This window comes from Odontesthes bonariensis, chromosome 19, assembly GCF_027942865.1.
Source record: "Odontesthes bonariensis isolate fOdoBon6 chromosome 19, fOdoBon6.hap1, whole genome shotgun sequence".
NCBI lineage: Eukaryota > Metazoa > Chordata > Actinopteri > Atheriniformes > Atherinopsidae > Odontesthes > Odontesthes bonariensis.
The window spans coordinates 19,114,307-19,232,043 of NC_134524.1; the positions used below are offsets into that span (position 1 = coordinate 19,114,307).

General features: G+C 40.3%; 6 protein-coding genes and 1 long non-coding RNA gene across 11 annotated transcripts; 1 reads left to right on the top strand and 6 right to left on the bottom strand.

Moving 5' to 3' along the window:
* Positions 1–412: 412 nt before the first annotated feature.
* On the bottom strand, positions 413–5,637 carry LOC142368385 (uncharacterized). Of its 3 annotated transcripts, none has more exons than XM_075450513.1 (6): positions 5,533–5,637; positions 2,641–2,783; positions 2,112–2,456; positions 1,934–2,017; positions 1,523–1,648; positions 413–1,418 (listed from the first exon to the last, which is right to left on the bottom strand). In XM_075450513.1, exons 2-6 carry the CDS (start codon positions 2,684–2,686, stop codon positions 1,219–1,221), a joined length of 801 nt encoding a protein of 266 aa, XP_075306628.1. In that variant the 5' UTR covers positions 2,687–2,783; positions 5,533–5,637; the 3' UTR covers positions 413–1,218. The 3 variants fall into 3 exon arrangements, with proteins under 3 accessions (XP_075306628.1, XP_075306630.1, XP_075306629.1); XM_075450515.1 differs by having other exon boundaries at positions 2,641–2,767; positions 5,533–5,614; XM_075450514.1 differs by lacking the exon at positions 5,533–5,637 and adding an exon at positions 3,301–3,399.
* Positions 5,638–29,820: 24,183 nt separating this feature from the next.
* On the bottom strand, positions 29,821–32,010 carry LOC142368695 (uncharacterized). Its single transcript, XM_075450890.1, has 4 exons — positions 31,896–32,010; positions 31,001–31,363; positions 30,593–30,729; positions 29,821–29,832 (listed from the first exon to the last, which is right to left on the bottom strand). Exons 1-4 carry the CDS (start codon positions 31,987–31,989, stop codon positions 29,821–29,823), a joined length of 606 nt encoding a protein of 201 aa, XP_075307005.1. The 5' UTR covers positions 31,990–32,010.
* Positions 32,011–41,304: 9,294 nt separating this feature from the next.
* LOC142369162 (uncharacterized) lies at positions 41,305–47,302 on the bottom strand. The gene is made up of 4 exons (XM_075451422.1): positions 47,229–47,302; positions 42,557–42,612; positions 41,747–42,109; positions 41,305–41,607 (listed from the first exon to the last, which is right to left on the bottom strand). The coding sequence occupies exons 1-4, from the start codon at positions 47,276–47,278 to the stop codon at positions 41,384–41,386; spliced, it is 693 nt and encodes a 230-aa protein (XP_075307537.1). The 5' UTR covers positions 47,279–47,302; the 3' UTR covers positions 41,305–41,383.
* A 14,618-nt stretch (positions 47,303–61,920) lies between these two features.
* On the top strand, positions 61,921–67,891 carry LOC142368887 (uncharacterized). Its single transcript, XM_075451088.1, has 7 exons — positions 61,921–62,014; positions 64,580–64,721; positions 65,497–65,539; positions 65,681–66,031; positions 66,142–66,228; positions 67,386–67,550; positions 67,660–67,891. Exons 3-7 carry the CDS (start codon positions 65,503–65,505, stop codon positions 67,695–67,697), a joined length of 678 nt encoding a protein of 225 aa, XP_075307203.1. The 5' UTR covers positions 61,921–62,014; positions 64,580–64,721; positions 65,497–65,502; the 3' UTR covers positions 67,698–67,891.
* Positions 67,892–70,612: 2,721 nt separating this feature from the next.
* Positions 70,613–84,234, bottom strand: LOC142369138 (uncharacterized). The gene is made up of 11 exons (XM_075451400.1): positions 84,028–84,234; positions 82,922–82,993; positions 80,134–80,228; positions 78,521–78,692; positions 77,031–77,063; positions 76,166–76,198; positions 75,625–75,704; positions 75,426–75,516; positions 75,219–75,326; positions 74,728–74,895; positions 70,613–73,433 (listed from the first exon to the last, which is right to left on the bottom strand). The coding sequence occupies exons 1-11, from the start codon at positions 84,056–84,058 to the stop codon at positions 73,324–73,326; spliced, it is 993 nt and encodes a 330-aa protein (XP_075307515.1). The 5' UTR covers positions 84,059–84,234; the 3' UTR covers positions 70,613–73,323.
* A 3,332-nt stretch (positions 84,235–87,566) lies between these two features.
* LOC142369182 (uncharacterized) lies at positions 87,567–93,942 on the bottom strand. The gene is made up of 3 exons (XR_012767536.1): positions 93,794–93,942; positions 91,420–91,560; positions 87,567–88,270 (listed from the first exon to the last, which is right to left on the bottom strand). It is a non-coding gene; the product is annotated as an uncharacterized LOC142369182 (long non-coding RNA).
* A 1,327-nt stretch (positions 93,943–95,269) lies between these two features.
* LOC142369152 (FHF complex subunit HOOK-interacting protein 1A-like) lies at positions 95,270–115,721 on the bottom strand. 3 transcript variants are annotated; one of them, XM_075451413.1, is made up of 18 exons: positions 115,557–115,721; positions 111,766–111,830; positions 109,616–109,865; positions 107,264–107,456; positions 106,966–107,187; positions 106,354–106,516; positions 105,625–105,736; positions 103,909–104,010; positions 103,447–103,503; positions 103,263–103,349; positions 101,465–101,632; positions 101,303–101,382; positions 100,441–100,613; positions 100,242–100,353; positions 97,979–99,351; positions 96,836–97,014; positions 96,606–96,726; positions 95,270–96,240 (listed from the first exon to the last, which is right to left on the bottom strand). In XM_075451413.1, exons 3-18 carry the CDS (start codon positions 109,718–109,720, stop codon positions 96,008–96,010), a joined length of 3,480 nt encoding a protein of 1,159 aa, XP_075307528.1. In that variant the 5' UTR covers positions 109,721–109,865; positions 111,766–111,830; positions 115,557–115,721; the 3' UTR covers positions 95,270–96,007. The 3 variants fall into 3 exon arrangements, with proteins under 3 accessions (XP_075307528.1, XP_075307527.1, XP_075307526.1); XM_075451412.1 differs by having other exon boundaries at positions 100,242–100,613; positions 115,585–115,721; XM_075451411.1 differs by having other exon boundaries at positions 100,242–100,613.
* Positions 115,722–117,737: the final 2,016 nt, after the last annotated feature.

The following is a 117,737-nucleotide window of genomic DNA, read 5'->3' on the forward strand; positions in this document are numbered from 1 at the left end:
AGAAAATGGATGGATGGATGGATGTCTTTACTCCTGCAGGCCAGCATTTAATGGAAACTCTGCACCTCTTAAAGCAGGTAAAATTCAAGTTACAATGGTTACAATGGTCTCTGGAAGTTGGGCAGTGATTTTATGTCATAAAATCAAAATAAAATCAAACTAATAAATAAATAAAAATCCTGTTTTATAACAAAGCTGTGAAAGCTTCAGTAAATCAAAAGGTGTTTGCAAAGTTATGAAAACACTTTCATGTTGGTGACGTTAGGCTTCATTTGTGAAGATTGGAACAGTTTCTGCATTTAAAGCTGCACACGAGTCATGATGGAGACTGAACTTTATTATCACACAGCTCTGACAGCTACATGATGTAAGACATGAGCTGCCTGGGATTAAAGAAAAGACACATTCTGTGTATGAATATATAAAACATTTAATATATAAAAAATATGTTTTTGTAAAGATATCTGTGAATAAAATGGAAGATTTTGAAAAAACAGACACCTGTTTCACATCTGTAAGACACAACTCCTTCATGCTTCCATAGTCATACAAAAACTTTTACAATCAAAAATAAACATTTCACATTTTACAAACAAAGTCAAACAAAGTTCTTCACAAAGTGATGAAATAAAAGTGCTTTTCAGGTGGAAGAAATAAAATATTCTGTGACTTCAGTTCCTTGACTTGCATCAGTGTCATTGAAGCTCATATATCAGCATAAAACCACAGTATTAAACATCCTATATGTACCTGTCACTTATGAATATTTACTAAATGTAAGTTTAAAGCTTCTGAAAGTTTAAAGTGTTTAAATCCATTTCATTCCTTTTTTTTTTGGAGAAAAGTCCAGCTGATATATGACATCTCTTCTTCCAGGGAGTTACAGGTGACAGCTTAAAACAAACAGTTTCACCAAAGAATTTGAAAAATGATTTACTCTTTGGCTCCCCCTACAGTTGTGGAATGTTACACCACTGCCATGAAAACAAACCTAACAAAACAAAAAGTGTGGTGCCGGGCTGTAAAACAAAGTTGTGAGCTGCAGTGTCTCAGCCCTCGGGCGCTCAACGGTAGTTTCAGAGCCGGGAATGTGCGGAACAAAAGTCGCTGTGCTTCAAAGTGAGTCAGAAGCACAAAGCTGTAAATTCACTGACGTCTCTGGTGTTCCTTTAATGCTGGGAGGATAACTGACAGGATCAGACATCTGGGAGTCAGACTTTACACAAGTTGTTCTACTTCCATATCACAGTTTGACGATAAATCATTGGCTGCAACATGGTTCGTTCTGCCAGGTGTCGTCTCATCTCTGAAACAGTTGATGTAACTTTCTTCAGCTGTATCACTCTGTGTGATGGGACTCATTGTGTTGATCATATGAAACAGGAGCTGGATGATGGTTCTTTGAGCCTCGTTTTGATCTGTAGAATCGGAATGACACAAAAGTGAATACAAACGAAGAAATGACACAAGCATTTGAAAACAAATTAAAACAGTTCCATTAGAAACAATAAATGAAGCATACCTCTGTATCTTCTGCGGTGTCGATTTCTGGTAACAGCAAAATATCCAAGAAATCCAAGAAATCCAAGAAATCCAAGAACTGCTAAAACTGCTGCAGCCTTGAACCTTTCCTGCCACACTGTTGCACCTGTATGAAGACATAAAAGCTGTTTCTACAACATCTGTGTTTGCAGCATTTTTACACTCACATGTTACTTATAGAAAATTACAAAGTTCAGGTTAAATCTGCTTGAGGCTGTAAATCCATTAAAGTCAATCTTGTTTTTTCATGTTTTTTCAACAAATGAAAAGTAAATGTAGATATATGCAGTTATGAGATAGGTATTTTTAAATCAGCCAAGTATATCACAGTGATAACGCAGTCAGATACTCAAACCAGTGTCCATAGTTACCGCGGTAACCGTTTACCCACCTCCAGTGTCTGCTGGTTCAGGCTTTGGTGTGTTCAGGGACTCAGGACTTTTTCCATGAGAGGTCACAATCAAGACAAATTTTACTGTGGAAGAAATCTGCATCAGTTAAAACAACCCAGCAGCATACATCACTGCTTCTAATTCCCCAAAACGTTCTCCTCACTTCTGCTCACTTACCCGTGGCAACAAGCTCCCATCTTTTTAAGATCCGATCGTAATTAGCTTCAAGCTCACACCGATAACTTCCAGAGTCTTCAGCCCTGAGTCTGGACAGATGAAGTCTGACTCGTCCTTCTCTCAGAGCGACTCTGTCACACTCAACTCTTCCTATAAACTGCTGATGTCGAGACTTTAGACTCTCAACACCATCGATCATGTCATACAAAACCTTCTGAGGGTTTGAAACTGAAAAACAAATCATGTTGGTGAGAGACAGGTCAGTTTGGTTCTGACTGTCCCATGTGATGGTTAAGTTTTCATCCTCCTCTGCCTCATAGACAGTCGGAGTGGCAGCAAAGTTCCCTGCAGAGGACACAGAGTCAGGATGGAGAGTTAACTGGCATCAACAGACCACTCTTTGTTAGTTTACAGCTTTCAATATTTGGCTCTCTGATCTTTCTGGTTTGTAAGCAGTAAAAATGCAAAGAATCAAGCATCACTTCAGTATTCACTGTCAGTACTTTCAGTATCTAATGTGGAAACTCACCACAGGCAGAGGAGACCAGGCTGAACAGCTGAATGATCCAGAGCATCGTGTTAATCACTTTGCAGCTTTAGATGAGAAAGGTTTGTGGAAGAGAAGCATCCTGGTGTTTTATAAGCCTGTGTTACTGCTGAGGAGACGGAAATCTGTCATAAAGCAGAGTGAAAACACAGAGAAATATCTCACAATGTTCCATTTAAAAATAACAGTTGTCAGTTTATTTGGTACAAAGAGCTAACAAGTCCAGTTTAATAAAGTAGTTTTGATATAAATCCATCCTCTATGTTTAAGTGTTTGATCATCACCACTGTTACAAAATAGGCTCTCATTTCTACTATCTGTACCAACATCCAGAGGATTATTGTCAAAACCACAATCAGGCTGAAACAAAGGAAAACATGATGAACAACTACTGCCTATGTGCACTGAAATTCAGCTGCTAGTCACAATTTTCTTTCCAAAATTCTCTCCAAGTAGACGGTGAAGATGTCGTTTATCTGTTTCACTCGCCTGCTGAATGTGTTTAGAACTGACCAAAGCAAAAATCAGGAAAGAATTTTCTGATCTGAAACATTATTGAGCTGCTATGCATTATGAGTCATTTGTAGCTTAAACAATAATAGCTGAAGAAGACAAGACAATACTAAAGACCACAACACAAACCTGACAGCAGCTTTATCCCACTGCAGCTGGGTCGTAGAGCAGACATAATGAACACGTAAACAACTGAAGCTTTGCATGGAGAAGTACCGGAATGTCAAATAACTTGTCCGAGCAGTTAAGAGGTGAGGAGGACGGTTTAACTTTCAGCTAACTTTTCTGATTGGAGGATTGTTTGTAGTGAGATTGCTTGTGGTAAAATTAGAGTAAGCTACTAATGAGTGGAACAACCCGTGAGAGACAATGTGTCCTGTTTTTTTGTTTTGTTTTTGCTTTTAGAATCTGATCAGAATCAGATTTACTGCTGTCTCCACTTCTAGTTCATGAGAGTGTTGATTTATAACAGTTTAACTTTAATCACCTACAAGAGCCTGAGTTTATCCTCAATCAGCACTTATTACATCATAAAATCAAGCTGTGAAAGCTTCAACAAATCAAAAGCTATTTGCAAAGTTATAAAAATACTGAAGTTTATTGAGACGTCAAAGAAAAGACAAATAAAGATGTTGCAGTTTTACAAAGAAATTCTTAGTTTGAGGAAATGTTACAAAGCTAATTTTAATCAAACTTCAGGTTAAATCAGAGCCTGATTCAAAAATGTATCTTTCACTGAAGGGAGGTCATCACATTGTTGTGTTGTATTGTTTTTCAAAGCTGGATTGATCCACTGCTCTGGAGGATCTGCTTTGACGAAGACCTTCATGTTGGTGATGTTAGGCTTCATTTGTGAAGAAGATTCGAACAGTTCCTGCATTTAAAGCTGCACACAGGTCATGATGGAGTGGACACTCTGAACTTTATTATCACATGGCTCTAACAGCTACATTATGTCAGACATGAGCTGCCTGGGATTAAATAAAAGACACTTAATCTGTGTTTGAATATATGAAATATTTTCACGGAGCTACATTTTGTTGTGAGAAATGGTCAGCTATGAATTGTTACATTAGAACTCCTGTTTTATTATGGAACATGGACTTTTCTGCAGGAAGGATGCCATTTCAGAGGTATCTGAACCGTGACTTGTCAGATCAAAGATCACCACAGCAGCACAGAAAAGAAGATGTGTTACTTCCTTCAAACTGTTAAGAACTGAGAACTATCCATCACTTCAGAAAAAGATGTAACTTTATAGGTTTGTACGATGGTACGAGACCAGAGATTATTTGATTCTCAGTTGGACAGACGGATTTCTGCACTACACAACACCTTAAATGTTTCAAAAGTGAAACCATCTCACAGGTTTAGTCATGTCTGAAGTACAACAACAACTCAGAGAGCAAGGAAGGAATGACAAATATTTTGCAAAGTGCTCACGCCCAACGTCTCAACTCTTTTTAACTTGAGTCTAAAACCACGTTATTAAAAAACCTTTGGGGATGTGTGTCTGTGTGTGTGCGTGTGTGTGCGTGTGTGTGCGTGTGTGTGCGTGTGTGTGCGCGTGTGTGTGTGTGTGTAAGTGCGTGTGTGTGCATGTGTGCGTGTGTGTTAGTGTGTGTGTGTTTGTGTGTGTGTGTCTGTGTGTGTGCTCCCATGTTGAGTTGGTACCTTCCCCCCTCCCCTCACTCATCTTGAGCACGAAGGCCCCAGCCCTGGAAGATCGAATATTCTGTGCAGCTAAGGTAAAAAAAATTTTAGCGAGTAGATTTTAACTGTTTTTAATCTTGTTTCAAAATTCACCTCAGTGTTACGAACTTGGTTTGTCCTTTGTTTAGATTTAGTAATTTACTTTATTCATAGATTTCAATTTCTTTCCCTGGGTTACATCCTGGGGCGGCGTTGCCGTTTTTTTTGTTTCCTTTTCTTTAATTAAAAATATAAACTATGGGGCATTATCCCCACCTCACGCTCACCACATTAATCATCACTCACATTAACTACGCGTAAAGTGCGCCATATTATATAGTTCCAGATGACACTTAGCAGCAGAATATAATATTTATAAATATAGAAACAATTAGTTAAATTATGTGGACTCAAAATAATGAACAATGCAAAATAAGGCAATCTGCTGAACATGTATTCACACCAAAATAAATCTCCTCTTTCAATAATAATGCAAACTGCATATATTCTTATAACATGTAAACACAGAGGGTATTATATTGCATTAAGAAAGCAACTAAAAAATGTTGTACAGCGATTTTAAAGCTACTCCTAAACAACCAAAAAAACACACACAGAGGAAACATCAAAAATCCAACAATAAAAGGGAACAGAAGGCAAAATACTTACGATAGACCACTTAGTCTTATAGGCTCGTGAGATGCTTTCCTCTGGGTTCTCATGAGCTGTGATCCGCTCTGTCAGTCTTTGTTTTTCAAATACCACAGCAGAGAAGCTGGGGGCGGTGCTTTCCCCGCTCGGGGTGTTTATCACTGTTTAACCGTTTCGACGTGACACCAGTTCTTGTGTTTTAGTTTATTTTCTGTTTTCATCAAATATATGTTCGATGTGACTGATCTGTAAAGAAATTAATTATATACCCGTCTTCTTGCTGTGCGAAGTTTATAGACTTTAATTGGTGTTCTTCTATTCTTACTTTGATGTTCCAGATATTGATCAGTAAGAGAAACATACAGTTGACTGAGTTTAATTCTTTGATTCCCTTTCAAAGAAGCAGCAGAGTGCTTTATTTTCTCTCAGGTGGTAAATATCAGTGATGTGTCTGATGCATATTAGTTTCAGTTTTTCTGCACATCGGCTCATAAGAGACTTCTTTTGTTACAGCTTGGCTTCAACCGCCTTCAGTGATCTGAGTCAGAATTAGAAGTATTTTCTTAACATGTTTGTTAAACTGCAGCTGACCCCCCCTTTCTGTGTATGATGCCAATCCATTTGTTAATGACCTTATATTAAAATGTGTTTTACAGCTTTTTAAAATTCTGCAGTGCATCAGAATCTAAACTTGCAGGTAAGCAAGTGGCGATGTGAGACCGGATTTGGAGGCTGTGGTTCAGCTGGTTAAACAAACAAAATGTTACACAAAATGTGGGCGACTCTTCTCTGTACATAAGGGTGTGTTTAAAATTCAATGGACTGCTATCTGAAGGCACATCATGTATCAACAACTCACTGCAATAGGAGAGCGGTCTGGATTGCTTACTTCCCTGTCTTGTCTCTCCATTATTTACCTGCACTCCCTTTTTTAAGTTTAACATCTCCATATTTAACTTAATTTTCCAGCTTTTTAGAAAAAGTTTGCATTCATATGACACAGCAAATAAACAATTTCTTGATAACAATTTTATGTTGTACACAGCTAGATAGATCACCTATACCCTTAAACCTATAGCCACACTATATCGACAGTTCAGTGTAGGCATTAGGATGGAAAAGAAATTATAGTTTGAGTTGTGTAACTAGGCTTAACTGTAATGTCCTCATTATGTGATCTTCACTCATACATAGTTCTGTTAAATCCTTTTTAAATATGTTAGTTTTAAATATGTTAAATCTGATTGTTACATCAGATTTATCAATATTAAGTTTCTTTGTGAATCTGAGAGGTCATTTTATTAAAATTCTTAACAAAATCTTCCATGCAAGTGGCCACTATGATAGGGTTTATTTTTTAAACTGCTCACTGTGAGGTGTTCTGGTGATAATTTCAGTTTGGTTCTGTCTCTTCTCTCTTTGGCCGTAATGGACTGATGAGAGGTGCAGACAAGGTGGAGATGACAAGTTGATTTGGGCTGGTGCAGGGAGGGCTGGATGTCCAATAAGGAATATGGTCACACACACACATACACATACAAGGACATCAAGCAAGTAAAAGGTAAAAATGGTGAAATGAAACCACATTATGCAAAAGGAAAGAAAAAGAGTGATATATAGATATGGGGGGATGTCACTGATGATTTAAACATTGGATTATTAGAAAATGATGCAGTGAAATAACTTGAAAATCACCACAGAGGTATCTGGGTACATGTAAAACAAGAATCTGGTGGAATTTGCAGAAAACAATTAGTTTTGTTTTTTCTATTAATATTTTAATCTGCCCATATACATCATGTATTCGTATGATTTCAGCATCAGATTATAAAACAATAATGCAGTGAAATAACTTGAAAATCATAACTAAGGTAGCTGGGGACATGTAGAACAAGAATCTGGTGGAGTTTGCAGAAAACAATTAGAATTTTTGTTTTTATGAATATTTTAATCTTCCCATATACATCATGCATTGTGTATGATTTCAGCATCAGATTATTAGAAAATGATGCAGTGAGATAATCACCTTGAAAATCACCACAGAGGTAGCTGGGGACATGTAGAACAAGAATCTGGTGGAGTCGGCAGAGAACATTTTGATTTGGTTCTAAATGTAGTTTTCAAATCTGACTATGCAGAAATGAGTTTGATTTTGAATGTGCTTCAATAATTTTGTTCTATCATTTTGTTTTAATCATTAAAAAGAATGCAGTAAAAAAATAAAAAGTAATGACAGGTGTATTTAAACAATAAAACAATAAGAAAAAAGCAACTTCGATATAGATTTCTGAGTTTACGGGGTGTACTTGAATGCACCATGAAACCGCTCACACGTTTTACCGTACGACGCTATGTAAACGGGCAATTTTCAAGTGTAGATAGCGCACCCGTGCCTCTCCGAAGCGCAGATGGCGTGACCGCAGTCATTCTTCGATCATAATTCATGTGACATGATGAGGAATGCATTGTCTTACTATCTGTCATCAGACGGTTAGCTGAGGCTGTGTGACATGATGAGGCATGCAGAGGTGTTCCTACGCATTCATCAAAGCCCAAACAACTACTGATAAGCCTGAGGACAAAATCCTATATGTTCACTAAAAGCACAGAGTTTAATCTTATTAATAATTTTATTTCATGTTTCCAGTTTCGTTGGAGGCTGAGAAATTAAAGTTTTCCTGAAAAACATCAGAGTTTCAAAAGCTTTTTTAGGACAGACAAAAAGAGCTCAAAAGATCCACATCAATACATAAGAAGACAGAATAATGCATGCTGCAGATTGATACATTTCATGGACAGCTCTGACTTAGGATGAAGAGCAGTTGTCTATCAGTCGTAGAGTCGGTGTTTAAACGCCTGCTTCGAAGTGTCCATGGGAAGATGCTGAACATCAAATCGTGTGTTCATCAGTGTGTGAATGTGTGTATGACAGAAAAAGCCACTGCATGGCAGAGTGGGTGTGGGTTATGTGTGAAAGGGTGACTGCGGCCTCCTGTGAAAGGTTTTGTGTGGTCACCAAATTAGAAGAACAAAAGCAGGCCATTTACCTTCCAACTCATGAGCTGGTAAGACATCAGCATTCCATCGTTTGGTGTTTCTGCTGCACACAGCTGTCAGTGCCAACACAAGAAGGGATGTTGCGGTTGTGTGTTGCTTATGGGAGCTCAGTCAGGTTTTACACAATAATCCATCCACTGTGACTCTTATGATATTCACACTATTGAAAATCCTGCAAGAACCCTCACTTCTCATTATTTTCTCCAGTGATGTGTTTGTGTAAGTTGGAAGTTACTCAAGAGAAGTAAAGACAAAAATACTCAACCATCCAAAACCATCCATCAGCCAGGTTAAACATGGCATGTGCAAACAAACACAAGTCAGTTATCTGCTCTCTGTGACACTGAGTTATGTGCTTCTTATGTCCCATAAAGGATGCAGTGAATGTGTTCCAGGGGGGTTAAAGCAGTTACCCATTCAAAGTGAGTAAGTGATGCATCTGCAACAAACTGCTGCCTCGTTCTCTCTGTTATGACCTCTGGAAGCAGTAAAAACTATCAAAAGTAAAAACAAAAAATGTAGAAATAGTTTATCAAGGATGAAATCAACTGACCTTCTTGTAGCAGTGCAGTCACTTCATTTTGTTTCTTTTCGTCTGTGACAGCTACATCACAGTAGATGTACTGCAAACTGCTTAGTGAGGAGAAACTTCTCTGGTCTTCTTCTGTGGTATTCTGAGTGATGAGTATAAAGAGCAGTCGAGTTTGCAAACAAGAGGAAACACAGGAAATTTTGACTAAAGGGATTTTTGATTTCTAAAAAGGTAATCTGATGATGTCACCTTCGTCTGCCTGATAAGGAGGCTGGCAAACTTTCCTGCAGGGTAAAGAATTATGCATGTGTAGCTTAAATGTGCTGAATGTGCTCACATAATGGGGAAAGTCAGACTTAAAAACAGAAGGATTCACTTCATCTTTCATCTGACAAAAAAAGGCCACAGGGTGGACGATTATGAGAGGGACGAGTGTGCAGTGTGGTTTGACTAGCAAAAATATTTCAGTCAGTGTTCATTTGTTGTATGCGTGTGCGTGTTTCTATTTGTTGTATGTCAGCTGTTTCCAGTTGGTCTGTGTCATACCTTGAGTGGTTGTACTGGGTTGTACTGTTTGGTTTGTCACACAGTTTTGTTCTGTATTGCTTCATTAGCCTTACATTTAACATGCTTATTTTTGTTTTATCTACAAATCAGCCGAATGTGCCACCTTCGCATAAAGAATGTTCTGATATCTGTTTATGGTTTGTTTGGTTAATGAGCTTCTAGCACCACCATCTGGCCAAATTGTGCAATTTCATCAGGTGAACACTGCAAGCAAAAGTGTTGCAGAAAATATTCGCTTGTTTTTGGTGAAAGAAAATGAGTAGCTTTGTCCAATTTCTTCTTCTTCTTTTGTTGCTATTGCAGTTTTCTACTTTTGGTCATGTGATTGTGTCGGTTCACCACCTACACTTTCTGTTCACTCCTGTCAGTCACACGTACAGATCCAGACCAGGACTGAGATTCCATCAGTCATGCATCCATCCATTCTCCAAACTCACTTGATCCAATTCAGGGTCATGGGGAAGAAGCTCCGGTTAATACTTCAGAAGATGTGATTAAAGTGGAAAACTTTACAACTTCCAGTGTCTTCCCGCCTCTTCTCATCTCAGGTAACTTAATTTTGTTGATGGAGCTTCTTTTCCTATACTTTCTGAATTAAATGTGACTCCAAATCCATCCTGATAAAATGTAAATCTTTGTGAGCAGAAGGGTGGAGTTGTTGTTCTCTAAAAGGCTTAACATAATATCTTAATCTTCAGCATGTGTAACAAGCACAACTAACAGAAAAAAAAGCTGAATAAACAGTACATTGTCTGCAGTTTTCTGATCGGGGGCTTCTCCGTCTGCCAAAAAACTGAAAATGTTCTCTCAGTTGAGCACTTCACTGTCACACCTTTCCTTGTTATTGCCTGGAAGATTGGTCATCAGCATCATATTTACAGGTAATATGAGTGATGCTTTTCTAATTCCAATCCATTTACAGTACAGGCTGTAATGCAAAATAGAGGAAAAACACCAAATTAGGTGAGCACGTTTGCATAGCACAGTAAGTTATAAGTTTTAATACAATTCCATCCAAACTTACTTTTATATGTCACCACTTAGTAATAAGCTTTTTCTAAACATAGATGGCTGTGAATCAGTGCAGAGCTACAGCAAGTCTGTTTGTATCAATAGAAAGAAAAAAGCATCACTTCTTGAGTACTACTAGTTTAATCTCAGGGTCTTTAGTAACCGGAATACTTCTCTACATCCTAAAGGATTCAAAAACATGGTATGAAAAATATAGATATTAGTTTATTACCAAAAAAAACAATGAATAACACATCAATGTAATGAAGAGGACACATAAGCTACATTAATGTGTGATAGAACAGCTTATCAGAATTATAACAAAGTAAATAGTGCATACTGTACATGTGATTCGAGATGCTCCTAAATAAACATGACCTCATGTGTTCATGGCTCTTCACCTCTGTCTCCTCTTACAGGGAGAATATGATCTGCAGGATGCTGCTGATACTTGATGATGTCTAAAGCTTTTCACTTTACTGACGTCATGCTGCCAAGCATGTCTAAAACCTGTCTACATGCTTGTAGGTTGATTCAGAGCACCATCTGACCCAGTTTACAGAGAAGTGTCGTGGAAAAATTGTCTGAACTCCCTATTAAGGTTTTGCTTACCTTCCTATTACATCTGATGAGAAGTGAAATAGAGACTTTCAATGTTTCTGCCGGCCGGCCACGTGTTTATTTTCTTCTGCAAAAGGGTCAGTCAGCACCAGTCAGCGTTCATGGTGAAGAAAGACTCAGCACAAAGGAAATCAGTTGCATTTATACAGGGTTTGATTCTTTCAGGTGAGTATTCTTCAACTGTCTCCTTGCCACACCCCCCTCGGGGGCGGTCTCGCACTTTGGGGAGATGCAGAACAGTGTTAATTTCGTCAGCTTTTTTTTAATTTAGTCTTAGTCTTAGTCACAATGTCGAAAATCAATTTTAGTCTTGGTCATATTTAGTCATTGCCTTCCCAATTTAGTCTTAGTCTTAGTCACAATGTCGAAAATCAATTTTAGTCTTAGTCAAATTTTAGTCATTTTACCCAAATGAATAAAGAATAAGCTCTTTCTCTCTAATAAAGGAGTACTGAAATTACTACATCTCCATTTGCCTCTAATTCCCACTATCACAGTCCTAAACACACTTCACCTGACTTATTATTATTAAACACATAAACAATATCACATGGTAACATTACCTAACACTCACTGTAAACATCACATGTAATGAGTCGGAGCGCTAACAACAGACATAACACGTGACGTGACGAAGCCTACACTCAATCAGAGGCAGGTGAGCTAATTGCTACAACTAGCATGCACATGGCGAGTTACACATCAAAGCAACAGAAGCTATGACTGCAGCAACCTGAATACATTACATAAACAATATACAGCCATACTCACGTTTCATTTACACACACACCACTTGCCGGGACATTAATCAACAGCTCGATCTTCCCTCGACTCATCAGAGCACACACCTGTTCTAACCGAGCACCAACAGTTACGCTACATGACCAGCAGGGGGCCGCTCCGTTCTGAACTGACCAACACAACTTTGGAGCCTTTTCTACATCAAGAAACACTTATTAACAATTACAAATTACAAATGAATTATAAACAATTAAATTTGTTAATGTCCATTCGTCCATGGCTTGTAAATTTTGTCTTGTCTTAGTCTCGTTAACGAAAATCATTTTTTATTCTCGTCATATTTTTATTTTCTGGAAGCAATTTTGTGCGTCATCGTCTCGTCATCGTCACGGGAAAAAGGGGCGTTAACGAAATATTTTCGTCATCGTCCTGGTTGACGAAATTAACACTGATGCAGAATCTGGAGACAATGGTCATTTAAATGATTATTGTCTATGTGTTAATCAAGAGACGAATGGTCTGCAGATATTGGATTTACAACAAGGTGTCATCTAAGAGACAAAAGGTTAGCAGACATCGAATTTACCATAGCAGAAGCCTGCAGAGAGGAGAAAAGCAAGGACAGAGGGAAGAGAAAAGGTGTTGTAGGTTTGGCTGGTGGTGGTTCCCATGAGCAGATGGTCTGCTCAGTTGTAAACTTAATAAACATAGCTACAACTAATTTTACACAATTCAATTAAATTGATCTGATTGAGTTACAGCATCTGAAGAGTTACAGCAAGATAAAGAGAATGTTAATGTCTTCAGTGTAAACAGCTGTACTGATGTGCACACGTGTTAGAAACATGTTCCTGAGATCAAGTTAAACACCAGATGGAAATGATTCTGTTTCAGCTCTAGATCTACATCTGACTCCAGCTGTTCATCGGGAAATCTGCCTCTTCTGCACGTCTTCACTTCTCTGCTTTTCATTTTCACACACATTAAATTCACATTACATAACAGAATCAAGAATCAGAATTCTTTATTGTCATTATACAAGGTAAAATAATTTTCTTCAGACTCACGGCTTAAAGGCACACTTTAAAGTAAAAAACTGTACGCATAAAATAGAATAAAAAGGAATAAAGTGCACTTAGTGCGAAACAGACACAGAATCGCTAAATAAAATACTTTTATCTTTTGATCTTTATATTTCTTTTACATAAGCAGAATAATTTTCTTCTTTTTTTTTTACACAAGTGGACCTTTGAACCTGAAGACAAATGCTGAAGGAAAAGTCTTTGTGTCCGTTAATTTGCAGCTCAGATTTTTTAACTGATGGCTGAAGGGTTGTTTCTTTAACACGTTGAGAAGTTGATTTTCTCTTATTTTTATTCTCTCTAACAAAAGATATAGCAATGATAATCAGAAGGAGTCCTAATGCTCCAAGTCCCACTCCAACATACAGGAAGGGATTCTCCTCTCTCTGGTTGAGGTGTTTTAGTTGGTCTCTGAGGTTGGAGCTCATGTGCAGCTTCTATGATGAACATAATATTTTATCATGTAGCCAAACTACATTATCTTGTTTAACAGTTCAATACGAGAACATTACAAGCAATCTACATTACAAAGTAAAAAAAAATTTTTTTAAAAGTGGGGAAATTTGGCTTCTACTGAGTCAACTTACCAGTGATGTTGAGCTGACAGCTGGCAGAGCCCCATCCATACTCTGTGTTCACCTGACATTTGTACAGACCGGAGTCCTCAGTTCTAAGTCCGGACACATGAAGTCTGATTCGTCCTCCTCTGAGGGCATCTTTGTCATTCTGGACTCGACCTACAAACTGTTTATCATGATACAATGAGACCTCAACACCCTTAAATACATGAAACAAGACTGAAAGTCTGTTATGAGTTGTAAGTTCAAAGTAGATGAAAAGAGAGTTGGAGGAGCTGTCAGGTTCATTTGTGAACGTCCACTCCAGTGTGATGTTGTGGTTCTCCTCGGCCTGATAGGAGCTCTGTGTCACATTCACCACAAACACTGATGCTGAGGAGACAGAGAGATATTACTGTGATTTCTACAGTGGTGAAAAGTAACTGAGTACATTTGATTAAGCCATTTTCCAGTGTTGTATAGTAACAAAGTAAAAATACTTCACTACTGTACTTAAGTATATTTTGGAATACTTTGTACTTTCCTCGAGTTTAAAATTTTTTGACAACTTTTACTTTTACTTCACTATATTTCCGAACTTAATTGCATACTTTTACTCCAATACATTTTCATTGTTCGGTTTAGTTACTCGTTACAAAAAAAAGAGAGAGAGAGAGAGAGAGAGAGAAAAAAAACGCAACAGTGTTTTGACCCCATGCATGTTATGCCTGCCCAAAGACATGGAAATTCTGTCTTACAGAAACTCCCCTTTTTTAGGTTTTAAGGTAGTTTTAAAAAAAAGGTCTTCCTCTTCAGATGCCAGATAAGCTGCAGTTCCCTCCCAATTCTTTTTTTCTTTTGTACAATGACCGGTTGTGTGTGCACCTCCTATAGCTCGTGAAGTACAGCAATCGTAACAGCTTTTTTTCTTGGTGATGTTGGCCGCATTTTCTGTACTGAGTTATTTTATTTATTTTTTAGAAAGGTTTACAAAAGGGGTTTCAAACTGGACTCCCTCTTCAGATGCCAGATAAGCTTCAGTTTTCATATTTTTTTCTTTAAATTTGGTTTATAATGATGGCAATAACAGTAGCATCCTCTTTTGTTTCATTTTTTTTCTTAATGGTGTAATGTACGCCTCATTTTCAGCACTGACCTTACTTGAAGAAGAAAAACTTAAAGGTTCACAAACTTTGTATTTTCTGTCTAAACCTGCTCTAAATTTTGCCTGCACTTGGTTGTGTGTAGATTTTAAGTGTATTTGACCTTCAAAGTTTACCAAAATATAAAAAATGTCATTCAAACTGCATTTGCCTTGTTTACTTTTACTTTTCATTACATTACTTAAGTACATCTATTTTTACAGTAATTCTCATACTTAAGTACAAGACGTTTCGGATACTTTAAGACTTTAACTCAAGTAACATTTCAGTCAGTGACTTGGACTTTTACCAAAGTCATATTTTGGAGGGGTACCTATACTTTTACTTGAGTGTGAGATTTCAGTACTGGTGCGGAACAAGTGAACACCTGAATATCTGAACTGCAGTCTAAAAGCTTCACAAGAGGAAGTTCCTGTGGTATAATAACTCATCTGGAGCTGTTGTCACATTACTCAAACCAGTTTGGTCAGATTGGGCTGTGTTGGCATTAGATTAACAGAAAAAGGGGGAGGGAGGAACCGAGAAGCAAAAACAGCGATACTTGAATGCATTTTCTGATGGCTCACAGGATAACATGGTTGGTACATTCTTTTAAGCTGATCGGTATCAGTTTTACTGACGTCTCTGTTTCCAGTTGATGAGAGTGTTGTTTCCAAAAGTTTGATTTTGCTGACCGACAGTAATCTGAGTCGCTCTGTTGTTCACAGAATCCATCACGTGGGCTGTTTCTACATTTTATCCTCAACCACAATAACCTGAGGCACATATTCACAAGGAAAACAGCAGGAAAATCTGTATTGTTTTTGTAAAAAATGTCACAACATTTCCTAAAACTAACTCTAACAGAAACAGAAATGAATGACAGACAGTTGTTCTGTCAACAGTGTCTCTTGGAAATTCAAGTTTTTCATTTTTATTGGAACGATCAAAGCAAAGCTCGAAGAACATTGAAAATAATTATGACTATCCTCCAAAGAAACAATAGGTCAATTGTCCATCAAACCATTCCATCCAAAACTTTATTCTTTACTCACATTTCTAAAATCTATATTTTTACTTAGATTGTCTTTACTCCTGCAGGCCAGCATTAAATGGAAACTCTGCACCTCTTAAAGGCAAGGCAAGGCAAGGCATCTTTATTTATATAGCGCATTTCATACCACAGGCAACTCAATGTGCTTTACATAAAGACAAGGCATTTAAAAGAACAGCATAAAGCAGCAATTTAAAGAGAAAAATTAAAAAAATAGAATAAAAATTAAAAACACAGTTAAAAGCAATCAAAGAAGAGGGGAAAAAGAAAAATATAAACTCAACCATACGCACACTGAAAGAGAAATGTTTTTAACCTGGATTTAAAAGTGCTTACAGTTGGGGCTGATTTCAGTTCTGCTGGTAGTTTGTTCCAGTTGTGTGCAGCATAACAACTAAAAGCTGCTTCACCGTGTCTAGTTTGAACTCTGGGCTCCACTATCTGACCTGAGTCAGCAGATCTCAGAGCTCTGCTGGGTTTATACTCTGCTAGCATGTCATTCATGTATTCTGGACCTAAACCATTCCGTGATTTGTAGACGAGTAGCAGAACTTTAAAATCTATTCTGTATCTGACTGGGAGCCAATGTAAAGACTTGAGAACTGGGGTGATGTGATGTGATCTCTTTGTTCTGGTTAAAACTCGGGCTGCAGCGTTCTGAATGAGCTGCAGCTGTTTGAGACTCTTTTGGGGGAGTCCAGTCAGAAGACCGTTACTGTAGTCAAGTCTGTTGGAGATGAAAGCATGAATCAGCTTCTCCTGATCTGTTTGGGACATGAAACCCTTAATTCTGGATATGTTCTTAAGTTGATAAAAGGCTGATTTGGTGACTGATTTGATATGATTGTTGAAGGTCAGGTCTGAGTCTATCAGCACGCCGAGGTTCCGGACTTGGTCTTTAGTTTCGAGAGACAGTGACTCAAGATGTTTACTGACAGCAAACCTCTTCTCTTTGTTGCCAAACACAATGACCTCAGTTTTTTCTTGATTTAACTGAAGGAAATTTTGGTTCATCCACTTTTTGACTTGCTCTAAGCAGTCGCACAATGACTCTATAGGACTGCAGTCATCTGGAGACAGTGCAAGATATATCTGTGTGTCATCTGCATAGCTGTGGTAGTTGACTTTAGAGTTCTTCAGAATTTGACCCAGAGGCAGCATGTATAGAGTGAACAGAAGGGGTCCAAGAACTGACCCCTGAGGAACTCCACATGTCATAGCCACTCGATCAGATTGATTACTATTAAAGCAGGACAAATTCAAGTTACAATAGTCTCTGGAAGTTGATGGCACTGATTTTATGTCATAAAATCAAACACTTTGTAAAATAAAAATCCTGTTTTATAACAAAACTGTGAAAGCTTCAATAAATCAAAAGCTGTTTGCAAAGTTATGAAAACACTTTCATGTTGGTGATGTTAGGCTTCATTTGTGAAGAAAATTTTCAGTTTCTGCGCTTAGATTCTGAACTTTATTATTACACGGCTCTGACAACAACATTTTGTAAGACATGAGCTGCCTGTTATTACGTTTTTAAATATATAAAACATTTTGTAAATATAAAATATTCTTTTGTAAATATATCTGTCAATAAAATGGAAGATTTTGACAAAAACGGACACCTGTTCCACATCTGTAAGACACAACTCCTTCATGCTTCCATAGTCATACAAAAACTTCAAAAATCAAAAATAAACATTTTACAAACAAAGTCAGAGAGTTCTTCACAAAGTTATGAAATAAAAGTGCTTTTCAGGTGGAAGAAATAAAATATTCTGTGACTTCAGTTCCTTGACTTGCATCAGTGTCATTGAAGCTCATATATCAGCATAAAACCACAGTATTAAACATCCAGTATGTACCTGTCACTTTGGGATATTTACTAAATGTAAGTTTAAAGCTTCTGAAAGTTTAAAGTGTTTAAATCCATTTCATTCCTTTTTTTTTTTTTGAGAAAAGTCCAACTGAGATATGACATCTCTTCTTCCAGGGAGTTACGGTCAAAATGGCAGCGTAAAACAAAAAGTTTCACTAAAGAATTTGACAAATGTTTAACTCTTTGGCTCCCCTTACAGTTGTGGGATGTTACACCAATGCCATGAAAACAAACCTCTCTGTGAGCCCTGCACATGTACAGCCATAGACGTGAATTGTCTTGGAGGCCACAAAGACGCCATCAAAATCCCACAAAAACATCAAAAGACCGTGACATTGTTCGTTCTGCCAGGTGTCGTCTCATTTCTGAAACAGTTGATGTAACTTTCTTCAGCTGTATCACTCTGTGTGATGGGACTCATTGTGTTGATCATATGAAACAGGAGCTGGATGATGGTTCTTTGAGCCTCGTTTTGATCTGTAGAATCGGAATGACACAAAAGTGAATACAAACGAAGAAATGACACAAGCATTTGAAAACAAATTAAAACAGTTCCATTAGAAACAATAAATGAAGCATACCTCTGTATCTTCTGCGGTGTCGATTTCTGGTAACAGCAAAATATCCAAGAAATCCAAGAAATCCAAGAAATCCAAGAACTGCTAAAACTGCTGCAGCCTTGAACCTTTCCTGCCACACTGTTGCACCTGTATGAAGACATAAAAGCTGTTTCTACAACATCTGTGTTTGCAGCATTTTTACACTCACATGTTACTTGTAGAAAATTACAAAGTTCGGGTTAAATCTGCTTGAGGCTGTAAATCCATTGAAGTAAATCTTGTTTTTTCATGTTTTTCTACAAATTAAAAAACAAAAATGTAGATCTATGCACCTGTGAGATGTATTTTTAAATCAGCCAAGTATATCACAGTGATAACGCAGTCAGATACTCAAACCAGTGTCCAGTTACCGTGGTAACAGTTTACCCACCTCCAGTGTCTGCCGGTTCAGGCTTTGGTGTGTTCAGGGACTCTGGACTTTTTCCATGAGAGGTCACATTCAAGACAAAGTTTACTGTAGAAGAAATCTGCATCAGTTAAAACAACCCAGCAGCATACATCACTGCTTCTAATTCCCCAAAATGTTTTCCTCAGTTCTGCTCACTTACCCGAGGTCTCGAGCTTCCATCTTTTTAAGATCTGATCATAATTATCAACTACCTCACACCAGTAACTTCCAGAGTCTTCAGCCCTGAGTTTGGACAGATGAAGTCTGACTCGTCCTTCTCTCAGAGCGACTCTGTCACACTCAACTCTTCCTATAAACTGCTGATGTCGAGACTTTAGAATCTCAACACCATCGATCATTTCATACAAAACCCTCGGAGGGTTTGAAAGGAAAAAACAAACTATGTTGGTGAGAGACCTGTCAGTTTGGCTCTGACTGTCCCATGTGATGGTTAAGTTTTCATCCTTCTCTGCCTGATAGACAGTCGGAGTGGCAGCAAAGTTCCCTGCAGAGGACACAGAGTCAGGATGGAGAGTTAACTGGCATTAACAGACCACTCTTTGTTAGTTTACAGCTTTCAATATTTGTTACTCTGATCTTCATGCTTTGTAAGAAGCACATATGCAAAGATCTGAAAGAATCAAGCATCACTTCAGTATTCACTGTCAGTACTTTCAGTATCTAATGTGGAAACTCACCACAGGCAGAGGAGGCCAGGCTGAGCAGCATAACAATCCAGATCATTTAGTCAATCACTTTGCAGCTTTAGATGAGAAAGGTTTGTGGAAGAGAAGCATCCTGGTGTTTTATAAGCCTGTGTTACTGCTGAGGAGACGGAAATCTGTCATAAAGCAGAGTGAAAACACAGAGAAACATCTCACAATGTTCCATTTAAAAAGGACAGTGTCAGTTTATTTGGTACAAAGAGCTAACAAGTCCTGTTTGATAAAGTAGTTTTGATATAAATCCTACCTCTATGTTTGATCACCATCACTTTAATCACCACTGTTACAAAATAGGCTCTCATTTCTACTATCTGTACCAACATCCAGAGGATTATTATCAAAACCACAATCAGGCTGAAACAAAGGAAAACATATGAACAACTACTGCCTATGTGCACTGAAATTCAGCTGCTAGTCACAATTTTCTTTCCAAAATTCTCTCCAAGTAGACGGTGAAGATGTCGTTTATCTGTTTCACTCGCCTGCTGAATGTGTTAAGAACTGACCAAAGCAAAAATCAGGAAGGAATTTTCTGATCTGAGACATTATTGAGCTGCTATGCATTATGAGTCATTTGTAGCTTAAACAATAATAGCTGAAGAAGATAAGACAATACTAAAGACCACAACACAAACCTGACAGCAGCTTTATCCCACTGCAGCTGGGTCGTAGAGCAGACATAATGAACACGTAAACAACTGAAGCTTTGCATGGAGAAGTACCGGAATGTCAAATAACTTGTCCGAGCAGTTAAGAGGTGAGGAGGACGGTTTAACTTTCAGCTAACCTTTCTGATTGGAGGATTGTTTGTGGTGAGATTGCTTGTGGTATAATCAGAGTAAGCTACTAATGAGTGGAACAACCCGTGAGAGACAATGTGTCCTGTTTTTTTGTTTTATTTTTGTTTTTAGAATCTGATCAGAATCAGATTTACTGCTGTCTCCACTTCTAGTTCATGAGAGTGTTGATTTCTAACAGCTTAACTTTAATCACCTACAGGGGCCTGAGTCACTCTAATAAGCTGTCGATGACAGAATCCATCCTTTGGGCCATCTTTACATTTTATCCTCATTCAGCACTTATTACATCATAAAATCAAGCTGTGAAAGCTTCAACAAATCAGAAGCTATTTGCAAAGTTGTAAAAAAAATACTGAAGTTTATTGAGACAACAGAAAAGACAACTTTGTTCAAATTACTCTGACAGCTACATTATGTCATACATGAGCTGCCTGGGATTAAAGAAAAGACACTTAATCTGTGTTTGAATATATGAAATATTTTCACAGAGCTACAGTTTGCTGTGAGAAGTGGTCAACTGTGAATTACTACATTAGAACTCCTGTTTTATTATGGAACGTGGACTTTTCTGCAGGAAGGATGTTTTCAGCAAGCTGTATTCAGTGGATTCAGTGAGAGATAAGAAAACACATGCAGGATGAATGTGGAAGAAGAAAACAAGCTGAACCGTGAATTGTCAGATCAAAGATCACCACAGCAGCACAGAAAAGAAGATGTGTTACTTCCTTCAAACTGTGAAGAACTGAGAACTATCCATCACATCATAAAAAGACGTAACTTTATAGGTTTATACGATGGTACGAGACCAGAGATTATTTGATTCTCAGTTGGACAGACGGATTTCTGCACCACACAACACCTTAAATGTTTCAAAAGTGAAACCATCTCACAGGTTTAGTCATGTCTGAAGTACAACAACAACTCAGAGAGCAAGGAAGGAATGGCAAATATTGGGCGTGTGCCTTAGCTCAGGCACAATGTTGGTTGTACATACTGTGAAGGTAACACGTCCAACCTACATTTGATCAACTAGTGTTATGTTAAGAGAATCAATAAGAGTTCTTTCAGACATAATTTGTCAGAAAAACCTCTGTAGAAGTAGTATAAAGACTCCCATCTTCCAGTTCTCAGTGTGTCTGCTCCTCTCTGTCTCCTCAGCATCAGTGTTTGTGGTGAGTGTGACACAGAGCTCCTGTCAGGTAGAGGAGAACCACAACATCACACTGGAGTGGACGTTCCCAACCAAACCTGACAGCTCCTCGAGCTCCTGTTTTAACCTTTTGTTACAAGTATGCCAATCCCTGTATTTGTTCCTGCAACACGATGCTGTGGAGGTGTCAGAGCCTCAGCATGAACAGTTTGCAGGACGAGTTCACAGTGACAAAGACGTCCTCAGAGAAGGACTAAACACGTGACCAGGACTCTGCGGCTTATGTGTGTGGAGTGAGGACAGATGGTGGATTCAGTGTCCCTGGTGAGGTGATTTGGTAGAACCTTTTCTCAAACTGATTTTAGCAGCCTTTTAATGAAAATAATTCTTCTTAAATATCTGTTTGGATGTGTTTGTTCATGAAATATTTTGACTTCACATGAAACAAACAGATGTGTTTGGTCTCTTCACAGCAGAGCAGAATTAGCCTGAACCTGAGACACCAAACAGCAGTTCCAAGAAGAATCGGGCTACATGTTGGGCTGACACTGACAGCAGCAAATGTGTTCTTGTTCTGTGGTTTTTACTTCTTCGCTTTTTCTCTAATTCAAAACAAATGACGGCTCGTCAAGACAAGTCTTGATTTTTTTTTTTTTTTTTTTTTTTACTGCAGACAGAAAGCACTCGTCTCTTCCTTTTGCATACTTTATTCAGTGAGCGACTGTAATTCACAACTGAAATACAAAATAGTGGCTTTAAAGTAGGAAACAGTGTTATTCCTGTTTGAAGCAGAATTCAACATGTTCCCCAGTATTAGGGAACATGAAATGGGATCAAACCATAGTAAAAGCAGTTAGTTTTATACAGCTGATGATCTGTAGTTGCTCTAATAATCCAGATGCTTCAAATGAAAAGGAGCCTGTATAGTTAAATCTGGAAGATTTAAATGATTAACCAAAGCACTCATATCAGTCAATCTGTTGTATCCCTTTTGAATGTAAAGTTTCAGATATTTTTAAAGGGCACCTGGTCAAATTTGATGACGTCTAAAGCTGTTCACTTTACTGACGTCATGCTGCCAAGCATGTCTAAAACCTGTTTACATGTAGCTGCTCTGTGCAACGTGTCTCCTCTTTTTATATTCTTTGTTTAATGCTTTGACATTAATGCTTATAGTATTGTTTTCATATTTATGTCCAGTCTGCATGGAAGTTTATTCAAGCAAATGCTTGTAGGTTGATCCAGCGTACCATCTGACCCAGTTTACAGAGAAGCCTGCAGAGAAGAAAAGCAAGGACAGAGGGAAGAGAAAAGGTGTTGTAGGTTTGGTTGGCCTTTAAAATTTTTGCTTTATCTTGTCAAACGTTCAATTTAACTTTAATGTCTTCAGTGTAAACAACTGTACTGATGTGCACAAGTGTTAGAAACATGTTCCTGAGATCAAGTTAAACACCAGATGGATATGATTCTAAATGTGTTTCAGCTCCAGATCTACATCTGACTCCAGCTGTTCATCGGGAAATCTGCATCTTCTGTACGTCTTCACTTCTCTGCTTTTCATTTTCACACAAATTAAATCCACATTACAAAACAGAATCAAGAATCAGAATTCTTTATTGTCATTATACAAGGTAACATAATTTTCTTCAGACTCACAGCTTAAAGGCACACTTAAAACTTTTACTTAGTAAAAAACTGTACATGTAAAATAGGATAAAAAGTTATAAAGAGGAATAAAGTGCACTTAGTGCAAAACAGACACAGAATCATTAAATGTTTTTTTTTGTTTGTTTTTTTTACACAAGTGGACCTCCGGCCCTGAAGACAGATGCTGAAGGAAAAGTCTTTGTGTCCATTAATTTGCAGCTCGGGTTTTTTAACTGATGGTCAAAGGATTCACTCTGATGATAGAGTGGCTGCTGAAGGGTTGTTTCTTTAACACGTTCAGAAGCTGATTTTCTCTTATTTATATTCTTTCTAACATCAATAACAAAACATATAGCAATGATAACCAGAGGGAGTACTAATGTTGCTCCAAGTCCCACTCTAACATACAGGAAGGGATTCTCCCCTCTCTCTGGTTGAGGTCTTTTAGTTGGTCTCTGAGGTTGGAGCTCATCTGCAGCTTCTGTGGTAAACATAATAATTTTAGATTGATTTATTTTTTTATATTTTATTATCCAAAATCAAAACATGGAAAAATTATTTTTGTAAATATGTTCTGCACATTGTATGTAGATGTAGACAATATACAGATGTACAATAATCCAGCTCTGCAGTTAAACTACATTATCTTGTTCAACAGTTCAATACGAGAACATTACAAACAATCATTTAAATGTAAAAAAAAAAAAAGAGGGGAAAGTCGGCTTCTACTGAGTCAACTTACCAGTGATGTTGAGCTGACAGCTGGCAGAGCCCCATCCATACTCTGTGTTCACCTGACATGTGTACAGACCGGAGTCCTCAGTTCTGAGTCCGGACACATGAAGTCTGATTCGTCCTCCTCTGAGGGCATCTTTGTCATTCTGGACTCGACCTATAAACTGTTTATCTTGATACAATGAGGCCTCAACACCCTTAAATACATGAAACAAGACTGAAAGCCTGTCATGAGTTGTAAGTTCACAGTAGATGAAAAGAGAGTTGGAGGAGCTGTCAGGTTCAGTTGTGAACGTCCACTCCAGTGTGATGTTGTGGTTCTCCTCGGCCTGATAGGAGCTCTGTGTCACATTCACCACAAACACTGATGCTGAGGAGACAGAGAGATATTACTGTGATTTCTACAGTGGTGGAAAGTAACTGAGTACATTTGATTAAGCCATTCTCTTACTTTAAGTGAGTAACTGGCCACCGGTTTTTAATTAAACCGCCACTTTCTAAATAATAAAACTATTAGTCAATTATTCAGTTTGCCCAAAAATCTTGTTTTGTCCTTCTAACTAAATGTGCTAAGGGATCAGAAGTTTCCATGATCTCAGTTCTGTCTGAACTCTTGTTTAAGTCAAAGTAAATTGAGTAAATCTGTAAACTGACCACAGACGCATGAGTTGAGGATGAGGAGCAGCAGGATCCTGAAGATCATCTTCTCCCTGTGAGAAGACACAGAGGGGAAGAGTGATGAACACATGAGGTCAGAGTTCAGTCATTACAGGGAGAAGAAGGAAAATCTACAGTCTGACTTCATTCAGTCATCACAACATCTGGTCCTCTTCATCTTCCTGGTTATTACACCCCACTGAGCAAAGACCTTTCTGACTGAACTATATGAACTACAACCACTGCAGTGGAAGCAGTCACAGTGAAAACCTGCTGTTTGGTCTCTGCAAACATGCAGGACAAGATTAATAACACAAGGGGGCGCTGTTTACCTGACAAACATTTCTCTGATGTTCACGTCTCACTCTCGAAGTTAGGACAGAAAAACTCAGAGGTAAACATAGGGTACACCATGGACAGGTCGCCAGTCCATCACAGGGCCAGACGAGACACACAGTCGTGCACGTTCACACTCACTCCTATTGACAATTTAGAGTTACCAAGTAACCTGACATGTCTCTGAACGGAAGGAGGAAGCCATAGAAACATGCAAATCTTCAGATGAAATGCAAATGTACATGCAGAGCATGCTCATCCTCAGACAAAATAGAATATTAGAAAAAGAGACATAAAAAGACTTTCTAACATTTAAACATTACTGGATTAAATAAATATAATAATAATCTGTAATGACAGCATGCAAAACTCAGAAGAGAGACACACCTATCGTTCAATACATTATAAAACGCTTGAACTAAAACACAGCAGCAGTTTGCGTACAGGAGCAAAACTAAAAGGTAAAACTGGACTGGACTAAATGAGAACGATATGTCACAGATCCGATAAACAGAAATAAAAAGACGCAACAAAGACAGGAAGTATCCTGCTATCTTTCTACTCTCTCGACTAATGCGATGATAATAATGCAAACTGCATATATTCTTATAACATGTAAACACAGAGGATATTACACTGCATTAACAAAAATGAAAGCAACTAAAAATGTTGTACAGCGATTTTAAAGCTACTCCTAAACAACAACAAAAACACACACAGAGGAAACGTCAAAAATCCAACAATAAAAGGGAACAGAAGGCAAAATACTTACGATAGACCACTTAGTCTTATAGGCTCGTGAGATGCTTTCCTCTGGGTTCTCATGAGCTGTGATCCGCTTTCTCAGTCTTTGTTTTTCAAATACGGTCGAGTGGCTGGGGGTGGTGCTTTCCCAGTTCGGGTTTGTTTATCACTCTATAACCGTTTCGGTTTCGACGTGACACCAGTTCTTGTTTTTTAGTTTATTTTCTGTTTTCATCAGATATATGTTCGATGTGACTGATCTGTAAAGAAATTAAATAAATACCCGTCTTCTTGCTGTGCGAAGTTTATAGACTTTAATTGGTGTTCTTCTATTCTTTGGTGTTCCAGATATTGATCAGTAAGAGAAACATACAGTTGACTGAGTTTAATTCTTTGATTCCCTTTCAAAGAAGCAGCAGAGTGCTTTATTTTCTCTCAGGTGGTAAATATCAGTGATGTGTCTGATGCATATTAGTTTCAGTTTTTCTGCACATCGGCTCATAAGAGACTTCTTTTGTTACAGCTTGGCTTCAACCACCTTCAGTGATCTGAGTCAGAATTAGAAGTATTTTCTGAACATGTTTGTTAAACTGCAGCTGACCCCCCTTTCTGTGTATGATGCCAATCCATTTGTTAATGACCTTAAATCAAAATGTGTTTTACAGCTTTTTGAAATTCTGCAGTGCACCAGAAACTAAACTTGCAGGTAAGCAAGTGGAGCTGTGAGACCGGATGTGGAGGCTGTGGTTCAGCTGGTTAAACAGACACGAAAGTAAAGTCAAACAAAATGTGGGCGACTCTTCTCTGTACATAAAGGTGTGTTTAAAATTCAATAGACTGCTATCTATGGGCACATCATGTAACAACAAGTCACTGTAATAGGAGAGCGGTCTGGATTGCATACTTCCCTGAAGTTTAGCTGAGGCATGCAGAGGTGTTCCTCTGCATGCCTCATCATGTCATAACAATCTACAATGTAGCCCAAACAGCTACTGATAAGCCTGAGGACAAAATCCTATATGTTCACTAAAAGCACAGAGTTTAATCTTATTAATAATTTTATTTCATGTTTCCAGCTTCGTTGGAGGCTGAGAAATTAAAGTTTTCCTGAAAAACATCGGAGTTTCAAAAGCATTTTTAGGACAGACAAAAAGAGCTCAAAAGATCCACATCAATACATGAGAAGACAGAATAATGCATGCTGCAGATTGATACATTTCATGGACTCATGGATGAAGAGCAGTTGTCTATCAGTCGTAGAGTCTGTGTTTAAACGCCTTCTTCGAAGTGTCCATGGGAAGATGCTGAACATCAAATCGTGTGTTCATCAGTGTGTGAATGTGTGTATGACAGAAAAAGCCACTGCATGGCAGAGTGGGTGTGGGTTATGTGTGAAAGGGTGACTGCGGCCTCCTGTGAAAGGTTTTGTGTGGTCATCAAATTAGAAGAACAATAGCAGGACATTTACCTTCCAACTCATGAGCTGGTAAGACATCAGCATTCCATCGTTTGGTGTTTCTGCTGCACACAGCTGTCAGTGCCAACACAAGAAGGGATGTTGCGGTTGTGTGTTGCTTATGGGAGCTCAGTCAGGTTTTACACAATAATCCATCCACTGTGACTCTTATGATATTCACACTATTGAAAATCCTGCAAGAACCCTCACTTCTCATTATTTTCTTCAGTGATGTGTTTGTGTAAGTTGGAAGTTACTCAAGAGAAGTAAAGACAAAAATACTCAACCATCCAAAACCATCCATCAGCCAGGTTAAACATGGCATGTGCAAACAAACACAAGTCAGTTAGCTGCTCTCCGTGGCACTGAGTTATGTGCTTCTTATGTCCCATAAAGGATGCAGTGAATGTGTTCCAGGGGGGTTAAAGCAGTTACCCATTCAAAGTGAGTAAGTGATGCATCTGCAACAAACTGCTGCCTCGTTCCCTCTGTTATGACCTCTGGAAGCAGTAAAAACTATCAAAAGTAAAAACAAAAAATATATAAATAGTTTATGAAGGATGAAATTAACTGACCTTCATGTAGCAGTGCAGTCACTTCATTTTGTTTCTTTTCGTCTGTGACAGCTACATCACAGTAGATGTACTGCAAACTGCTTAGTGAGGAGAAACTTCTCTGGTCTTCTTCTGTGGTATTCTGAGTGATGAGTATAAAGAGCAGTCGAGTTTGCAAACAAGAGGAAACACAGGAAATTTTGACTAAAGGGATTTTTGATTTCTAAAAAGGTAATCTGATGATGTCACCTTCGTCTGCCTGATAAGGAGGCTGACAAACTTCCCTGCAGGGTAAAGAATTATGCATGTGTAGCTTAAATGTGCTGAATGTGCTCACATAATGGGGAAAGTCAGACTTAAAAACAGAAGGATTCACTTCATCTTTCATCTGACAAAAAAAGGCCACAGGGTGGACGATTATGAGAGGGACGAGTGTGCAGTGTGGTTTGACTAGCAAAAATATTTCAGTCAGTGTTCATTTGTTGTATGCGTGTGCGTGTTTCTATTTGTTGTATGTCAGCTGTTTCCAGTTGGTCTGTGTCATACCTTGAGTGGTTGTACTAGGTTGTACTGTTTGGTTTGTCACACAGTTTTGTTCTGTATTGCTTCATTAGCCTTACATTTAACATGCTTATTTTTGTTTTATCTATAAGTCAGCCGAATGTGCCACCTTCGCATAAAGAATGTTCTGATATCTGTTTATGGTTTGTTTGGTTAATGAGCTTCTAGCACCACCATCTGGCCAAATGCTGCAATTTCATCAGGTGAACACTGCAAGCAAAAGTGTTGCAGAAAATATTCGCTTGTTTTTGGTGAAAGAAAATGAGTAGCTATGTCCAATTTCTTCTTCTTCCTTTTTTACCATTGCAGTTTTCTACTTTTGCTCATGTGATTGTGTCGGTTCACCACCTACACTTTCTGTTCACTCCTGTCAGTCACACGTAGCCTACAGATCCAGACCAGGACTGAGATTCCATCAGTCATGCATCCATCCATTCTCCAAACCCAGTTGATCCAATTCAGGGTCATGGGGAAGAAGCTCCAGTTATTACTTCAGAAGATGTGATTAAAGTGGAAAACTTTACAACTTCCAGTGTCTTCCCGCCTCTTCTCTTCTCAGGTAACTTAATTTTGTTGATGGAGCTTCTTTTCCTATACTTTCTGAATTAAATGTGACTCCAAATCCATCCTGATAAAATGTAAATCTTTGTGAGCAGAAGTGTGGAGTTGTTGTTCTCTAAAAGGCTTAACATAATATCTTAATCTTCAACATGTGTAACAAGCACAACTAACAGAAAAAAAAGCTGAATAAACAGTACATTGTCTGCAGTGTTCTGATTGGGGGCTTCTCCGTCTGCCAAAAAACTGAAAATGTTCTCTCAGTTGAGCACTTCACTGTCACACCTTTCCTTGTTATTGCCTGGAAGATTGGTCATCAGCATCATATTTACAGGTAATATGAGTGATGCTTTTCTAATTCCAATCCATTTACAGTACAGGCTGTAATGCAAAATAGAGGAAAAACACCAAATTAGGTGAGCACGTTTGCATAGCACAGTAAGTTATAAGTTTTAATACAATTCCATCCAGACTTACTTTTATATGTCACCACTTAGTAATAAGCTTTTTCTAAACATAGATGGCTGTGAATCAGTGCAGAGCTACAGCAAGTCTGTTTGTATCAATAGAAAGAAAAAAGCATCACTTCTTTTAATCTCAGGGTCTTTAGTAACCGGAATACTTCTCTACATCCTAAAGGATTCAAAAACATGGTAGGAAAAATATAGATATTAGTTTATTACCAACACAAACATTAATAACGCATCAATGTAACGAAGAGGACACATCACACATAAGTTACATTAATGTGTGATAGAACAGCTTATCAGAATTATAACAAAGTAAATAGTGCATACTGTACATGTGATTCGAGATGCTCCTAAATAAACATGACCTCATGTGTTCATGGCTCTTCACCTCTGTCTCCTCTCACAGGGAGAAGATGATCTGCAGGATGCTGCTGATACTTGATGACGTCTAAAGCTGTTCACTTTACTGACGTCATGCTGCCAAGCATGTCTAAAACCTGTCTACATGTAGCTGCTCTGTGCAACGTGTCTCCTCTTTTTATATTCTTTGTTTAATGCTTTGACATTAATGCTTATAGCATTGTTTTCATATTTATGGCCAGTCTGCATGGAAGTTTATTCAAGCAAATGCTTATAGGTTGATCCAGCGCACCATCTGACACAGTTTACAGAGAAGCCTGCAGAGAGGAGAAAAGCAAGGACAGAGGGAAGAGAAAAGGTGTTGTAGGTTTGGCTGGTGGTGGTTCCCATGAGCAGATGGTCTGCTAAGTTGTAAACTTAATAAACATAGCTACAACTAATTTTACACAATTAAATTAAATTGATCTGATTGCAAAGAAAGAGTTACAGCAAGATAAAGAGAATGTTAATGTCTTCAGTGTAAACAGCTGTACTGATGTGCACAAGTGTTAGAAACATGTTCCTGAGATCAAGTTAAACACCAGATGGAAATGATTCAAAAATGTGTTTCAGCTCCAGATCTACATCTGACTCCAGCTGTTCATCGGGAAATCTGCATCTTCTGCACGTCTTCACTTCTCTGCTTTTCATTTTCACACAAATCCACATTACAGAACAGAATCAAGAATCAGAATTCTTTACTGTCATTATACAAGGTAAAATAATTTTCTTCAGACTCACAGCTTAAAGGCACACTTAAAACTTTTACTTAGTAAAAAACTGTACACGTAAAATAGAATAAAAAGGAATAAAGAGGAATAAAGTGCACTTAGTGTGAAACAGACACAGAATCATCAAATAAAATATTTGAAGACAGATGCTGAGGGAAGTCTTTGTGTCCGTTAATTTGCAGCTCTGGTTTTTTAACTGTTGGTCAAAGGATTCACTCTGATGATAGAGTGGCTGCTAAAGGGTTGTTTCTTTAACACGTTCAGGAGCTGATTTTCTCTTATTTTTATTCTCTCTGATATGAATAACACAAGATATAGCAATCATAACCAAAGGGAGTACTAATGCTGCTCCAAGTCCCACTCCAACATACAGGAAGGTATTCTCCCCTCTCTCTGGTTGAGGTCTTTTAGTTGGTCTCTGAGGTTGGAGCTCATCTGCAGCTTCTGTAGTAAACATAATATTTTTACATTGATTTATTTTTTAGTTTTTATCATCCAAAATCAAACCATGGACAAATTATTTTTGTAAATATGTTCTGCACATTGTATGTATGTAAATGTAGAAAATATACAGTCTTAAAAAATAATCCAGCTCTCTGCAGCCAAACTACATTATTTTATTCAACAGTTCAATACGAGAACATTACAAACAATCTTTTTAAAGTAAATTTTACAAAAAAAGAGGGGAAATTTGGCTTCTACTGAGTCAACTTACCAGTGATGTTGAGCTGACAGCTGGCAGAGCCCCATCCATACTCTGTGTTCACCTCACATTTGTACAGACCGGAGTCCTCAGTTCTGAGTCCGGACACATGAAGTCTGATTCGTCCTCCTCTGAGGGCATCTTTGTCATTCTGGACTCGACCTACAAACTGTTTATCTTGATGCAATGAGACCTCAACACCCTTAAATACATGAAACAAGACTGAAAGCCTGTTATGAGTTGTTAGTTCACAGTAGATGAAAAGAGAGTTGGAGGAGCTGTCGGGTTCAGTTGTGAACGTCCACTCCAGTGTGATGTTGTGGTTCTCCTCGGCCTGATAGGAGCTCTGTGTCACATTCACCACAAACACTGATGCTGAGGAGACAGAGAGATATTACTGTGATTTATAAATCAAAATCAAAATCTAATTTATTTGTATAGCACATTTCATATACAATACAATTCAAAGTGCTTTTAAAAAAAGTTATTTCCAGTGGTGGAAAGTAACTGAGTACATTTGATTAAGCCATTTTCTTTCTGTAAGTGAGTAACTGGCCACCGGTTTTTAATTAAACCACCACATTCTATGTAATAAAACTATTAGTCATTTATTCATTTAGCTCAAAAATCTTGTTTTGTCCTTCTAACTAAATGCGCTAAGGGATCAGAAGTTTCCATCATCTCAGTTCTGTATGAACTCTTGTCATCTTCTATATAAACAGCAGTATAGTTTGATTGTATATGAACAATAAAGGTGAAATGTACTGAACATAAAGGGCAATGAAACCCACAACATAAATACAGCGTAGCCTAAAGAGTCGGTGAAATTAAATTCTCACAGACTGAGTAAAAAAAAATCGAATCCGTCAGTGAAGTCAAAGTAAATTGAGTAAATCTGTAAACTGACCACAGACGCATGAGTTGAGGATGAGGAGCAGCAGGATCCTGAAGATCATCTTCTCCCTGTGAGAAGACACAGAGGGGAAGAGTGATGAACACATGAGGTCAGAGTTCAGTCATTACAGGGAGAAGAAGGAAAATCTACAGTGTGACTTCTTTCAGTCATTCCAACATCTGGTCTGGAGTATTGGCTATTAATAGCCGTGACACAAGCAGTCGCTTTGGACAGATACGCTGCAAACTGCATATATTCTTATAACATGTGAACACAGAGGATATTACACTGCATTAAGAGAGAATGAAAGCAATTAAAATATGTTGTACAGCTTTAAAGCTACTCCGAAACAAACAAAAAAGCGCACACAGAGGAAACGTTAAAAATCCAACAATAAAAGGAAACAGAAGGCAAAATACTTACGATAGACCACTTAGTAGGCTCATGATATGTCTTCCTCTGGGTTCTCATGAGCTGTGATATGCTTTCAGCCTGTCTTTTATTGCTTAATATTAGGCTGGCGGTAGTGAAAAGCAGAAGTTATTCACTTTAGAGTAGAAGGGAGAGCAGGGGCGGTCCTAGGGGCGGGCAGACCGGGCATGCGCCCGGGGCGGCATCGCGTGATGAGCAATTAGGTGAGCAACGCAGCACAGTGCAGAGTTTGGGGAGGGGGGATGATTCAATATATATTTTTTTTAATTATTAATGAATAGTTTTGAATGAGAGTGCATTATTATTATTATTACTATTATTACTGTTATTATTATTATGTTTTTTTTTCCTTTTGTTGATTGTATTTTTCCCCTTGGTCGGTAATTTGTGATTTCAAGCCTTTCATTTCACTCACAGGGTGATAACAAAAAAAGTGTCAAGTGTAATCATTATCATTATGACACAATAAAGTATCATAACTGCCTTAAAGCTGCAGTCTGCAAGATTTGTTGTTGTCATACGTAAAGTCCTACTTTTTGGCATTTTAAGAGTTTACATGATCTATCAGAACGCTTGAAGTTGAAAACGGTGACCTCCGTAGTCGCAAAATGCAAGAAATGCTTATTTTTTAACCGAAAAATAAAAAGTTATTCAACTTCCTGTCCCGCCCCTTCAAAACACATGAGAACTCGTGCACGTAGACGTGCACGCCAAATGCGCCTACACGACTCCTCATTCATCAACTCACCTGTCATTTGCGATCATGGAAGACACAGTAAGTAGACTAGCCCGTAATAAAGTTCAATAGTCTAGATAAATAAGCGTGGGGACGAGCCTACCTTGTATCGCGCGTGCACAATCGGTGATTGACAGGCAGCAGAGCCCAGCTCGTAACCTGATTGGTTACCTTTTACCGGTCCGGTCTGCAATTTTGTAAACAAACCTGCTGGCTTTGGAGGGACCTAGCGGGACATATAGGGGACCTAGAGAACTCGTTTTTTTTGTATTGGGGTATTTAATGTACTACTTTCAGAATCCCCGGACAGTTCCAGGCATTATGCTTGAAAAAGAGTTGCAGACTGCAGCTTTAACCCCTTAGCATTCCTGGTGATTTGCCTGAAGGAACGCCTGCAAACTGCACTTTTTCTTAAACGATCACTGTAGATTATTCTACAGGAAAAACTACATATGAGCCTTTTCCTCACTGCTTGAAGGAAGCCTCTCTTTGGGCTGGGCTCCGTTGACCAATAGGAAAGAAATGCGATGGAGCGAGAGGAAGCGCTTTACGCAGGGCCTGGCCATCATTGGCTGAAACTGTTGTAGAAATCACCCAGCAACCTGACTGCTGAAACGGGACATGTTTAGTGAGGGGGATGAACGCGCGTGGCTTTCAAATAAACACAGAAAACAGGATGTTTGATGGCATTTCGTGTGGATGGAAATAATTAATTACGCAAAGAAACGTCGTGTTATTTCGATGCGGCAACATTTACGCTGCATATTCATGCTTTTGGTGGACCTAAAGTGAGGATTTTGACCAAAACATTTGTACTGGGCTCGTTCTCCTGATGGATACGGACAGAAAGATATTGGAGGTGTTTCTGTGCCAGAGGACGACGAACGTGGTATCAATAATAGTACTAATGGGAAAGTGAAGAAGACAGAATGAGCCAGTATTACAGGTGGTGATGGACCAAACGGGTGAAAACGGACGGAGAAGGAAATAATGACAGGTCAGTCTGCTAACCTATCACTACACTACACCGATGCTCCCACCACAACGCACAGTGAAGTGTCTCTCTGTTAGCAGTAGGGGGGTTGGGGGCGCCAGCCGTAAATCAGTGTCGGACAGCGACTGCGTTTCGGCCACAGAGGTGCAGGCGCCCGGGCCGGCATCGCGGGGGCGGGGTTAGGTACAAAAAAAAAAAATCGATCCCAAAAAAAAAAAAAAAAGTGAGGGTGAGGGGGGGGGGCGGCACCAGCACCGGGTTTCGCCCGGGGCGTAAATCAGTGTCGGACCGCCACTGTCCCAGGACTTAAATACATTTATGATACAACTTTTACAACTTAATACATTTCATCTGTGAAAAGGTTTGCTCCCGTGACGCCACAGTACTGAAGTCACTCTCCTTCCGGCTAAAATCTGTTTGTGAAGTGAAGACAAATTATGGCTACTCTTCACCAGTTATGTAGAAATGTAAAACATATGAGTAAAGACACAAAAAGCCTGGCACTAGCAGCATGAATTTACTGATCCCAAAGTTGGAGTCTTTGACATCAGTGGCTGTAGAGGCTGCAGCAGGAAATGCTCCACCACTGTGATAAATCCTGACCCGTCCAGTAGATGGCAGCAATGTAAGTACATGACACAGCACAACTCTGAGAACAAACAGCGCATACACATGTGGCATAACTGTGTTCAGTCCGGTCATACACTGAATACAAAGGTCAGTAACTCACAGTATATTAATTAAGCTGCAGATTTATTCATTTCCTGTAAAGTGAGACAGGATCCTGAAGTCAGCTAGCTAGTCATGGTGCCAAAGGTCCATTCACATCTGGAGGATTTCTGGATGAGGGTGTTGCTTGTTCTGTTAATATGCGAATCATCCTGGTTGTGTGTGTCAGTCAAGAGAACGATGCCGTGCCAGTCCTGGTTTGGATCTGCGTGACTGACATGAAACAGGAGGTGCAGATGAATCACAGCTGAGCTTCAACTTTCAGTGGGTGTCCTGATGGAGGATTGAGACTGTGTCAACATACAACATCCACTGCTTCAAATACTGCAGATTACAGATGAGAATAAATGCAGGAAAATGTTTTCTTCATGTTTTGCTTGTGGTCACACAGCTGAAATGATTCAGTTTGACTGGATGGTGGTGCTGTAAGATTGTTATTCAATGTTTCCTGACTGACTGTGAACACCAAAATCAGTCCTTTAAGCCGACTATTGTTTCCTGTAAATCTCAACAGGAAAGCACACCAGTCTATTTATTGTGTTAATTGAATGCTGATTGGATTTCTTTTTCTGTTCAAAGATTATGCTTTTATCTACTTTAGTTCAGTTGGTGGTCTTTTTAAACTTGTCACAATGATTTCTCTGTTAACCCTCATAGGGTCTTCGGGTATGTGGGACCCATTTTCAGTTTTTAGCTTAATAAAAATGATACAAGTATTTTTTCAAACTAAGATTCATTGGCTGTGGCTCATTTTCTGTGAGGAACAAAAATCAGAAAAAAAATTCAATTACCCCCCCTGTATACCCCCCCTTCACATTTATATTACATACAGGGTCTTCGGGTCCACTGGACCCAGGGCTAGTGAAAGTGTGGAAATCATAGGTCCTGTGCACCCATATTTTCCCTTACTCCTCTCTGGGCCTCTGTGTGTATGTTGGTAATTTACCAACTTTGTTGCAAAATTAGAGCACCCAACACTGTCTGAACCCAGATTCCCACACATTTCACCCTCTGGCTTGCGGGAACTAATCTTAGGGACCTGACACTATAAATAGCTCTGTCAGTGTGGTTCCATACCACAACTGATCAAGATGGCAAAGCGACTCTCTGTTCAGGCTGCCTTACAGTTGATAGTTGAAGAGACAGAGGGTTTTGATGGTGATGCAGAGGAAGTAGAATGTGAGGATCACCCGAAACGATCATGGACCATATTGCCACAAAAGGAGGGGTGGACAACCTCGATAAGCTGGTGACTGCTTACAGCTGCAAATGGAAGACCCTACGATGGCCTCTGGTGATATTCTTTGATATGTTGGATATCTCCTTGTACAACACCTTCGTCATTTGGATGTCACTGAGCCCAGAGTGGAATGGGGGAAAGCTACAGAAGGTGTCTCTTTCTTGAGGAATTGGGGAAAATGTTGATGAGACCTCAGATTGAGAGAAGACGACATCTTCCAAGAACCCCAATCTCAGCAGCCATTGTGAGGAGGATTCAGGTGGAAGATGATGGTGCCACATCCTCCCAAATTACAGAACCACCATCTGCAGAGCCTGAGGTAAGTGTTTGATGCTGTTGCAGTATAATAATTCATGTTTCTGAGAGAGAGAAGTGTTACTAAAGATCCTTATCTTTTCATTATTCTAGATGGCCGGCAACAACAAAAAAGAAGCACTGTGAAGTGTGTGGACCCAAGGCAATACACACAGTGAAACTCTGCCCCTCATGTGTGGTATAGTTTGGTATGAAAATAGCCGTGTTCAATGGGGCTAATGTGTTGTTCAGACAGATGTTGTGTAAACTGACCTGACTAGGTTGAATTTCTAAAGAAATTCAAATAAATAATACTTGCTTCATTTGTACATTTGTTGATTACTTTCCAGTTATGCCTGTTTTATGATGCATTTCCTTATTTTGTTACATTTTAATAAGAAAATGAACAAAATTAACTTTATTTTTTATCTATTTGTTATGTATTTTAAATTGTTTGTTTTTATGTAAGGTGACCTTGAGTGCCTATGAAAGGCGCCTATAAATAAAATGTATTATTATTATTATTAAAAACGAGTGGCATTTTTATTCATAAATTTAATTTAACAAAGGTAAAGGGAAAAAATGTAACATATGTGTTGTTTATAATACTTGCAATTGGGATGGAGTAAACATCTGCAGAGTATTTTAACAAAAAAAGGTTTGATTATGTTGAATTAAAAGCCCCAAAAGGCAATGGGTCCACCAGACCCAGCAGGACTCCCTGTGTAACAAAAAGAAGAGGACCCTATGAGGGTTAATAATCATCTTTGTGTGACTGATAAAACAAAAGCATCTTCAGTCAGTTTTGTTGTGAGCATGGTCACATTCTTTGAGCTTTGAATCTGTGATGACTTTGAAGTGTGAAGGACACAAAGATCAGCAGCTCTCTGGTCTCTGCTTCAAGTAAAGAAGGTTTATTGTCTCAAACTCAGGTCTTCCACATGTCAGATAAACAAATTCCCCACTGGACTGACAACATTCACAAAGTGATTGACCCACACAGTTCATACATTCACATGGGTGTAAAGATATCTGTCATTGAAGCTCCTCACTGCTGCTTCCCCGTCGCCACAATCTGATACAAAGTATGGATTTGTAAAGTGGAGAGCCTGAACTTGAACTCTGCTCATATCTGTTCCTGATGCTTTACTTGTGTTGGAATGCAGGAGATACTTTTTAAAAACCAGTCTGCACTTTGATCTATATGATTACACAACTGTGAGAGCTGGAACACATGATGAGACACGACATTCACTGCGATGGGCGCTCAGACTCAGGGTTCACTGAGCCACCTAAAAGCAATACAAACACTCATATATCAATATAATCAGAATCAGAATCAGTTTTATTGCCATTGTTAGTGAACAGTGTTCACTGACTAGGAATTTGCTGCGGCGTAAGGTGCAAACATGTAACATAGGATATAATGATAAAAATAAAGAATAAAAATATATGAATATAAAATGTACAAAGTGTGTACAACAATACACAGTATCCAATATACAGAGCAACAACAGTGCAACTTCATTAGTGCAATTTTAATGATGGTAAAGTGACTGGGGCAGGTTATGAGGTGATTATGAAGTGTTCATAAGTCCAACTGCAAGGGGAAAAAACTGTTTTTGTGACGGGAGGTTCTGGTCCGAATGGACCGAAGCCTCCTGCCCGAGGCGAGTGGTGCAAATAGTCCATGTGCAGCGTGAGAAGGGTCAGCTGTGATCCGACCTGCTCGCCCCATAGTCCTGGAGACGTGCAGGTCATGGATCGATGGGAGGCTGCAGCCGATCACCTTCTCAGCGGAGCGCACAACTCGCTGCAGTCTGTGTCTGTCCCTGGCAGAGGCCCCGGCATAACACACCGTGATGGAGGAGCAGTGGATGGACTCGATGATGGCCGTGTAGAACTGCACCATCAGCTGGGCCGGCAGCTTGGTGTTCCTCAGCTGTCGCAGGAAGTACATCCTCTGCTGGGTATACACATATATAAACTAACTGTAACTGTAACTGTCATATGGGATATTTGCAAAATGTAAGTTTAAAGCTTCTTGAAGTTGTGTTTAAATCCATTTGATTCTGTTTTTTTCTTTCTATCGAGAAAATTCCAACTGAGATCTCTTCTTCCATGGCGTTACAGTCAAGATGGCAGCGTAAAGCAAACAGAAAAGTGTCACTAAAGAAATTGACAAATGTTTTACTCTTTGGCTCCCCCTACAGTTGTGGGATGTTACACCACTGCCATGAAAACAAACCTCTCTGTGAGTCCTGCACATGTACAGCCATACACGGGAATCATATGTATCAAAATCCCACAAAAACATCAAAAGACAGTAAAGGTAAAAGGTGTGGTACCGGGCTGGGAAACAAAATTGTGAACTGCAGTATCTCAGTCCTCGGGCTCTCAACGGTAGTTTCAGAGCCGGGAATGTTCGGAACAAAAGGTAGCTGTGCTTCAAAGTGAGTCAGAAGCACATAGTTGTGCATCTGGGAGTCAGACTTTAAACAAGTTGTTCTCCTTCGATTTAACAATCTGAGGATAAATAATCAGCCATGACATTGTTCAGGTTCTCATGCCCTCTCCGGGTCGGGAATGAGATCCTTCCCCAAGTGGAGGAGTTCAAGTATCTCGGGGTCTTGTTCACGAGTGAGGGACGAATGGAGCAGGAGATTGACAGGCGGATCGGTGCGGCGTCTGCAGTGATGCGGGCTCTGCACCGGCCCGTCGTGGTGAAGAAGGAGCTGAGCCAGAAGGCGAAGCTCTCGATTTACCGGTCAATCTATGTTCCTACCCTCACCTATGGTCACGAGCTGTGGGTAGTGACCGAAAGAACGAGATCGCGAATACAAGCGGCCGAAATGAGTTTCCTCCGCAGGGTGTCTGGGCTCTCCCTTAGAGATAGGGTGAGAAGCTCGGTCATCCGGGAGAGGCTCAGAGCGACTCTGTCACACTCAACTCTTCCTATAAACTGCTGATGTCGAGACTTTAGAATCTCAACACCATCGATCATTTCATTACAGATTCACTTCATTGTGTCTAAATATATTTCTTAATCTTCAGTTATTGCCTAGATTATTTAAGTTTATTGTGTCTCGCACTTTGTTCTAAATCAGAGCGGAGTGTCTGTGAAGGTAACACGTCCAACCTACATTTGATCAACTAGTGTTATGTTAAGAGAATCAATAAGAGTTCTTTCAGACCATCATTTGTCAGAAAAACCTCTGTAGAAGTAGTATAAAGACTCCCATCTTCCAGTTCTCAGTGTGTCTGCTCCTCTCTGTCTCCTCAGCATCAGTGTTTGTGGTGAGTGTGACACAGAGCTCCTATCAGGTAGAGGAGAACCACAACATCACACTGGAGTGGACGTTCACAACCAAACCTGACAGCTCCTCAAGCTCCTGTTTTAACCTTTTGTTACAAGTATGCCAATCCCTGTATTTGTTCCTGCAACACGATGCTGTGGAGGTGTCAGAGCCTCAGCATGAACAGTTTGCAGGACGAGTTCACAGTGACAAAGACGTCCTCAGAGAAGGACTAAACACGTGACCAGGACTCTGCGGCTTATGTGTGTGGAGTGAGGACAGATGGTGGATTCAGTGTCCCTGGTGAGGTGATTTGGTAGAACCTTTTCTCAAACTGATTTTAGCAGCCTTTTAATGAAAAGAATTCTTCTTAAATATCTGTTTGGATGTGTTTGTTCATGAAATATTTTGACTTCACATGAAACAAACAGATGTGTTTGGTCTCTTCACAGCAGAGCAGAATCAGCCTGAACCTGAGACACCAAACAGCAGTTCCAAGAAGAATCGGGCTACATGTTGGGCTGACACTGACAGCAGCAAATGTGTTCTTGTTCTGTGGTTTTTACTTCTTCGCTTTTTCTCTAATTCAAAACAAATGACGGCTCGTCAAGACAAGTCTTGATTTTTTTTTTTTTTTTTTTTTTACTGCAGACAGAAAACACTCGTCTCTTCCTTTTGCATACTTTATTCAGTGAGCGGCTGTAATTCACAACTGAAATACAAAATATTGGCTTTAAAGTAGGAAACAGTGTTATTCCTGTTTGAAGCAGAATTCAACATGTTCCCCAGTATTAGGGAACATGAAATGGGATCAAACCATAGTAAAAGCAGTTAGTTTTATACAGCTGATGATCTGTAGTTGCTCTAATAATCCAGATACTTCAAATGAAAATGAGCCTGTATAGTTAAATCTGGAAGATTTAAATGATTAACCAAAGCACTCATATCAGTCAATCTGTTATATCCCTTTTGAATGTAAAGTTTCAGATATTTTTAAAGGGCACCTGGTCAAATTTGATGACGTCTAAAGCTGTTCACTTTACTGACGTCATGCTGCCAAGCATGTCTAAAACCTGTCTACATGTAGCTGCTCTGTGCAACGTGTCTCCTCTTTTTATATTCTTTGTTTAATGCTTTGACATTAATGCTTATAGCATTGTTTTCATATTTATGTCCAGTCTGCATGGAAGGTTATTCAAGCAAATGCTTGTAGGTTGATCCAGAGCACCATCTGACACAGTTTACAGAGAAGCCTGCAGAGAAGAAAAGCAAGGACAGAGGGAAGAGAAAAGGTGTTGTTGGTTTGGCTGGCCTTTAAAATTTTTGCTTTATCTTGTCAAACGTTCAATTTAACTTTAATGTCTTCAGTGTAAACAACTGTACTGATGTGCACAAGTGTTAGAAACATGTTCCTGAGATCAAGTTAAACACCAGATGGATATGAAAATACAGAAATGTGTTTCAGCTCCAGATCTACATCTGACTCCAGCTGTTCATCGGGAAATCTGCCTCTTCTGCACTTCTCTGCTTTTCATTTTCACACAAATTAAATCCACATTACATAACAGAATCAAGAATCAGAATTCTTTATTGTCATTATACAAGGTAACATAATTTTCTGCAGACTCACGGCTTAAAGGCACACTTAAAACTTTTACTTAGTAAAAAACTGTACACGTAAATAAAAAGGAATAAAGAGGAACAAAGTACACTTAGTGTGAAACAGACACAAAATCATCAAATAAAATCTTTTTTCTTTTTTCTTTTGTCTTTATTTTTTTACACAAGTGGCTGCTGAAGGGTTGTTTCTTTAACACGTTCAGGAGCTGATTTTCTCTTATTTTTATTCTCTTTGATATAAATAACACAAGATATAGCAATGATAACCAGAGGGAGTACTAATGCTGCTCCAAGTCCCACTCTAACATACAGGAAGATATTATCCCATCTCTCTGGTTGAGGTCTTTTAGTTGGTCTCTGAGGTTGGAGCTCATCTGCAGCTTCTGTGGTAAACATAATATTATGTCATGTAGCCAAACTACATTATCTTGTTTAACAGTTCAATACGAGAACATTACAAACAATCTTTTGAATGTAAAAAAAAAAAAGAGGGGAAATTCATCTTCTACTGAGTCAACTTACCAGTGATGTTGAGCTGACAGCTGGCAGAGCCCCATCCATACTCTGTGTTCACCTGACATGTGTACAGACCGGAGTCCTCAGTTCTGAGTCCGGACACATGAAGTCTGATTCGGCCTCCTCTGAGGGCATCTTTGTCATTCTGGACTCGACCTACAAACTGTTTATCATGATGCAATGAGACCTCAACACCCTTAAATACATAAAACAAGACTGAAAGTCTGTTATGAGTTGTTAGTTCACAGTAGATGAAAAGAGAGTTGGAGGAGCTGTCAGGTTCAGTTGTGAACGTCCACTCCAGTGTGATGTTGTGGTTCTCCTCGGCCTGATAGGAGCTCTGTGTCACATTCACCACAAACACTGATGCTGAGGAGACAGAGAGATATTACTGTGATTTCTACAGTGGTGAAAAGTAATTGAGTACATTTGATTAAGCCATTTTCTTTCTGTAAGTGAGTAACTGGCCACCGGTTTTTAATTAAACCACCACATTCTATGTAATAAAACTATTAGTCATTTATTCATTTAGCTCAAAAATCTTGTTTTGTCCTTCTAACTAAATGCGCTAAGGGATCAGAAGTTTCCATCATCTCAGTTCTGTATGAACTCTTGTCATCTTCTATATAAACAGCAGTATAGTTTGATTGTATATGAACAATAAAGGTGAAATGTACTGAACATAAAGGGCAATGAAAACCACAACATAAATACAGCGTAGCCTAAAGAGTCGGTGACATTAAATTCTCAGACTGAGTAAAAAAAATCGAACCCGTCAGTGAAGTCAAAGTAAGTTGAGTAAATCTGTAAACTGACCACAGACGCATGAGTTGAGGATGAGGAGCAGCAGGATCCTGAAGATCATCTTCTCCCTGAAGACACAGAGGTGAAGAGTGATGAACACATGAGGTCAGAGTTCAGTCATTACAGGGAGAAGAAGGAAAATCTACAGTTTGACTTCATTCAGTCATCACAACATCTGGTCCTGTTCATCTTCCTGGTTATTACACCCCACTGAGCAAAGACCTTTCTGACTGAACTATATGAACTACAACCACTGCCAATGCCGGTTTGGCAATGGTATTATCCGGGACCTATCCCGGCCCAAACCATCGACCTGGGCTGCTTGGCCCATGGGGAAAATAGTTGTAACTAATTTTTGTCACTTATCTTATTCCTGCATTAATATCAATTCAACTGTAGTCTGCATAAATTCACCATTGCAGCGCAGCCGCCTGCTGCATCACAGCAGATTAAATAGGTTCTACCATGTAAGGGAATTCTCTCCTCCCAAATGTTTCAGATGGTTTGGCCCATGGCTCGTCTTTTAAATAACAATGGCGCGACACAGAGCGCGTCAGTGATGGAGGGTAGAAAGAGGCCAGGTGGAACAGAGAGGGCTAAGCTAAAAAAAAGACAGGTGGCAGCCAAATGTGCCAAATTGACAGATATCTTCTCAAGACAAGCTGGTAGGTTACTGAGAGATATGGATAATAGGCCTGGTTGTGAATTTGATCAAATAGGCTATAACGTGGCGAACGTTTGCAATGTCAACTCAACTGTCATCTGACAGCTTTTGTTGTTAAATATGTAAAATCTCACAATTTATATGATTTAAAAGTGTATTCCTATATTCAAAGAAGAACCGGGCACTTTCTTTACATTCCAGTTCTGATGAACAATTGCTTAACGCTTTATCACGCTTTATCTCCTCATCAACTGTAGCCTGCATTCCCACAGGCGCGCACATGTGGTTACTAACGCAATATTAAATTGGGGCGATCACATTTGTTGTTTGATATTTGTTATTAAATGCATCTCAAACATGCAATTAAAATAAATATAATTATTGAGAAGGGCTGTATGCAAATATTGTACATGGTTTGCGTGCGCAGGGACGGGGGCAGCGCGAGCACGTTGGGGTGTTTAGTTGCCTTTTTTAATTACTGGAGAGTCTGCACGCGCGTTCTATCCGCGGGAATCAGCATCATGTTTCATGTTCAAGCCTTCCCCTCCCATTTATTATAAAGTGAGCTGAGCCCGCTCACGCCCGTGCAGGGAATAGACTGTTCTATTTTCAAGTTGCAATGAGCACTTATTCGGACACCGCGCGGGCACGACGCTTTGATGTGAAAGGAAGAATCTGTTTTCTTGTTGATTTCTATCCATTTCGGACTGAACACGAATGCAGATGCAGACACGTTTACGTCCTGTGCTTGCTGTGTGTAAACGAACCGAACACTTGCTTTACATTCCAGTTTTCCATTTTTTGACAAACAGTTTCAAATGTGCTGTCACGCTTATTTCGTCTCGCCGTCATATCGTGCATTTCCATAGAGGGGCGCACACTGTGATTATCAACTATATATTTTTTTATTGTTATCGATTGTTTTCTAGCATCAGATCAACAGACCACTTCCAGTGCTACTGATGATCCCAAGGAGGGCGCGACTACTGAAGGGCGAGGTAGAGGAAGATACTGTAGTTAGTCAAGATAGACATTTGTGATGTAAAATATTGGCATAGAGAAGAAAACCATAAGGTGGTAGGGTGGTAGACTAAATCATACAAATCATTTAACACAACCACAATTAAATAAATAAATGAATTAATCAGTGAATGAAAGGATAAATAAAGTGTGTCATGTTTTCCAGCAACATAGACAACTCTTAATGAACATTTTCTGTAGCCTCAGAGGATCAGGTGCAGTCTGAAGGAGAATGTACTCCATATCAGAATGGCCTGAATTTGAATTAAATTCCCGGACTGAGAAAATGGCCCACCCCGGCCCTGACCACTGCAGTGGAAGTTGTCACAGTGAAAACCTGCTGTTTGGTCTCTGCAAACATGCAGGACAAGATTAATAACACAAAGGGGCGCTGTTTACCTGACAAATATTTCTCTGATGGTCTCATCTCACTGAGTTAGGGCAGAAAATCTCAGAGGCAAACATATACTGCCGATTGGCTAGATGGCTGATTGACGACCTGTCCAGGGTGTACTCTGCCTCTCACCAAATGACAGCTGGGATAGGCTCCAGCCCACCGCGACCTTGAATTAGATTAAGCGGGTATTCCTCCATCAACCTCGTCACATTGACTAATACCAGCACTCCACTCTGCCTCCCTGCTCTATACCTGCCTGCTCGCTCCGCTGCCATCCCGGACAAAACCACACCACAGCCAGTGTCATCATTACCCTCCCCTGTGTCGGAAACCTCTGGGAAACACATACCCGGGTATTTTGATAAACGCATATTTTCTAACCTTCGTTTGCAAAAAAAACTAGGTGCACACAGCCCCGTTTTTAAAAAAAAACACGTCTACATTGATCCGGAGAAATACGCTATCAAGAGCTGTTAAATTACGCCAAGCCTGACGGTGGCAGTGTTAGAACAATGAGAATTCCACACAAGCCAATCAGAAGCCTAATAGAGAACCACTGACAGGAAGAATTTCCGGATCCTTTTCAAGAAGAAAATATGGCGCCACGCTCATGTGTGTGGACTGATAGCGAGACTGAGCTACAGAAGCTCCGCAATTGCTACCCTCCGCCCGCGCCCTAATGCGCCTTTGTTGTTCAATACATTGTACGACTGTAATTTTCAAAATCACACAAGCGAGTATAGCTCTCAACAACAGAAATGCTGCTAGTACCTCCATGCTTGCCAGATAAACAATGAATGGCGTTATCACGCTAGCATCCTGCCAATATGGCGGATAGGGGCGGAGCTCTGTACTATGACGACAACTCCGCATTTCATTCTGAAAACTCCGTTTTCGTCTCTTTCAACCAGTTTAAACACAAACGCTAAACAGAGTTTTTAAAAAATCTCCACTTTTGCCGGAGTTTTTTTTTTTTAGCTTCGTTTTCGGAGGAAAAAACTCCGTTTGTGTATAAACGAAAGGCACAAACGAAGGGAAAGGTCTTCGTTTTTCAAAATACCCGGGAATGTGTAAACAGCACCTAAGCCCTAATGAGGAAACTACTACCATTATTCAAGCACTCCTTGGACCCACTTAAATGTTCCTCCTCAACCTTGAGCGATTGCTGGATTGGACTTTTCCTGTGGACCAATATCATCCTAATAAATCAGTTTCCTTCTATCTCTCAGTCTCAGGATGCTCCTGGGTCCCTCCAATGAGAACGACAAATGTCACAGATCTGGCAAACAGAAATAAAAAGATGCAACAAAGACAGGAAGTGTCCTGCTGTTTATCTAGTTTTCTACTCTCTCAACTGATGCGATAATAATAATGCAAACTGCATATATTCCTATAACACGTAAACACAGAGGATATTACACTCAGTGTTGTATAGTAACAAAGTAAAAATACTTCACTACTGTACTTAAGTATATTTTGGAATACTTTGTACTTTCCTCGAGTTTAAAATTTTTTGACAACTTTCACTTTTACTTCACTATATTTCCGAACTTAATTGCATTTACTCCGATACATTTTCATTGTTCGGTTTAGTTACTCGTTACAAAAAAAGGGAGAGAGAGAGAGAGAGAGAGAGAGAAAAAAAAACGCAACAGTGTTTTGGCCCCATGCATGTTATGCCTGCCCAAAGACATGGAAATTCTATCTTACAGAAACTCCCCTTTTTTAGGTTTTAAGGTAGTTTTACAAAAAAGGTCTTCCTCTTCAGATGCCAGATAAGCTGCAGTTCCCTCCCAATTCTTTTTTTCTGGTGTGTGCACCTATAGCTTGTGAAGTACAGTAATCGTAACAGCTTTTTTTCTTGGTGATGTTGGCCGCATTTTCTGTACTGAGTTATTTTATCTATTTTTTAGAAAGGTTTACAAAAGGGGTTTCAAACTGGATTCCCTCTTCAGATGCCAGATAAGCTTCAGTTTTCTCCTATTTTTTTCTTTAAATTTTGTTTTTAATGATGGCAATAACAGTAGCAGCCTCTTTTGTTTCATTTTTTTCTTAATGGTAATGTACGCCTCATTTTCAGCACTGACCTTACTTAAAGGAAAAACTTAAAGGTTCACAAAGTTTGTATTTTCTGTCTAAACCTGGTCTAAATTTTGCCTGCACTTGGTTGTGTGTAGATTTTAAGTGTATTTGACCTTCAAAGTTTACCAAAATATAAAAAATGTCATTCAAACTGCATTTGCCTTGTTTACTTTTTACTTATACTTTTCATTACATTACTTAAGTACATCTATTTTTACAGTAATTCTCATACTTAAGTACAAGACGTTTCGGATACTTTAAGACTTTAACTCAAGTAACACTTCAGTCAGTGACTTGGACTTTTACCAAAGTCATATTTTGGAGGGATACCTATACTTTTCCTTGAGTGTGAGATTTCAGTACTTTATACAACACTGATTACACTGCATTAACAGAGAATGAAAGCAATTAAAATATGTTGTACAGCGATTTTAAAGCTACTCCAAAACAAACAAAAAAGCACACACAGAGGAAATGTTAAAAATCCAACAATAAAAGGGAACAGAAGGCAAAATACTTACGATAGACCGCTTAGTCTTATAGGCTCATGATATGTCTTCCTCTGGTTCATGAGCTGTGATATGCTTTCAGCCTGTCTGGTTTTCCCAAAATGGCAAAATGGTGATTGTCACAACTCAACTCCAGACAGAAACTGAAAAGCAGAAGTTATTCACTTAGTGTGTGTGTGGGGGGGGGGGGGGGGTAGTAGTAGTATTTGTTGTATGTCAACTTTTTCCAGTTGCTCTGAGTCTGTCAGTTGTTGAGGTTAACCCTTTGATGCGCAACATATGCACACACCCTCTAATACACAACATTTCATTTAATTTCTCAGGTTATTTCATGCTGGCTGAGTTTCTCTTTGTTCTATCTTTTGAACTCAATTTAATTTATGTTTGAACATTCCAAGTATTCTTTTAATATCTTGTTTTTGATCACCACTGATCATTATTTTCATTTTTACTTTCATACTTTGTAAACAAAAGTCGTTTTTATATTACTACATCGAATTTACACACATGGGTCAAAAATTAACCATTCATCCAAGTGTGACATAAAATAAAGTACATTAATACTATTTAACTTGTTTCAAGTAGTTACTTTAGCAGTGAGTGGGGCCAAACACTTATTTAGTATTTGCAACATGTTTGTCATTTTTTCACACACACATACTCTCAGGTTTTTGGGGTGGCAAAGCAGGTGGACCCAAATGCAGACACCGTAGGCTGAGGGACTTTGAACAAAGCATCTTTAATATAACCAAAAAGGGTTATAGGCAAGATCCAAAAACAGAAAATGGAAGAACAAGGCAAATAGGGAAAACATGACTATGACTATGACTATGACTATGACTATGACGACTACAAGACCAATACAACTACCAGACTAGGACCAGAAGACTTACTTTGGAAGACTAATGACGCAACAACAAAATAAATAACTTAAATACGAAGGGGAAGAAGAACAGGTGAAGAGAGGGAGGAGAAGCTCAGGTGAGGGGAGTGAGCAGAACATGGATTGGTGGGGAAGACACCAGGAGGCAGGGATGAACAAACAATACAATAAGACAGAGGTGTGAGCAATCAAAAACGAGCAGGAAAAATACAAAGACAGTAAGTAAATATGGAACAGAACACAAGAGGACAACCACTACAAAAATAAAACAGGAACTAAATAACAGAACCAGGACAGGAAATAACAGAACCATGATAACAGATAACACAGCTATTAAACAGAACTGTAAACTGGAAAACAAAATAAAATACCACTTAACATATAACTAGAGCACAAATTCAATATCAATATTTACATCCCTCGCAGATGACCACTAAATGTTTGTGCTCCTTGCACACAGGCCTGGTGCACTGGGAACACCAGCTGACTCAAATAGAATATATCAACAGCTAGCTAATAATAATTACTTGTAACTTTCTGACAAGTAATGTACTCACTCTCAAGGTAACCTAAACCTAATCATCATATTATGTAATGTAATGTTATCTTTCACTACTGTCATCAAATAATCTCTAAAGTAATATTAGAACAATTGAAAAACAATAGTTACTGTACTTAGATGTGTGATGGAAGCTGTGCTGAGCTGTGAAATAGTAAATGCATGTGGGTCCTGTATGACCCATGTGTGTAAACTTGATGTAGCAATACAAAAGCTGTGCTTCTTCATAAAGTAAGAGAGGAAAATAAAAATAAAGATTTGTGCTGAACAAAAACAAGATATTTACTGCATACTTGGAATAGAAAATGATTAATGATTGATTTATTTCAGAGATATATCATAGAAACACTCAGCCATACATGAAGTAACAGAAAATGAATGCGGGTCATTTTTGACCCATGTTGTGCATTAGAGGGGTAGTGATACAAAAAGTGTTTTTATTCAAAAAGTAAGAAAGGAAAAATTAAAATAAGGATGCATGATGATTAAAAACAAGTTAATTGAGGAATACCTTGAATATTGAATGATTAAGTTAATTTATTGCAGAGATATGGAAAATGAAAACTCAGCCAGGTCACTTTTGACCCATGTTGCGCATCAAAGGGTTAAGTCAGGAGTGAGCAGTCCTCTGCTGCGTCATGGAGGAAAGGATGTTGGGTTTTCTTGTTCGGTACTCATATTCACAATGAACCACACTTCTTTTTGTTAGATAGCTGTGTTCTTTTTTATTGCTAACGGTCAGGTAAATTGAATTTCATTCTCTTGGTTAGAACAGTGCAGAATACAGATAAGAACTTGCTCTCATTGCCCCCAGTGGACAGCAGCAGTACAACATGCACATAAACACAAAATAACTCAAAAACAGGTTAAGATGAGAACATATTCTAACAAGGATCAACTCGGTCTTTCTCTTTAGCCTCTTGGCATATTTATTAAACACATATACAGACTGATATCACCAGAGCTCGACTCAGATACAACTAGGATTCATTCACTCCATGGCGGGCAAAATTAACCAAGAACGAAGAAGACATTACTGTATTGACCATAAACCTTATAGAGAACAGTACGGTTAAACATACTATCATAATACAGTGAGTAAGGGTGTCATCAAATCATAACACTTAACAATGGCAGTTAAACATTAAATGGTATGTTTGGTTTGTCACACAGTTTTGTTCTTTATTGCTTCATTAGCCTTACATTTAACATGCTTGTTTTTGTTTTATCTGATCTACAAGTCAGCCGAATGTGCCACCTTCACATAAAGAATGTTCTGATATCAGTTTATTATTTGTCTCGACAGAATGAAAGAAGTTTGGTTTCTCTGCACACAGAGAAAAACACAGAACTCAGTCTACAATAACTGTCTGTAAACATAAATGTGACCATGTGACTCCACCATCAGTGTGACACTATGTTTAACCTCACAAAATAACTGATATTCAGAGGTACGTCAATACGGTGACGTTCCCCCTCTGGGGCCACCTTTACTTATCTCGGTGTTGATCACGTTGCAGTTTCACATTCCACTGCTGTTTTTATGTGATTTTATCTGCGCTGCTCACAGTGTCCCACTTCTACAAATGCATTTGTCCGACAGACTGTTGAACTCATATCTTTCGTCTACATGCCTCTGGATGTTTTGTATAAATGATGAGCATCGTTGAGAATCACCAAACTTTAAATGCCAGGTTAGTTTTGAAAAGAGGAAGAACGTTTGAAATACACAGGACAAGAAGGGAAAAAAGAAAGGAGAGGTCTCTGCAACAGCCGAGCAGCCTTTGGTTAATGAGCTTCTAGCACCACCATCTGGCCAAATGGTGCAATTGTATCAGGTGATCACTGCAAGCAAAACTGTTGCAGAAAATATTCGCTTGTTTTTGGTGAAAGAAAATGAGTAGCTATGTCCAATTTCATTCTTCTTCTTCTTTTGTTGCTATTGCAGTTTTCTACTTTTGGTCACGTGATTGTGTCGGTTCACCACCTACACTTTCTGTTCACTCCTGTCAGTCACACGTACAGATCCAGACCAGGACTGAGATTCCATCAGTCATGCATCCATCCATTCTCCAAACCCACTTGATCCAATTCAGGGTCATGGGGAAGAAGCTCCGGTTAATACTGGGGAACTCTTTTCTCTCTCTTTTCTCTCAGGGGAATATTTTTAGGGGAAACAAAAATCATATTTTTAGAAGAAAAAAAATATTCAACAATAATATTCAACCAAGCAAGTAAGCTTTTTATTGACTAACTAATGTGAGTATGTTTTACCCGTCAAATGACACTGGGCGGGTTTTAGGCCGAAAACGGAAGTAATTTTTAAAAGAGGTTTGTTTCAGCACTGCGAAGCTGAGCTCGTGCTGAGAGTTCATTCTGAATTCTATTCTCATTTTTAACATTTTTAACATGAAATGGACGGCGGAGTCGTGAGAGGCACTTGTTGGCATAAAGTTCTCAGATTTTGACAACAGAATCGGGTCGTCGAGCTCCGCTTTCCGACCCGTCTGCGTCCTTTTGAGGGGCGGTTACAGCTGGTTTTTCCTTCTGTTTGCATTTCACATTTTCAGCGTCTTCTTGTCTTGCCTTTGGAGGCTCTGTAACAGGTGAGAACAGTGTATGAAGGAATACATTCACGAAATGTTCGTTTTTGAATGGACCCGTGTGCCTGGAGCAATAAAGAAGGCAAACTTAATAAAAGGTTGCTTTTATTAGCATAGGTACGTGGGGACGTGCACGAGGATGTAAAAAGGACCCGACTAAATATTGTCCGACACTGTAAAGATAAATATGTCAAATTGGCATTTAGTTTAACACTTTTAAATGCTTTGTCTGTATTTTGTAGATTAACTTGCTCATAGTGGGATTCGCAAGTCGAGTGACCTTGAGTTGGTAAACACTATCCTGCAAAAGTGAAACTTAGTTGGCCACCATTGTTTTCTCTGCAGTTAAGGGCCATGCGACGTGCGGCAGGTTGACAACAACTACATAAAGTAGACGAAGAACCTACTCTGTATTAGATTATATCGACATACGATTCCGTTGAGATGATAATGCGGTAGCCAATCTGTGTTCACAGCTCTGGGCGGACCGGGGGAAGCATGTCGGGTTGGCCTGTCGGCCTGGTACCGGTGCTGGCTGCTTTGGTGATGATCTGTCCTGCCGTGGGTGAGTATAGAGGCTCGACAGTGTTTGCTGTTTGTCAGTAAAGAAATGAATGCTGATGATCGCATTAAATACATTTTTAAAAGTCGCTAATTGAGACAACGTGAGGAGCGTGACAGAACCCTTCCGCATGAGTCCAGTGGGTGCTGCTTGTCGGCAGAGAGGAAACTGGAGCAGTGGTGTGCACAGTGGGGCAGGGCGGTCGACCCTCCTTTAGACCCAATTGTTGAAAAACGCGTGCTAAAGTGTCCTCTTGGGAGCCAAAACTGGCTAAAATGTCCTATTTTACTGTAGTTCCACATATGGGCACAATGACTTGAGACTAGTTGTCGTAGTTCATCATAGTTTCTCTTGAGTTGTCAAATAAATAGTCTAAATGTGTATTGTTCCCTGTGTGATTTTTATCACAGAGCCCTCTTGGGTGAAGAAAATACATTAAACTCCAGAAGACTTTTAGGACCAAGAAATACTATGACACATGACTTTTATGTTGGGCCCTTTGTTGATCTATATTGAGCCAGAACTATATCTCACAGAACCAGTTTGGATTATCTGGTGCTAATATGGTGTTAAAATGCACTAGAATACAGGAAATGGCATCTACTTAATTGAAAATGTACATCCATGTCGCTGTGTTCTTCAGTCCACACAGTTCTCATGGAGGCTGATCCTAACAGCAAACTAACCTGAATAGTCGGTCCAGTTAGTCTGTTTTAAGGCAATATAATGTGCCATTTGTATAACATATAAAATGTGTCTAAAGTGCCCTCTACAGTGGTGAGCACGTGCAATATGTGCCCTTTTTTATTTTTTTATTTTTTTCCACCCTTCAAAAAGTCTGTGCATGCCACTGCTGTGGAGAAAATATAGAAATGAGGCAAAGTTGATAGAAAAACAGCTGCATAGGGTCATTCGTGTTTGCTATTAGGAACAGTATTTTAATGTTATCACAGCAATGGATCATGCTGGCACTTTAGGACCCTTGTGGATTTTTTTTAGGGTGAATTAAGCCCTATTCAGATGGGACTAGTTCAATGGGGGGACGTATGGTAATGTTGGTTAACCAGTCGACGCCAGGGAGAAGAAATTACCAATTCGGACGGGACAAGAAATCCCTGTACTATCCATCTAACATGGGAGGAGTTGTTGGTTACGCACAACCGTCACATCCTGGATGCTGCACGTCTTCATTTCACTTCCGTAAACCCCATCTGTAAACAGACATGGCGCCGACCATGTGTGCTTGCAAGCAGCGCTTCATCCAGAACCTCCATGTTTGCAAACAGACACACCTAATTGTTTCTCTCTTTAAAAGGATGTGACGACATATTCCGTACTTATTACCGAAGGTCGCATTCGCACGGGATTAGTATTACCTACGGTAGATACTCCGGACCGTTTCACAGGAGGTAGAATTCTCGGCAAAGTTTACCGACATACTCCGCTATCTTTACTGACATGGCGCGTTCGGACGGGACTAGATTTCCCCGTTATTATTACTTTACCCCAGGTCCCCCCATTAAACTAGTTCCGTCCGAATAGGGCTTTAGACTGAAGTAAAGGGGTCAGTCAGGGTTTAAAGCAGAAGAGGGAGAGAATGAAAACTACAAATAATCCCAATCAAAACACAGAAGACATTTCCAAAGGCTTCGTGAGTTCAGTCGGCAGAGATTTCATGAGGTGGGGGCTCTGATACTGATAGAAATCTTGATCTTGATCTTGATCTTAATCTTGTGTTGTGATTCCTGTGTTGCTCCGGGACTCCTGCAGGTCAAACTCCGTCCACTGTGACTGGGGACGTCTACAAAGCCGAGGAGCACAGCAACCTCACGCTGACGTCATGTCTCTACCCAGCGAACGCGGCTCTCCCTCCCAACTCCCTGCAAATTCAACTCGTATCCTTGAAACCTCTGAAGAAGATTTACGTGTATGACAGCAGGATCGGGGGTGTGAGGTACACAGATGTTCTCTTCAGAGGACGACTGCAGTGTGATCTGCTGCTCGCCAGAAAAGGACAAATCGAATGTCTCCTTGCTGACCTGAGTCTGAATGACACTGGAGTGTATCAGTGTGTCGTTTTTGCTGATGGAAGAACCAACTACAAAGATTATGACATCGTAGTTACAGGTAAGCTGAATCCAGCACAGTCACTGAATAATGAATGTGGATTTAGACCTGGTATTGTTCAGCTGTAGCGCTCACACTTATCACAAAACAGGCTGTAAGCGTGAAGTGGCTCAATATTCTAAAGGTTTGTGGACTTAACATGTTTATACTCATCAGCAAACACACTGGAAGTCATCAGTCCAGGATCAGTTTTTTTTTTTTGGTTCCCAACAACGCTTGCATTGAGTGTTATCTTAAGCAACTAACTGCTCCAGTTTGTTCTCTAGGAATAAAGGGAAATATAATGTTGGCGTGATGTGACCTTTCTGTTAGCAGAAAACTGCTGGAGGTGACTTTTTGTTTGTTCTTTTTTTACAGCATCCAAGAACCAAACCGCTCCAACGACTTCAAAGCCGGCGAGCACGCGGGACAGAGTGGGGCTTATTGTAGCCGTCAGTATGTTTACATTAGTAAATGCAGCACATGCACTTTGTCATGCGAAGGTCACACATTTTTGATGAATGAAACAGATTTACAAATTGGCTTTGACCCTGACAGGGAAAAAAAAGCATGATCTAGAACAAAACTACCATTTAGTTTTATACCCTTTTAGTTACCCTAGCTGCCTCATATTTACCAAACTTCTGTTACTTTCCACCTCCTTCTTTCACTCTTACTATTGTTGGGAGCAGCAAAGGCCTCCTGCCCAGAGATCAGACAAGGTCCCCTCTTTGCCTCTATGTGCGGGCAGTTTAAGCCAGCTACCTCAGAGTGGTCCTTTGCTGCAAGTGTTAAGGCCTCAGTATGCTTCTCCGTCGCTATCCGTCTCCATAGCCAAGTTCGAAGTTCTCCGTCGGGCTGTCGGATACGAAAGGCAACTCACCTCCCGGTCAGTAGGCGTCGCTACGTTAAACGACCTAATCTTGCGACATGTATCCTGAAAGTCGTTGATTGATTGTTTACCCTCCGGCTGCATTCCACTCCTCACATGGCGACCGAAAACATTTTTTTGAAATGTTGACCGGCACACAGTAAACTCTTTCAAAAATGGCGGTGTTGTTGTTGTGAGAGGAGGGAACTAACTAACCGGAAAAGTGATTCCGGAAATGATGTTGTTAGCCGACCAATCGCAACCCTTTCGGTCTCTGTCGCCTCGATGGATAGAAAGGAATTTTGGCCAACGCACGCAAGCGATGGAGAGCCTCTCGGATAGGACCATAAATCAGCCTTAACATTTAGTTTGGGTTATTGTACCGAGCCGGGACAAAGTGAGGGCACAGTATTTTTAAAAAGGCATTATTCCCGGTTTACGAAGACAAAAACTTCTTGTCCTAAGGAAGTTAGATCTGTCTAGATATGACAAAAGCAAACGTGCAGCATTAATCATTTGTAATGCATATTAGTGTTACATCATAGACATTATCCGATGCATGCAAGTTTTGCAAGGACGCATGCTTTGAACTGACTGCAATCAAGCACAGATATGAGCCAAGAGCCTTTTTTAAGGCCTTAGCGGTCGAACACTACGTGATTTTGAAGTCTCCAAGCAGAGACTCAATGAATGAGAGCGTGCCATCGTCACCAGCTGCATTCAAGACCCCCAGACACGTCCGAAGGATAAAGCAATTGTTTTTGTTGCGATCGACTGAATCAGCAATTCACCAAAACTGCTCTTATCAGGAACGTGCAAACATTAGTCTGTACTTTGTTCGAAGCTTTTAGCCGTACAAGGCCAAGAGTTTTATCTCAGGGGAGTCTGCTGTGTTTTCAACAGAGATGTCACTGTTGTCACAGTTCACCGATGTCAAACTTAGCAATGAATGCACTTTACATTGATGCATTAAATCTGCTGCTTTCAATGGCTTTAGCAGTTCGAAAGATTTAATGTGAAATCCAACTTTGCGTTTCATGTTTTTTTTTTTTTTTTACCTTATATTAACCTGTTTAGGTTAATGCAAAGCAGCACTTTATTTAAGATGAGGGCGACAGCCGGCGAGTGGGTAGTGTGATGGTCCACTAACGTGACGGTTGACCTTTCAAACACCTGCCCCTCCACATGTCGACGCATCCACGGGCGAGACACTGAAGCCCGTGTCGCCAACGATAAGCTAATCAATTTGTCATAGTTGAGAAAAAGCTAAGAAGTGATGAACGAGTAAATGAGGGACACATTTCAAAGCTCGTTGCAGAACCCAGGGGAGGTTAAACGGTGCTGTATCACTTCGGGTTGTTTACATATCACAACTTGATCTACCTGTGTCTAATGAGGCTGCTGTAAGTAAACTGCCACCATGTTCAATGGATGTTGCAGTTTTTCCATGTACTGTACAATTATGTAGGTGTGTAGTTTTGTTTGTCATGTCATGACATCATCATGCAGCTACAGTCTGCTGTAAACCAGCTTGTAATAATGTAAAAGGTACTTTCTTTCTTTCTGTGCCATTGTTTTTATAAAAAAACAAACTTTTGTAAAACTTTTAAGACTGGTTGTTTTTGTAGGAAAAGCTTGAAATGTCAGCAATCATCAGAAATAAAGTCTAACAGAAGGGTAAGCACTTTGCACTTTATGTATAAATACGGTACAGTATATACAGTAAGGATGTTTAAGACTCGATGACACGGCAAACGTTCATAGAACGTTTGTGATGACATTGAAACCCACTGAATGCTTGTAGGCGCTGTCATTTTGATCCACAAATAAATTTCCTTTTCTACTTCATTGTGTAGAATGTGTTTGAATGTTTTGCAGCATCACAAGAATGTATTTTCAGCTGTTTTACGTATAGAAATCATAATCTGTGCTTAAAAGAAAACCCCAGAGGCATTCATTATTTAAACATTGCCACATGTTATAGAATTCTTACGCTGCCCACTGTTGAGCTCTTACCAGGACTAACTTTCATGTCTGAGATCCAAAATACAAAACCAACCCTGAAAGTGCATAATATACATCATGTAACGGTTTGCCCTTCACGTGCTCTGGTTATGAAAGGTTTTTGGAAACCACCACTGCAAAAGAAAAAAGAAGACACTCATTAACACTCACACCTGAAACCGCTGTCCTTTGTGTGATGTGTAAACTGGCGTGACGATATTAGGAGGGGCCCACGTCAAATTTAAATTCTAAATCTTTCTCTTGTCAAGTCAGCTTAAGGCAATTAACACAAGCAGGGATTCAGTTTGTGAAAATTTGCTATACTTTAAGCTTTATATATGGTAAGTGGGTAGCAAAATGATTTGGGAGTTATAGGAATAGAAAAAGAGTGCTTAGTTCATCATGGGATGCAGCATAACTCAAGGAAGGTTCAGGACCATCAGAGTCAGCCCTAATTTCTTTCTCAAAAATGAAGGTTTAAAGCCTAATCTGCTTCCCTAACCCAAACTGCCAGCTGGTTCTACACGAGAGGGGCCTAATGAGCGAAGGCTCTACTTTGACAAACTTCAGGAACCACAATTAAAGCCTGCAGTTTTAGAGCAAAGTGCTCTGTTGGGAAAATATCAAACTATGGGATTTTTCCTAAATGGTTTTCTTTTTATTTCAGTCATAAAAAGAAAAGCTTTCACGTTGAATAGTTGCAGAACGCACACAAGCCATATTAGTCGGAATGCTTCCCACACATTGCACATGCTTTCATTAAGTCAGAATTGACAGTGATATTTCCTGTGACTCGCACGCATCTCCAGTTACTGTTAAATATTCAGTGTGGCAATGGAGTTCCCTACCCGTGATGAGAAAAGGCCGATTGCTAGATAACTTAAGGAAAATAAACCGGAAAGATATAAACTGGAGGATACTGTAGCATAGATTGAATGTGATCGGAAAACTGGGATGTCCTCTCTAAATGAGTGGTGTTGCTGAAGGGGATATGAATTTATCGAACTGCCTAAAGCTGTGGCTCATCAGATTTCTGTGATATGAGGATTTTGAGGCTCTATGAAAATACAGTGTCCTCCATAATGTTTGAGAGACAGTCACATTTTGAGTCACCCCTCTGCTCCTCAGGGTAAAATTCGAAATCAAACAATTCTTCTCTCCATTGTCTTCCGCTAAGCCGACGTCAGGCACAGAGTGAACGGGTCCAGGAGGGAAACCCAGACATCTCTCCAGCGGCACTCTCTCAGCTCTTGGATCAAAGCTAGGCTGGAAGAGATATATAATCCGAATCTGAAAAACCTCCAAAGAGAGCTGAGGCTGAGCCCAGCCACCCTCAAGGAAACCAATTATTTTGGTCACGACTAACAGACATCACCAGACGCAGAGTACAGACACAATAACATAAAAACTACCGTAAGTTGAAAATATTAGGTAAGCCTCTGATTGTTTCACTGTTGCATTCTGGACATCTGCACAATGAAAAGCAGATCTGCTGCATTGGGAAAACAAAACCCAATTTATTGACTTTTTTTTACTTGTTAGATGTAAGATGTCCTTTTGCTATATCAAAAGCAGTTGATAAAGTCTTTATGAGACATGAGTGAAATTCTCATTAATAAATAAATCATAAGTGTTTAGCCCATTCAGACGCAGTGATGAGACAAAGTATTAAAGTATCACGTTCTCAGACTACTTTCTATGTTGTCATACCACTCAGAATCTTAATTTCCCCTGTAAACATTGTCGTGCTTCTGTGGCTTTTTATATTGATTCTCATTTGCCTTTTCCCTGCTACACTGTATCTGATGTGGTAACGATGGGAATTTCCCCGCTGTGGGGCCAAGGTAGGTTTATGTTATCTCGTATCTTGTTGAGTTGTATACACTGAGCCACACACACACTCCGTAGTTTTTATCTGTAAATGTAATATTTATTGTCATTAAAGTGCTGTAAAGGGGATGTTCTACCGGTCATAATTATTAGCCTGCAGGGCTTCAGATTATCCACCAGAAGATAAGCAGTGTACAGGAGCCAGTACGTTCAAAGCTCCACGTGCTCTCACATAACTAATGTGTACAAGGACTTGCGAATGGGGTGTTTATATTTGCTAAGGCAAAAGTACTTTAATGAAATATTTTTGCAGCAAGTAATACAGTAGCATTACTAATTACTTTTTACAGGCGGTAATGCTGTAATCGTGGTACTTTCAAAAGCCACTTTACCCCAACACTGTTCAGACCCATTAGAGGAAAAGTGCAGAGAACTGCACACAGAACTGGAAACCACACTCAATAGTGTGGTAGTTTGGATGATTAAAAACGGGGCGATGAAGAGATGGATGGATATCCTTTGCCTTGTGGTAATTATTACTGAATTGTAACCAGGTGGAAACATTCTAAAAGATAGTCAGACCAGTCATTCTGTGGGGTTTTGCTTTTGCTCAATCATTTCTGCACTACTGGAACAGTTTTACAGAAGTTGTTGGGCTATTTCTTGCATCCTGTTTGCGTGATGTACAGTATGATGTCATACTAAGAAATTCTTGACATTTGTCAGCACAGACCTTATTTGCATATTCTACCGAGCAACTGCTATCATGGCGCACTCAGTGGAAAAACTAGTGTAGGGTCTTAAAGTTGTTCTTTTCTTATAACCACGACTATAAATACATTTGAAGATGTATTTTAAATAAGTTAAGTTATAATGAAGACGATAGCAATCACTTTGGGGGACATTTTCTCTACAGATGACATCAATACAGCACTCTTAAGTTTTCTCTGATTTCTTCTAAAAAGAAAACAACAAATACTAAATGTATTTTTTTTTTGTTACACTTAGAAGATCTGAATAAGATAAGGTGAGTGGAAATGGTTAAAGTGTATGAAAGAAAATGTTTAAATTCCACTGAAGTGGATCAAAATGTGCATATTACCTCAATTCCTCTTGTTTCAGTCAACACCTCTCACACTGATTGATATTGGTACCACCATTATCGAAGAAATAGAAAATCTTCCACTTCTAAACCTAAGAGGCAGATTTCTTTGTTTTGCAAAGCCCTGATAACATTCAGGGTAATAAATCTGCCCCTGACAGAATGGAGAAATGGAAACTGGATATCAATCAAAGCCCATAAACAAACAATGAATACAAGAATGAGGTTACTGGAGTATGTCCCCTGATGCTCCAGACTCTTGCACTAAATGTTTTAGAAGAAACAGGCACCCTGCTCCACTGTGCATGGGACTGTCCCAAAACGCAAAGTTATTTATTCAAATATGTCAAGTAGAGCAAGTGCCCTGTCACGCTAAATTGTGTATACTTGGCATATACCCAGAAGACTTTATGGTCAATTCAAAGCAGCTTATTGATGACTTGATGTGCATCGTGGGGAAGTGAAACAGCTGTACCGCACCTGACCTGACAAAGACTTAAATGACGGGACTGAAGAAGAGCTCTATCTCATTTTCCTCTTGTCCACCACATTTTTATTCGTCTTCGAAGTCTGTTTAGAAATGGCAATTACTAAATTACACCCACAAGCAATAAAGCCTATCCTCCCCCGCAGCCCTACTAACTAACCCCTCGATTCAAATCTACAAATGTTACTCAGGATATGCTTTATTATTGAAACTTAAAACAAAAGAATTGGATCCAAGATCCATTCGTGAATACCTTCCCAGTCAGATCAGCTCTTTGCAAACTACATCATGGGTTTAAAAAAAGTTTGTTTGGAACATCTCTGCTGGCATTCTGGATCAAATTCCAAAACCGAGCTTCTAAAACACATATAAACATGTTAGTCCGGTTTAATCATACAAAACTGAAGCTCCAAAGGCAGGAATAACAAAACCTGATTAATGCGGTTGGGGACTTAATCTCTACCACATGTATACGCTCAACAATATTATACTCAAATGGGCCCAGACGCGAAACGATAAAGCGGAAGTGTTATATTAAATAACCTTCAGTAGTTTAAAGACGTCTCTGCAGTGAATTTTGTTGATATTTGTATGCACGATGATCTCGCACAGAGAAAGTTAGAAGCAGCAGAATGTCTCAAACATTCTGACTGGGGGCAGAATTTTGGGGGGTAAGATAAGTGGTGCAATCCAAATAGATTGACTGATTGCTTCCTGGTTATTGCAGTCAGATTGCTTCACACCAGAGATAAAACTGAGGACAGTTTGACTGGTGAACGATGATATTCCTTTAAACTGTTAAGATTTTTTTCCCCCACACATTATGATTTGTGCTCATAATGACAAATTGAAGCTCAATAAGCGTTGACCCTGTGAATGTAAACTCAGAATGTGTTACAGCTCTGGCTGTTATGTAGGCTATCAATGCGATTTAAACAATTCGGATGCCTCATTGTGAATCCTGTAAAGATGATATTTTTTTCCATTTATTTGATGCGCTTTGGAGAGTTTTGACAGGCTGCATGTAAAACCAAAAGGGAAATGTTTAATAGATCAGTCATTTCAATAATAAAAATGAAAGCGCGTGAATTCCAAATCTCGGATTAACTGCGCTCATCTCGTTGGGAACAGGAAATATTTAAAGTGAGACGGCTATTTTTGACTTTGGAGCACTTCTTGCTGTTTAGAAAGAAAAAAAAAAGCGATGAAACTCTCCCTTCCCAGCTGGTGTGATCGCCCACAACGACGCATATGGCCACAAGAAAGGTTCGACTCAGAAAGAGAATCACTCAAGGTTTACGGCCGCGCGTTTGTCGTTTTTATTTAGTTCATTCTGAGAAGAACTGACTGACAGGACAGGGTGCTTTTGTGGAACTCTTGCAGCGTAGCTGTAAAGCAGCTCTGTAAGTGAAAAGAAAAAAAGAGAAGTATCAAACCAGCTTCCTGACAAAGGAAGCTCGAAGTTCATAAAGTTTGTTCATGAAGCCACTCCGAGGTTGTGGGTTGCAAGGCCGCGTGACCGTTTTTTTTTTTTTTGTCTTTCTTTCATACAAGCTCCATTCCCCGCCATTGATGCTTCCGTTATCAGCCTTGTCACGCAGCAAGGACTAGCGCGTTTCCCCGCCTCTGATTGGTTAAGGCCTAACTCCTGGTTACCTGTCGCTTTAACCCCCTGCTGCACGCTTAGTGCACCGATTATTTTCATTTCTTTCTTTCTTTTCCCCCCTCACTCCACGGACTGTGCCCGAGTCTTCCTCTTTTATTTGGACGGTTCACCTCGCTTTCATTCTGGTGAGTTTAGACGAAAACTTCCTCCTACAGTAAGCGCAGACTCGTGGCTGTTGGAGGAGGCTGCGCAGGGAATGTTTGCTCTGTACAGTATTGTATTGTTTGGCCGTCGCCGATCCAGGTGGACAAGCGAGATCGATGTACATTTAAGCGGCGTGACGGATTTTAATAAAAGAATGGATTAGCCCGCATGTCTGCGGTAAATCGGTGTTCCTGTTCCTGTAAGTGTCGCCTCTCTTGACCGCAGTGCCTGCGCTCCGACCTGCAACCTCCAACATCCAACCTGCATGCTGTATATGAGATGCCTGCTGTTGCTTATTCTTAGAGCAGTGCCGCTATTTAAAAGGCACGAATATGTGTTTTGTCTGGCACTGCTTTAAAACTCCTGTGCATGCGCTTTCATGAATAATATTTGTAAAGAATACGTCGTGCGCAGAGCGCAGTGTGTGGATTTAATAAGAGGAAAACGGTGACGCTTTTCTAGTGTTTTGGGTGTTTTTGTTTTGCTTAATAAAAAAAACAATAATGGAATGCTTCTGGGAGGTTTTCGTTTGTGTTTTACTATTATTGAAGTGGAAATATTTGGCTCTCAAAGGAAGTTTTTTGCATGTAAAATTTGCAATCTAACGCTGCCGCTCATTATCATCGTAGGTGCTTTTTTTTTATCTCTTGACCATCATCACTTAAAGTTACAAAGCTCCTCATTGTGAAATACGCATATTTGTAGGTTCGTTTTGATCTATTTAAATGGCCCCGCACAGTTTCATTGAACATTCAGTCGCTGCTTTACAAAGGGAACACCTTTATTGTTGCGGGTACGGAGCGCAATCTGGCGCAGAAAGCGTTAACGTGCGTAAATATATGGAGGCAATATCTTCAGCAAGGACGTCCGTGCAGCTCCGTGTGTAGTTACAAATGTGTGGTTGCAGAAATAGAGGGAAAAGGCCTTTGGTTAGTTTGTGGACAACGCTGACAACCCCGTTGTGTTTCACACCGAAAAATGTTTTTTTTTTTTTTTACGAGGGACGGGACTAAATAATACCTGTAGGCCTAAGTGTTGAAGAAATGGCAACATTACAAAGTGGTTAAAGTTTCAATGGCATAACTTTTCTTCTTTCTTTTGTTTATGTGCTGCTGAAGAACATTAAGCTGACAAAACGCAACATGAAATATCTCCAGTTTATAGTGTCTGTATTTAAATGAGTCAAAGTAATTGTAGGAATCACTGCAATTTTTTAAACTATCATCTGTGTTATTCCAAGTTTTTCAGATTTTTGGGTTATTGCCTGTGTATTCTGTCTGCTGTGGCTCTCTTGATTATTTCAATTGAGGCTACAAATGTTACAGACTCAGTGGATTAATCTGTAAACCGGCTCTCGAATTAAAGGTTCATTTGTTCAGACAAAAGTTCAACAGCGGTTCGCTAGTCTAACCAGAAGCCTTACACCTTAACTTTATTACCCAGTCAATCCCAACAACTTCCAGTGTTGTGTTGGTGGAATTTAAGATCATCAAAGTAACTTCAGCACATTCGGGGCACAGCATTACGAGGGCTCCTTACACCACATCCGGTTTGGAAGACGCTGTACTCCAAAGATGTTGCTGCTATGTTCATATTTTAAAAGATACATTTGGCACTTTGTACCTTGCTTTTCAGTGTGTAAAATTGGAAGAAAAGTTATGCAGAGGATGCCCACAGATTAGAAGCTGGATGGTGTAATCTCAGTACCCTTAACTGTGGCTCTCGGAAATATTGACGAGGCTCTTTCAGTGTTGCATCATCAGTCAAACTAGCTGTAGTCACAACTCAGGGGATCACTAAATAACTTTTCAAAAGTCTCCTATAGTGGAGTGTTTCAAATTGGGGGAATGAAGGTGCTTTCTGCCTGCAGAGATGGAGTCCTCACCACAGGAATTGAGAGGAAGCGCAATTCATTGAGCTCTTTGTGGCTTCTTCTACAGTAAAACATCCCCTGTACAAACATTTCCTAACATTACCTTTTAAAAATTCAAACCTAGCTCAGAGGAACAGTTGAGACCTGGGTTTATTGAGCCTCTAAACCAAAGAGGAGCCAAGGAAATTACTAATTTCGGCCAATGAATTACGGAGAGTCGTGGCTCTCTCGAGGTTAAAAAGAAAAAAAGGCCCCACATTTCCCCCCTCCATGTGACATGATGTTCAAAATGAAAATTCAAACCATTGAGGATATCCTTTATTTTTGTTTTGTGTCAGCACATCCACAATTTCCTCTTTTTTTTTTTAATGCCTTTTATTTTATTACTCTTCATCACACAAAAATCACTTGGATCGATTATCTCTAGATCTCATTGATGGTTTGTTTCCATAATTTTGATTTACAGTAAGACACAGACTAACCTCCAGTGCTGTGTGTCGATGATTCAGTTGGTTCATATTTTTGGGTTTTTTTCGTTAAAGAAAATGACTGAAGCCATTTCTATTTTTTTTTTTTCCTTGGGTCAAAGAGCAATTATATATATATATGAATACGCTGTGCACACTGTTGGCATGTGACCATCATCATCATCTGCTGTGTCTTCTGGTCTTAGGTTCTCTGACCTGCCCCCCTCTGCTGTTTCCTTTGGATCAGTTGTCTGAAAAGTGAAGGAAGTCCTCTGATCTGTCCTGGCATCTGCTGGAGCCGTCGGCAGTCATGTTCCAGTGGGAGAAGCTTCAACAAATTTGTGAAAGGTGGGGATATTTAGTCTCTTGGATATCTCAGTTTTTGGGCTCTGGATATAAAAGACAATGTGGAAAAAGTAGAAAATGAAAGTGTACAAATGACTTTATGGGAGCTCTCGCTGTAGCTCTTTGTACGCTAGTAAAACGACAGAAAACAAACAAACCAAAAAAAAACTTTGGCTTTAATTAAATTCTATAACACTTGAAATGATATTTCTGCGGGATTTGTTATTATTTGAATATATGCTGTGGTTATAGTTGTGGATAACAGAATCAAATATAAAGCAGCTGCCAAACATGTAGAAAGTTAGGCGTTGCAGAGAGGAAGGTGCGGTAGAAATGTTCAGATGTCGCCATTCCTGCTTGTCGAAGCTTGTTAAATTTGATCTGCCAGCGTTGTCACACTTTCCCACGATGATCAAGGGAAGAAATGGCTTAACCCTCTTTTCATTCCGTCCTTCCTCATTAATCTTCACATAAAGTTACACCCGATTTTTATTTATTTATTTATTTTTTTTTGACTTTCTGCTGAATTTTCAAAAGTAAAAGACTAAAATATCCAATTTACATAAGTAAATTGCTCGCAGTTCTCTTGCCACTCTGTTAATGCACCTTTGGCGTCGGTGTCAGCCTCAAGTTTCTCAGTTTCTGTGGAAATGTCTTCCATTCATTTGGGTAGGAACATTTAAGCCCAACCAGTTTGGATAGGGGTCTTTGATATTTAATTCATAGAATTGAGTGTGAAGAGCACTTCTTGATCTTATGAAGCTGTCTCTCCTTGTAGGAAAACATGAGATGGATTCTCAGAGTCCTGATCTTAATCTCTGGTAGGTTTTCTCTTTTATTTTAGTCTGCTCACACTTCTCTTTAAGATACTGCAAATACGTCTCGGAGTCTTGGTGTCAAACTTGACTGGTAGTGATTTATTTATTTTATTTTTTTCTTCCCCCTTCTCTCTCCTTTTACAGCCAATCTTCTTGCGAAAGGCTCTCGCACCATCTATGAGGCAAAGGAAAACGACAACGTCACCATCGGATGGAGATGTTCGATCAAGACGGACATGACTCTCATCGAGATGATTTGTTTTTTTCACTTGGATATTGATAGGATTTTTTATGAAATGATAGAGGGTGTTGAGGTTGTAGACTCTCAGTATCAGCAGTTTGCACGACGAGTTCAGTGTGACAGAGACGCTCTCGGAGAAGGACGGATCAGACTTCATCTGTCCAGAGTCACCACGAAGGACTCTGGAAATTACTCCTGTCATGTGGCTGCCAACTATGACAAGATCTCAAAGAGCTGGGTACTCGAGATGTCTGGTAAGAAGACCCCACAAATACAAATGTCAGTTTTCTTGGTTTGAAAGAAAGACGATAAATACACCACCGTAGCACTACTGTAGAACATAATAGCGCTGTAACCCCCACAGAGTATTTTCTCCTGAATGTGACTCGGAGCCCTGATGGGAAAAACAGCGACATGTCCGGCAACACACCTGGCAGCGCAACTACTTCAGGTAAGAAAACGCAACTGTGACAGTCAACCCAGGAAGATCAATATCAAGCAGTAGTCATGATTGCAGTACTTCAAAAAGGCATCGGAGGCAAGACACGAAGCTGGGGAAATAACCTTTATCTGGAGAGTAGGGGAAACGGACTACGTTAGCGTAGTAAAGGGCACCTCACCGTGACACCCGCCGACGTTTTTGTAGCGCTGCCTTAGTTTTTAACCACATACAATGCCCTGCAGCGCGCAGGGGAACCTCGTTCTTTGTGAAAATGTCACCACAGAAAGGGATTTCACGACAGAAGAACATACGCATCAGATTTTACTTCTGTCGAGATCTAACCAGGCTGAAATTGCAATTTGTTGGTCTTGTAGAGATAACTTTCAAATCAGCCCGCGTCATTTAAGGAGACGGCTGGCTCGACTGCAGCTCCATAGGCGTTTACACCTAAGTGATCCTGCTGATATGGTCAACCAGGCCGTCTCCATGGTTACCGAATGATGCACGAGAGGTGCCGTTTTCATTAAACGATAACGGCATGATTGGTGTGTGTTAAACCTGATTCCATTCTTGAAATGCTCGTCACACCAGCGGGATTTGCTTTGTGCATTTTCACAAGCAGAATTGTTACACAAACGCTCCACATTCCATGTTTGATTCATAGGCTATTTTATTCAGTTTTCAATGAAAGGGGGATAAAAATGGGTACACCTTTGCCAGAAATGCATATAAACAGGGGCGGACTGGGGAGAAAAAGTGGCCTCGAAAACCATCGGTAAATTAACTCGTTATAATTATCCGGACTAACGAGATAATTATCTTGTTATCTCGAGAAAACCATCAAAAAAAATTTTATACATACCACGTCCGCTCTGTGTAAGAACATATGTAAGAACATGAAAAGAGATGGAAGAAGTTAATGCTCAGGTTCTTAAAGTGTCAACATTGTAAAAATGGTCCATTTCAAGTCAAATGACCCGCATTAAACTAGTTTAGTATTGGCAGCAGAATCCATTCAAAATACTACAGTAAAAGTTCCTTTTATTCATTTCTGTAGAGTAGACTTTGTAAATATTTCCTTCTTGCGCCTGCTTCAAGTGCTGCTTGAAACTGAATGGGTTTCACCTGATTTTAGTCCCAAACACTTGTGCACCATCCTCATGCAGGTGCAGAACATTCACCTGAAGGACCAAAGCATGAAGATGAATGGAGCAACCCAACCAGAGCTGGAGTAGTCCTGGCTGCTCTAGCTGGGGCAAGTATTCTTTTTTGCGTTGTGTTCCGTTCAGCTCGGGCTCTCAAAAGCAAAATTTGTCCACAACAACATGAAGGTATGTATACTGGGAAGAAATCTCTTTGTTTGTTTTTTTGTTTTTTTTTTCTGATTTCAAAGTGTCTGACTCTTGTGTGTTTGGCCTTTGCGTCTTTTCACTCCTGCAGTTCACACTTTGGATCGAAACTGCACCATTTCCACTTGATGAGGGACCAAGTCACTCAATTTTCACCACACGTGCCTCACCGTAATAAGAGCTTTCATCAGAACATTTTCAGAGAAGTTTCATAAAATACGAGAGTGCCTGCAGATGCCAAATGACTTGGCTTCACAATTAGTCAGCATGAGTAAGAGCAGTGGTTGGCATCTGTTATCTAAAGTATGCCAGTAAGCATATGCTGGCCAGCAGGATTAATGTATAGTCACTAAAGTTATTTAAAGACTATACATTGATACTAGTAACTTTAGAGCTATTTTTCAAGCTCTGCATCTTTGTGCAAACATTTTTATGCTCTGTTCTTTATTTTCAATCTTGCAGGAATTCACTGGTCAAGATAAAATTATTTTATCTTCAAATTCTTAAACAACCTCAGCCCAGGTTCTTAAATCGCCTCTCCACGGGTACACTGCCTGGCTGAAAAAGTGGTTTACTAAAAAAAAAACACAAAAAAAATTTGCACACTACATACTCTTATCTTTGATCACACATCACACATGCACCATGGCATCTTTTCAGGAAAAACGTAGGCAGTGTGGCGACGTCCATTTGCATAAGGAGCGGCATGAGATCTTCTACTGATGGTGGGAGGCTTGTGCACAGCCTTCTCCAGAACCTCCCAGACCCAGTAAAGTTGAGGTCTGGACTGTGAAAATGGTGTCTCGTGCTCGCTTCTCTTTCACAGTTTGAGTTCATTAATTTGTTCACTGTCAAACTGGAATATGCAGGAATGAAAAAAAAAATCCGTTTATGGAAAACGTGGCCGTTCGTCATATTCAGGTAGTCGGCTTTCTTTCACTTTTGGTTGCTTAAAATGGACCTGACCAACTGACACAATCTGACTGCGTTCTTAAGACAAATTTGGTCATTTCAGTGATATCCTTTGAAGTTTTGTTAACTAAACGCTAGGGATGGGAATCGAAAATTGTTTAAATTCCTTGGAATTGGTTGCCAATTTTGCAAACCATTCCCTTATCGATTCCAGTGGGCGTGAATGACGTCACCACGCACGATGCGTAGCTTACGCGGCTCCAGTGCAGTCAACAGTAAACATGGCGCCCAAGCGGTACAAACGCTCAAAAGTTTGGTTCCACTTGACTAAAAAAAGACGACAACAGAGCAACTTGCAATACTTGCAAAGTGGATATTTCGTCAAAGGGAGGAAATACTACCAACGTGCAGAAACATTTGCTTACACAGCATGCAATAACTATTGATGAATGTCGCGTTTTCGATCCGCTCCGGACTAACGTTAGTGAATCTCAACCCAGCCGCATTGACGTTAGCATGTCCTCGGCTAATACTGCAGGTAACTAACTAACAAACACTGCCTATCATGTTAGCGCCATTTGCCTCATTGTAAAAACTGCTATTAGTAACGTTAAATGAATGCCTTCTCATGTATTACATTAGATGGCCATCAGACAGAGTCTGACTGGCTCAGAGCCAGAGGGGTGCAGTACCACCTCCAGTTCACGTCTACCTCTAGCTTCTCCTTTCACCGACGCAGGGAAGAGTAAAATGACCCAGGCCAGGATAGAAGTTTGTGGTAAAAGGCTTGCACCCATTTGCCACAGTAGATGCCTCTGAATGAGGTGAATGTGTTCAATTGTATGCTAAGTCAGAGATGGTCAAAGTTGCATGTTTCCCTTTAAGTTAACCAGATGTTTCACTCAGTCATTCATTCTCATTATATATTTTCTAGGCAACCCCAGTAGAAACCTAAGTACAAAGCCCTAAACAGAGACAGTTTAACTAACATGACTCATGTTACTTCTAAACTAAACAAAGTTGATGCTAATCGACCTGTTTGTTGTCCTTTCTTTTCCAAATGAGAATCGATAAGGGAATAGAAAATGGAATTGGAATCGTAAAAATCTTATCAATTCCCATCCCTACTAAGCGCAATGCAATGCCTGCAATACCAGTCACATCAGAAATAGTCATAATAGTATTACTCTGACTGAATATTAATTTGTAAGATTGGTGTTTGTATTAACAGAAAAGGAAAAAAAAAAAGATCTGGGTTTAACTTGAATATTTAATATGTAATAAATAATTGAATACCATAAAATCTGAGAATTGTATTGTGTCTGAATGTGTTATTTAAATGCTTTTGTTGTGTGTATTTTAAAAAAAAAAATTATGTTGTGTTACCCATATCTTTTTACCATATAAAGGGAGCAAGTCGGCAACTACGCCTCTAAGTTTCGATAGACTCTGGAGAGAAAGAACCGGACCGCAGATCATGTTTTTGTCATATGTTGAAATTAAAAGAAAGCCATGAAAAAAAACCCCAAAAAACTGTAAAACTTCTGTGCTTTGACCTGAACACAATAGCAGGGGTAATGGAGAAACTACCCGGTGAAAACGTGGACATGCTCTTATGGACCTGGAGGTATTTCATTTGGTCACTGAAAAAGTCAAATATGTTATAAGCACAGTGTGTAGGATTTAATGACATCTCGCTGGAGAGTTCCAGAAATCCAACTTTAGAATGTAAAACCGTCTGCTCTCGAGTCAGAATTTACTGTCCCTTTACCTAAAGTGCATTCGTAGTCCAGATTTGTATGGAGATTGGGTCATTTCTCACCATTTAGTGACTACTTTATTGGTATTCGTTGGTGGATGATGAGCTACCAAGACTTCCAGTTCCAGCAATTCTTCCAGGCTGAGCCAAGTGGGGTGCGAGTCTTAGACAATTATTGTTTGCAGTGGCTGTCATTTCTGTAAAATGAGCATGTGATGTAGTCTTACTATGAATACTTCAACTTTTTGAGTCAAATGGCACTAACGCTACCACCACTTTTGAAAAAATTGTCAAATAAGGAGTGTAAACTCAGAAAATCAGGTAAAGTCATAGTGTTTGAATAACTTAAATAATTTCCAACACGAGTCAACAATCATTTACAAACTGCAAACGTATGTTTATTAAAAACTTGTGAAATATTACTGGGTATGCACTCGGCCAGTAATATTTCTAAGCAAGACGCCTCTGCACAGTCGTATGTCAGTTTGGTTCTTGCCTAACTAAAGCAAAACATTTTTTTTTACTGTCAGTCGTTTCTTACTGCTTAAAGAAGTAAATCCATAAAAAGCCTGAGGTAAAAGCAAGTTTTAAAAGAATCACAAATGCGCATCCAAAGCCAAAGAATTGTAGTATCTAATACACAGCACTATTCATAAAGAATAGTATAAGCTTTAAAATATATAGGAAAAAAATGTACAGTACTGTTTTCCGACATCTTTCACAGCCTACTGAGAAAGTCTTTGGATAGTTTAAACAACAAGGACAAAAGCATGGCATAAAAAAATAAAATAAAATAAAAACTTTGAAACTTCTTTAAATATTATGAGGAGCAACAGTGCTGAGAGGGAGCGGCATCGGGCCAGCGAGATAAGTTACAGGTTTTTCCATCAAATCCTACGGAAGCGTATTGCATTCACTTAAAAAAATAAAAGAACTCCGGTTTTTCTTTCTAATTTATTGTTGGGTTTGTTTTTTGGGGTAATTTTTTCTGTTTTTTTGTCTAATTTATTTTTTGGTTTCTTTTTCTGGCTATTTTTTTTTCTGTTTTTCGGGGTAATTATTTTCGCAAATATCGAGATACTTTGAAATCCTTCGAGATTATCCAGCCTGCAAGTGACTCCGGTGGACCTAAACCTTAGGTCCTAAGGTGACTCTTGCCCTCGCCCATACATGCCCCGTCTTGAACACTTTGAAACATTGCTATGTCTAGGAGATCTGAATGGGCTGTCCTTCTGAACAACCGCAAAGTCTTCAGGTGCCTGCATAAAGTCGACAAACTAATAGTTTTACCATCTACATGACTTAAAGACAGGACTATCTCCCAGTGTCTTAAACCCAGGTCAAAGTAAAACTTGATTAAACTAAACAAACCAGTCATGTTTGCTTCCATTAAATCGAGTCCTCATAAAGGAATGAATGCGTTTATTGTTGCTTTCTAAACTAAAAAAAAAATTACCCCGAAAAACAGAGGGAGAAAAATTTACCACGAAAAACAGAAAAAAATAAATTAGACAGAAAAAACTGAGTTGTTTTTTTTAAGTGAATGCAATACGCTTCCGTAAAATCCAATGTAGAACTATATCAGTTTACATACTCGAGTAACAATGTTCATTCAACGCTTTGTCGTACAATTCCACCAGCTATGTGACTGCAAAGCTAACCATTTCAAATATGATAGAGAAGATTATACTGAAATGATCTACATTAACAACACACTTTTTTAGAATCATTCTTACATTTGACAACTTTAAACAGTTAATTTAAATAAGGTCTTGGGTGAGGCTCCCAGTGTCACAGACGAAACATTCGAGTCTCTCTCGTCTTTGTAGTTCTGTTACTTCTGTCGTGTGCCGATGCATACGCTAAAAAAAACGATTGTTTTCTAAATGTTATTTTCTAAAAGTTATCGCAACTCCTCCTCAAATGCATTGATGGGGGGTGCAGTGGTGTCTGTGCGTTTGTTCTGCGCTGTGGAACACAAATCATTTCCCTGCTGCGAATGAGCAGGGAAATAAGGCCACTGCGAGCGCTCACTAGCCTGGCTGACGCGTCCACAATCTCGATGAGATGGTGGTCTGGGAACTAGGTGTGCATTTTCTCGTATTTGAGGCGTGGTTTACGAATGCCTAGAGCCGTTTATTGGGCGCTACGAATGTCTATCAAATGACATCAGGTTCTTCCCATGCTGCTTTGCGCGCGATTCATAGCCAATTGTATCACTTATACCAGATGACGTATGTAGAGCGACAGAAATTCGACGAGGAAGAAGAAGACGCGTTGCTCTTTTTTAAAAGTAAACTTGCGTTCTAAGCTACTTAAAACACTTTCTAAGGCTGCATCGAACGGTAACGTTGTGTCCGCTGCCATGTTGGATTAGACATCGTCATTGTCTTGCTGCCCCCCCCCCCCGTTCTGTGATTGGTTCCCTAACTCGGGCAAAAATAAGGGCGGTGGTTTCCAGGCTGCCTTTGCAGTGCGAATGAAATCGCGCGCAAAGCAGCATGGGAATTCCCAGGCTAAGCGCTCACGGCAAACTGACCACTTTCACAAGGAGAAGGAGCTCAGTTGGACTGATTGTTTTGTTTAAAAGCAGTCGCGGAAAAATTTTTAGTTTAAGCCTGTGAAAAGCGTTGAACTATAAACAGCTGAATCATCGCAAAGGTCAATGGAAAGCCCCCGTAATGAGCCTCCCTTGAAAAAGCAATGACTAAAAAGTACAGATTTTGTGCTAAAATAGAGCAGGTGAGAATAAAAAGTTGTCCGAAAAATATGGACTCAAATGCAATAGAGTAACAAAGTAATTGTACTTGGTTTCTTCCATTGTGTTTACATGTGTTCCCCTTGTCAAACAACTGAGACTAACAACGGGAACACATGCAAACAGAAAAACGACCAAGCTGAAGCTTACTTTGTGTTTACAGCTCATTGAGAGCCACACGAGCTGGTAGGTAGACATGATGGATAAGATAGAAAGATCTGTGGCTGTTCTGCCCGTGTCCAGGTGTTTCAAAGAGTCTCTGTTCCCATGTGGATCTTGACGGTCATCATTTAAAAGTTCCACGAAGCAACAGGAGGGACGGAGAGTTAAGAGAAGGGGAGGACCGAGGAAGAAGCTTGAGAGGAGGTGAGGAGCTGATCACACCATGCTGGCTCATCCAGGTTTATTTCAACAAATGGATCACTGGAGCAAACCGCTGAGTAAAGGAGAAAAAAAAGAATTAGGCTATATCTGCATCTTCTTTTTCACATCTTATGCAGGAAGATAACGCAAAAACCTCAAAGCAAACACAGTGTGTTTTGTTTCGCTAAACAGGGATGGCCACTGAGTAGAGCCTTTGGCAAAATGTTCAGAGGTGTAAAGAATAGAAAAATATTCCCATGGGGTCATTTACTGCCTTACTAGTACAATATACATGCCATCAGCTCCTACCTTTGAATATAACCGCCCACGGTTTCCAATGTGTGAGCATTTCCACATCTGAGCAAATGCGTTCCGTTGATGATACAACAACATTTTACAAAGACACTCTTGCCACTTTGTGGTCGGGTTTATTCATAAACATTATATGCTTAGAGTTAGAAATCAATAGTACTTGGTAAGGGCCAGAAAAAGATCCTGCTTTGGACTAAAATACATTATTTTTTGTATAATGTGACAGTCACCCTCATGGATGCTATTTTTTTTTTTTTAATTCTCTCAAGACCACTTTAGCTCATACATTCTCCAAATGTAATTAAAGGTCATTTGGGTCAAACAACCCATAGTTATTATTTTGGGAGGACTGTCTCTTATAACTGGAGTCCAGTAACGATTAATTTGTACACATGTGTACATAGATTGAATGAGGGAGACATAACCTCCGATTCAAGAAGGAAGTGCCTTAAAACTTACCACTACACTCTTTCTGATGGTTAAACATGGAGTCTCTGTTGTAGGCTAATGTTGGGAGGAATTCCTAAATGTCTACATGTAGAATCCTAAATGTTTACATGCTTGCACCTTACGCCGCAGCAAATTCCTAATGGCAATAAAAACGAATTCGGATTCTGATTCTGAATTCTGATTCTGATTTGCGTATTACTTTAATCACTTCGGGGTTTCTTGTATCGAACGCTAGTTTCAAGTTTTATTCATGACAGCTTGAATCCTATTTTGTAAAGAAAATATACACCTGTCAGTCTGTATTAGAGATAGAGAAACACTGTCACACATATCTTAAATCGAGCCAACTCTTTATTAAAAACTGCCACTCGGGTTGTGAAAACAAAAGCCTGAGACCCTGCTGATGCTGCTACCTTGGTTTAAAGTGAAGTGAGTAAACCTGTGCTGTTAACTGAAGGCATAAAATCACTATATGGCGGAATTACTTTATCGATGAGTAATTGTCGAAAAGTAGTATCGAAATCGATATTACATTCTTTTTTGTAGTCTTTATTTGCGACTTTGAACGTGTGTTTCATGTTTGGATCGGCATTAAATGATCTTACACGGGTTGTTGTTGTTTTCGTTTTGTTGCTCCTCAGCGGCATCGAAGAACAACATGGAGCCGCTCAGCGGGTCAGGCGTCTTGTCAGCGGGGTCATCGTCCGATGATAAACTGGTGTTACTGGCGGGCGCAGTCTCCACATCGTTTGTGTCCGGCTGTTCCTGTGGAGCTGGAGAGAGGAAGCGAGCACAGGAAGGACAGGTGTAGCTTTTCTTTTGCGTTTTCCGGAGTGAAAAACGACAAAAAGACTCGACACACGTTCGCCAAATGTTGAGAAAGGATACAGTGAAATTTGGATAGAAAATGAAAAATGATGTTCTAGTGGCAGCTAATCAGTGAATAACCTGGCTCTCGCACGCTTGCAAATATATATATTTTTTAATTCTAATCAATTCAAAGGGACAATTTGGCCAAGCCCAATAGTCATGCACATTAAAGATTTCTAATGCCTAAACGTGTCACCAGAGAAGAAAACATTGATTTATTTCGTACCATTTTCTTCAATGGACCCTTTTTCCTCTGTCTGTAGACTTGTGCCATTGGCTACTGGAGAGATTGAAAGGTCATCGGTGATCACAATATCTTTAGGAAATGGTTGGTCTGAGATACAAGACAAAAAAAAAGACAAACGACGCGGGTCAGGATTGTACCGTACATAAACATGTTCATTTAAATGTAATCTGTTACTAACAAACCCACCCAGGTCATCCAGGTAAACTTGTTCAAAGGTGCCAGTGGGCTCGTTGAGACGATTGGCAGGAATCGGACGCTGGAGGTCGAATGAGTAAGTCTGGAAAACGATGAAAAATAAGACGCAGACGAAAAACTATTAACAATCGCTCAGAACGGGATTGTTCAGGTTTTAAAGGGAAAAACCAAACAGTAATCTGTTTCTTACCCTGGTGGCTCTCCTGAGCAAATAGAGAATGACACACAGAGTAATGATCGCCAGGATTATCAACACCAGGATCACATACCCTGTGAAATGAAAAGAATTTGAAGGATTTTAAAGTTTAACTCGCGCTGAAAAGAGTTTTAGAGTCAATTTTTGTTTGCATAATCAAATTATCCTAAAAAATATATGACTTGATGCTTGATTATATTTTAAAGCTTAAAAAAAAAAGTGCTTTTCGTTTTTAATGGAATTGCCCTGACATGTTATCACCGTTACAACCACTAGAGTTCACTAGAAGTCCTTTGGGGCTATAATATTCTTGTATTTTCTGTAACGCTCAATAAATCCCTCCTGAAGACCAAAACCAAGAATGTTTTACTCCACCTCTCAATGCTATTGGACTTCCTATCTGTCTCTCGGCCCCGAGTTCATGAACACTCTCGGTTGGTCTTTTTATGTTATTTGATGAAAATAAATAAACAATATGGAACATCACCAGTAAAGTAGCACTACGCAAAGCACGAAAAGGAAAGCACTTCCTCACCCCAGGTGGAAGTAGTCGAGCCTTCAGTCGTTACTGAAAGAAACAAGCAGCAACTTAAAGTTCAGTAATTAGATGACAACAAATGTGATATCAGTTTGTGTTGTCACAGTTCTGCTCCCCCGGTGGAGACCAGAAACAAAAGTACATTTCAGCATCCTAACTCCCAAACCCTCTCCACTCAACAGACGTAGGATTGTCTGCATCATCAAATTATCCTCTGAAGTATCAAAGGATGGCAGATTCAAAGAGATGATTGATTATATTTCAAAGCTTAAAAAAAAAAAGGACTATTCATTTTTAATGGATTTGCCTCTCACACGTTGTCACCGTTACAGCCACTAGAGTTCACTAGAAGTCCTTTGGGTCGATAATATTCTTGTATTTTCTTGTAATACTCAGTGAATTCCATCCAAAGAACCAAAACCAAGAATGTTTTACTTCACCTCTCAATACTGTTGGACTTCCTATCTGTCTCTCAGCCCTCAGTTCATCAACATCTACTGAAAACCTGGAAATTGTGTGGTAAGCATGGGGTTCAACTTGTGTTTTTTTCTATATATACATATATATTTATATATATACATATATTTTTTAATAAATTCTTTTCTCAATTTCTCAAACAAGCGTGTACTTAGGTTTTTTAGTTTAGTCCACTTGAACATAAGGATGCAGTTACTCTCTTTTCTTAATAGTTTTTAGGAATAAATGAGGTTCTGAAACGCACACACGCACAAACGTACACATATGTATCAGTTGGCTTACAGTTGGTCTTTTTATGTTATTTGATGAAAATCAATAAATAAATATGGAACATCACCGGTAAAGTAGCACTATGCAAAATAATAATAAGAAAGCACTTCCTCACCCCAGGTAGAAGTAGTCGAGCCTTCAGTCGTTACTGAAAGAAACAAGCAGCAACGTCAAGTTCAGTAGTTAGATGACAACGAATGTGATATCAGTTTGTGTTGTCACAGTTCTGCTCCCCCGGTGGAGACCAGAAGCAAAAGTACATTTCAGCATCCTAACTCCCGAACCCTATCTAAAAAACAGACGGAGAGTTTTCTTCGTGAAAACACAGATTAGACTTTGTTGATCAAGCGGCTATTCAGCCCAGTCTCGACAGAAATAGTAAAAAATGAGTTTTTGTTAACACGAACAATACATAGTCGTTTCAAAATCCAGGCTTCAAATTTGTGAGTGGGCATACGATATATTCTGGGCAGTCTTTTTTTTCTGCTGACTGGCATTATGTCACGTGATGGAAGCCATGAGCAACGAGTTAAAAAAAAATTGTTGTGGTCTGTGACATTGTATATTTTTCTAACCCAAACCATCATCTTTAACTCTTAACCTCAACCATTAGCTGGTGGGAGCCATGTACAAAGCAGGTAATTGTAGAAGTAGAGGTTAGTCACGACGAACTTTAAATTTAAGCCTGATAGATGTAATATGAGTGAGATTCGGCGACAATAATGTTCTTGCCTAAGATGTGTTCTGAAACAGACTTTGATGTACAGTTAAGGTGAAAAAAAAATAATAAGAAATGAAAATTCCTTGTCTTTTTTGTTTTGTTTTGTCACTTGTCTTGATATTTTCACATGTATTTGTTTTTTTACTTGTATTTATACATTTGTACGTTTTGAAAATGTATTCTATGTGTATTTCCTCATTTATTTAGTTATTCTTCTTTGTGGTTCCCCTTTCATTCCATACCAACGGACTAAGAAAAAGGTCGTGAAGGATGACATTTGAACCAGACCAGCGACCTCTCGCTTGAAGGTCAGACACTTAGTGCCACCCACCACCCCAACCCTTGCACCTCATCTTTTGCCACCATTAAAAGTGGCAACTTTTCATCACAACGCAAATATGAGTGTCATCGGGAGTGCAGTGTGTAAGTATTGTACAGTTTTTGAGCCTCAGTGTGGCTAAAAAAAAACGTATGTACGTAAATGTGTGTGTGACAGTGATTTGAGCCAACTGCTGCATTGGATGCCTTTAACCAACAATAGAATTCCCCTCCTGTGATTCAAAAGGGATAGGGTCACATGATCACTGTTTGTTTGTTTTTACCAGGTAGCTATGTCTTGAGATGTGTTATTCATTTAAAGTGGGTGAGTCATGGAAGCCTAACACTCCGTGTCCTGAAGGTCTTGTTGTGTTTGAATGTGGCGTGCCGGTTGTGTGTTGGAGTGTTTCTATGTTTGGCTGCTTGTTGGATTGAAGTGAATGTGTTTGAGTGGGCGTTAGTGTTACAAGCAGCCAGCAGTTACGGAGGTTGTGGTTTGACACACAGGAAGACAAACTGAGGTACACAACTTGTGAATGTGCTGTTTGCATGAGGCTGTGGAGTACCTGGTTTGGATGAGGTGACAGCTGTCGTTTCATGTGTCGCCACAGGAACACCTTCGTCCTTCGTCCTGCTCCCTTTGGCAGTTGTCCCTTTTGAATTTGTGACCTGTGCCGTTGTGTTTTCATTTTCTGCTTTTCTTTCTAATCCATTTGTATGCCGCTCATCTTCGCTCGGCTGTTAAAGACAGAACACAGACATCCCAGATTTAGTATTTAAGCTTCACACCCTTTAGTTTTGAACGTTTCCTTTTCAAATCTGCGTCAGTTACACCGACTGAGTTCAACGGTGTTTGACTGGATGAGGCTTTTGTGGATCTAAAGGAATTAGTTGAGACTTTACAGTTCAACATATAAACATGTATGCCCACTGCATATAGAGGAGTTTTTGGAAGAAGATCCAAGATTAGAGCAAATCTTTATTTTTCTTTAATTAATAATACAATTGGGGGAAAAAAGCTGAATGGATTTGGGGTGGGAGCTTGAGGTAATTAGCTTGATTGAATAATTAGAGTAAAAAAGGGGGCAGGATTCTGCGGTAGATCAGAATGAACTCATGTATCAACCAGTCACAGCCGAACGATCTGCTTCAGCATCTGCCTTTTGTTTGATCAATGAAATGGAGTCCAACAGTCTTGATTTTCCACTGCCTAAAACGTTGAATTTAGACGGTGTGACTGGTGTGTGTTCTTATTCTTTACAACTGTGTTGAAAACACTCAAAATCCCAAAGTGGAAGAAATTAGAGTCAAAAGGGAAACGCAGCAAATCCTGGGAACCAGAGAGTGTTGGGAGCTGGAATGTTTGATCATTAGAAAATTGTTATATCTCATTTACCTAAAAGGCTTATTGTTAAAGCTCTAACTTAGTTTAAAAGTTATTTTTTTATTTCTCTGACATTAGTCTTATTCTTTTTAGTTTCATGAATATGGAAATTTTCCTCTTTAGTTGGATTTTCATATACTGGTGATCAAACTCACAACAGTGACTTTCCTTTAATCAACCTCATGCGTGCAGGTTGACTGTGTGTAGTGTTGAGCAACAATCTGTAAACTGTTAGCTTAGCAAAAAGGCTTAAAAGCACGGGTGATCAGCACCTCGAAAGCTCACCAAATGACGTTACATCTCTTTTCTTTCATTTGCACAAGAGCAAAAACAGCAATTAGTGGATCTGGGACTGTTTCTGGAGGATCATGATATACGTCCGACTGGTTCTTGTGTGTAGCGTCTCTGCTCATTGCCAGACACGCATCACAGCGACAACAAAACTGCAGCAAGTGTCTGCGCCTGCCTGTGGTTTGACAGGAAGTAGTTCTGCCACCTAAATGGCTGAAGAGGCCCAATAGTTTTATATCAAAGAAGTTTCCACTTTGACGAGAGCCAAGAGAAAGAGGGTGTGCTTTGAAATAAATGTTATTTGTGGTCAATGTCCTGAAAAATGCAAAACCATTGGTATCACCACATCAATATTTTTCCAAATTATTTCTACTCGTGAACTCCTAAACCTATCTCTATCTTTGTGCTGAGAGGAATCGGGTTTGCCGGTTTCACACCGCTCAGAAGTTGCCAGTCAGAGCCACAACTATAAGATAACCGATTCAGGTTAGTGCCAGCTGTTACCGTGGTTTCAGACAGTGCTGTTGATGTCGTGGGGCTGATGGCTTCCTTTGTAGTTCCATTCAGAGGCGGCAGGGTTGTCGAGCTCTGAGGGATTTCTTTGCCGGAAATAAACGAGAAAAGCAAAATCATTCAAATGAACTATTACAAACAGCACAATACAGAGCGGCGACAGAACATGGGAGATGTCAGTGTGGTGGCGATGCAGCGAGGGATGGGACAACACCGCAAAAACAGATGCTACAAAACATCAGGGCATTGTTGAACATGACGCAACATATTCCTGCATTTAAAACTTTAGGATTAGGGCTTTTTATGAAGCACAGAGTGCAGTACAGGTCAGTACAGAAAACTCAGGATAAGACGGGACAGACAAAAAAGTGTTTCGTAGAGATCACAACAGTATAAATCAGTAGAATTCAGCACAATATAGTTTAGGAGAACAGGACACCAGCAAAAAAGACAAAAAGGTGCAATGGACAGTAAGTTTCTGTGTGGGCCGTGGCAGGTTAGGACAAAAAGATTTGGATGAATGAAAAAAATAAATAACAAAATGCCCACAGAATAGGATATGAGACAAAAGTGCACAGTAGACCATCAAAGACTGGGTAGTAAAGGACAGAAGGGAGCTGAATGTCGAGACAAGATTCCGATTGTACACCCCAAGACCGTACAGGATGAGACAGACCATAAAAAAAACATATGACAGAGGAGTATTGTGCAGAGGTGTCCAGAATACTGCAGGATGGTAATATAGAGTTCAAGAAACTAAAAAATATATGTTGGAACAGTGCAAGAGCTCAGAACCAGGCATTATGCAAAGTAATTTAGGACGCTATGACTGCTAGTTTCCAGTTATCATAGTAACACAGAAACCTTTCCGGTCATGTTAGTTCTTATGACAGCCGGAGTCATCTGAGAACACATGAAGCCTGATGGTATACCGAAAGCTTGCTGGGACTATAAACTCACAAATTTACCGTATATAGTCTGAATTAAATCTTGCAACAGACCAGCACAGTTTTTGCAACCATAGCATGGCGACAGAATGCATGAGGGGACGCATCCATATAGACTGTACATAAAAGATGGAAGTAACCATTGTCTGTTGAAGTGCCTTAAACCTGCATTCTCTTTAATGACCAGCACAGGGCAACTTAAGCAATCATAAGACATCCTGAATAGAATTTTTACATATTGATTTGTTACCTTCTTAAACATTTTAAGAATGATCACTAGTTCCGTGGCGTCTTAAAGGATAAGACCGGTTTTTTGACATTGGGCCCTTAATTTCACATTATAACATGATGTTCTACTCACCCCTGCTTGTTGTTGAACATTTGGAGCTGTTCCGAAGATATTCGAGAGGCGTCTGGCTGCTCTCTTGAGATATTCGGCCATGAAACGGTTTCCTATGGGCAAGCTTATACAGGCACAAACTATGCTGTTTATAATTTATTAATTACTGTACACTAGCACTGATAACGTGGAGGTGCGTCGCTTACTTAAAAAAATCCAGGTTATTGTAATTTAGATTTTTTTGTGGTAAAGTGGGTGTTACTGACGTCCTCGTCGTGCTACTACCACAGACAGCCCACAGACCTGCTGCCTATTTATTCATTCGGCTAAAATTCAAAATTAGTAACCCGGATTTTTTTTAAGTAAGCGACGCACCTCCACGTTATCAGTGCTAGTGTACAGTAATTAATAAATTATAAACAGCATAGTTTGTGCCTGTATAAGCTTGCCCATAGGAAACCGTTTCATGGCCGAATATCTCAAGAGAGCAGCCAGACGCCTCGCGAATATCTTCGGAACAGCTCCAAATGTTCAACAACAAGCAGGGGTGAGTAGAACATCATGTTATAATGTGAAATCAAGGGCCCAATGTAAAAAAACCGATCTTATCCTTTAAACAGCCTGAAGTTTTGATTTTTGCACATTGGGGTCCCATTTAAAGTAAATCAGAAAATGAGGCGTGCTCACGAGGACATCATCTGGGGTTTAAATGGCACAGTTACATGCAGCGCCTTCGTGGGACGTGAGATCGAGGCAAACGAATCCTGATTGACTGATTTTTACCATCTGAGTAGTGTTCACCCATTTTGTCACCTGGTCAGGTTCATGCAGAAACACTTCTTGTTTGGGGTTAGAAAGTGTTTAAAAATGATCATGGTCCGCTCTAAAATACATTCTTTTTACAAATCGAAGGCCTTCCCCATGGACGCCAGTTTTCCGGTTGCTTTCGGTACACGCCAGCACAGCACGTTATGATGAAACATTGTCACTTTCTGTTTGGCTTTAGGAAATAACAGTCCTTTGTTACGGTTACGAATCAAAACTACTTGGCTGGGGTTAGAACCGTTACCTTCATGGCTGCTATTTTGACCCTTAACATCCAGTTGCTTTCTTCACTGCAACACCATTTGTGTTAAAAATAATTGGTTAAATGTGCTCTGCTATGCCATAGAGATGAGACAAAGGAGAGCCAACCAACACTGATGCAGCTCCAAGAGATGACCGCTAACACCGAAGGGCTACAACAGATTACGTCACTGCAAAGAGAGATCCTCAAGCAGGAGGAAAGCGACAAAATTAAAGGTAAGAGTAAGACGCCAGATTGTAGCTGCGATCACTCATAGTTCCCTCCCAAAGTTTAGAAATCTCCCAGGAAGTCGGGAGGATTTCAGTCAAATTTTGAAAAGGCCCCGGCCACTCTGTATTGCCCACAATAACGTCCCATCATTAGAGTCAGTTATCCCCTCCCCTTCTCTGTTTGCATGATCCTTACCTGGTGGAGGTATATGTGGAGGTGGAGTTGGTATCACATTTTGTCCTCGTGAAACAGAAAGGACTGCTAGAACTGAGACAGAAGCAAAACATTAAAGCAATAAACCTGCAACAAAACAACGTAAAGGAAATGAGCCATATGGCCATGGCAGGAAATCTAATCACTCAGGACACCAGCGGAGGTAAAAAAAAAAAAAGGTGTACAAAGACATTAAAACCATTATATGTTTCATACCAGAGAGGTTGGGGAGCTATGTCTGTGAACATATGTATCAGCCAAGGAACAGATTTATAAGTCACAGATATGCTTATTGACTTCTGTGGGCTCAGTTTCTCTTGACTCGCTGCAGCGACATTTCATACGTGTGAAAAATATGAATGCTGATGTGAAAATGTAAGCAGAGAGGTGACAAAAAACAGGATGGCACACTTAGTTGGTTATATTTTTACACTTTGTACTTCATATACTGCAGCCTCCAGTGTAATCTTCTATTGACATCTGATCATTTTACTCTTTAAAAGTGTAAATCCTGACTTTTTTTTTCTTCTTTTTGAGTTCATCTGAGTTCTGTTGATGAATCAATTGCCAAACACATCTTCAAGCTTGATGCTCATTAGAAAACCTGACAATTGTTGGACTTTGGTATTACTTTGCACATTAAAAGCAGCTGGTGGAATAAAAAATGTTCTAGCTGCAATTGCATGCTTCATCTCACTTCCTGCCAACTGAAAATCCATGAATGTCACATAAAGTAATTCAAATGCATGCAAATGCAGTTGTGTTACAACATCAAAGTCGGGAATTTGAATAAATCTCCTGCCGTGAAAGCAAATTTGTAAAAAAAAAAAAAAAGGGCAGTGTGGAGTAAAACCATGAAGCTCCAGCCTGATTCGGTTAAGGTGAAGACGATCTGAACTTGAGCCTCGACAAGTTTGCATTAGGGGTGTGAGGGAGCGTAAAAGCATTGAGCTAAACTTTATCGGTTCCTTTTTTATTTTTGGTTTATTTAAAGCAATGATAGCATCTGAGTGCGTCTGTGAATAAAACAAGGAAGCAAAAGTCTGAAAATGGAGCGGAAAGAGGGTTGACAGTTGAGCTAAACTCACCGAGGAAGCAGAGGCAACGCGACAGCCTCATCGTGGTGATGACTTGACCTTTTTTTTATCTTTTTACTCAGAATCGGGATGTAATCATCAGCGAGGCTGTAAAGTTTCTCCTTTCTTTTCTTGATTTTATTCTCTTATCCAGCAAGCCTCTACCTCTTTCTGCTCAGTGCTCTCAGTTTCCTCCTCTCTTCCTTTCTCGGTAGCCCCGCCACACACACACACACACAGACACGCGCGCGCACACACACACACACACACACACACACACACACACACACACACACACACATCCTTGGTAACATCCCACTGCAGGACCGAAATGAGTTTGGTGAGTTGTGGGGTCTACCCTTTCTAGTGGTCCTAGAACTATGAAAAAAATCAGGCAAGTCCCAAAACAAATCTTGATATTAAAAATCACTTTATTCACTTTATCACTTTATTTTACATGTTAGTTTTTCGCTACCAGATGGGCCAAGTTAAAAAAAAAATGCATGAGGCATGTTGGGAGAGCATCCCAAGCTGCTTTAAAGTGGTTTCCAATGTGGGGTCCAGGATTTTTGGGCCCCACGAAGACACGGGCCCCACTTTGTTGGTGGGCTCCCTGTCACAGGACCCTCCACGGTGCCTAACTCATCTCAACTCGACTTTGCCTCCTTTTGTAATCTGCTTCACGCCTCCAGCTTTGTGGCTTCGGTTCAGGAAATCGCACCCTCTGCTGGTTCAAAGAAGAGCCACGACTGAGGACCAGACCTTACCAGCCAGCATCGGTGTTTGTCCTCACTAATGCTTTTGAGGCTGAACGGGAGCAAATCCCAGCAGCCAGACGACAACAGCTGTCAAAAAAGGGAAAGCTGCTGAAACAGATGTTGTTTTAACTGCACGAGGACATACACTTTGTCATGTGGAATCCATCTTGCTGTCTGTTGCCTACTTTAACGTCACTCTTTCAAATCTCTGGTACTTTTCCCTTCCACCTACTACAGTCTCTTCCTCTATATGTCAACCTTATCTCTGCCCCCCCCCTCAATTTCTAAAAAAATACTCAAAACACTGTCATCAGCCCGCCTTGCTCTGTGCTGCACTTGTTGTGTCTCACAACCTCCTAAATCTCTCTCAGTATCAGTCAGTTTTCAGGAACTGAGTCACTGACCGCAGAACTATAGCGCCTGGTTTGACACAGGATGCAGCAGTAGCTTCACTTCTTCAGAAACACACAAGTGTAAGCCGTTTAAGACTAAATGTCTCGTTGTCATGCTTTACATAGGCAAAAAAAAAGCTCATTAACGACACCAGGATTGACCACAAAAACTCATATTTCCACGGCACTCGTGGCAGACAGATTCTGAAGTGCTTTAGTGCAAACAGAGCTTGTAGTTGTATATTTTTGAAGCTCAGTTGAAGACTTTCTCATTTTTTTTTTTTCTGCGAGTCAAAAAAAAAGTTGTCCACCGCTTTCAAGGAGTAAAAATTTTCTTTTATTTTGTGGATCAGTTAACTATGTGTAGGTGGGACTTTCTTGCAATGGCATACATGGTTTCAAAACATGAGGTTTCAGTTGGGTTAGATGAGATGATAGCAGTGGAAAGTGAGCGCTGAATTTCAAGCTTCAAAGAGCTGGCCTTGGTAAGATCTCATTTCACTTCATTTGAGATTTGCATTTCGTAAACCTACGGATGTATATGAGCAATGCTCCTTTTTCCAAAGAGCTGTGATGTAATTGGATCTGCCTCATAACTACTGACAGCTATTTAAAAACACAGAAAATGTCTTTGCAGAAGGAGCCAGGATTCTGGAATTCATGTGCATATGCTACTCTGAGACCACCTCACGGATGTAGGAAACGGTGCACGCTGCACCAGGGACGTTGCAAGGCATACAGCTGTACAGGGGCACACGCCCCCAGCCAGAACACCACCCCCAACACTGCCTTACTGTATACAGAAAATAAGCCTGTCCTGGATGTATAAGAGCATTTATTCAAATTTGCATGAACCTCAAGAGGTTTAACAGAGCTACAGGCTATCTAAGCAAATAAAAACACTTTTGAGTTCAGCCATTTAGCTTTTCAATTCCTCCTGCTGTTACCCAGGCTCTGCCCTCGCAGTGACGCACCACCTTCGACTCTGCTACACTACCTCAGGCAAACTGCTCGTTCAGTTGGATTCGAGTTCCCGAAAAAGTGGGAACTCCACCCACTTTGTCGGGAAGCAATCAACTTTGAGCAGCGCCAACGGCCCAGGGTAGAGGCGTGTTCAAGGTAGTGACGTGGTTGAACTGCCACTCAACCCATGGATTGTACACAGAAGCGCTTCATTCAATATCAACATGGAGCAGCTTTTGACACTGCTGTAGATGCTGTAATGAAAGTGTTCGACGGAAGATTCTCGTTAAAAATCGAGCAAAGAACAACCCTTGAATAATTTCTTGACAGGAAAGACGTTTTTGCCTTGCTCCCTATTGGCTTTGGTAAGAGTTTAATCTACCAGTTAGCCCCGCTGGTAGCTAAATCATACGTCAGAGGAAAGATTGGTGTGATTGGCTTAAGCTTAGGCACAGCCTTTTCTGGCCTCAACCAGTAGCAACCCAAGGGAGGCGGGTTGACCAGGCCATTTCGAATCGTATTCGTTATGGTCTTGGTCAGACCAGAATCTCGAAGAGATTTGAAAGTCTATGTTAATCAGGCTATCCTGCTGTAGCACTTCGGGTCAAAATCGGGTCTATGTTATTCTTCCTTGGCACATCAGTCGTAGCATAGTCTGAAGGATGAATGTGGGAATTTTTACCGGGGCACAACGCATGTTTACAGGGGCACGTGCCCCAGTAAAAGAATCGTCTGGTGACATGCCTGCACTGCACTCCCTCCGCAAACTACTACGAAACACCTCAAGGAAGATAATAATTAATAAGAATAAATCTCTAGGAGTTGAACCTATGAATCACCCCAATGTTATTGAGCATCTTCTGGAACGAATGAGTGTGAGCCCTCACTCACAAAGATCCAAAGGACACTCTGGTGCCAGACAACGCCAAGTATGGGGTGCCCAGAATTGTTTTGGCAGCACACGAGAGACTTGCAGTATTCAACAGTTGGTTCAAAGCTGAGGATGACTGCTGTACATATGCAGATACAACTCACGTTTTAAAATTTCCCCATGGTGAGCTGCCACTGATTTCAGACATTATTCGGTAATTCAAAACAATTTAGTTTCTCTACTGTCTAACCTGAAGAATTTAGAATCTACAAACTTGGATTTTACTGTTTTCCTCTGAAGTGTTTCGGATGAAAAGCAGCAGGAAACAGAAATGTAGAAGTACACATCAGATTAGTTCTTCAATGGAAGTGACAGGAATGATACACAAATTGATAGTTTTAGCTACTCACAAAAAACTACCTTTAAAGTACGTCGGCTGCATAAGTTTCCAAACGACCCACTCTGTGGAGCCTGTGTTTGGTTTGTCCCCTCTGGGCTACTGTAACGGCACGGTGGTACAACATGGCAGTCAGCAACCCACAGTGTCTTTGGATATTGTGTTTTATTCGGAGCCCAAAAAGAACACAAGGGTTACATTTTCACTCATGAATGTAACTTTGCATTTCTATAGATATTCCAAAATGTTACAAACTACAACTTAGGATGCAGCGCTTCGATAGATATGCTTTGTTTTTCCTTCCGCCGATACAGATGGCGCCCAGTTTCCGTCAGCTTGTCTGAAAAGGTCTAATCGTGTCTAAAATTCGGGAAAATGTAAAATACGTTTGTACTTAATGCTTTGTTTGATGTCCTATTTGACTAAAACAAATTCTCAGAGACAAAGTTTTAATAATAAGTAACTGCAAAAAGAAAAGCCTGTAGAGGGGGAAAAACAAAAAACAGAAATTGAGAAGAAGAATAAAATTTATTTTGCTCAAAATAAACCAATACCAATTTGGGTAAATCTGCACTAACACTATTCGAGGCTAAGTGAGAATTAAAAGGGAATATTGGCTGCAAACAAGCGTAAAGCATAAACAAGTCGGCCTGCCCTATAAATTGAAGAGGATGTGAAACAAGGTTTTTCACTTCACAGTTTCTGGGTATTACGCAGTCCAAAAACATAAAGGCAACAGAAAGCATGCAGTTAAATGCTTAATATATTTATTTTCATGCTAGCATGGCTGAAGTTAGGAGAGCACAGAGTACGCAGAGTAGGCAAAGTTTGGCCCTCACAGCAACCGCTCCTCTCGGTGAAATGTGCGCATCAGCTGTTGGGTGAGAAAAAGAGAACAAGAAATCCATTAAAATGCGGAAGTATGATCACTAAAATGTCATTTTAAACATTTAACCATGAGAACCGCTAATACCAAGATGGAAACTGGACAAATGCACGACACCCTCTTCGTGTTGAAACTGATCTGAGGTTGGTTTCATCTGTGCTGCAGCAGTCACCGTGTATGCATATGCTTATTATTTAGTTGGTTAGTATCAAAATAGTTTAGCGGGTTTTTGTTTTTTTTGTTGTTTGAAATTGAGATCATTTTAAAGGTATTTCTTTAAAGTGTTTTTTGCGCTAACAGGGGAAATGGCATTTGGAATAAGATGTCATTTAAATCCACTTATGGTGTCATGGTGGATGTCCTTAATATGAACATTTATGAGCTGAGTGCTGCCAACAAAAGTCTTCCAGATGGATCCAAAGTTGTGCATTTATTTTCCAAAATTCTAATCCAGTTGAAATATGGGTGAAATGCGACATTAAAGTCATTTTTTACTTTAAATGAAAGATTTTCCCTCTGACATGTTGAATGAGTATAAATTACCCTAAGCTCTCACCTTTGGGAGGCCGAAGGCTGAAGCGCTACAATTTCTCAGTTATAAGAGTCAAGATTAGGGGAAATAAAAAAAATCAACCACAGAATATATGCTAAAAATGGATTCTCACTGTGAGCAAATCCTCTGAAATAACAGATATAACTAAAAGTAAGTCAGACTGTTTATTCATTAGTTGGGAAGGTTATTGTTGGTTTTCTTACTTTAGATTTAGAACAATACGGGGTAACTCGAGAGCAGAGTCGGCTCATTTATTCAAGCGGATGAAACGGTGTATGTTAAAAAAATGAAAATTGCAAGTCTTACATTTGTGGTTGCCGCTGCTCAGATAAACTGAAATGAATTTGTCTTCCTTGGTCGACCGGTATGTTTCCACATGCTTTTGCCAACATCTTTTGCCACACTACAAGGATGGATGACCCTTGTGAAGGAATATAATTTGTCCTTTCTGTTTTTTCCTCTGTGCAGCTTTTTTTTTTCTTTTAGAAACGTGAATTACAAATTATTTTCCATCATTTTCGTCCCGATCATTGAGTGAGTCCACATTTGTTTCCTCAACTTAATGAGAATAAAAGAAAAGGAAGAGGAGGATCCCAGCTTTTTTAAGTGGTGCTTTTCTTTCTTAAAAGGTGTGTTTTTTACAAAGCTGTTGAATCAAACAGTCTTTTGTCACTTTTTGTCATTTTTTCCTCTATTTTCCAACTTCTTTCAAGAGGTCTTCAACCTGTCCCTTATATGCCTTTGTCTTTGGGATTGCATTTGCACCTATAGTCTGGCAGTGAAGCTCAGGCAGCAACGTTGATATGCTAATTGTTTTCTTAGTTCAAAGACTGATTTAAAAAGAAAATCTCAGAGAAACCTCATCTCAGTCAGTGGGGTTACATGGCACTGAAAGGATCAGATTACTGGCTAAATTACAATAAGACTGAGTTATTAAGTTCATGTAGACACCTCACACCTCATCCTGACTGAACGCGAGCGAGCGAGCGAGCGAGCGATTGATAAAAAAGTGATTAGAATGCGTACTTGATCCTGACATGCCGCGAGCGATGTCGCTCCGTCCAGCGATGACGCAGACCCCTTATAAAATCGCCCGCGCTGTCTCTATCTGGACAACATTTTGCTGCGGCGGCCCGTCCCTAAACACTTCTTATTGGTTGAAATGAACACATTGCTTCCTGTTGACAAGCTAGTTAGCAACAGGTCAGCATCACTCAGGGAATAATGGACGAGGAGAAGCTGGAATAGCACCCAATGGTTTATGACCCCAAACACTAGTACCACAAAGATCTGAACCGAAGGGAGCCAGAGAACTCGATGTTTCAAGTGAGTACTTTCTGAACCAATAGAATCACTGCCGACAAAATCGTCACGCTGCATATCAGGACACCCTCGCGAAATTTCGTCGTCGTATTGCGTCAGTTTCGCTCGCTGGCTTTCAGTCAGGATGAGGTGAAGACAAGAAATTGGATCGGATTAAGACCCCGATATAACTCGGTTGAAAGTTACACTAACCGTGCTTGTAGACGGTGAAGCACGTGGTGAATTGGACTTTGCATTAAGCTTATGCTCGAGATTCTTTCCCGCGGTCATGAACCGGAAGTCAAAGGAGACGCTATTACTGTTGTTGTTGTCGCCGCCTTCAGAAAGAAACAAACAACGTGATGGAGAATGCGCCGTTGTGCGTCGCGTTTGTGCAATAAGCAGCTCATCACAAACGAAATGTAGAGGGACGTAGCTTCATCTTGCTCTTCGTTCGCCATCTTTCCTGAATGCCTGAGTTTGTTGTTGTTGTTGGTGGTGAAGCGGTTAACCGGAAGTGGCTCTATTAGCAATAGTTGAAATGGGTACAGCGCCACCTATCATACCGGAGTATGACACGCTTTGTGCAAATGATTCGATTCATTCACCGCCATATATCCAAGGATAATTACCCTTGCTCAAATAAGGAGCATAACCCAACTATAGCTATAATCGAATTACTCTCCTCATGTAACCCCACTGACAAGATCCAATTGCTTTTTTGTTGTTGTTGTAGAGGCTTGTTCTTATTGATAGTTGGTTTTTTTTCTCTATATCTCTACGAAAGCTGGAACGTTGGACGCCTCTTTTGTGCTTCACGTGTCCAAGAAATCCGATTTCATTATAGACGCCGTTTTAAGACGTTTTCAAGCCGCAGCACAAGTTTTTTTTTTTTTCACGGATGTTTCTAAAGAAATGATTGCCACCTTTGATAGCCACGATCACATGATTCTACCAAATAGACCACAAATGTGCAGCGCTGCACTTGTTAATGATCAGTTGTTTAACCTGTTACCTTTTAAATTCTGCCTTATTTTACCCACAACACAGAACATGTACTGCATCATCGAGTAAATAACCAGCTATGTTCTCTTGTCAAACTAAAGAATATATACATATACATGTGTGTGTGTGTGTGTATATATATATATATATATATATATATATATATATATATATATATATATATATATAAATATGTATATATATATATATATACTGTATATATATATGTATGTTTGTGTGATATATTGCAAATGTGAGCAGAGGACCTTAAGGTTACCTGAGGAGGAAGTAGGGGATCGGAAGTAGGGCTTCATTGTAGTAGGGCTTTCAGCTTGGCCACTGCCAGATTCTTCATAATCTTCATCATCAGAATTTTCATCATCTTCAACATATCCTCTTGACAAGACGACAACAGCGCCTGCAAGTAACAACAGAACAGTTCAAATTTGGTAACACTGAAAAAAGCAGTTGTCCAACTGCAACAGCTTGGAGTCCATAGCATACAGCAGCGTCTGCTGATGGAAGTGGAAAGAGAAAAGGCTGTTTTTTTATACACGTAGTAGTTTTTGCTTGCTGAAAAAGCACGCGCATTTGAGTTGTTCATCACCACTGTCTGTCGCAAAGCTTTCTTTTGTGTTGCCATACAGTTTATGACTTTTTTGTTATTCGTGTTTTAATTTCAAGCAGTCAACGCACCGCAAAGAGAGTGAGGGCAACAGTAATTAAGGCAATCTTTCCCCGCGTGGCCCAGAGATTTTTAAAACCAAGATGGGCACAAAATTAAGTGGCATAGTGGAGTGTACTCTGAATTACCACCCACATTTTTTTCAAACTGCCTGTCCAGAAAAGTAACAATGGGCTCTTTTTTTATATGCCGTGACCAGGGGTGGAAAGTAACCAATTACATTTACTCACGTTACTGTAATTGAGTACTTTTTAGTAGTTTTTTAAATGTGAAATTTTTACTTTTACTCGAGTACATTTTGACCCAAGTACTTTTACTTCGCTACATTTGAAATCCCTCACGTTACTGAGTAAAACAAATATTTATGGTGAAAAATTAAATGCGGGCGGAAATTTAAATAGCTGTCCCGGAACTGAAAGTCAATTGCGTGGCCTTGCCTTGCGCGCGCCCTTTCCATTGTTAAATAATACTGGTGTGGTGGATCTAGTAGGCTACCCGCGCTTTGGAAGATGGCTGTTGCTAACCTAGACGTGGAGACTTTGGAGGAGGAAAGGTCCGAAGACGAAGAGGATACACATTCTGGAGGAGACGAAAGCCAGAAAAACCCGTGGCCAAATTTAGAAAAATTATTCGTTTTCAAACGCAGGAAAGGCAATAATGTGATTATGCAGTGCAAGATGTGCCTGCCAGCCAAAACGAAGCTTTCGGCTTTCAGAACATCGACTTCAAACTTACTTCTTTAATACACCTCGAAATCGATTAAAACAACTTGTACTGAATTTGATTCATGACTCATCCTTTTTTGCATTAAGAAACTGAAAGTAATTAAGTAACTTTTACTCAAATTACATTTTAAATGAAGTAATTTTGTACTTTTACTCAAGTAAATTTTGAGATGGGTAATTTTACTTTTACTCTGAGTAGAATTTAGGCAAAGTAAAGATACTTTTACTTAATTACAATTTTTCAGTACTCTTTCCACCTCTGGCCGTGACATATACTGAAAGAGCCCTTCGCCACATTGAGGTGACCAAAAAAACGGGAGAGCTGTATTTGCACATTGCCACATATCCTCCTCTCGGCATCGGAGAGTTGCGATCACCGCCGGTATGAGAAATGATCTGAATGAAATGAGTCACTCAGCGGAACCAACTCATCCAATGGAGGCTCCCAGGCAGTGAGAGACAGAGAAAGGCAGGACGTGTCTTTGCCTTTCTAGGAGAAAAAAAACAAGCGAGGAAAAAAAGCTGAATTGCTGTGTAAGTTTGCTGAATGTGACGCACGCCAGGTTTTGGAGAATTTGGAAGTGGGTGTATTCCATACGCACCCATGTGTACTCTGCATTGCACCACTGGGTGTGACGTGGGGTCAATTTTTCTTTTGTGAACGCTTGCAGCCTAAATTGAGTTTTGAACCGCTGGTCAAACCTTTCTGAAAGTTTGAGAAACGTGGACGTTGTCAAATATGTGGCAGTTATTTTACTTTGGTGAGATGACGCCAACTGCGGTCAAATTCAAATTTGTGTGGTTTTTCAACTAAAAATACAGTTCCTTTTTTTCAACATTTCATTGTCTGAATCAGATAAAGGGGTACATTTTGTTTCCTTTCAAATAATTATCTTCTGCTTTTTTTTTTTTTTATTACTGCTTGCTGGAATATGTCCCGATTCCCATGGCTTGATTTGACCAGTTAAATATTAAGACCACATACACCAGGGATGTCAAACTGATCCGTGAAAGGGCCGGTGTGGCTGCAGGTTTTTGTTCCAACCCTGCAGCAGCACAGCTGACTTGTTTCATTCAATCAACTGAACTGGTTAAGACCTGCAGGGCAGACAGATCAGTTTGATACCCCTGACATAGACGTTGCAATTAATTGGATGCTTCCCCTCTGTAAGACTCATCAGCACTGACTGAATATACACTTTCCAATGTTCATACCGAGATATGATTAAAAACTGACTCACCCAGAGTCCACATGAAGAGGTAAACCTTCATCACCACCATCATCAAAGCCTGCTCTCCTCTTCTCCTGCAAACACCAGCCGTCTGCCTCCTTTAAAAAGTGTACAGTGCACGGGGAACAGTGTTCAGAGTGCTTTCTGAGTAGATGACACGACAGGAACTAACTAACCACAGTGTGAATGCATCATGCGCTGTCTTAGCTGATATTATTGCTCTCTCTCAGGTTGGCCACTTCTGTCTCAGCTGTAAAATAATTTCTAACTGTTTAAAGGTGTCATGCATGCAATCAGGACAAAATCCAGCGGTTTTCTGCGCCACCAGTTTATCAAAGTAGATCGAAACAGGAGAAAAGTGTCCAGGAATTTTGCACCAGCTGGTGGCAGCACTCACTCACTTCTTGGCTACAACAGAAAGGGAATACACACAGGAAGACACGGCACACGGGGTTTGATGTATAATTTCACGATGAAAGTCACTCACTTAGTTTCATCATATAAACTTCACATTGTCTGGTTCCAAATGCCCCAAAAATAGGAATACGATATTTCCATCGTTGTTTCTCCCACATGATTGAGAGAGAAGACTGAGGTTTGGCGTATTTAATTGTTAATCTGTAACTTTACCACTAGATATCACTCAGTTCTACAGAATTTTCCTTTAACATGCAACTTAAAACTGCAATACAGGATTCCTGAGTTATTACCAAAATTGTTTTTGCTAAAATCACAAAGTTTTTGACTGATAGCCACTAAATTCCTGTCGGTATGCCTTTGTATCCGTGCGAACGTTCGTGGCATTTTTGTTTTTTAAAGAGTTTGCTTCGGGGCATTCGACAAAACACCCTGCTCGTTAAAACAGAGATGAATGAACAGCTCGATGACACAAGCCTCTGGCATCAGCTGTCACAAACCCTGTGGCATTCATAGGTGTTGACCACAGTAAGTTGAGTTCTCTCCTGCCAGTCTGAGGTAGTTTTCACACACGCACTTGACGTGAGAATGCTTACGTCCACGTTTGGTCTTGATATTTTGCATTAACAGCCAGCTACCCAGTAAAAGTCCAGAAAACGAGTCCGTGAAACAATGTGAAAATGGCAGCTAATCCTCCACAGAATTCACAGCAAGTGCATGTGAGCTGCCGCTTCGTACCCTTTTCTGCTGGCCCGAATTTAGATGGAAATATTACATATACATCCGAATGCATTAGTTTTTATTATGGCTAGTTCAGGAAAAACAATCCACCATCCTCCGCGAGCTGCAAACAAAACACCACTTTCCCGTGTGCTCCATGCAGATGCCGCTTCAGAGTGTTTCTAGTTGTGCGAACACATCTTAGGCGGGGAATCTGCCTCTGTGAAGTGCAAAGTGTGAAGTCTGGAGAGATTCCGAGCCTTACTCGCCCCACTTTTTGCTCATTTGTGAGACATGGCTCACAACAAAAGACAACGTATCTTTGAAACTAGAATTTAAAACTCCATTTAATGGAAGAAAGACACTTGGAAAGAAAATTTGCTTTGTGGTTTTACACACATTTTCAGTGTTTCGCCTTCATAGACAGTATTCATATATATCTATATGACGGAATGAATTGCTGCACCAAAACAGACTAAAGTTACATAAATATAGCTCAAGATGCTGGTGGCTAACTTGCCAAAAGTCAGGCAGTTGTTTGCAGCATTGTTAGTTAATCTGACATCTTTTAGGTCTATTTAATGTAAAGTCACTTCAGTGTGTTTAAGGTAAGTTGTATTTTTAAGTTGTTTCTGCATTGAGTGTCCCATCCTAAGAAGGAAGTTGATTTAAAAATGGCAGCTGCATACGTCCCCCCCAGCAATTTGAACCAAATGTCAAACATTTTTACAAGAAATCGGTGCAAAGATTCAAGAAAGCAGAGAACTATTTGCACACACCCCACAAATATATGGATAACTTCATGTTAACTTTAAAATAATCTCCTTTAAAACATTTTCATAAATATAAGTCATAATCAAAGGGGGAAACATCAACAATTTCAAGTGCAGTCAGGCATATGTACATCATGTGCATACAAATTCTTTTTTTTTATTGTAATATCCTCTGAAACTAGTCCTACCAATTGCATTAAACCTCAGTGAGATTATTTGTGCTCCACATTTTGGGCTTGGACTTTCAGTCCAACAAATCCTCGGCCACATCACAGGCAGATATTCGCAGCCAGACCAGGAGTTTGCGCTCGTATCATTCCTCTGAACAACAGTCCGGCGCAATGCTGTGCTCCTGGGCGGTGGCTGCCAGCTCCTTCAGGAACTCGGCGAACAGGACAATGGCGAACACTCGGCTCTTGGCCGGAGGAGGAATTGTAGGGCAGGGCGGCAAGACACTGAGAGGAGGCAGAGGCAGAGCGTTCTTCATGGAACCATTGGGAAGAGATGGGTCTAAGATGAAGTCCCCACCCTGAGACTGGAGGCACTCTGAGAGAAACAGAAGCAAATCAGTCAAGTCTGAAATCCTTTTAGAATGTATGTGCCCTTCTGCCTTTTGATGCGGTCAGACGACACTTCCTACAAGCTGTCTTTAGCTTTGCATAAAGAGTGGATTCAGGTGATCCTGGCTGCGTCTAAACCTATTAAAATCTTCCTATCAACTCCGGTAATCACCTCAGGTTCACACTATACATCTAATTTAATCCATATGAATTGAAAGTGTACAAATTCCAGGACAGTTAAGCAATTTTTCCGTAACTTCACATTTCACAGAGCAATATAAAATGAGAGTTGCAGGTATCTTCATGTTAGCCGCGTGATTATACAACCTGTCGATGTGCACATTTATTAACCTCTAAATTTGGCATCTTGGTCTTTAGCCAACAAGAACCTCCAGGCCTGAGTGACCAGGGTGGGATAGTCCGGTCTGTCTGCCACGTAACGCTCAATCTGAGCATGCACCGACACCAACACCTACGAATACGCACAAGAATAGAAACAGTCACAACATTATCGTACGGAAACCCCAAACTATGGGAAAGAAACAAAAATTAGGGATGTTTGAGCTGTGTGTGGGCATTACCTGGTATAGTGTTCGTACGCTGGGCTGGTTGTGTGAGTCTGTGCTCAGCAGGAAGGACCTCAGGAGAGGCTGTGGGTACGACGCCAGCTGAGCCAGGATGCCCGTCACCAGGAGGTTGACAGCGATGGTGTTTTCCAGAAGGTTTTCCAGCCGGGATAACAGGACGCTGATGAAAGGTCCTAGAGCACCATGGGAAAACACAGGGGAAAGAAGTGGTGTTTGGATTTCTATTTATAAGATGTGAATGTGTTAAGGGGGAAGTAAATGATGAAAAGAAACCTGATATGCTCCCTTGAGGGAGTTTTAGCCTATTTCAGAAAAGACTTGATGCACATTAGGGGGACTGGAGACAGCTTTGGGAGTCGAGTCCTGCCTTACAAATGTTAAAATTCTGTGACTCGCCAGCTGATAAACAACAATAAACCCGTCAAAACCAGAGTTTTATGTACGAAATCAAAACATTTAATGGATAATCCAAAGTCTGAGTAAAGGTGAGGACAATAAAACACACAGATGTGTATGAGTTGGCGTCTCCGTTTTATGGAACAGTAGCGAATAAAAGGATTCTTGAAAGACACTATCAACGCTGTGCAAACAGCTAACAAGTAAACACGCTTTACTCCTTTTTTCCACAAATGAGATGTATGCCATCCCATGTGGTTATACTCCGTGATCACTGTCATTGTCTTCCTTCTCCTCCCACTGTGTACCAGCTTCTACCGTCACTTCGGGGTAAAAGCTCGGGACGGGAACTGTCGGTAGTGTTTACCTAGGACAAAGAAAAGTCCTAAAAAAGAAGCTGAAGTGATGGTGGAGGAATAAGCAAGATTTGGTTTGGGACCATTTTAGCTCCAATTATTATTAAGATTAAGCACCAAATCTACTTGATTAGGAAAAAAAAGATACATTGCATAGCATTGGCTTAGAACCAACCTTTTCACAACTGGGATGAAAACTGATGCTAAAAGATGCCCTGCGTATTTATTTCATCAAAGGGTGTCCTGACATGTCATGGGCTGGGAGTGAAATGAATTTCTTTTCTTTCTCTTTGATGGTGGTTCTGGTTAAGTAAAACCCACCCTTACACAACAACAAAGCTGCTAAATTACTTTAGCATTTCATTCCCTCCGGACAAACACTGACCTGTAAATGGAACTCCATATTTCCCGCAGCTCTTCCTCTCCTGCTCCTCTTCTTCCTCTTCCATAGCCTCCGTCTCTTCTTCATCTCCTGCGTCATCCCACGAGAAGCTAAAACCAGTGCCATTGCCGAGCTCCTCCTTCTCCTCCTCAAGTTTTCGCCTCAGCTCTCGAACGCGGCTCCTGAAAGCGCCGATGTCGTCCGTGATGTCGTCGGGCTCTGGCTCCACCCCTAAAGAGAGCATGAGCTCGTAGTATTGAGACAGAAAGTCGTTCTTCTTGGTGACTTTCTTATCAGGCAGAGTTGGACGCTTGGCATTTGTTGAAGACAGACAAAGTTCATGTGGCTCGGGTTCATAGTGGCCATTGGGTAAAGACTTTGTCTCTAAACATGGCGTGGGTTGTGTGCTGTGATGTGTATGCTGCTGATGTGTTGTGTGCATGTGACCGACACATGCTGTGATGTCATTCAGATTGAAGTTTTGCTTTAAAGGCTCAATGTCTTCGTCAACGTCGTCAAATTTGTCGATGATGTCATCCTTTGCATGAAAACCGTTGGTGAAGAGATGTGGCTCTCCTTGTCTGACAGTCCTCTTCATGTCATCTTCTCCTTCCTCCTTTGTCTTTCCCAGCTCCTTCCCACAACCCTCACTCTTCCTCCTCAGCATTTTGTTATAGTCTTCACTCCTCCTTCTTTCCTCTCTCCCTCCATCCTCGCTTCTCCTCCGTGACGACATGATGCTGTTAACGGTTTCTATCACTGTCCTCCCTGTTGTTGTCAACATTGTTGACATTGTCGATGTCACTGCCATTGACACTTGCTGCCCTTTTGAGAAGCTTCCATGGGATCGTCGATTTGCTGCCTTGATGCGCTCCAAAATGGCTACCTTCGTGTCCTTCTTGGCAACTAAATCGTAGACGAGGACGTCGTCCTGAAACTCTGATTCCTCTACGTACGAGCCGCGCACTAGCTTGGTAGCGCTCCGTCGCATTTCCTGGATGTGCCGAGGAAGTAGTGGCTGAGGTGCCGGCGAAAAACTGCATCTGTCAGCCTCCGCAGCGAAACTGCCATTTGCTAAAGCCGCATTTAATGCCACGGACAAAGAGACATCTTCGTCTGCAAATATGTCGTCCCACTCCAGCTCCAGGGCTGAGCTGCCTCGTCCTGTCTGGTTGCTTATGGAGACGGTATCTGAGGAGGGTGTTGGGGAGAGGGCTGAGGGGGGAGGAGTGATAGCCAGAGAGCAGATGGAGTTGCTCTTGACTCGTTGTATGAGCTCCTCCTCATCCTCGATGTCGTCTCCTGGTGTGTCCGAACGGTACTCTTGGGGAGGAGGGTCGATGCCGTCGTATGGGGCCGACCAAAACCGACAAGCCCTGCAGACAAAACCAAAAACCTTCAGAGCTGTAGATGGTGGATGCATAAAGCATTCTTTTCTCACCGTCTTTCTGATGTCGGTGTAGGTTCTCAGTCATCTAGGTCATCTAGGACCTGAGCCCTCTCCCCAACACCATCCTCCTTAGATAACCTCTCCATCCCAACAATCTGATACAAAACACCTGGAGATCTTACAACACAGCCAACTGTGCTTGGTGCAGTAGACTCCAGTTGACTGTAGTTCCTGGTATCAGACTTTTCTAAAAAAGAAATTTCCTTAAATAAACTTTTTGAATTTATTTAAGGATCCTTCAAGGTGTTGTATCAGTATTTATCTTTGGTTTTCACTTCCTTAAAAGAGGTTTGCGTGTAAGATTTGAGCTGAATAGGCTTGTTTTAAACTACCTCGACAGTGCTCAAGGTAGAATTCCTGACACGGCGCTGACCTTTCAAATCAGTTATTGTGGTGAGTGAGTCAAAGCTTAAATACTATATCAAAGAGATGTGCTGCTGATTTTGGAGAGAGGATGTGCTTATCTATCTGCCTCTGCGGTAAAGAAGCTTATTTTTTCATTCACAATATTAATCACAATATCTTCAAGTTTATATTTAACTGTCAGTGCAAGACCGCCAGCTTTCCAGTAGATGACACTTCAAAACCATTATTTCTTTTGAGAATTTTAGTCTGCAAAACCATTATTGGTCAAATGATGTACAGGAGTCACAGCGTAATGTACGTCTCTATAAGTAACTCTCTCTTCTGTAAATCTCCCTTCCTTATGCAAAAATAATCTTCCAAAAACCATGAAAAAGCAGCTTTTCAGTATAAACACATTAATCAAGGTCAGCCAGAGTAGTTTTGATGTTTTCAAGGACCAGACACACTAACCTGTGTGAGGTGGAGATAGCCTGGCGAGCATCCCAGAGGTACTGAAGGTAGTTAACGTCCATCAGAAAATCTGAACCACGACAGTAACCAACACTGTCTGACACTGAAAGATCTGACAAAAACATACAGAAAGTCAAGTTAGGCTGTAATTTTCTTTGAAAGTTTCCCCTCATGTTGCGTGCGTATTGGTTGCACTGACCTGCTGCTTTGGGCAGGTGGATATGTTCTGAGTGCGTGTTTGTGTTTTGAAAGTACACTGGGCACCAGGAGGGCATGAGGAGCAGGAAGGAAGTGGTGCTGGAGGAGTAGCAGTCCCTCAGATTTAAGGAGCAGCGCTGCGTCCGGCTCAGGTGGCTGCAGGGAATCAGATATCTGAGGAGACAAGAACCACCCAGCTCAGTCCCAGCATATGATTGCTCACTACCGCCCCCCTGTGGCCTTTTTTCCTCCCTTTTTTGTTCTGCACACCATGCTGAGATAGGCCAAGTTTTTAGGTTAAAAAAAAATTTGAGAACTGTTCCACCCGACCATTTTGCAAGATTACAAGAAAGTCTGGCTTCGTGGAAGAAAAATATACAGAAATGAGATGTGGATCGGGATTTTTGCTCAATACTGTCAGAAAGTGTTTTATTGGTGAGGTTACATCTTGAGACCTCAACCGCACTGGACCTTCGGTTAAGAGCAAGACACAGCTGCCTGCGCATATGACTTGTTATTTTCAAAAGATTATTGTCAGGATTTAGAGTCTTTTATTTAATAGTCAGAAAGACAGGAAATGTGGGCTTATAGGGAGATGATGTGCAGTAAAAGGCTCCAGGTCACGGGCCTGCTGTGATGGGGGCGTTCAGCCTCTGCACGTGGGCCTCTCCCTCAACCAGCTGAGGGACCCGACACCTTGATAACGTGTTGTAAAAGCATTTGATTCACATTCTAAGGAAAAAGATCCAGAATGAAAAACTTTACTCACGCCGCTATGTACCAAGTGTGAGTAATTCCTCGTGAACCCATCTTATAAGTGAAATAAAAGTACATCTTCGGCACAGTGAGTCTGAGGGACTGACCTGAAGACCAGCTGCAGCATCACGTCTTCACAGAAGAGACCGATCAAAGTTCTGAACAGAGCCAGCGACACCGTTCCCAACTGAAGGAAGGGAAAAAGGTGGAGGGTTCACTAACAGAGCATGAAGCAGCTGCAGGTGGCGCCACAACTGTGTGAGTGATACCTGGAACGGTGTGTTGACCCTGCTGACCAGCGTGTCAAGGATGTGAACGTTGTCGTGTGTGTGCAGCAGAATGAAGGACAGGAAGGTCTGGAGGAGGGCGGGCTCAGAGATGGAGCGCAGGAACAGATCCAGGTAGGCCGTGGTGGTCATCACCTCTTCCACCGTCAGCTACATACGGAGACACGGCTGATTATCAGCGCAGGGATGGGATTAAACAGGACGTTGGCCTGTCGAGTTTTACAATAGCGAAACAGAACAGCTTTTCTATACGTGCTGGTCCTGAGGGTCAAAGCACGACAACAAAACCGAAAACAACACAACATTTAACCAAAAGAACGACCCAGAAGTTCACCGTATTTCACAAAAACCCAAAGGACTGTTCTGGAAACGCGAGTTCAAATGCGCTGTTTCGTAAAACAAAAAATCTTCCAAAGAGGATACATAAAAGCGGAAAATGTTTTTTCTTGATTTTCTTCGTTCAGCGTTGTGTTTTCTAGCTTTTCTTTTGTTTTTTTTCTGCCATGTTTTCAGTTGCGTTGCTGTGACTTTGTGAGATCTTTAGTTTGTTGCCTGATTTCTGCTCCTCTTCTCCGCTTTGCAGTTCAGGTTTTTGTTGTCATCCCTGTGATGACATGTTTCATTTTTTGTTGTGCTGTTTTCTGTTGCGTTTTAAGAGGCGTTTCGATGTCACATTGTCTGTTTAGTCGTTTCCCCTTCGGCAGTTGTGTTTTGTGATGTTTTGTTGTCTTTTGTTTCCGAAAACTTGTGTTTTCTGAGACGTTGGAATTTTCAGTTGTAAGGTTTTATATCGGTTGTTCTGTTTCTGGGGATTTTCGCTTAAATTGTGTAATTGTGTGTTCTGCTTTATTTATATTACAGGAAATGCAGTGTTTTCTGTTCTGTTGCTGGGTTTTCGGAGGGGTGTGCTACGAAGCAAAAATAACGACTTGGAGAGGTATGTAGAGCCAAAAATGTCGGCGATTTCAGCGTCATGGTAACTGAGGCAGAACTCACAACCAGCTTCGGAGCAGTTTGTGTTCAGGGTTTTGGATTAAATTGTCTTAAAAAAAAAAAAGAAAGGAGAACATTGAAGGAAGGAAACATTAAAATGATGTCACACCGAAGTGTTGAACCTCATGTCGCACATTACAAACACAATGAAAGCGCTTATCTGAAATTGAAAAAAAGTATTATTTGGTCAAATACCTGATGGAAAGTTTGAGTTAGGCAAATGCTGATGCATTCTAAAGTTTTGTCAGAATACAGCAATGGCAATAGATAATATACAGTGGTGCGGTGGTTAGCACTGCCACCTTACAGAAAGAAGATTCCTGGTTCTGAATGTCAGCCGTGATACCTCTGTACAGAGTTTGGACGTTCTCCAGCAACTCTGAACTGGAGCGGCTATATACAAAAAGAGTGTACAAAAGTGTTGAAGTTCAAATTTTAGAAGCTCCATGAAGCTTATCAGCAAGTAGACATTAAGTTACAACTTTGCACGGCTCGCTGTTGTCTGATCGCATTCTTCTCTCGTCTTAACTGCAGTGACATTGTCGCTTTTTGCTGTTGTGAGTCCTACGTTCTTTAAACCTGTACAGTCATAGGCTACGAAACACACATTTTATGCGATCGTCCAAAGAGCCCGAAAAGCCTGAGTTAAGAAAGAAGAATCATAACGTCACTGTCGTCCCCGTTGTCTCTGATTTGATGTTTTTATTGTACTTTTGGTTTTTTCTTGTTGTGTTTTGTCCTTTTTGAGTCATTGACAACAGTATGGAAACAGGTAGACGTGCGGTACCTTGTGCAGAGCGGGAGCGAGCACAGGCACAAGGAAACCGTTGTAGATGTAATTCAGTAACTGGGAGCGGATGGAGGGATGAGCCACCTGAAACAGACAGACAAAAAGCTTGAGTAAAAATAGAGGTCTTTTTTAAAAATGCCTGATAATTACCTACGAGTGTGTGTTTGTGTGCTGTTGTTACCTTGGTAACAGCACTGCAGAAGTTCAGTGAGTGCAAGAAGTGGACGAGAGCTGGAACCTGTTGACCCAAAATGTAGTTAAGCGTCATCATTCATTCACGGTCGCTCATAGGTTTCCTCATTACATAAATCATGTCATTTACTAAATGAAGTGCTTTCACAATATGTGTGTAAGTATTCCAGCATTTCTGTTGGTTCGTCCACTATTTTGGTCCCAACTGAAATATATCGATTACTGTAAGGATTGCTGTGAAATTGTGCTCAGAGGACAAATCTTATTAGCTCAGATTCACTTTGCACCTCTGTGGGGGAGAATTCGGCAGTTTTGAAATAAACATCCACGCTATCGACAGGCCACTTTGAATTTAGCACTGACGCTCTTTGTCAAAGTTGGCAAACAAACCCATTAAGTACCCGTAATAGACATTCCACTGGAATGCCAACTTTTCTAAAGTCATAATTACCTGCTGCCAGTCACCCCGATCCAGACAGTGCCAGTCCTCACTGTAAACCTGCAGCCTGGCTGGAAGAGACGAGTACAGACCGGAGAGACCTGTGGCCAGCACCTGTAACACACACGGACAGAGAAGGACAAGATTCTAGCCAGAAGGTTTTCATTTACAGACAAAACCTTAACCCTACAAATTTATTGAGCTACTCAAAATTAAGTGTCAACAAATGTTGTCAGTTTCAGAGCAAAGTCAACGCGGCACGACTAGAAAAAAAAGAAATATCAGCCACTGCCCACAGTAGATGTTATTCAGATTGCATAAAGTGGAAGTGAAGGGTGATGGGAATCCTACGGTGTGCTTTGGCTTTCACAGTCACCTGATCTCAACCCAGTGAAGGGATCTGAGCTAGCACTCTGTGGCACCGGGTACAAACATGGGGAATCAATCGGATGGTGCACTGGAGCTGTTCTGGTGACACAGCAGCTTACTAAGACTCTCCATGTCATTTCAAATGTTTGTACCATACATGATCTTTCTATGGTTTTGGAAAGGGCTTGCGCGCTGGACTGAAAATCAGTGGCAACAGGTCTTATGGAGTGATGAACAAGGTTGTATGGGAGGAGACGGGGCAATGAAAGAGCAAGAAAAAGTATCCTCATCCAACAGCAGCAGCAGCTCTGGAGTCTCGTTAGCCATCAGGCAGCCGTCCAATCGAGTGCAGACTTGCTAATCCCTCTCCGTGGACGAGCCAATCTCACACTGATTTACTAATCTGCTCTCTCCAGAAAGATTGAGGTCACAGTGTGGTCACATGGGCTGAAAGCTGGCACACACAACCACACACAAACACGGACTCAGGTGGCACGTGCTGAAGGGCCTTTGCTTGTGCTTTCATATATGCTCCCTCTTTTTTTTTTCTCTCGCTCAAACAGATTTGTTTAAAAAGATTGTAGCCCTCAGTGTGTTTATTAATAATAAGGTTTTTTCCAATATTTTGCATTTATTTGCAAGTTTCCCTTTGCTTTTTTCCCCAATTTCTCGATTTTTTCCTCAATTCTTTTCCCTCGTTGGCTCCTTTTGTGTATTTCCTCACTTTTCCGCCTGTCGCTCCATACACCATCGCTCCCATGAGGAAGCAGTTTGAGCTCATTAGTTCATTACATAACCTGTAATAATGAGATTACAATGCAGAGGGGAGATGAATGAGGAAACAGGGCTCATGCTATGTGAGGAAGAGAAAAAAAACCTACTGATTCCATTCATGTAAGCCATCTGATTCATAAAAGTCTGTCGAAATAATCACTGATCATGTTTGGACTAATTATGGAGTATTATGTTCGGATTAAACACGAACTGAATTCATTGCGGGGTAAGACTGAAACAGACCAAAACGTAGCGATCTTGAAAGGGGCTAAAAACATCCCGTTTGCACTAATGTAGCAGGTCCTTTCTTGTACAAGGGCAAGTGAGAGCAAATCGCTGTGGCCTTGGGATAATCTTGGGCAAATACCTGAAATTTTATGTTTTGCAGACACTCTGGCAGACTTAAAAATGACCATGAAAGATGCGCCAGCAGACAGTCTGAGGAGCTGGTGTCTCCTCAGTTGCATGTCACGAATGAATAGTGAGGGTTTTTTTTGGTTTTTTTTGGTTCTTGTGGGCTGTTCTTTCCTTTTGTCAGACTTTCAGCAGCAGCTCGTGTTCGTCTTTGGGTATTTGTTTACTTACAGGACAGAAGTACGTGTTCTCTGCGATGTGCTGAGCAACTCGAGCCTCGGAGGCCGACAGAGACATGATGAGCAGCAGAGCATCTCGGGCCTGTTGACCTACCAAACCCTGCCTGAAAGAGAGAAAATAAAAGTTATTTTCTTCTTCTCATTAAACCATCGGGAACTTTACATGTAACAAATAAACTGAGACCCATAGAGTCTGAGATGAAGCTGTTGTTTTTTTTTTTGCAGTTTCTCTGAACATTACACAGTCTAACTTTGAGACAAACATGCTGGGACGTCCACACATGGGAAGACAACTGATCAGAGTTTCTTCTACTTGTAAAACATCTTTCTCACTGCAAAATGGTGGACTCCAGATTGGAAATGGTCTCATTGCCCTTCTCAGATTTGTGGGCAGTAACAATTGCTCCCCTAAGATCATTGCTGAGGTCCTTCCTTCTTGACATTGTGTTAACAGCCACCTGAATACTCCGGACCAAAATGTCTGCTTTTATAGAGGTGACGTCAAATATCATGTGGTTTTTTTCTTTGTTCATGTAAGGTTGTAATTATCTAAATTAAAGGTCTGCTAAGAACCCCTTTGGGTTTTTATCATGTCCTAATACCTAAAAAAAAAAACTTGGAATTGAAAGAGGGTGTACTTTATTATTCATTTACACGTGTGTTGGCGTACCCCTTTATATCCATGATGTATGTGACCGCATGAGCCTGTATGTGTTCCTACCTGTGTGTATATGGTATGAGCAGGGAAAAGAGTAGGAAGTTGGCCGCTCCTTGGTCTTCACTGGTGTGGAAGAACAATTCCAATACTGAAGGATCTTTGACCAGAGCCACACAGAGCTGGTTCAGCAGCAGGACCAGCTCCGCCTCCACCACACCGCCACTGTCTGCAGGAAGGATCGCAGGTGATTAGCAACTACGTAACAGATTTTACATCTTATTGGCCTAACCTACAGGAGGCGAAACAACTTCCTGGGATGAGAGAAAAGCTAAACCAACTCCAAAGTCTCACAGTGTTGGGCCCCTACGATGGGTCCAGCTGCACTGGCTGCTTTGTTATAAAAACCCAAAAACTTTTCTCAACAATAGGCCGCTGAGTACTACTGTTCTAGTACAACATTCAGATGGGTGAAGGAACACCACCTTCAACTAATTCCCTATAAGACAAGGATTGGTCATCTCGGCTAATCGCTCCGTACAGCACAACATCTCCCCTACGAAGGTTGAGAGAAAAAAAGTAATCAGCAGCTGGCTCCTGGTACCAACAGTCTCATCTAACGCTCTAAAGTTACCTAAAGGTTAATAATCCTTTTGAATAAATGTATCCCCAACTCACCGGTTGCAGCTCCTGCACAGGAGGCGAGCAGCATCATGAGCGGCCGTAGAATGGGTTTATGGTGCAGGAGAGGCTGTTTGGCCTGAGATAAAAGCATCTGGTACATCCTGAGCTGCTCCAGCTTCATGTCCTCTGTGAACTGTCTCCTCAGACTCCACAGAAACAGTCTCTCCATCACGCCCTCCAGGACGACAAACTCCAGAATGGGACCCATCGCTCCTCCTGTTTGTCAGGGCATCAACAGTCAGGAGATCAAACAACACAGGGGGTCTCCATCAAGCACGTTTAATTAATTTACCTTGCCCTGCCTCCTCCTCCATTAACAGAAAGAGCATGTGTTCCACGTAGTTCTGGACGGCGCTGGCCTCGTCGGCCGGAATGGGACCGAGACGCAACGGTCCTGAGCTGCTGTTGCCGTGGTGACCAGAGAGGAAACTCAGCGCTCCAGTGCTGCTGCGACTCGGTTCGTGTTTCTCCAGAATCTTCACAACCTGCACAGAGAAGGCCAACAGAGGCTGTCTGTGGAGGATCCTTAAACCTGCAATGTTTCAAATGCCCAACAGGGGGCAACTCCTCAAACTTCAAACTGAGTATGATTTGAAGAAAAAGACCCTCCTATTAACTTGAGTTCACATCTCAGTTGTTTTGCTAAAAATTTGCTTTTGCTCACAGTCACTAGTTTCAAGTTTTCTTGCAATTCAGCCTGACACTTATTTTTCTGTAAAAAAGATATAACAACGGGGCGTGGTTTATGGGAAGGCATAAGCCGTTTCTGTATGGGTGTGCTTTGTTTACATGGTTCCAAACGAGACCCTGCTTACAACAAACACTTTCAGAAAGCAAAGATCACAACAGTCAAAAATGCCAAACTTCTATTTCAAGTACTGACGAATAGATTGATATTAAACAAAGAAATGACGCCGTTGGTCCGCCCTCTCCTGTCCGGGTCTGAGGGCAACCCAGCAGTGCATAAAACCAAACTGAAACGCATAAGTGAAAATCAGTTAAATGGAAGGGCTAAACTTCATGACTGTCTTGGCTGACCCCACCCTGTGGTCCTAATTTTTGGCATTTTAAGAGTTTACATGATCTATCAGAACGCTTGAAGTTGAAAACGGTGACCTCCGTAGTCGCAAAATGCAAGAAATGCTTATTTTTTAACCGAAAAATAAAAAGTTATTCAACTTCCTGTCCCGCCCCATCAAAACACATGAGAACTCGTGCACGTCTACGTGCACGCCAGATGCGCGTACACGACTCCTCATTCATCAACTCACCTGTCATTTGCGATCATGGAAGACACAGTAAGTAGACTAGCCCGTAATGAAGTTCAATAGTCTAGATAAATAAGCGTGGGGACGAGCCTACCTTGTATCGCGCGTGCACAATCGGTGATTGACAGGCAGCAGAGCCCAGCTCGTAACCTGATTGGTTACCTTTTATCGGTCCGGTCTGCAATTTTGTAAACAAACCTGCTAGCTTTGGAGGGACCTAGCGGGACATATAGGGGACCTAGAGAACTCATTTTTTTTTGTTCCAGGCATTATGCTTGAAAAAGAGTTGCAGACTGCAGCTTTAAAGGGGGAACTGCGGTATTTTCAACATTAAGCTCGTTCATGCTCGCACTATTTTCTTAGCGGTGGCGGAGTAATATCAACGAACATCCAGTACAAAATGTCAAATAAAACACGACAGAAGCAACTTTTCGCAACGAAATCTGATATGGATTACCAGTGCACACCAGTAACCACTCCGGTGGGTTGATGATTTTGAAAGGACGTTTATGGTGCTTTTACGGACCTTTTTGGACATGCGCATGACTTGCCATTCTGAAGCAGGTTGAGAAGAATCAAAATTAGGTAAATACCGGAGACAGCAGTAAACATCAAAAAAGCGGTGAGGGGGGTTCTAAAACATTGCAGACGACTCAGAAAAGAGGCTTAATGTTGAAAATACCGCAGTTCTTCTTTAAGAAAATGGGAACCAACTTTTCAGGCTCTGCTATATTGTTTGGGTAACACTTTCAGCACTGACATACTTCAGTGGACAATGTGTCAATTTACTTTTTCTAACTTCAAGATGCCGCTGCAGCAAGTGGTTCGACCGAAACATTTTAACATTCCAGGAACAAAAGCTGTTTATTAGTTTCCACTCTTTACGTGAAACGACGGATTATTTGGTTCATAAAGACAACTTGGATTAACGATGTGTGTGTGTGGGGGGGCAATGAATGGAATACATCAATAAAAAAGGGAGAAAAAGAAAAGAATGCAACGTACTGTCTGGGATTGTGTTAACCTTTGACCTCAACTTTTTCATACAAGGACTACACACACAGAGACACACAGAGAAAGCAGATTTATGCACACAGACACAAATGTGTGTGGGTTCTCTTGGCGACGGCAGAGAGAGATTTCTTCTAAATAGATCCAGTGTTTAAGGGCCAAAGTCTGGGTCAGTAATGTGCGCACACACACACAATCGCACACTGTGTCGGCCGGTCATTATGAGGATAACGGGACAGGCTGAGAGTGAGAGGCAGCAGAGATAGAGGGCGATGAAAACCAAGAGGAAAGGGAGCTTTCTGTCTGAGAGGTTGATTGACTGATTCGCTGACTAATGATGAGAGACGAGTGGGTGACTCGATTACCTGCGCCCAGTGGTTCTTAAACACAATCATGCAGGTCTCCGGGTCCACTCCTCTCAATGTGAGGGACTTCTTCCGGTTGCCCCCGACAACCACCGAGGCCATCATATTGACTGTCTGTCAGGCTGGTATAGCATGTTCCAGCTCGGCGTGTGGAGGATGTTGCCTTCTGATGGAAGGACCAGGGGGCATTACCTGGCTCTCTCAGACCAAGATCAGGATCAGTCTCTGGGCTTGGTGGGCAGCTTCTGGCCTGCAGAAGATGGACAAAGTGGAACAAAAATTACTCTAAAATGCCTGTGCATGGCAAAGCCGAAGTAATCTGAGAGATGTTTTTCGAAAACCATGTGGAATAAGTGAGTGACACCCCCAAACAATCACTGGGAGTGTTTCTGAGTTACAAATGTAACTTTTAAAATCAATTCTGACCACAGAAGATGAATGTTTTACCCAGGATTTTCTTTTTTCTTTTTTTTAACCAAGTTTTATTGGTATTCATATGTATTTACACATATCTTTTAGTTTACAACAGATTTTTTTTTTTTCTGTTACATACATATGAAAAAGAAAACTCCAATGTTTCTCATGAAATGTATAAACTGAACAATCAAAGAAATAACAGTTTGGCAAACACTCAGTCATCCGACTGTTTCTGACATTCTCCTAGATCACACTTGGACGGTTCTGAGATAGCGTAGATTGTTTATGTTTCACATTGGCCGGTTTAAGTATTTGCTTACAGGGCCCCATCTTTTTGAGAAAATGTCCATCTTTAGATGAAGGTGTGCTGTTATCTTCTCCATCACGTAAACCCTTTTCACCCTCTCCTGCCACTGGGGTATTGTGGGAGGGAGCGGTTTTAACCACAAGACAGTTATCATCTTCTTGGCTATTAATAATAGGACATGAAATAGATGCAGCTTCATTTTTTCCCATCTTCCCTTAGGGAGTGCTCCTATGATATAAAATTGTGGGGTCAGACGTAAATCAATGTTTGATATGGAGAATATTTCTTTCTGAATCCCTTCCCAATAGTTTTTCAACTTTGGGCAGTCCCAAAATATGTGTGTGTGGCCTCCTATCTGGCGACAATCCCTCCAGCACAAATTTGTTTTGTTACTATCAAATTTGGAAGTTATGGAGGGGGTACCCAGCACTTTTTAAAGCCATGAACATGTGCAATCCGTATAATCTCTAGGCTGTTATGGGCCGTGGAAAAGATATGGCGGTTCCGTTGGATGGTTTTTGTCGGTAAAATATTGATCAGTGGATTATCTGGAATCTTTATGGGTTAATTTTTACTTTGTGGTTGGCATTGATTGCACCTGCTGTGGTAACCGTATTGAAAAATGCTTTTTGTCAGTCAAAACAAAAGAGCCTTATCTTTCCAACTGTGTGTCTCTTGTGCACCTTCTAATACACAGCAGAAAACAGCTGATGACCCACTGGCAGGCCATCGGTCTTTCAAAGGGTTAATTTTCCTTAAAAACATCCCCTTTCGCTGGGAAACCCACACTTCCGTTCTGCGGAGAGCTCTCAGTCAGATCTCAACCAAACCAAACACCAATGGGAGATTATGAATCAATGTGTTCCCCACCATCGTCATGTGTGATGTCTGTGAGAACAAAGAGCATCCATGTGTTGTCCCAACGATAAAATATATTCTTAGACTGATTTCCTTGCTTCCATGCTGTCCCTAGTTTCATTTTATTTCAGTACATTATGAGAATCAGAGTAGAGATGGCAGGAAGGTAATCCATCACAATGGACTTTATTTTTAGTTGCTCTCGTGGCACAGCTCCAGGAATGGTATGATGGCGAATCTGGATTATATTTCTGATTCCAACTTTGAAGTTTACACAGAAATAACACTAAACCTGTGTGTTACGTTCAATCTGAGAATCTTTCATTCCTCACTTGTCCTTTTTATATCTGGTCTCCTCCTTTTCGAAGAAGTAACTCAACAGAGATTATGTCTCTCATTTAGTTTAGAAACTAGCGACGGCCAAGGCTGGAACAGGAACTATGGGTCAGCAGCAGCAATAAGCAAACAGGAAAAAGTGACACCGCGTCGAGTTCCACCCTGGGCGTTCCGGGGAAATTCCACAAATACCCATGGAGGTCTCCAAGATATCTCCCTGCAGTGTTCTTACCTCTGTGCTGCTGCTGCTGCTGCTGCTGCTACGTCATGGGTGAATGAACCGAGCTGCCTGGCATCCTGAAGGAGAAAGAGCGACACGAGACAAAGGTTGTAAACTGTTTGAAGCACACATACACGAGCCTAAACTTTATTCTTCAATCATGCTGTTTGTCCCCACAAGGAAGGCAAGCCCCTGCTATGTGAGTGTGTAAACACATTCATGTCCCCACAACATGGGTAAGACATATACCCACAGAGATTCATCCTTTACCATCTGGGACCCTAATCTGTGTGTGTGTGTGTGTGTGTGTGTGTGTGTGTGTGTAGGATAAACAGTTGGATTTTGGTCCAATATGCTGTGTGGTCATCACGTTGTCATTACAGGGTGTGAGTTTGTGTGTGTGTGTGTGTGTGTGTGTGTGTGTGTGTGTGTGTGTGTGTGTGTGTGTGTGTGTGTGTGTGTGTGTGCTGTTTCTATGTTTGTGAGTTTTTGACCTTGGAATTCTGAACATTTTCTCTTGACTGGTGGTATTTATACGGAGACATTCATGTAGCTTTCGAACAGAGTTCTGTTGAACACAATTGTCTGCACAGCAACATTTAAAATTAAGTCATTTAAATGTGTGTGAGAGAGACCGCAATTTACATTTATTTAGACTATGTAATAGGGTGTGCAAAGAGCCCCTTGAGTTGTAGATTTTGGGGTCTACAAAGGTCCTCACTTTGGGAGACATTCAGACAGGTCTGTTTGAGGGTTTCGACTCAGCGTTATGAGATACGGGGCTTGGGGACTGCATCAGGTCAGTGACTGTCCTCACAAAGATATAAGGAAAAATGTGTGTCCGTTTCAGACAGAGAGGGGGAAAAAACAGAAGTAATCTGAGATGAGACAGCTATGTTTAATCCCAAGCCAGCTCTATGTGTGTGTGTGTGTGTGTGTGTGTGTGTGTGTGTGTGTGTGTGTGTGTGTGTCAATCAGACAGTCTCATGCCATCACACAAACCAGGGATTAAACACACACCCACAGAGACTGACCTGAAGTCTTTTCTGACCTGTTTAAAATTGTATTCCTGTTCTTCAGGCATTTAGCTGATTGGGATTGGACTTCCATATGACAACAGAACACTTAGGTGTTATGTTTACAGGCGCTTCAGAAGCATTTTCTCTCAAACCTGATGTGGAGATCAAAACCTAAACGTTTAGATAGGTCTCAAGTGCTGCACAGCCGTTGCGTTCTGCCATACTTTTCTAAATCAGCAACATAAAATAAAGTGAGCTTGAGTTTATCTCAAACAGCAGAGCAGAAAGAGTGAAACCGTAAACCCATCCACACACTGATCTACACAAATGTTCACATTCTGAGTTGTGCAGATTGCAACATAAAGCAGCTGGAGTTTCTGAAGGTATACACCTCATCGATAAGAGTCAAACTGAGAAATCAAAACTTTATAATCAGCTGATCTGCTGATGAAAAGCCTAAAGTGAGGAGTTCACACTCCCAAACCTCAAACCCACATAAATGACCATTAAAATGATTGAAAGAGGTGGCTTATCTATCAATTTTCTTTCACTTGACGTTTTCATTTATCATTGAAATCTCCTTATTTCTGTGTATTTCAGATGATTATTATAGGTTATATTAACACTACATGTTATATTTTTGTCTTGCCCAATTATCATTCGCAATCTTTTGGCTGGATTACAAAAAGGGCAATGTGTGCAGCTGCAAAGGACCCCGGATCTACAGGGGCCCACAAAGCTCCAATTCTGGTCCATCCATCCATCCATCCATCCATCCATCCATCCATCCATCCATCCATCCATCCATCCATCCATTATCAGTACCCGCTTTATTCAACTCAGGCAACACCTCGGAACATTGTGGACAGGCCGCCAGTCCGTCACGAGGTCAACGCGGAGACAAACAACCGTGCGACCTCACACTCACTCTAAGGGTCCATTTAGAATCACCAGTTAACCAGACTGCCCTGTTGACAACGCGCGCATCGGGAGAACATGCAAAAAATCCATCTTAATCGTTTGTTAATCGGTTTGATCAAGTTGTTTTTGTTTTTCTGCAAACTGAACAGTTCAGGTGAGGTCAGCCACTGTCTACGGAAGCCGAGAACATCCTTGCTTTTGTGGTTACTTATTTTGAAGCCATCACCTGTGATCGTGACAAAACCATCTTAGGTTTCAACATCAACGGCTGATTTTTGATTCACTCAAAATTGAGCTGCTCCCACTTAGATGCTTGACTTAATTTCTCTTTATCACTGTCGTGCCAGTTGTGGAGGATCTATGGCATAAAATCAAGGCAGGCGTGTGGAATTCTATTTCTATTTTCTATTTGTTTAGTAAATCGCTCCTCTTGAGCACAGACCGTGACGTCTGTGGGCGAAGAACACCAGCAGCTGCCCATCGGGCGATCCCCTCCCGTTTGCAGTGACGGCAAAACAAACATTATCGAACTAACAAAGTACATTCACCTGATATATTAAGTTGTGAGATAATTATACGAATATATTCATTATCACAACAAAACGATCATTGTCATGATCGTCTCATGATCACAAAATCAATTTGTGGTCCCGAGATAATCAGATTATAAAAATAAAAAAAATTGAAATCGTGCATGGCCTCTCTAGGCTTCCATAACTTCCACTTTCAATAGACTTTTAAACTATAGAGACAGTCCTTGATAACTGAATGTTTAGTGTAAGAAACGTCCCAAATTAGAGGAATACTTGTGTATAATCCATTTAAATGTTGAGTTTTATTGACACAGGAAACCACAAGTAATAGTAGTGTCGTAAATATTCACATCGGACGAGCTGGTTCCAGAATGTTTTTTGCCATTTTTTGCTTGAAAAATGAAATGAGTGAGTGGTCCAGATGGTTGCCGTTCATGACAACAAGCTATTTGATTTGCAATTTCAGCTGGTGCTGACTGGAAGTCTTTTAAATCACCGATAAACACCTGCCAAAATATGTTAATGGAGTTAATCAATGTGAAATTTTTCAGGATATCAGTAACCCGGTGGACAGAACGTATGTTTCAGTGCACTGTGACGTCTGTAGATTTGACGTCTCTTCCGCAGGAGGCGATAAAAGTCTCCTAATCTCTTCCACAACATTTTCTTTTATTTCCGTGTTTGGATTTTCAACAGTATTGCTGTTGAACAGTCTGCTCTAAATGCACTTGAGCACAACCGCACAGGTTGTGTTGTGTGTGTGTGTGTGTCCAGGTCAGTGAACCATGAGCATGAACGCTGCTTCACCTTATTAATACTGCTTACATCACACATGTCCACAGGTGGACCAGCATTACTCAGCAGAACATTGGAGAGCGGGAACAGAATGCAGAAAATTGAAAAACAATATAAAATATATTCAGAAATGAATATTTTGTCATTGCTCTACTGAGGATCATTTACTCAGTTTGTATTTCCCCACACATTTAAAATCTTTTTGCCCTAATTCATCTTATTTTTATTCTAATTCATTGAATCCCTCATTTGATCATTTCTTTGCACATTCATCATCTTCTTACTCTTTATTCTCTAAAGTTTGCACTCACTCATCCAACTTTTATCACCTCATTTCTCTAATCTGAGCAATTCCATTTTTCAATATTTACTTATTATACTGTCATTACTAGTGCAATGCATGTCCTGTCATAGCTATCAGCTTGTTATTCTGTGTATGACAGTTAAGCCTCCAAGTGTGACACGGTCAACATTTCAATGTGTCGTGATGGCTTTTTCATGACCAAAACAAAGTCTTTTTGGGGGTAACCTGTACCTGCCTTGAGTTGGCTGACGTTTCGTACCTCGGCGGTGTCTTTAACTCTTGCCCCTGGGACCAAAAGTAAAGGAAAATCGTTGAAAACTCCGTTGTCGTCCAGGAACGAATAGAAATCCCGAGGTTTGTTGTTTTAAAGCCGAGCTGTGTTGTTTCGGTGTGCCGTGTCGGTTCTGAGGCTTTAAGCGGCTCAGCTGTCAATCACTCTGTGGCTGGCCTCGAGGTACCGTTGTAGCCCCGCCCACTGGAAGCCCCTCCCTCACAGAAAAGGCACAAAGGAGAGATTAATGCTAATCAATGCTACAGACCTCTAACCTGCCCCGTGCAGCATATTCAGACTTTTTAGACTCTTAGTTTTATTCTCTGTGAATATCCTCGTGACAGATTTCAATTTGAAAACGTTCAACAAGTCACCAAGTAAACCAGAAAACTTGTTTTGACATGTACATAAATTATAGAAAAATAAACAAGATTAGGCAATCTGACTAAATCACACGGCATATGAGACAAGAAATTATTTTCTACAATTTCTACAATCTCAACTGGTTAATGTGAAACGTAGTGAAAAAGTAGTTAGTTATCCAGAGCCAAAAGAAGTGCCGTCACATCACTTTGTTGTGTCCAAGTGGACAAACTAATAATTCAAACGGCCATCATTGCAAGGAAATGCAACAAGTCATCAAAAACTCTTGGTATGTTTACATGAAGATGAAGGGGAAAGGGGAAAACCGCCTCTTAATTTTGGATGTACACAGGTGGATATTTTGTTAGTAGAACACTTGATTTGTAGCTTATATCTAAGGTCTACAAGTAGCAAGTCGTATAGTTTATCAGTTGTAGTATTAGTTTAATATCTGTTTTTTTTTTTACTTCATATCATCCAGTTTTCATTGATAAAAATACAAAAAAAAAGAAGTATAAGGGAAAAAAAAAAGAGTCAATGAGGAACCTAAACAAGATAGATAGATTTTTACAAAGGATCCATTAATCTGTGTGTGACTGCAGGTTAGCGTCTGGTGTTTCAGGCCAGCATGAGGTGTTAATCTGCTGCCAGAACAATGAACACAGGTCACCAGCCAAACTCATCCTCATCATCTGGCTCACAAAGTGACCTCATTTCAGATAAAATAATGTGATCATCTTTCTTTTTTTCTATTATTTGCTTTATTGGTACCATCTAATAAAAAACATTCATATTTTATGTGAACATGATCATATTTAGGATTTGTGTAATATTGAGCATTCTTTGGTTAGTGTGAAATGTTTATAAAGAGGTTTACTGATGGCAAATAATATCAAAGATAGTCATCTTAGTCCATGACTGAATAAACCCGAGTTTATCACTTAATATGAGCTGGACAGGTGTCTGCAGCTCGTCTTTATGTGAAAACATTTTCCCCCTGCATGCTCTTTAATTAGCTTTTTTTTTTTAGTGTGTACAGTTAAAATTGAAAAAGCTTTTTTTATTTTCATCTAGATATGACAAAATTAAGCTCGCTGCCCTGTTTACATGCACTTATTTGGTAAGATTTCAATTACAACACCAGACATGACTTGGTTAGACTCCATAAAGTGACTCCACTTTCAGTGCTGATCAATGGGGCCCTCTAGTGGCAAAATCTTAAAACTACAACTGAAATATTTACACATTTATGCTTAAAGCCATAATGTGTAATATTTCACGTTGTCTATTAACAAATTTGAGTCTTATCATTCACAAGTATTACCTCAATCGTTATTAATTACCTCCATCACAAAAGTGCAGTGTTCTTATATTCTTTATATTCAGCATGCGAATGTACATAAGAGTGTTACACCCCAATGGATGTCGCCATGTTTCTCCGCCATTTTTAAACTACGGGATTTGTAGAAGGACATGTCATCAGCTTCGCATTTTCCGTTTACACATTGGAAACGGAAAATGCGAAGCTGATGACATGTCCTTCTACAAATCCCGTAGTTTTAAAATGGCGGAGCGACATGGAGACATTCATTGTCCGTGAAATATTACACATTATAGCTTTAATCAGCTGAGAAATATACACATCTCTCATTCCAGTAATAACAGTGATATCCTAATAACCAAAATTTGACTTTTGCAAAAAGCAACTTCAAAAGAAAAATCATTTTCCATTTTTTTATTTGTCTTTGGAAATGTTCTTGGGCAAATTTAGTGCAGCC

Coding starts and splice junctions, on each gene's coding strand:
- LOC142368385 (XM_075450513.1), bottom strand. CDS start 2,686: ATGCTCTGGATCATTCAGCTGTTCAGCCTGGTCTCCTCTGCCTGTG. Junction 2,457..2,640: donor CCTGGTCTCCTCTGCCTGTG/GTGAGTTTCCAC, acceptor TGTCCTCTGCAG/GGAACTTTGCTGCCACTCCG. Junction 2,018..2,111: donor ATGGGAGCTTGTTGCCACGG/GTAAGTGAGCAG, acceptor TTTCTTCCACAG/TAAAATTTGTCTTGATTGTG.
- LOC142368695 (XM_075450890.1), bottom strand. CDS start 31,989: ATGTGTTCATCACTCTTCCCCTCTGTGTCTTCTCACAGGGAGAAGATG. Junction 31,364..31,895: donor CCTCAACTCATGCGTCTGTG/GTCAGTTTACAG, acceptor CTGTCTCCTCAG/CATCAGTGTTTGTGGTGAAT. Junction 30,730..31,000: donor CTGTCAGCTCAACATCACTG/GTAAGTTGACTC, acceptor TGTTTACTACAG/AAGCTGCAGATGAGCTCCAA.
- LOC142369162 (XM_075451422.1), bottom strand. CDS start 47,278: ATGAACCAGAGGAAGACATATCATGAGCCTATAAGACTAAGCGGTCTA. Junction 42,110..42,556: donor CCTCAACTCATGCGTCTGTG/GTCAGTTTACAG, acceptor CTGTCTCCTCAG/CATCAGTGTTTGTGGTGAAT. Junction 41,608..41,746: donor CTGTCAGCTCAACATCACTG/GTAAGTTGACTC, acceptor TGTTTACCACAG/AAGCTGCAGATGAGCTCCAA.
- LOC142368887 (XM_075451088.1), top strand. CDS start 65,503: ATGAGATGGATTCTCAGAGTCCTGATCTTAATCTCTG. Junction 65,540..65,680: donor AGTCCTGATCTTAATCTCTG/GTAGGTTTTCTC, acceptor CTCCTTTTACAG/CCAATCTTCTTGCGAAAGGC. Junction 67,551..67,659: donor TTGTCCACAACAACATGAAG/GTATGTATACTG, acceptor TCACTCCTGCAG/TTCACACTTTGGATCGAAAC.
- LOC142369138 (XM_075451400.1), bottom strand. CDS start 84,058: ATGAGGCTGTCGCGTTGCCTCTGCTTCCTCG. Junction 82,994..84,027: donor GCGTTGCCTCTGCTTCCTCG/GTGAGTTTAGCT, acceptor CTTCTGTCTCAG/TTCTAGCAGTCCTTTCTGTT. Junction 76,199..77,030: donor CTCGACTACTTCTACCTGGG/GTGAGGAAGTGC, acceptor TGTTTCTTTCAG/TAACGACTGAAGGCTCGACT.
- LOC142369152 (XM_075451412.1), bottom strand. CDS start 109,720: ATGATGGCCTCGGTGGTTGTCGGGGGCAACCGGAAGAAGTCCCTCACA. Junction 107,188..107,263: donor GGAGGAGGAGGCAGGGCAAG/GTAAATTAATTA, acceptor CCTGACAAACAG/GAGGAGCGATGGGTCCCATT. Junction 101,633..103,262: donor TCGCTCCCGCTCTGCACAAG/GTACCGCACGTC, acceptor CTCCGTATGTAG/CTGACGGTGGAAGAGGTGAT.